This window comes from Malania oleifera, chromosome 4 (assembly GCF_029873635.1).
Source record: "Malania oleifera isolate guangnan ecotype guangnan chromosome 4, ASM2987363v1, whole genome shotgun sequence".
NCBI lineage: Eukaryota > Viridiplantae > Streptophyta > Magnoliopsida > Santalales > Ximeniaceae > Malania > Malania oleifera.
Window position 1 is genome coordinate 33,408,347 of NC_080420.1, and position 144,179 is coordinate 33,552,525.

The 144,179-nt window shown below is 37.1% G+C and overlaps 2 protein-coding genes across 3 annotated transcripts; both read right to left on the reverse strand.

The window, feature by feature from the left end:
- Positions 1-2,831: 2,831 nt before the first annotated feature.
- Positions 2,832-8,150, reverse strand: LOC131153238 (putative U-box domain-containing protein 42). The gene is made up of 4 exons (XM_058105408.1): positions 7,611-8,150; positions 5,602-6,768; positions 4,897-5,206; positions 2,832-4,582 (listed from the first exon to the last, which is right to left on the reverse strand). Exons 1-4 carry the CDS (start codon positions 7,638-7,640, stop codon positions 2,994-2,996), a joined length of 3,096 nt encoding a protein of 1,031 aa, XP_057961391.1. The 5' UTR covers positions 7,641-8,150; the 3' UTR covers positions 2,832-2,993.
- A 45,682-nt stretch (positions 8,151-53,832) lies between these two features.
- Positions 53,833-104,450, reverse strand: LOC131153239 (DNA-directed RNA polymerase 1B, mitochondrial-like). Of its 2 annotated transcripts, XM_058105410.1 has the most exons (20): positions 104,196-104,414; positions 103,383-104,064; positions 102,136-102,345; positions 98,293-98,426; positions 98,074-98,140; positions 97,849-97,907; positions 97,397-97,514; positions 97,116-97,229; positions 96,748-96,879; positions 96,243-96,659; positions 84,774-84,824; positions 82,760-82,830; positions 72,850-72,934; positions 72,448-72,600; positions 71,500-71,574; positions 56,394-56,483; positions 56,255-56,302; positions 55,776-55,890; positions 55,585-55,688; positions 53,833-54,571 (listed from the first exon to the last, which is right to left on the reverse strand). In XM_058105410.1, exons 2-20 carry the CDS (start codon positions 103,968-103,970, stop codon positions 54,461-54,463), a joined length of 2,742 nt encoding a protein of 913 aa, XP_057961393.1. In that variant the 5' UTR covers positions 103,971-104,064; positions 104,196-104,414; the 3' UTR covers positions 53,833-54,460. The 2 variants fall into 2 exon arrangements, with proteins under 2 accessions (XP_057961393.1, XP_057961392.1); XM_058105409.1 differs by having other exon boundaries at positions 103,383-104,450.
- Between the last annotated feature and the right edge of the window lie 39,729 nt (positions 104,451-144,179).

A 144,179-nucleotide genomic window follows, 5' to 3' on the forward strand; every position in this document is an offset into this window, starting at 1 on the left:
AATTCCATTGGAAGCCGAATTACTAATTGTCACAACCAAAATCTCCTAACTTTCTGGAAAAGAGTTAAGAAGCATTAGGGCCTCCAACTCGTCATCAAAAACTATTTTCATAGTAGCAAGTTGATTGATAATAATTTTCATCTCATTCAAATGCTCGGTAATAAGACTACTATCTTTATATTTCAAGTTGACTAATTTTTGAAAAAGAAAAGTTTTATTTGTAGTCGACTTTCTATCATAAAGACCCTCTAATTTTTTCCACAATTCATGTGCTGAAGTTTCGGTAGAAACATGATGAAAAACGCTATCATCAATCCATTGCCAGATGACACCAACGGTTTTTCTATTAAGCCTATTCCACTCATCATTACTCATGTCTTTAGGCTTTCGGCTATCACCTTCAATAGGTCCATCCAAATCTTTGTAAAATAAAAGATCTTCCATTTTTGTTTTCCAAGTTACCCAATTGCTTCCATTGAAGCTAATCATACAACCAACATTACCATCCATGATTTACACAAATCTAATGCGTCCAAATAACACGGCTCTGATACCACTTGTTGGGAAAAATATTATATATGAACTAATTCCCACAAGTAAATCAATGGAGTAATGCAAAATAATAAATAAAATGAGACACAAGAAAATTTAACGTGGTTCCCTTAAATGTTTATGTCCACGGGGCACAGCAGTCCAAATTCACTATCACCAAATTGTACAAAGTGGGTACAAAAGGCACAAGCCTTACAAATGCGCAAAGGTGTATAACAAATATAGCAAGATGAAATGACCTCACCAAAATGATGTGAACAAAGCTCCCTAAAAAATAACCAGAAGAGCACAAGCAAAAATATACCAATATGCTGATAATACACAGCCGGAACAGCAGCAGGTTGCTGCAGCAGAAAAGACGACCGACGAGGTTGCTGGCATGAGGTGCTGATGCTGCAGACGTGAGAAGATGCAACTGGCATGGGCGTGCTGATGAGCTAGGCGAGGTTCTGTGTGAGAGGCGCTACTGACGTGAGGATGCTAGGCTGGTGCAAGAAAATGGAGATGGAAGAGCAGGAGACACCCAGCTGCGCGTGAGGCTTGCTGCTGCAGGCGTGAGAGCTGCTTCCTTGAGAAGCCAACAAGCATTTAAAAAAAGAACACCACTTTCCAATTGTTGGGCCCCACACGGAGGGAAACCCAACATGATGTACTTATAGTATACTCTTATTATTATTGTTGTTATTTTTGGTATTCAACCATTTATAGCTCTAAACAGCATTTTAGTTGCCAAAATTTGCTGAATAATAACAGAAAAATGAGAAAATGTTGGTCCTGTAATTTTGGTAAGTTGGGATATCTTTTGAAAATGAGGTTAATACAAGATTCGGTGTGGATTCTAAACATGATTTCTTTTTTCATTTGAATGAGTCAATTTAAGACTGCCACTTTCATTCACAAAATGAACTTTTGCCTTAAAATTCCATGGTACTAATCTGGTTTGCTGTAATTACTTGTAGCATTTACTAACACACTTTTAATTCCTTTTAGGTGATGAACTGTCAAACTACGAAAAGTTGCAATAATTTTCTTAAATTCTTAAGGAAACCAAAAAAAAGAAAAATTATGTGCTATTTTGTGGACTTATTTTTATGCTTAAAATCAAGTGAGGTAAGATAAGGGCTAAATGCAACGGTTAGAAGCAATACAGAAAGAAAACAGAACTTAGAGCTGGTCAAAGATCCTAGTCAAAGATTAGAGTAAGGTATTGGTTAGGAGGTGAAAATTGAAGTTGGAAATGGTTTATTGAAAGAAGATTAAGTACAGGTTTTTATGACTGTGCGAGGTCTTATTAGTAATGGTATTGCCATTACCATTAAGAATGTCCCTTCTTGGACTATATATGCTCTCTATGTTAGGAAGCAATGTGTCTAATTTTTTTTCTTAATCATCATACCATGAATATACATGGCAATTGAAATTTAGGAAACAAGCTTTAGTCATTTTGCATTCTCTCCAAAATGCTGCACTATTCTCAGCAGTATTTTTCGTAATTCCAGACTCTTTGCAGTCGACAACTTCTACCTTAATGCTGTTAGAATGGTTAATAATGCTTTAATGGTTAGAAAACTCACCCAAACTAAATTTGAGCAGAGATTGAGACATCATGTGACCAGCCTACATCACATCACTGATTTTTTATTTTTATGTTTTTTGATTTAGCCTCAGCAGAAAATCTGCCATGAGATCGACACTGGTTGAGCATTAGAAAAATAATAGAATAAAATTGAAAAATTAGACAGGAGTAGAGGAGTTTAGTCACCACTATGAAATATTTGATGGTTTTAGTTTGATAAAAAAAACAATATTGTTCTGATTTATTTTTAAATAAGTAGAAAACATGCTATTCTGCATGCAGTTTTCTTGTTTTGTCAAATGTAGGACATTTTATTTTATATAATGACTAACACTACCATTTTGTTTTTTTGTTTTTTTATTTTTTCATTACAATTAAAAGTCTCCTCACGTCATAATGCTCATATATATTGTATATTACTTAAAATAGTGGTAACAAGTGGTCCATACTTCTTTTTTTTTAAAGTTCCTCAAACTTGAAGAGATTGATTCCCCAAAATATCTTATATGCACAGTTGAAGGTTTTTAAGTAAAAAAAAAAAAAAAGTTTCCTTGTTTTAAGTTTTAAAGAAGGGAGAAGAAGGCATCCTTGACCACCACTAAATTTTCTGAAAAATAATATAACAAGGTTACATTAACTTCATAGCAGACATATGCTGTGTCCTATGGTTATGAAATAAAACTAAAACCAAGACAATGAGAAATTTCGAAATAATCTTCATTTTCCACTCTTGTGAATAAAACAAAAAACAGTGCACCAGGGTCACTGTAATATATAATATTTGGTCAAGCAGCATCAAACTTGAGATAGAGAGAGAGAGAGAAAGTTAGGATCTGTATAATTTTGGAAATTTAAGAGAGAGATGTTAAGAGGTATATGTATAGGTGGAAGTGAAGTTGGGAATATTGTTTAAATGCTTCAAAATCTTCTCAGCCATCTGTTTCATGTTACCATGACCATGGTGGAAGGCACTCACCAACGTAGCAGGCAACAACTTGTCCTGGGATATATCCGAAGCTGACTTTTCCCCACCTTTCATTAAGAATCTTTCAATCACCCAGAACGATTTTGCCTGCAAATTTTCTTGCCTGTGCTCCCTCAATACATGAAGAACATGCTGTATGGCATTCACACTGCTCAACATGTTCACACTTATGTCCACATCAACTTTGTCATCGAGCAGAGTACATATTGCAGACAATGCAGCTTCAACCACCTCAACATTCTCATGACTCAAACAAGTCAAGAGCCTCTCAACTGCCTTTGCTTCAAACAAACAGAAGGTGATTTGGGCAGAACAAACACCTCGATGAACTGGGCAAACTTGTATTTTCCTGTCTTTTGATGAACCAGTAGTTAAACATTTGGGTAAGTAGAACAATTTCATGAACTTGGATCTTCTGATCTGAGGTTGTTTTGATAGGTTCGTTGATTCTGATGAGAGGTTCTCCAACCCAATTGCTGATAACCTCTGGACCTCATCGCTCGATGTTTTCATCAGCAATTCTGTGAATATTGATGTGAAATTGTAGTTGCTAGCTAGAAATAACATTTGGGGTTCATATAGGGTAGTTGTGAACCTAACTAGAACACCCACTAAGCCCTCTAAGCAAGCACTAGCATGCCTGCTGCCACTTCTTTGCATTTGGTTGATTGATTGTAGGATTATTGGGACTGTATTCTTGCTGAGAAGAGCTAGATTGAGTGTTAGATTTTGATGGGGAAGTTTTGCCAGAAGAGTTGCTGAAAGTGCCTGTTTCTCTGTGATTTGCGTTGTCTCTATCGGGCTCTGGATCAGGCTCTCAGGTTGGCCTCTGGTTTTGCAAAGTTTGTCTGCCAGTGTGTGGCCCATGTAAGGCGAAAGCGTGATTAATAGTTTGATAGCGGCAACTCCAAGTTCTTCATATGGGTTATTGATGAGCTCAATTATGCTGTAGCTTGCTTCAGTTTCTTTGATTAGTGAGACTATGGCGGCTGTTGATTTCTGGAACTTCGTCTGGCTTAGAAGAATTCTGATGAGGCTGATGTTGAGCTCATCTGGGGTAGAACTCTTGATCATGTGGATGATGTTGTATAAAAAGTAATCTGAGGACAATGTGTGGCCATGAGTGTTGATTTTGAGGGTCTCAAGATTAAGCCCAGACTCGACTATATTTGCAAGAATGATAGCAGCTTCTTTCTTTGAGTTCATTGGTTCATTGTAAATTATCCGTGTGAACATCTCATCAATCATAACTTGTACAATTCCGGCTTCTACCAGTGTTTTGGCACTTGTGTGGTAAGACGAAATTTGGATTAGAGCTTTAAATGCTGCCCTCCTTGTCAGAGTGTTTCCACTTTGCACCATTTTTATCAGAGCAGGAGAAGCCTTTTCAGCCACATAGATTTTGCTGTCACGTCCTAGAACAATTTCCCCGAGGTAGCTTCCCATCTCCATTTTTGTCTCCTCACAACCTGTCATCAATTAATCTACTTGTTAGTTTTTTGCAACAATCACGGTTGTGGCCAGAGGGAATTCACATGATTTGCTAGACACATGCTGCTTAACTGAGCTGGTTGTGGTGCATTATCTGGTTACTGGAATGAATAATTGGCTATTTCTACTACTTTTTTCTAATTACTTTTGTTCCCATTGAGTGGAGTTCAGTAACCAAGAATCCATGTTTCTTTGTGATAATTTTAAATGCAACTGTTGGAAGTTGGATTAAGGAAGAAATTTACAATGATTGTGATGTGAGAGTGAACGGCAAAGAAATTCTCAGAATTACCTTCAATTAGATGATTTAACAGGGGTTCCAAAAACCCATTTTCTGCCATGCATTTGATGTTGTTAGGAGATCTTTCCAAGTTCCTTAAGGTCTCACCAGCTTTTTCTGAAGCAAAGGTATCGACAGATTGGTTGTATTTAGTTATGATCAGCATCAGAATCCCTCCAGAAGCAGATCCAATTTTCTCACAGAGAGATTTGGATCTTGAAAGCTCAAGCAAAAGTAGCAAAGATGCATGCTTTATAGGTTGTTGATTACTCGAGAGCATCTTGATTATAGTCGAAATGTCCATTACCATGCCAATCATTTCCTGCAGATATTCAACCACCAAATTGTACAATATGTAAAGCAAAACAATTTCCAATTTTCAGTAATTCATACTATACGCCAGTTCATACATGTTATGGCTTGATATACATTGTTGGCCCACAACCCAACAACTTAGGCTTTTAGGTAAAGTGGTAATCTAAATAGTATCAGAGCCATGGTTGCCAGGAGGTCTTGGGTTGTAGTCTTGTTGCCCGCATTTAATATAAGTTTTTTATTTTTATTTTTAATTTTGGAAAATAAAGCAGGAAAAGAATTTATTATGCTTCCAAATTCCAAAACATGTGGGAGTTCTTTACCTAATGACAATACAATGCCTGGTGTTATATGTATATATGAATGCATGTGTATTGAGCTCAGGGTATATGAGAGTTAAACCTTGCCATCATCATCATCCTCTGCCAAGAGTTGTAACAATTCGAGTGTCGCACATCTAACTTTGCTGTCCTTGTACTCCAGTAAGGTAACAAGCAAAGGTATTATTCCAACATTGCGAATCTGTACCTTATTGTATGATGTCCTTTGGCATATATTTTGCAGATCTTTTAGTGCTTCAAGTACCATACTTTCTGAACTGCCTAACGACAAAGCTGCCCGTGCAGCCTTTATCCTTGTTGTTTCATTTCTTTCCTCCCATTCCTCTATTGTGGTCTTCAGAGCTATATTGGTCCTCATAATTCTACTCATCAGCTTCTGCCCTGTGGTTGGGCAAAAAATTTCCTTTGAGTTCTTGAACTTTTCAAACCACTCAATAATAGCCTTCCTTTCATAGGTCATTCCACTTTCTATGGTAACTGGATCTTCCATTATCCTCTTTGTCAGTGGACAGAAGAATGATTTATAAAGAGGCTCCGTGCACTGAGCCAGCTGAGGCAAAGTTACTAGGGGGCCATTGTTCGTGCTTCCATGGTTCCTTTGCGGGCAACCATAACTCATGGTTTTAGGGAATTCAATCACTTGCAAATTTGACATATCCAACTGTGGATTCTCTGTGGAAACTTCAAAATTGATGGAATATAGATCTGTTTCTATTGCTTCTGGTTCTTGGCGTGATTGCTCTTCCCAAGACAATGTCTGTGGTTCCAGCTCAGTTACTTGAGTTTGGCTGACTGAAAAATGAGCATTTTGCATCTCTTTTGAGATAGAACGGATTGCAACTTCTGCATATTCTTGGTCCCTAGATGCTGCTGATGGCACCAATGCCAACCTCTCCCCCATGCATCTTATCACCCCCTCAAGCTGTTCAATAATGTTTCGTAATTTAGGACCTGGAATGATACAAATTCCTTTTTGGCATTTCTCCACAAGATCCTTGGCCAAGTCAATGCTTTCAGATAAAGACTGTAGAATCTCCATTGTATCAGCTGTGGTATTCTCAGTTGCCTGCAATTCCTTAATTGCCGGACAGGCCCGGTAAAAGTAGCATCCAATGTCCATAAAAATTTCCTGTTCTATATCCATGCAGGCAACAAATTCTATGATTTCAGAAATAGATACCAACAGGCATTCAGCCAGTGTCTCAATTGGAGTTGCATCCTCCTTGATCTGAAGAAAACAATGCCACACATTCCAGCCATCAAATGGGATAACTCTCAGTACTATACAACTTCAGAGTAAAATAGCAGGATCTTGTACCAAGAAGTAAAATAGCGTAACCTTGTACCGCAAGGTTACGCATTTTTGTGTTTCTTTCAACTCAAAATAAAAAATGAGAAGTAGAATTTCTAATAATGTTTTGTTTCTTGCACTAGTTATTACTCAGAAAATACAGAAACTATCTATGTTCATGAAATCTTGAGTGCTTTTAACTAAACAGAAAGAGAAGGTAACTAGATTAAGAATCTAAAAGGTGATAACAATCTGGCAATTCCATTAATCTAATAAGCGGTATTTGATATTTATCAATTACTTTTTTTTTTTTCACTTGTTCAAATGTGTTGGATGCAGCTTTCTCTGAAAAACAATTCTTACATTGTGTATGAAGCCTAGAAGTCGTAGTCCATGTTTTAAGATGCTTGGAGCTATACTTCATTTACCCACTTGCAATCCTTGATGAATTTTTCTGTGTCTTACACACTTCTTTCAACGAAGGATGACAAAACTTCTTCTGATTTCTCTGAAGTCTTTCATTTTCCTTTGTGATGATGCAGTGTAGAACTACTATATCTACTGTTATAATAATATCAAATCCATCAAATAAGAAAATTTTTGCTTTAATGAGTATAAGAACAAATTTTGGGGATTTAAGAGCTGGACTGTTGGCAACACTTTCTGAAATAAGCTTGGTTTATCCCAGAAGTTTGTCAAAAGCGTGATCAATTAGGACTCTGGACCTTATACAAGCAGGAAAAGATATTCAAGAAATAGAAACAAGAACAGGCTTATACCAGCATCCAGTCAGAGCCACTGCTTGTCATGACCTCCCTGGTGTGAGAGCCTGACCTTGCAAACCCAGAAATGCTTGCTCACTCTACTTGAAGGCATTTTAAAGCACAGGGATAGTTTGTCATTGATCGCTCCCTCCTTACTGCCTCATAAATTATAACCCTGCTGGAAATGAATTCCTTTGCTTGAGTGCCATGGTTTTATATTTCTGACTTTCCGGTTTGTACCTTTGACAAGGTAAGCAGGCATTGATTGAGTCAGCCCTCGTAAAAATGAGCCTTTTACAATTGTATTTTGGTGTAACACAAGTTGTCCTTGTGTTTTTTTTGAGGTTTACTGGAAAGGGTCAGAACCTAAGGTGCAGACTGCTGATGTCATGCTGAAGTTTTTGCACACATGTAGGGTGCAGTTTTATAAACTAAACCCTTGTTGCAGATATTACTCTTTGCAACTGTGATAATGATTATGCTCCCTAATGAGGGAGAAGAAATGGTGAAAGACATGCAGTTAGCAGAATTCCTATAAACACCTATAAACACCAGCAAATCTGATAGCTTCTTGGACTACATTTCTGAATTATGGCCACACATTTATTCAAGTTCTTTGCTCTTCTTTTCCCTTATCGAACCCCCAAACGGCACCAGGGAGGCTGAATTACCAAAAACCTGAAATTTAGCACTCTCATGGGCTTATATTTTGCAGTTGCAGACACACTAATTTGGTCACTGGAGAATAGCTTCATCAATTGGCTATTAATTGATACAGAATTGACCTGAAAAGTGTTGACTTGGTAAGAGGGATAGACATGGGGTTGGTTGGAGAGTTGCGTCTACTTGCAATGCTAAGCATAGTTTGCCATTAATTATTCGATCACGTATCACATCAAGCACAACCAGCCAATATTATACAGCCACGGAAATTGTTTCTCAATCATTCTTTGAATTATTTGTCAGTTCTTTAGTCAGCAAAAAAATTAGCTAGATTGAATTAATGTTGGTGAGCAGTTACTGCACCTGCTCTCAAACGTGATAGGGAGGACCCATTTTATAAATTTCTAGACCTGTAATGGAAGTTGTAATTCGACGAAGCATTTGGAGTCTGCCTATTGAATTTTTGCTCCAAGCCTTCAATACAACATGCAAAGCAGACCCACATAAGAATATTGTGCCGAAAGGATTTATTATACCTAAATAATAGGTGCACAAATTTATTAAGTTGGATGACCTGACCAATTAATATATTTAGCAACTAATTATATCTATTTTTATTTTTAATTATTTGGGAGAATTTAAAATCATTAATTAAAAATCTTCCTAAATTTAGAGATATAATTGATTGTCTTATCGCAACGTTCCAGACGAAGGGCTCGGAATGGTAAGGAATAATATTATAATTTTGATGAAGTCGCCACTGTAAGCTTTGGTGTATTCCCAAGAGAGGAGGTGAATTGAAATTTAAAAATTTATCACATAAGTTAAACTAATCTAGCAATAGTACATTCACAACCTAGGGTGTGTCTATGCAATTCCAAATGCGCAAATAAATACAATGTGCGGAAATTAAAATCATGCGCAACATTCACCAATTATAACATTCATGTGCGGTAAATATAAAGTGTAGAAATATAAACAAGGCACACGATATGTTATCGGGGTTCGGCTAACTGTGCCTACATCCCTGCCTCTAGCTTGCAAGACTGAGGATTCCACTAATACTCACTTAAAGGGTGGAGTGACACCGATTACAATTAGGTCAATTAGCACAGGGCTGACCTCAACCTTTACAAACTCTCCTTGCGGGACGGAGAAGGCCCTAGGTCAAATTCACAGGGCTGACCCCAACCTGATCCTTCCGAGTTAGATCAAACCCCCTCAGGCCACGCTTGGAAATACAACAGTATTTATCACAAAATAATTGGTATAGTGATTATGCTTTCATGTAAAGCAGATATGTACCCAATACGCGTAATTACATACACAAACAATGTAAGTAAATGTAAGCTCAGTGATGTGTATTTTTGTGCAAGTTACACTCAACAAGATATGATTGCTAATATGTTCAAGAGTGTTCTAAACAAGCTATTTCTTTGAAACAGTACATATCAAATTTCAATAATAAACCATGGTTTCAGAGATGCTGCAAATATTCAAAACAACTCAAAATATTTTCTTCAATGTAATATGCTCAAGAATTGCTTGAAAGAATAATATAGCTTGTTAAAAAATATTTTGCATAACAAAATCAAGTTATAGGAATCTTTGCAATGACAATGCAAAGATCCTTAAGCTACTAGGTTTTTCCCAACACAAGATTTATTAAATGAAATCTGTGGGAAAACCTTGCTTAACTCTCCAAAATCAATATTAATCAACCGAGTAAAGCAATGGGAGTATGAGCAATACTAAACAATAAATAAACACTCATAAAGTAAGATTTCTTAAGGAAATGAAGGTGTTTGAGTGTTATGGGGTTGGAATGAACAATAGGGTTTAGGAAATTTGAGAGAGTCTTTGGCTAATCCTATTTGCTAATAATCACTAATTTTTGCAAATGAACCCCTATTTATAGACAAGGTTAAAAATATAACCATTTGGGACATGTTGGGTATTATTAGAAAGATTCAAAATGTTTAAACACCATTAACCCCACATAACCCAATTTTACCACGGTTTAAATAATTTTTAACCCATCGAGGTTCGGGTGGCTGAACCGAGGTTCGGTCGCCCGAACAGACACAGTAATAAAATTAATTTAAATGAGTACAGTCGCCCATGTCTTGGTTCGGCAGCCTGAATCAAAATCAGTAGCATTTGTTCGTAGGTTTGGGTGCCCGGTCCTAGGTTCAGTTAACCGAACTAACAAGTTTGATCGCCCGAGGCCTTTTTGAACACGAAGGTTTGGGTGCCCGAGTTGGTGAAAAGCACTCTGACATTGGTTCGGTTGCCCGAGGGAGATACGTTCATTATAGGTTCTGTCGCCCAAAAACCTGGTCAAACTGCTGACCTTCCAACAGTTCGGGCGCCCGAAGAGTTTTGAACTCCTGGGGTTTGGTCGCCCGACCTCTCATATATTTGCCTATTATGTTCAATTTAATTTCAATATGATCCCCTGATTGAGCAAGTGATTATGGGGACTTTTTTTTTGTGCAAGTGCTAAGACTTAGGGTCTTTTCAAGTACGCCCAAAAACCTGGCGTCGGTCGACCGAAGGGTGCTCTAAAGTCATTCGGTCTCTATGGTCAATCTATGGCATTTCCAAACTTACAAAAACCTACATGCATGAAATGCAGAGATTATTACAGACTATATCCTAATTACTATTACAAACCCAAATAATATAAATTACAACAAGAAGATAGTCTTCAGAGTCTTTAGTCTTCAAGCTTTCACGTGCCATCAAATGATCAAGCTAATATGAACCTGCACACAAACTTGATAGACATTAAATACCAGAGTGTTTGTCATAATCAAAACAGGGTATGATCTATCAGGTCAACAACCACTAACCTATTATTTACCTAGGTACGATTAGGACACCTAATTACTACTTATTTGATTGGTCATTAGACTAATTCTAGGACAAGGAACTAGTGGTCTTGATCTGTTTTTACCAGATTTGGGATTAGGAGCTAAGTTATGCAAGGGAAATGTATCAACACCCCTTACACACCCGTTCTACGAACGATACCTAATTAATTATAAACTATCCCTAAATTAAATTTAATAATCTTTAATTAGCTCCTTTTAAAATAAAGTGAACAAAGGAATAAATAAGAAGTTAAAGGGGGAATAGAAATTGAAGTGTGATTTAGAAATGTCTAATAAAACCTCAAAACGAGGGGGTCTTGTTAGATAAACCTCCCTTAGAGTTAACACAAGTAAGGTATGAAATATCCCTTTTGCCCTTTTTTAAATTATTGGGATGCACCCAAGCGAAAATCAGGAAAAAGTGTCAAGTTTTGAGTAAAAGTGTCTTTTAAAATATCCTCAAATTTGTTTCAAAATTTATAAACAATTTTTGAGATTTTTCAATTTTTTTAAAAAAAATTTCAAGATTTTTAAAGACTTTTTCTCCTTTATTTTGACTCAAAACAACTATATATATAAATTTTCTGACTTCCAAAAATTTTTTCATAATTTTTTTTCCTATTTTTCCATATTTTTCTATAATTTTCCCCATTTAAAAAAATAAAAATCTAATTAAAAATAATAAATAAAAAAATTAAAAATAAAATAAAAAGAACGGTTTAAAAAAATCTAGACCTGTTTAAGCCTAGTTGACTTGGTGGGCCATATGTCCACCCACAGTGGGGACACGTGGTTGCACTTTTTTTTTTTTAATATATTATAGTGTAGGGTGACGTTAGCATGATGTCACCTACCATATGATAGCCTCCAATAATTTTTTTTTTAAAAAAATTAGCTGTAGTAGGGTGACGTTAGCATGATGTCACTTGCCACGTGTCACCGCTTGATTGGTTTTGAAATTTTGATCAAGATTACTGATGTGGCAGCAATCCGATTGTCTAGAGAAAACACAAATTGAACAGATAGGATTACTTCATGTTGCCACAAAATACTTGGACCATGTTGTGACACGTGTCATCATTCGTGTGGTGACAGGTGTCCCACTAACCCTAGGTATAAAAACACCCCATTTTTTTTCTTTTTTCTCTCCATTTCTCCCATTTGCTTTCTTTCTCCTCTCTCTCTCTCTCTCTCTCTCTCTCTCTCTCTCTCTCTCTCTCTCTCTCTCTCTCTCTCTCCACCCTTCTCTTTTGTCTATTTCTATTAGTATTTTCACTCCCTCTTCACCTTTTTCTCTTCTCTATTTCTATCAGTATTCTCACTCCGTCTTTTTACTCTTCTTTATGGCTTTTGCAGGTTCAATTCGGGGGAAAGACGAGCGAAAAGGTTTAGACCCGAATCTTTAGAGATATAAAGTTTTTATTTTTATTTTTATTTTTTTGCCTCCCCTATTATTCTTCTAATTGGTTGAGTTTTCTGCTACTCTTTCTTTTGTTGTGTTTTTTGTTGTGTTCATCAGGATTTTCAGGCCTTTTCTTAGGAACCAAACAGGCTCCCATGCTTGACCGGGTTTGGGTCAAATTAGGGGCAGGGTTAGGTTTGGGTTATGGTTGGGCTTGAGTTAGGATGGTTGGTCCTGACAAAGGGTTAGGTTTGGGCTTGTGGGATTAGGGTCGTTGGGAATTGGGCTTTTAAAAGGACTCTAGGCCTTGGGTTTTAAAAATAGTTTTGAGGGGTTGATATTAAAAAAAAAAAAGTTCTTTTAAGAGGACTCTGGGCCTTGGGTTTTAAAAATAGGTTAAGGGTTTTTGAAAGAAAAAAAATGGGTTTTTTTATAAAAAAAAAAAAAAAAGTCAGAAGACTTGGGTTGAGGCTTTTTTTTTTTTAAATGGATCTGAGCCTCATTTTAAAACTGGTATTGGGCTGGATTTTTTAAAATGGGTTTGGGGCCTTTTTTAAAATGTTGGCTTGGATTGGAGCTTTTAAAATGGTTATGAGCTATGGGCCCAAATGGACTTTGTGTTTCTTAACAAAAAAAAAAAAGAAAAGGTTAGGCCTTTAATAAAAGTATGCTATGAAAATCAGGTAACACATGGATGTGAAATTGATTCTAACTACAAGCCTTCAACTCCTTCGGTCTTCTTGTCCAGAGTCAGTCCTCAAATTATTCTTCTTTGATTCCAGCCTCTACTTTTACCTTCCACTTCTGATTCCTAGTCCCGAGAGCCTTTCTGGCCGAATGGGATCCTTTGTTCTTCAGTCCTCTAGCAATCTGAACCTTTAGTTGGCTCTGGAAGGACTCAATCTGCCCTTCTCTCAATCAATATTCCTCACTCTACTCTCTCAATATGTGTGTGTCTCTTCTAGAGGCACCGAATGTCGGTGTGTATGGCCTCTCAATTGTCTCTTGTGTGTCTCTTAATTGCCTTCCATTGTGTGTCTATCCCTCTTGTAGAAGCCTTTATTTATAGGTTTAGAAGTTTGGCCCTCATTAAATCCAAATCAAACAATTTAGGAAGTAGATCTACCCTTCCCTATTGCCGATTTACAAATTACCTGCCTTTCCATGCGCGTGCTTTCCTATTTGCAGAGAGTTTCCATCATAGGTTCAACTGGATGTTTGTTGTCAATTTCCTTCCATATAGGCCTCGAGCATATTAGCCCAATTAGGGAGCAAATCAATCCTTTCTATTATGGATCAGTCAATTTGAGAAACAAATCATCCTGTTTTTATTGCAAAATCAAATAAGTTAAGAAATAAATCCCCCACTTTTATTACTAATTTTCCTCTAACCCTTCTCTTCGTGCGCGTATGCAGGTGCTAGCATGGACCATCGGATATTCCAACATATTCTCTATGTATTTTTTTTCCTTTTTATATCACTATATTTATTTCAATTTTTTTTAAATTTTTGTTGTATCTGTACTTTCTTTTGTATTTAGTGTATTTTTTTTTTGTATTTTATTTTGTATTCCTTCTCGTATTCTCTGTTGTATTTGTATAAAAAAAAGTATACAATTTTGTTAAATTAGGCCCCTGACAAAATGGGGTGTCTACAGTTGTCACTCTTTATAGGTTTGTTGTTTAAGATAACAAGAAGATTAGTCTTTTGTCATCTTTCAGTAACAAATTTATAAAGACAAAAGACATAGATTTTGGACAGGACCTTATGTAACAAAAGAAAGAAAGAAAATGTGGATTTGCAAAGATGTGTGAAATTCTAGGTCAACTTGACAAACTTGAAGAACAAGGTAAAAAAACGACTGCTCAGATTTGGGAACTAAAGTGACATGCCCTTAAGCCAATCAGAACAATTTGAATGTGACTATTCAGATTTGAGACCTCTTGCCACGTGCCTGCGAAATAGACATGACAACTTGAATGTGACCACTTGACTTAACAAGATAGGCAACGCAACTTGAATGAGACTACTTGAGTCAACGAGATAATTAGTACAACTTGAATGTGACTACTTGAGTCAATGAGATAGTTAGTACAACTTGAATGTGAATATTTGGATAAATAACCCGAGCAACTTGAATTTGTTAGTGGTTAGTACAAATTGAAATGTGACTATTTGGAGAAGTAGTCAAGGCAAGTTGAATGTGTTAGTGGTTAGTACAACTTGAATGTGACTATTTAGCGAAATAGGCAGAACAACTTAAATGAGGCTACTCGAATTAACGAGATAGTCATGATGAATTGAAGGCGACTATTCGAATGAACGAGATAGTCTGAACAACTTGTGAAAAGTAAGGTGTACTCCCAAGAGGGGGGTGAATTGGCTTTTAAATTTTTCTTTGTAAACTCTTTAGTTAAGTACAATCCTTCTTCAATTCAAATTGATTGCAATCACCTTCTTTAATCAGCAATACAATTCTTATCAACCACCTTATTTATATCAACCAAAAATATGATGTTTTCTTATTCAGCTTTTTAAATTTCAACAGATAAAAAATCAGATCAGATTTATATATCAAGAACAATATGAATTTCATAAAATTATGTTTAAGTGTCCTTGTAATTTTTTTCAATAGAATGATTTATTGCACAAGATTAAACTCAGTCTTAATACTCAGCACGTCAGAATTTGAATCCAACACTTCAATACATAACCAAATTTCAGAATCAATAATTCTTCTCAGTTATGAACAATGATAGCTTTAATATATAACTTCAATACGTCAATCTCAAGTGTTCTTGCAAAATAAATGAAGCAATCATACAAGTTTTATATCAATCGTGCTTTCAACAATTTCAGCTTTCAAGGCTTTAATAGAAATTTTAATCCAATCACTTCAAATAAAGTAATATTAATTAAAAATCAAGTATATCCAACAATCAATCCAAGTTTAGTTTTTTATGATGTTTAAGATCAGCTTTGTAAATTCTGAGTACCAATATAAGATAGATTGAAAAATCTCAAAACCTTCTAGATTCAAAATCAGATTTTATTCCTTGAAATATAATTTCAAAGATTTGACTTAATAAAGCTTGAAACTTTCCTTTAATTAGCTGAGTAGGATTAACTTCAGCAGTGAAATAAAGAATAGAATATTAACTTTGAACTTGTTAACCCAATCAATGATCACCAATAGGTTCTTAAATTTCTGATATAAAACAAAATCAGTAACTTCAGTAACTTCCAAAATTCAGCAAGTAATTAATGATCATACACACAGGTTATATGCTTGCAGTAAATTAAAGGAGAGCAGTGAGAAGAGCTAAAACCGTATTTTTAGAAGGTTCAGCCAGCGGCCTACGTCCTTGCCCCAAGCAACCACTGCGAGGATTTTCCTTTCCAACTTATTTCTAGGCAAAGTTACAACCTCTCCATATTAGGTGGAGATCCCTCTCTAACAAGAATACCCCTTCTTGTTAGCCAATGATCCAACAACCTTGAATCATTAAACAATAACAAGAGAAACAAGAAACAATCTTGTGTACAAGTAGAACTCTTAACAAGAGCATATTAGTACAGTTGAATATCAATATACTAAATCAATAATCAATATAGAAAGATGAAGCTCAGATGATTGTTACCTAAATTCTAATTTAATTTTGAATTTCTTAATATAAAATAATTAGAAAAATCGTGGCTTTGTCAGCAATAGCACAACAATGCTTCAGCAGAATTTTAGCAATAGTATTTTAAAATTTCAATTCGTATGCGCTTGCTAGTTGTAATTACTTCATGCGAATAACCTGTATTTATAGAGTAATAAAGTAAATTTTCATGTTTCCCAAGTTACTTAGCGTATTTCCCAAGTTTTCCGAAATTTTGGGAGCCAAGCAATCAAATTTGGAAACTTTCCCTTGCTATTATAAATTTAAAATCGCAGAAGTCAATCGACTGAAATATCGGGGTCAGTCGCCTGTGCCTTTTAAGTACAGTGTATTTTCAAACACAGAATGGGGTTGGTTACCTGATCCTAAGAGGTCAGTTGCCTGATTCTATTCTGTCTGTTTAATTTTCATCAACATAAAATGTCAGTCGCCTGATCATGCAAAACATGTGCTTTTACAAACTTTGTTTCCAAAACTCTTTTTAGCTTTTATACTTGTCATATTGATTTGAGACTTTTGAAAATATTTTCCAATATTTTCAAACATAGGTCTCTAAGTCATATTAATTCCTAAGAGTTTCATGCATCAATATTGAATTGTTTGAAGTATTTACATGAGACTTCTTAAGGACTATGACTTTCTAATCACTAAGTCTTCATGTATTTGATTTTCTCTCAATGTCTTCATGTATTTTCTTTGACTTCCTTCATAACTCATTGACTTAAGTACGTACTTTATCAAGTTCTTCTAGCTTTATGTATAAGATTTCAATAGAATTTTCAAGCACTTGATCTTGATCATTTATCAACACACTTGAGTCCTGAAACTTCACTTAACCAAATATGTTACGTCCATTTGATTTGTTATCATCAAAATAAGATTCTAAGCCTTGTGAGGCCAACAACTTAAGTGAAGCTACTCGAAGGAATGAGATATCTAGAGCAACTTGAATGGGACTACTTAAACGAACGATATAGTTATAGCAACTTGAATATGACTACTCGAATGAACGAGATAGTCAGAATAACTTAAAAGTGACTATTCGAATGAACGAGAAAGTCATAGCAACTTGAAAGTGACCACTCGAATGAATGAGATAGTAAGAATAACTTGAAAGTAACTACTCGAATGAGCGAGATATTCAAAGCAACTTGAAAGTGACGACTCGAGTTAACGAGACAGTAAAGATAAATTGAAGGTTCTTACTTGGATCTTGGGGACTAAAGCCCAAAATATCTAAAGAAGATAGAGCAATTTGGAGGTAATTACTTGAATCTTAGGGACTAATGCCCCAACGTTCGAAAAAACAATCTAGAAAGAACTACTTTGATTTGATAAATGACGCCCCATGCCCAAAGAACTACTGGGATTTGAGAATTGATGCCCTCATACCCAATGTAGAACACAAATTGTTTTAATTCATGGAAGACAATGAATTGACTGAATTGGAACGAGAATGCATACTATACAAAATTTATGTAAGAAAACTGGTATGTTATAAACATAATATGATGACATGTATGTATGTTGTTTCCTATCATTTCTGATGCTATGCATACAATGCATGACAATGCTCAACTTTCCCTTTTCAGGGGTGCTTGAGAACCTTATGCCTATCCAATCGGTAGAAAAAACTCTAAAACCCAACTTTGTCGTATCCCTAATTTCACTTAATATATTTCAGACTACGACTCTATTTTGCCATTGATGCCCTAGTTCACGAAACAATAATCCCATGCAGAAAACATCAACTGTATTTCTTGATGTGAATGCCTCTGGATTTTGTTGCCCAAAACTTAGCATATCATTTGCCCTAAGCTATCCTGAAAATATTGAAATGTTTCACTGAATTTCCATGACAATGGCATTTTTTTTAGGGACTGCACTTTTAATGCTTAAAACATTTTGAAAATATATGAATAAATATGCAATCAAATAACACAGACTCATTTAAGGATGGAAACAAAATGCATAAACCTTTCCATTTACCTGGTTTCAGTGCTTTGTTTAATAGGAAGTGGTTTTACCAGTATTTCGACGCCGTGTAGCTTCCACGTTAACTTAGAAAACAAATCAAAGGGCAATCACCTCGAGATTTTCCTTCTTCTTGATGAGTCTGACTTGCTTTCTTTTAAGCATGACTGATTTTTTTCTCATCTATTGTACCCATTTCTATATTATTCTGTTCTAAATCTGATGTCAACCTCCAATGATGTTTTCTTAATTCGAGTCCTGCAACCCCAATTCAGCCCTTTCATCCTGAATCATGGTAAGTGTCTTATTGGGTATTTTAATTTGTGTTCTGATCTCAGAGTGGAATTTAAGACACGAGATGAAACATGGGCTGAGGATATGGGTCTTTTAGAAGAAAAGGGAAACTAAGGCTCCCTATAAATATTGACCAAACTTGTTATTTAAACAAGTTGCCTACGTACCTTATTAGGATTAGGTCATAGTTCAGACTCTCAATGAGCCTAACAATTCATTTGAGACGGTGATATATACCCATTAGGCCATGACTTTCATTTGGACCGTAATGTAAGCTGGGGGTGTAGGCTAAAGAAGAAAGAGATTTAATAAGGCTTGAAATTATGAATTTTATCATTGGTTGAGGATCACTTATGGAGTATGCCCCTTGATTATTATTTTATATTATTTTATTTTTTCTCTTTTTCGTATGTCCCCCTTTTTACTCTATCTTCTGCTTCTTTTTTTTTTTTTTTAGGGGAGCTTAGTTCATTCATCCTTTTGGATTCTTCTTGGGGCTTCTTCTTGGAATTGCCCCAGTGCGGGGGCTACCCTTTGATGGTGTATTCAGGAAAAAAAGTTTTCAAGCTCAACGGGGTTATCAAGGAATTTATCCTTTGGTTCTTTTCTTGGGTAGTGGAAAGATGGTCTACCATCCTCTTGGTAGTAATCATCATCTCAAATGAATTGCCAAACACTAGGGGACTAAAACCCGGGGTTAAATTTGTGGAAAACTAACTTCAAGAAAAAGTTGGCTTGACGTTGGGTTCCAAGTGGGTTACTGAGTGGTATTATTAATGTATTATTTGGTTTTTTTTTTTGATACACTGGTTAACCAAAGATGACCACCCATCATTTTATCAGAATATACTCATAATTACCATAAGATACTAACCACAACTTTGGAATAAAAAGTGAAGAAATTTTATTAATCTCATCAAAAGGTACGTAATACATCAAGCAAAATATCTTTTTATAGCATCGAAATTGATTGGGTGTAGTAGATCATTTCCATCCATATCAGCTAACATTAATGCTTCTCCTAAAAAAAGCTTTCTTCACGACATAAGGTCTTTCATAATTTGGGGTCCATTTTCTTTGGGGATCACTGTGGATTGGAAAAAGCTTTTTCAAGACCAAATCACCTTCTTGGAATCACCGAGGGCGTACCCTTTTGTTGAAAGCTCTCACCCTCCTTTGATAAAGTTGTCTGTGGACCAAAGCAGTCAATCTTTTCTCTTCAATAAGATCCAACTAGTCATACTTTGATTTTACCCACTCCACCTTTTCTAATTCTACTTCATTCAAGCCCCGTAAGGATGGTATCTCGACCTCAATTGGAACGACTGCCTCCATTTCATTAAATAGAGAATAAAGGGCGGCCCTAGTAGAAGTACGAATTGTTGTCCTATAGGCCAAAAAAGCAAAAGGCATCTTTTCATGCCAGACTCTATAAGTGTCTGTCATCTTTTCCAAGATTTTTTTTTATATTCTTATTGGTTGCTTCCACTACTCTATTCATTTGAGGCCAGTAAGGTGCTGAGTTGTGATGTCGAATTTGGTCCAACCATATCCATGCCCCGTGCTAAAAAGGTCCACAATTTGGATAACACATGGAGTTGAACTGGTGGGGCCTACGTACAATCCCTGTAAATATGACATTTGTGGCATTTCCATGCCTAGGTTATACAATCCCTTTTCATGGTCATCCAATATTATCCACATCTTAGAATTTTTTGAGCCAACGAATGTCCACCAGCATGTTTAGCACAAACCCCCTCATGGACTTCGCGCATAATTTTTTGTGCCTTTTTGATTCAACACAACGTAAAAGTTTCATATTATGGTTTCTTTTATAAAGCACATCTTCGTCCAAGAAAAATCCCATGGCTAACCTCCGGAAGGTCCTTTGGTCATTTTTTGAGGCCTCTATGGGATATTCCTGCTTCTGAATGTATTTCTTTATATCGTGGAAACAAGGTTTCCTATCAATCTATTTTTCCACTACACAGTATATAGGCTCCTTCTGTATCCTTATATGAATTGGTTTGATCTCTATCTCGAGTTCTACTTTGAATAATGCTACTAATGTTACCAAGGCATCAGGAATCTGATTATTCTTTCTAGGCTAGTGATGAAACTCAATGTTGTCGAATTCTTTCACCATCTCAAGGATGAATTGTTGATAAGAGATTAGCTTAGCATCTCTGGTTTCCCCTTCTCCTTTCAGTTGGTATATTACCAGAGTTGAATCCCATTTAAATGTAAACTTCTTAACCCCTTGTCAAGTGCTGCTTGCAAGCCTAAGAAATACGCCTTATATTATTCCACATTATTGGTACATGGGAATGAGAGCTTTGTTGTAACCAGAAAATACTTATCTTCAGGTGATATCAACACAACTCCTATTCCATATCCCTAAAAATTCGATGCTCCATCAAACAGCATGTTCCATCCATCTTGCCCTTCTTCAAATTGCCCCACCACATCAATATCCTCATTTGGAAAATCAAATTCCATTGGCTAGTAATCATCAACAACCTTATCCGTTAGGTATTCTGTCATTGTGCTTCCCTTTATGGCCTCCCTTGTAACATAGACTATATCATATTATATAAGCAACATTTGTCATCTAGTCACCTGGCTGGTTACGCTGGTTTTTCAAAAACATATTTGGTCGAATCTATCTTGGAGATTAACCAAGTGGTACAATACATAGTATATTGCCTTAATCTGTTGACAGCCCATACCAAGGCGCACTAGGTTTTCTCCAAATATGAGTACTTTGCTTCATATTTTGTAAACTTCTTACTCAGATAGTAGATAGCCTGCTCTTTTCTTCCCGATGCATTGTTTTGTCCCAACACGCATCCTATCAAGTTTTTTAAAACTGCCAAGTACAAAATAAGTGGGTTCTCAAGTACTGGGGGAACTAACACAGGCAGATTCAAAAGATATCTTTTGATGTTTTAGAAGGCCTATTGGCATTCCTCATTCCATTTTTTGGGGCTATTCTTTCTCAAAAGCTTGAAGATAGGCTCCCATGTGGTTGTCAACTGAGAAATGAAATGAGCAATGTAATTTAGTTTTCCCAGAAAACTCTTGACCTCCTTCTCTGTCGGAGGGACTGGAATTTCTCGAATAGCTTTTATCTTTTCAAGATTAACCTTAATACCTCTTTTACTCACCATGAATCCCAACAATTTCCCTAAAGTAGTACCAAATGTGCACTTTTCTGGATTTATCTTGAGTTGACATTTTCTCAACCTATTGAATAACTTCCTTAAATTCACTGTGTGATCCTCCTTATCTCAGGATTTAATAATCATATCATTCACATATACCTCCATTTCTTCATGCATCATGTCATGGAAAAATGTTACCATGGCTCGCTGATATGTTGCCCCTACATTCTTTAACCCAAATGGCATACCTTATAACAAAAGGTTCCCCATAGGGTAATGAACGCCATTTTTTCTTTATCTTTAGGTGTCATCTTAATTTGATTGTATCTCGAGAAACCATCCATAAAATAAAATACCGAATGCCCTATAGTATTATGAACCAGAACATCTATATATGGAAACGGGAAATTATCCTTTGGCCAGACCTTGTTTAGATCTTTATAATCTGCACACAACTTGACCTTCCCATTTTTCTTTATTATAGGTACAAGATTAGCCATCCATTTGAGATATTTAGCTACTTTCGAAAATTTGACCTCAAACTATTTCCTAACCTCTTCTTTGATTTTTAATAATATTTTAGGCCTCATTCTTCTTAACTTCTAATTTACGGCTTTGCTGTCTGGATAAGTGGGTATCTTATGTGTTAATAAATCCGTGTTCAACCCAAGCATGTCCTGGTATGACCATACAAACACATCAATGTATTCTTGCAAAGGTTAATCATTTAATTTTTTTCCCCTGTCTGTCAATAATGCCCCAATTTTTACTTGTTTTGGTTCCTCTTTGGCTCCCAAGTTAGTTAAAGTGGGATCCTTACTAGAAACTGCCTATTTTTTCTTCCAATTCCATCATTCTTTGCATTTCAAGAGGTATATCTACTTCCTCTATTTTTGTCCTATTGACCGAATTCTCAAAGTCAATCTCCACTCCAAGATATTTTACATTGGTAAAGCTATTTCCTGTATTTCTGCATAAAACACAAGAAAACCAGACAAGATTTGGAAAAAGTAACCAAAAAAAAAAATGCAACGAGATGTAACTGAAATGCACTTTTATTTTATTAAATTACAAAAATGGTTTAAATAGAATGAGGTTTCGTCCTCTTATTTAAGAAAAACAAAAGAAACTTATAATCATTTCAGAATTAAATTGTATTCGCCATTATCGGGTACTCGAACTCATGCTAATTTTTGAGCTATGTTTCTGCCGAGGCGAGATAAACCCAACTTTCCATGCCTTCTTCGATGTCGGATGGACCCACCATAGAAATGTTGATGTAGGATGGGGTAGGGTGACCTAGTCCTATGAGTTTCAACCCTCAGTCAACGCATACATAATAAACACTTTAAACTGAGAATTTAATCAACCAAACTTACAATAAATAAATCATGTTTTATCACACATGTACAAGGATTTTGAAAAGGTATATAATTTGATTCAAAATCCAATCTCAAAGGTTCTTTCACAAGGAATCAAGTAATATGCTATGAAGATGTTATTCAATCATTCAAGAATATAAGTCTATGTTGTCACAATAATATTCCCATAATTGACAAGAAAATAAATGTATCAATGCTAAAAATTTAAAGTTCTGGGTGTCTTCAGTCAACTGTGGATCAGGGTCAATCGCCTATAGAATTCTAAAACAAATTTCTAGAGTGGCAATGTTGGGTTAGTCAACTGATGTAAGAACCTCAGTCTACTATTTGAGATTTTTGGAAACCGGGAGCAGTAAAAGGGCAGTCAACTGATCTTTCGAAGTTAGTCGCCTAATCTCTTACGGGTTTGAAAGATTAAGCTGGGATTCAAGGTTTTTGTTTAGCTGAGGCTTCTATATTTTTAAATAAGGCTTTATAAGCAAGTTAAGGGTTGTTTTAGAATAATATTACCTTGGAAAAAATGCTGGATAACTTGCGAATGATCACCACGAATCCGAATCATAACCAAGAAATCCTTGAATTAATATTTGAACAAGTGAAGGTGCTGCTGCTATTGTTTGTATGAAAATACGTGGGAAGCAAAGAGATGGTGAAGACGTGTTGGATAAGTAGTGGTCTCACACTACCTGATCTCTGAGGAGAACGAACGTAGCCTCTCGCCACTCAATCACAAATATCAGAACAAAGCTTAAAGCTTTAACAAAGACAAAGTCTTATAAATTTCAATAACAATACTTAGCTACTATTCCAGCTATTACAATGGAAATCTATAACTTAGAACAAGGATACAAGACATTGAATATCTCCATAAGCATGGGGGACAGGGCATGGGGAAAACTAAAAATAATTAAACACTACACAACTTACTACACAATAACTTTCAAAATAATAAATACTCAACACAACTTGCTACATAGCACATGCAAGCAAGTTGTCTTGCAAGGCTGCTAATTAAATATAAACAAAGTCAAAAGGGAGGCCGAATCTATGTGGGGCCTAGAGGGGCCATATGGGGCCCAATAGATTTTTGTGGGGCCTATAGGGGGTCTTGAGCTCGGAATTGCAAAGTCACAAACTTGGGTCTTCTTATGCTGAAAATCTTCAAGATACTTCCTTAGGTTCCTACAAAGGTTAGCAAAAGTTGTGGACATTCGGGGACCGTCCATGTGTTGCCATATCGGCAAATGACAAGGGTAATGGCTGTCGATCCCTATCAAATGCTCAACTATTCCACTTCCTGACTTAACTGTTCTACAAACCCGACTCCTGTCCTATCATCCGAATTCATTACTCCCTCGCTTCGGAACATTTTGGATAAAGTGGGGACCTTCATATTTTCTAAACCAGTTGCTTATCCTCTAAGGCGTGCCATTCTATTTTACTTCCTTTGTTCAATCGTCTTCTTACACTTTGCATAAGTAGGAGCATAACAACATATCCCAGACTGAAGCCTTCTTATACCCTTGGTAATTGTATCGGAATTGGGATCCCTTGTAGGTTCTTGACCAAACCCTTTCCTGGGCTAAATTTTTATTGAATCATTTATGTTGCAACCATTTTAGCTACTGCCAATATCTAAGGTCAAGGGATCAATGAACCTTCAGATATGTATGACATACTCACAACTTCAAAGGAACGGAATGAGGCATCAGGTACTTCTTCAGCCGCTTCTATATAAGGGGCTGTGAAAGGCTTTATTACCATAAAATATGTTTCTCCATATACATAGATCAACTTTCCCTCTACCACGAACTTTACCCTTTGGTGTAGTCGAGAGGGCACAGCTCCAACCATATGCATCCATGGTCTTCCCATCAGGCAACTGTACGAAGATGATATGACCATGATTTAGAATGTAACATTGAAGATCACAGAGCCAATCTACATAGGTATTTCAATAATTCCCATAGACTCTCTATGAGTACCATCGAAGGCCCTAACTATCAGACTACTTTGCTGCATGTATGAGATATCGATTGACAGTTCTTGTAATGTGGCCATAGGCATTACATTCAGGGATGAGTCGTTGTCGATCAATACCATCGCAACCATTTGATCTTTGCATTTGGTGGAGATATGTACTGCTTTAATATGCCCTCATCCCTCGGGCAAAATCTCTTCATCGGTGAAGGTTATATAATTGGTTGCAGTGAGACTTCCAATTATATGATTGCAGTTTTCCACACTGATATCAGGTGGGATGTATGCCTCATTTATGACCTTAATAAGGTCTTCCCTGTAGGCTTCCGAGCTTAGATGCAAAGATAGCACATATATGTGAGTAGGCAATTTATTAAGCTCCTTTACCTCATTGTATTCACTCTATTTGATGATTTTAAAAGTTTTGCAGCATCCTTGTGGGAAACAAGCTCCTTGATCTCTTTTTCCTTTTTATCTTTCTCCTTCTAAGACTTCTCCAAGTTTTTGTGGGTATAGACTCTTCCGCTGTGGATTATTCTGCTGACACCAATAATATTGTTGGTGCTCTCCCTATCTGTGGCACTATTGTCTTTGACTTGGCATCCATATCTCCAAGGCACGGCTTTGTTACTTGGGTGCGGAAAATGACCTAGGACTTATATAGTGACTTTGGCGATTCCCCTGCTTACATCTCCGAGGACTGGAGAACTCTTTTGGGTGCCTATAGGAATGAAAGGTGTTGGAATTGGTGTATTCCCGAGAGGGGGGAGAATTGGGTATTTAAAAAATTTTGCCTAGGTCCAATCCAAATTACAACAGTATTACACAAACCTAGTGTCTTTCTATATAATCAAAAACCCAATCAAATATTCAAACAACTAAACACTAACATTCAAGTGCGAAAATTTAACTTACAGAAATTAAAAGCAGGCACAAGAAATGTTATCGGGTTTCAGCCAATATTGCCTACGTCCTTACCTCAGCTCGCAAGCCCGAGAATTACCACTATTGCTCACTTAACGGGTAGAGCGGCACCGGTTACAACCAGGTAAACTTTCCAAGGTTGACCTCAACCTTTACAAACTGTCCTTGCGGGGCGGAGAAGACCCTACCGATCCTTACAAGCTAGATCAACGCCCCCTTAGGCCACGTCTAGAATACAACAATGAATACAAATTTTTGTGTACAATTATAATGCTTCTAAAACAATGCAAATTTGTACCAATACGCACAATGAAATTAATGCACTCACAAATGATAGGATATTAAGCTCAAGCGAGATTTTGTAAACTAATGTGTTAACTCTCAATAATATGTATATCAATATGTGTATGTGAGAGTGGGATCTTTGATTTCAAAATAATATATTTTCAATGTAAGTATTCAAAGAATCTCTATAACCCTATGCATTTATCAAAGTAATAATTTTCAAATATCTAGCACTATAAATATTAGGGTTAAGCTTGCTAAAAATATTTTCTCAAAGCACAAAGCAAGCTTATGAAAGTTGCAATGAGGATGCAAGTTCTTAAGCTAATGAAGAGTTTTTCCCAATACAATATCTATATGTAAAATACCATGGGAAAAATCATAAGCTTACTCTCAAAAATCAATACATAGACAAATGCAAGTGTGAGAGAGATTAACCTTGTAAGATGAATGATGAAATGAACTCTCACAAGAATGAGTAGTTAAATGAGTATGAGAGGGAGATTTTTGCAATAACGTTGAAAAATATGGGAGTATGAAGGATTTAGCCCAATAAAATTTTCAGAGAAAAATTGGCTAAACTAAAACCCTAATCACCACAAATTATGACAAATGAGGAGGTATATATAGAGTTGGGGAAAAATATAACCGTTGGGGACACGCTGGGTATTTTTGAAAAAGTTTAATTAAGTTTAATGAAAATTAACCTTGATTTACTGTGGTAAAAATTTTACCAACCCGAAAGGTTCGGTCAACCATTTTCAATATTCAGTCAACCGTAGTATTGTGTTTGGTCGACCAAGTAAATTTTGAACTGAAAATATGGTCGATCGTCTCAAGGAATTTTCGAACCCTTCGAGATTTGGTCGACCAAGATAGGTTTGGTTGACCATCTTCACAAGTTCGGTCGACCGTAAGTGTCACATTCAATTTGTGATGGCTGATCATGTAGAGGCCAGGGGAAAAAAAACAGAGAAGAAAATCGGTGACAGTTTTCTGGAATAAAGAGAAAATGGGCGACGGTTTTGTGGAAATACCGCGAGTCAGTAACGGGTTAAACGGTAAAAAATAGGGTCGGTTAAAGAGAAAATCGGTGACGGTTTTTGGAGGTTTGAGAAAACCGACGAAGGTTTTCTGCGCAAAGGTGATATTAAAGAAGATCCCGCGAGCATTTCTCAAATAAAATAAAAATTTCTTCTTTTTCTCCGAAAACCCTACGGTTTATCCCTTTTATTTCTTTGATTCTCGCTCCATTAAGGTCCGTTTTGATGATCCGGAACCATCACGGGGTTCGTAGGATTATTTTCTGCAAGTTTACCGAAGTAGATCGTTGATTTGGGGGGGGGGGTTTTGGGGCATTATCCCAAAATCAGGGTAAGTGAGATATTTTAAAGTTTTGTTGTTAAATTAAAGTATATGGAACCTAGGAAGTATTAAATGAGTGTTGTTTGGGGATTTGAATTGATAAATGAGAGTTTTGAATCACGGTTCGGGTGAGCGTTTCATATATCATTTTGGAGTCCCTGCTGGCGTAATTCAGGAAACCAAGTAAGGGGAATAGATTAAACCAGTAGTTTTTATGAATTTACCGGTTTAAATGGAAAATATATGAGTATATATATATATATGATTATTAGGGGAGTTTTAAAAGAAATGTCAATCGTTTGAATTATGATTTTAACCCTAGGGCTATATAGATATTATTTATGAAAATGAAATGTGGAAAGTAATGAATTTTCGGGTAATTGTGAAGGATATTAAATGTGTATTTTTAGTAATATGAACGATAAACATAGGTTGACTTTGTTATTTTAAATGATATAAGTATGCATATTATTTAAATGGTGTGGCATGAGTAAAATGCAAATACTGTGATGAATTATGAAATATTTATGAGACGATGGGAATACTGAAATGTGAAAAGAATATGTATTGCATGTGCATTGTTTAAAATGACATGAGATTCACGTAATGTGAACTGTTATAGATGAAGTAAATGACATGAGATTCACGTGATGTGAACTATTATAGATGAGGTATATGACATGAGATCCACGTAATGTGGACTATATATGAGATCCACGTAATGCGGACTATACATGAGATCCACATAATGTGGACTTTACACGAGATCCACATAATGTGGACCATACATGAGATCCATGTAATGTAGACTTTACTTGAGATCCATGTAATGTGGACTTTACATGAGATCCACGTAATGTGAACCATGAAAGTGAACTATGTAATATGAAATATTGAGAACATGAAAAAATGAATATTACGAAGATACCAAATACAAAGTAAGTAAAATGTATTGTATGCGGTAGTATCATATATATATATTGGGACGAAGTAAACACTCTGCCTAAGGACTTGCTGAGAAAGGCGAGTGCCCTGATAGGTATCAGATGTAGCCATACTGGGTTGCATAACGTATTAGGGCAGAGAGAAGCTACTTGTATGGGTGGGTAATCTTCCTTATTCTTATGAACTTCTGCCAGTAAACTTTTTTTTGAATGTTTGTATGAGTACGAGATAAACTATCCACCTGAGGGCTTACTGAGTAAGATAAGTGCCTTGATATGCTTCAGTTGTAGCCATAGGTTGCATAAGATATGAAAACAGAGGGGTGCTACTTGTATGGGTGGATCTCGTTTTATTAAATTACATTGCATGTATGTGAGTAGGGATAGAGAATGTTTGCATAACTGTGATATGTTTATAAAGGATGATTATATATATTTGTACACAAACCTCATGATAGCCACACATTGGTGTTAATCTATTCCAAGTTACTAAGATGTGTCTCACTTGATATGGAATTTTATCTTTTTCAAGACCTTTGCGTGATCGAGCCTAGTGAGCTCGGGGTTGTTGTAGCATTTTTTAAAGAGAGAGAGGGTATAAACTTTGGTTATAATTTTTGGGCTTGTAATATATTTATGTTTTTAGAGTTGTAAATGTTGTGAATATTGGATGTTGGGTTATGTTTTTGAGATGTATATAGGTGTAGAAACTCTGGTATATTATGAAAGAATTGTTATTATTTATGTTGTGTAACTAATATAAAGCCAGGTATAGGTAATAGAACACGTGGCACCCGGGCCCCACTTGGTGGGTTTGGGGCGTCACGAGACAGTATCAAAGATTTATTTCAAATAACACTTCGGACCCTAGTTTTGGATTTGGGGTGTTACATTTTGGTATCAAAGCATTAAGTTCTGGGATTCTATAGACTTAAGGATGATTAATACCAGAGTATAGGAATAGGAGACAATAAGGATAAGAGATGGGTAGACTAGGAAATCGAGAAGTTTAGGATTTTGTTTTGTAGCCTGGAGGTGGAAATGTGTTGACGATTTCCTTTGAATTTTATGAAGTAGTCGACGGCCTCAGAAAAGCCACGGTAAACATTTCTGAGCTGTGAGACTGGTCCTAAATTAAAAATTTGGGTGTATATTAGAATTTAATTTAATGATGGTGTTGCGTAGGTTAAGATAATGGAATTCTTATCTCTTTTCTGTCATATTTTCAGGATGGATCCTAGGGGTGAGGATGTAGAGGCTGAAAGAAGAGATGATACAATGACTTCTAGTGAAGAGAATATTAATATCTCCACGATGCTGTGGGGTATAGCCCAACAAGTCAGGAAGAAATGAGAAAGGAACGTAGAGAGCATAACTACCTAACTACAGATCAGGGCAGTAGCATCAAGGAGTTCATGAGGTTGAACCCTCCAATTTTTTAGGGAGTACCTGATCCAGTTACTGCAGAAAAACTGGGTTCAGCAAACTGAAGAGATACTGGAAGTACTTGGTTGCACAAACGAGCAAAAGGTCCGCTATGCTGCATTTAAGATGGCAGGGGATGCAAAACGCTGGTAGCTTTCTGCGAAACTACTAGAGGGGCAGAGGTTAGTCAAAGTGGCGCTAACCTGGGAACGATTCAAGGAGCTGTTCTTTGACAGGTATTTTCCTTCATCCACTAGAGAAGAAAAGGCTGATAAGTTCACCAATCTGACTCAGGGAAATATGACTGTTGAGGAGTATGCGGCAAAGTTTGTTGAGCTATCTTGCTTCGCACCCTTTATTATCCCTAATGAGGCAAGGAAGGCCAGAATTTTTGAAAAAGGCCTTAGACGAAAGATCTTTGAGCTTTTAGTAGGGTTCTAGGTCCAAAACTTCTCGGACTTGGTGGATAATGCTTCAGTATTGGAAACGAGCTTGCAGGGCAGTATAGAGCCGTTAGAGCAGAGAAAGAGGCCTGAACCTCCCAATTTTCAGGCTTAGGGTAGTTAGGGCTCATGGAAGAGAGAGAGGGACACGGTGGGCCTGAGGTAGGAGATGATAAATCAGGGTTATTCTGGTTACCAGAATGAATTATTTTACCATGCATGCCATAAATGTAACAAGAGGCACAAGGGTGAATGTCGAGCTAGGGGTCCTAACTACTATAAGTGCGGTAAGCTGGGGCATATCATGTGAAACTATCATGTGCTGTTGCCGAATGCACCTGCACCGAATCAGAATCGGGGAAATCAGAAAGTACCCCGAGATGGAGGTGAACTAGAACGTGTCTACACGATGATCCTGGACGAGGCAGATAAAGCCAAGGGGGCGGGTATGAGTTTATGTTTAAGATAATGATAGTTTTATTTAATTATAAATGATGCAAAAGTTTATATGATGATATATAGTGAACTATATGAGATGTAGAAAGTTAATAATTATAGAAATGTGAAAATGAATGATTAGAAAAATTTAGAGGACGAAATTTCTTAAGGATGGGAGATTGTAGAAACCCGGGAAAAAAAAAAAGAAAGAGAGAGAGAGAGAGATAAGAAAACCAGCGACGGTTTTCTGGAATGAACAGAAAATGGGCGACGATTTTGTGGAATAATGGCGGGTCAATAATGGGTTAAATGGTAAAAATAGGGCCAATTAAAGAGAAAATCAGTGACGGTTTTCTGGAGGCCTGAGAAAATTGGTGATGGTTTTCTGCGTAGAGGTGATATTAAAGAAGATCCTGTGAGCATTTCTCAAATGAAATAAAAAATTCTTCTTTTTCTTTGAAAACCCTACGGTTTCTCCCTTTTATTTCTTTGATTCGCACTGCATTAAGGTTCATTTTGATGATCCGGATCCATCACGGGGTTCGTGGGATCATTCTCTGTAAGTTTACCAGAGTAGATCGTTGAGTTGGTGTTTTGGGGCATTACCTCAAAATTAGGGTAAGTGTGATATTTTAAAGTTTTATTGTTAAATTAAAGTATATGGAACCTAGGAAGTATTAAATGAGTGTTGTTTGGGGATTTGAATTGATAAATGAGAGTTTTGAATTAGGGTATGGGTGAGCACTGTAGGTATCATTTTGGAGTCCCTATCGGCGTAATTCAGGAAATCAGGTAAGGGGAATAGAGTAAGCCAGTAGTTTTTATGAATTTACCGGTTTAAATGGAAAATATATGAGTATATAAATATATATATATATATATATATATGATTATCAGGGGAGTTTTAAAAGAAATTCCAACCATTTGAATTATGATTTTGAGTCTAGGGTTGTATAGATATTATTTATGAAAATGAAATGTTGAAATTAATGAATCGGGTAATTATGAAGGATATTAAATGTGTATTTTCAGTAATTTGAACAATGAACATGGGTTGGCTTTCTTATTTTAAATGATATGAGTATGTGTATTATTTAAATGGTGTGGCATGAGTAAAATGTAAATACTGTGATGAATTATGAAATATTTATAAGATGATGGGAATACTGAAATGTGATAAGAATATGTATTGCATGTGAATTGTTTAAAATGACATGAGATTCACGTGATGTGAATTGTTACAGATGAAGTAAATGACATGAGATTCACGTGATGTGAATTGTTACAGATAAGGTATATGACATGAGATCCACATAATGTGGACTATACATGAGATCCACGTAATGTGGACTATACATGAGATTCACATAATGGGTACTTTACACAAGATCCACGTAATGTGGACTATACATGAGATCCATGTAATGTGGACTTTACATGAGATCCACGTAATGTGAACTTTACATGAGATCCACGTGATGTGGTCTATACATGAGATTCACGTAATGTGAACTATGAAAGTGAACAATGTAATATGAAATATTGAGAACATGAAAAGATGAATATTATGGAGATACCAGATACAGAGTAAGTAAAATGTATTGTATACGGTAGTATCATATTTATATGTATATTGGGGCAAAGTATACACTCCGCTTGAGGGCTTGCTGAGAAAGGTGAGTGCCCTGATAGGTATAAGATGTAGCCATATCGGGCTGCATAACGTATTAGGGCAGAGGGAAGCTACTTGTATGGGTGGGTAATCTTCTTTATTCTCAGGAACTTCTGCTAGTAAACTTTTTTTTTTTGAATGTGTGTGTGAGTACGAAATAAAATATCCACCTGAGGGCTTACTGAGTAAGGTAAGTGCCCTCATATGCTTTAGTTGTAGCCATGGGTTGCATAAGGTATCAGAGCAAAGGGGTGCTGCTTGTATGGGCGGGTAATCACCTCAATCCTTAGGAACTCTCGTTTTATTAAAATACTTTTTTTGTAAGTGAGTAGGGATAGAGAATGATTTCATAACTGTGATATGTTTATAAAGGATGATTATATATATTTGTACACAAGCCTCATGATAGCCACACTTTGGTGTTAATCTACTCCAACTTACTGAGATCTGTCTCACACGATATGGAATTTTATCATTTTCAGAACCTTCGCATGATCAAGCCTAGCGAGCTCAGGGTTGTTGTAGCTTTTTTGAAAGAGAGCGAGGATACAAACTTTGGATATAATTTTTGGGGTTGTAATACATTTATATTTTCAGAGTTGTAAATGTTGTAAATACTGGATGTTGGGTTATGTTTTTGAGATGTATATAGGTGTAGAAACTCTGGTATATTATGGAAGAATTGTTATTATTTCTGCTGCGTAACTGATATAGAGCTAGGTACAGGTAATAGAACACATGGCACCCGAGCCCCGCTTGGTGGGTTCGGGGCGTCACGAGGCAGTATCAGATATTTATTTCAAATAACACTCTAGACCCTAGTTTTAGGTTCGGGGTGTTACAGACTGAGCAAAGTCAAAGTGTTAACTTCAGTTTGGTCGACCAATGCCTTTATATATCTTTGAGTTTGGTCGATCAAGACCGCTAAAAATTTGCCTTTAAGTCCTATTTTGGGATCTGTGCTTCATCAACCCAGTGTGACTAAGCATAAGGCATTTTGGGTTATGTGGGTGATGAGTCCTATGGTCATTCTATGGCCTTTTGAGCATATACATCCCATTATGAATGAAATACAAATATTACAGTCCATTATTATAGACCCAAAAACTAAATGCAATTACAATAGGAAACAAATATCTTCAATCTTCATGCTTTTTCTCTCTATGGAGTGCGCCAGGTGTATGTGTATTATCCGTCTTGGCCTCTATTTTCCGCATCCCTTATGTGTGATCTCAATTATAGGCTGGCGTACATGCTAAATACACACATAAGTTCACTGTGTTTTTTCAGCATCAAAACAGAGATTAGACTCAAAAAGTCAACAATCTCCCCTTTTTTTGTTAATGACAAACACGTATGAGCAAAATGGGTCCAGCCTGAAAAGGCTCCCCCTTAGAATATGCATATCGTAAAAAAATAAGCAGTGCAGTCCAGGCATATTCAGAAAAGAAGACATAAGACATTTCAAAATCATTTGCATTTAGCTTTGGCAATGAGATACAAGACATTCATGCATTTTGTTCAGTAAAACCTCTCCCCCTTTTGGCACCAGCAAAAGGGTTAAGCTAAGAAAAATAGTTGATGGCTCTAAAACACATCTTAGCTTGAGAATTGTAGTCCCCCAAAAATATTCATTTTTCCTAAAAAGTTCTCCCCCTCTTTAAAAACACTCCCCCTTTTGATGTCATATTGTGAATATTTAACTCCCTTTTTGATTTAAAACCAACAGGTATAATAGTTGAGCACACAGACAAGAAGATAAGATATGTCAAATGTAGAGTTTTATCTTGCCATATATATATATATATATATATATATATATATATATATATATATATGTATATATGTGTATATAAGTATATGTATGGTCCCTTTATGATAATGTCAAAAGGTACTGGAGGGTGTGCTTGCTAAAAGAGAATCTCTAAAAAGTAGGCAAGCAAAATTTTTCTCGTATCTCATTTAGGTGCACACAAAATATGGCCAGAAAAGCATAATCTCAGTGATCCTAAAAATTTAACAATCACATACAGGATTATAAGGCAAAGTCAAAGACTGTGTGGCAATTATGAAGATGTTTAGTCAAGATATTCAATAGCAATTATGTAGGGAAGCACATGTCACATTGAATTTTAATACACATCTAAGTTTAAGAATGTTGGTGAGCACAAGTTGGATAGAAAGTTTTAGTTCAAGAGCTCCCCCTATCAATTTGAGATCTAGCTTAGATCGAGTGATCTACTTATGCTAGTTAAAGATTAAATTCAATTAATGTGCCAAGTAGTATAATCAATTATATTAGCTCCCCTAAGCATCTGATGATTATGCAAGGATGCAATTTGATATTCAATTAATTTCCACTCATCCTTTCAAAAATAGTTTAACTTTCATTTTATCATAATCATTGTTGTACAAGGTTTTATTTTGGGAAAAATCTACCAAAATTTCGGCAGCATGCCATCTATAAATTGGACGTTTTTCCATAAAACCTATACCTAATAGATTCAAGCAAGCAATATAAAATTCAATTTAAGCATGCAAGGACGTATAATCCACTACCAGCATGCAATTCACATCCACTGCATCCGCTATGCAAGAGGCATTCTAGACAAAGCATGCATTCAGGTAGCTATTATCAATTAAAAATAATCTATCCATCAAGGAAATTTAATCATTCAGTATATTATGGAGAGTAGACTACAATGCTAATTTCATAAAGCCATATGAGCATAAAAGGTATGATATCAAGAGAGCATTTCAATTTATATAACCATGAAGAACAAAAGCTCCCCCCAAGTTATGCACTCAACTCATTTAATGCCTTTTTCATTTTCTAGTTCTTTAGCCAAGAGTTATAAGATTTTCAATGATTTAAGCTTGGATTTGAATGCATAGGCTTTAACGGACCAAAAAGTCACAATCAATATTCTTTCAATGTACAAAGCCTATATAGCCTCTTTTCTTGAGAAACTCAATTCATGAGAGGCGTAAGGTTGGATGGCTTTAAATTTAATTGCATGTGCATACGTCTCTTTGACTTTTCATTCCATCATCTAGATTTGAAACCTAGTGCAACAACTTTAGCCATTCAACATTATTTGAAGCTCCAAAAGATTTGACTTAACGTTTTGAGAGCTTATGAAGCGAGGTAGGATGAATACTCTTAATAATTAAATTATCATTGAGTTCAGAAAAGCATTTAGAATGAGTGGACATTTTCCAAAATATTTTCGTGCTTAGTAATAATGTCCAGGTTTGAGAAAAGAGCATCTAGGAGTGTATTAATTTTTGAATACAGCTCTTTGGACAGTGGTATGTATCCTTTAGATATAATTACTATATGGAGCAAGGATACAAATCAAGGAATAGAAAAAATCTCTACCTGATGTGATTGTGGTATGGTAAAGATTTCCTATGGATGAGATAAACCAAAATTAGAGGATTTACAATTTAAACTCAAGGGGAACAATCCCCTAGTGGATTCCTCTAATTTTTCTTACGAGGAGGATGACTTTTTATTAGCACTAGATAGATATGAAATTTATTATCATTGGTGCTTATACCTAGAGTGATGACCAGATTTTGATTAATGAGATTAGGGTTAAAGATATAAAGAATAGGATGGATCCCTAAAGCTCGTATCCATGCAATGGACAACGGTTGCTTAACTTAAGATGTTTTAACTTTAAGCATGAATTAAGCATTTAGAATTATTTACCAGGCAAACATGTCTTGTCCATTTGGAAGTGGATTTTACTTTGACATACTTTGACCAATATTTTCATATTTCACCCAACCATTATGATGTGTATGCATTAGGTTCAAATTGGATAAATTTCTTGAATTTTCGTATTGGTATGATCTCTCTGAAGTTCTTAGTATGCAAATAGTGCAAATAATTTAAATATAAATTAGTATATGTTAATTTGTTAATATGTTAATTAGTATATGCTAATTTGTTAAAATGTTAATTTGTTAATATGTTAATTAGTATATGTTAATTTGTTAATATGTTAATTAGTATTTGGTATAAAAAAATCTATAATTATATTATATTTTTATTAATTAATTTCAAATGAATTCGGTTGACCGAATTGCCTGAAAAGGTAATTTGGTCAGGTTCGGATCGGTGAGGCCCCTCTATTTGGTCGGTTCGGTTAACAATTCTCATTAACCAAAAATTTGGTTAATTAAGTTAATCAACCAAAAATTTCAATTAACTTGGTTGATTAACCGAATTTGGCCAAACCGACCATTTGCTCACCCCTTCAACCAATACTGCCTATGTCCCCACCTCAGCTTACAAGCCCGAGGATTACCACTATTGCTCACTTAACGGGTGGAGCGGCATCGATTACAACCAGGTCAAATTTCCAGGGTTGACCTCAACCTTTACAAACTCTCCTTGCGGGGCGGAGAAGGTCCTATCGATCCTTACGGGCTAGATCAACACCCCCTCAAGCCATGCCTGGAATACAACAATGAATACAATTTTTTGTGTACAATTCTAATGTTTCTAAACACAAGCAAATTTGTACCAATACGCACAATGAAATTAATGCACTCACAAATGATAGGATATTAAGCTCAAACGAGATTTTGTTAACTAATGTGTTAACTCTCGACAATATGAATATCAATATGTGTATGTGAGTAGGGGTGAGCATAATTCGGGGAAACCCGAATTAACTGAATTAACCGACCAAAATTGGTTGGTTCGGTTCAGTTATAAACATAAGATCGGTCGGTTCAATTATGATTTTACAAAGTTCGGTTAATCGGTTAATCGGTTCGGTTAAAAGGAATGTTAATTCGGTTAACCGAAAAAATCGATTTAATAATTAATTAAAATTTAAATATAAATTAGTATATATTAATTAATTAATATGTTAATTAGTATATGCTAATTTGTTAAAATGTTAATTTGTTAATATGTTAATTAGTATATGTTAATTTGTTAATATGTTAATTAGTATTTAGTTAAAAAAAATCTATAATTATATCATGTTTCTATTAATTAATTTTAAATTAATTCGGTTAAATTTGGTTAACCGAATTACCCGAAAAGGTAATTCGGTCGGGTTCAGATCGGTGAGGCTCCTCTATTCAATCAGTTTGGTTAACAGTTCTCATTAACCGAAAATTTTGGTTAATTCGATTAATTAACCGAATTTGACCAAACCGACCATTTGCTCACCCCTATATGTGAGAGTGAGATCTTTGATTTCAAAATAATATATTTTCAATGTAAGTATTCAAAGAATCTCTATAACCCTAAGCATTTATCAAAGTAGTAATTTTCAAATATCAAGCACTATATATATTAGGGTTTAAGCTTGCTAAAAGTATTTTTGTCAAAGCACAAAGCAAGCTTATGAAAATTGCAATGAGAATGCAGGTACTTAAGCCAATGAAGAGTTTTTCCCCATATAATATCTATATGTAAAATACCATGGGAAAAATCATAAGCTTACTCGCAAAAATCAATACATAGACAAATGCAAGTGTGAGAGAGATTAAGCTTGTAAGATGAATGAGATGAAATGAACTCTCTCAAGAATAAGTAGTTAAATGAGCATGAGAGAGAGATTTTTGCAATAATGTTGAAAAATATAGGAGTATGAAGGATTTAGCCCAATAAAATTTTCAGAAAAAAATTGGCTAATCTAAAACCCTAATCACCACTAATTATGACCGTTGGGGATATGCTGGGTATTTTTAAAAAAGTTTAATTGAGTTTAATGAAAATTAACCCTAATTTACTGTGGTAAAAATTTTACCAACCCAAGAGGTTCGGTCGACCATTTTCAACATTCGGTCGACCGTAGTACTGTGTTCAATCGACCAAATAAATTTTGAACTAAAAATATGGTCGACCATCTCAAGGCGATTTTCAAACCCTTCAAGGTTTGGTTGACCGAGATAGGTTCGGTTGACCATCTTCATAGGTTTGGTCGATTGTAGCCAGATGAGCTAACAAATTTGGTCGATCGAGTGTACGGGTTTTCAGGCATGTGGGGATTCGGTCGCCCATAAGTGTCATGTTCATTTTGTGATGGTCGACCGAGCAAAGTAAAAGTTTAGTTCGGTCGACTGAAGCCTTTATATAGCTTTGAGTTTGGTCGACCGAGACCACTTAAAATATACATTTAAGTCTTATTTTAATCCCTGTGCTTCATCAACCCAATGTGACTAAGCATAAGGCATTTTGGGTTATGTGGGTGATGAGTCCTATGGTCATTCTAAGGCTTTTTTAGTGTATACATCCCATCATGCATGAAATGCAAATATTACAGTCCACTATTACAAACCCGAAAACTAAATGCAATTATAATAGGAAACAAATTTCTTCAATCTTCGTGCTCTTTCTCTCTATGGAGTGCGTCAGGTGTATGTGTATTATCCGTCTTGGCCTCTATTCTCCCTGTCCCGTATGTGTGATCTCAATTATGGACCTACGTACATGCTAAATACACACATAAGTTCACTGTGTTTCATTAGCATCAAAACAGAGATTAGACTCAAAAAGTCAACAAAAGTTTTGTTAGTGTACTGTGGATGTGTAGCCTTATAGTCTTCTTTACCCACAGTATGTATTTCCAAATCTTCTCCTTCAGTAGAAACTTCTAGCATACCAAAATTCATAAGATTCTAACTATTAAAACGTCTTGAAACTCTTCACAGAAAAATCTACCCCATTTTGACAACTGCATATCTTCCCTTCAAAACAAACTAATTTATCTTCCGGCATTCTTGCTTGGTATAACTCCATATAGACCTCATCTAGTGGAAACTGAACCTGTTCTACCTTCTCCTTCTTGACTTTGCCACCTTCTCCATCCACGACATTCACCGTACTTCCTCTGTGATTGGGTAGTGGGTTACTGTGTACATTAGGTTCTTTGGTGTTGAACACCAGTCAGCCTGTGTCTCTTAATGCTTGCACCCTATACTTGAAAGACTAGCATATGTTGATCGTGTGTCTGGGAGCAATAGCGTGATACTCACATCGAGCATCTGGGTTGTACCATTTTGGAAAAAGAGGATGCACGGGTACCCCAAGGATAAGGGCGACTAACTGTCTCTCGACCAGCTGTGGGAAAAATTTTGAATAAGTCATCAAAATTAGCTCAATTTTCCTTAACTCTCTTATGAATCTTTTCTTAAGAACTTGTGGGTTCTGCTATCATATGCTGTCATGCACCTGGCTATGCTATGTTGTTGACTGCTGACTCAAATACCGCACCTTTATCTGCCAATCTGATTCTTCCCTCCTGATATAGGCAACTTTGAATCATTTGGGTCTCACCTTTCTCGTTCTTTCCAACCCATTTCTTTACAGTGTTTTTCTCAGTACCTACGCTCCTCATTCTCGCTATTTTAAATGAGCTCTCAATCCTTTCACCTATGGTTACCAGATATGCAAAGCTTTGAGGGGTGCTTTCGATGAGGTGGCCAAAGTATGGATCCCTGAGTGTGTTGACAAGCAAAGAGATGACCGCCCTATCTTCCACTGGAGGGTGCACCTAAGTTGTTGCCTCTCTTCATTGATAGGCGTACTCCTTGAATGTTTCATTTGTTTTCTTCTCCATGTTTTGCAAAGTTAGCCTGTCCGATGCCATCTCAATTACATGTCTATACTGAGTTATGAAAGTTTGGGCCAAGTCTTTCCATGTATGGATCTTGGTCTTGTCCAGTTGGATATACCATCTTATAGCTGCCCCAGTTAAGCTGTCTTGGAAGCAGTGACTCAACATCTTGTCATTTTTAGAATGTGCTGCCATTTTCTGGCAATACATCCTCATATAAGTCAACGAACATCTAGGCCTATTAAATTTTTCAAAAATGGGAACTTTAAACTTCGGCAACAGGATCACATTTGGAACCAAACATAAATCAAAAGCATCCACTAACCCAAGAAAATTTGTTCCTTCCATGGCTCGTAGGCACTCTTTTAGTACTTCGTACTTGCGATCGACTTCTAAGCTAAAAGTCGATTCTCTGGCCACTCCCTTCTCCCCAGAGTCCAGGATTACAATCGGTGGTGTTCCAATAGATGGGAACCCTGAAACTGGCATGGCTGGCACAAATGGCTGGTCACTCAGACCTAGGCTGGTTGCCATGTTAGCTTGTTGAGATGACGTGTGTCTATGAATGGGTACAACCCTAATGGGTATAAGATATCTTGTTCTGCTATAGTCTTGGGAACCTGTGCAACCTTCCCCTCGCTTATAGTGATCATTAGTTCTAGCAATTTGTTAATCTCTTCCTTAATTTCCCTAACATCTTGGCTCACTTCTTCATGGTCCTGCTCTAGGCCCATCATGCGGTTTTCTAGCTGTTCACTCATGATTTTAGTTGTAGGGATGCAAAACTGTCTCGTGTGGCTTAATGTTGACTTCTGGATCCTGCTAGGCGGGTTTATTTCTTTATCTTTGTTTCTTCAAGAAATCATTTTCTTATGAGTATGTGATTATACATGCATGAATATATGAAAAATACATGAATGCGGTGCAACCTAAATGACTACTTTTCCAAAATTTACAAAAGCCCTCATTACTCCAAGGAAAGCAAACACAAGAAATAAGGTCTTTATTAGTTTTCCCAAATAATTTCAGTGCGTGGATTCCCAATATAGAATGTCCAGTACAATTGTGCTTTGATTGTTATGATAAGTGCCTGATAGCCTAATGTTTGAGATTCATCTCCTTAATGCCATGCCTTTTACTTGGTCCCTTCTTACATTCGAGCTTCGAGTTCCCTTAGGGCTTGATACTTTCTCTCATTCTCAAATTTAACAGCCTTTAGAAATTTTTAGTTGAGCTCGACTTCTTTTTGGAGCCCTTTTTCCCTTTTCTATAAAGCCATTATATCTTCCTCGACTTATATGCATTTGTCTCTTTTTTTTGCTTCACGTTATTCTGACATTGGAAAATTATGATGTGTTCCCTTTGCTTCACCAATCTGACACTTAATTCGTCCTCCATGGCTCACTCCTTAACACAATGAAGTTTCTTCTTCCATTCTGCTCTATCGGCTTCTTTATCTTATACTTTCATTTGGGGCTAAGCAGCCATTGGGGATTCTTCTGGAGAAGTAGGAACTTTTTGAGCTCTTAACACTTGGAAATTTCTGATTTGAGGGTTAATCCTGCTAGTGCACCTTCTATAATAGTCCCCCTAGATTCTTGTGATGTGGCTGCCTGAATTTATCACATGGATGATCTTCCATACTGCCACAATCTTCCCAATTCACTTCTAAACTCCCTCATTGTGACAACCTGCTTAAACTCCATAATTTTTTTTTTCATAATATAATAAAAACATAATCCACCTGAACCCATGGGTACCAGGGATATAACAGAAATACAAAACGGAAGCCTACGCAGCAGGAAATACAAAAATCATAATAACTCATAACACCATACACAATACCATTCATCATAATACTAGAGTTACTACATCCATTATATACACATACCAAATAAGAAAGACCTAGGGACATTTCCCACAAAATCTAACTGTCCCCACCAAAACATACCCTTCAGAGAGGGCAGATCAACGGTACTATATCAACGAAGCTTTACCCGCTCTCCTATCAGGGGCTCCTAAAATGTTTATGAAATTTAAGGTGAGACACCTCTCAGTAAGGGAAATAAAATAATACTAGTGTGTGGCAACATGAATATTTCTGTATTCTATATAAAATCATATATAAACATATCAGTATAACCGTTTGTATCATATCTGGGAAACATATATTTTCAAATCATTGCAGAACATACATGATTTTCATAAATATAATTCATCTCGTATAACATAATATGAAAACAATCCTGGTAGGTTAGCTAGTTGTTGTTATGTATTACCCCCACATGACTGGGTTATGTGGTCCGAAGGCGAAACCTGACAATAGTTGGCCGACCATTGCCAAGTCAAGAGTACAGTCTGTAAGTTCGATGGGTCTGCTAGACCTGGTTCGAACACCAGGGGCGCTCACACACTTCTTAAAACCACATCGACCATCCAATCTCACACCACTTTGTACAACGGCGATAACACAAATATCATGATAAATCATGAACACATAGCATCAATACCGTGCAAGGGCTAACCTAAACCAAACCAACCAAGTTATGATAACATACAGCATATACTGAAACTGTGATACATGGATATTTCTTACCATTAATTATCAAATCAATTATATCATTTTTCATATATACATATATCATGAAAATCATCGGCCCGTACGCCGGTATTTCATATTTTACCATAGCTCGGCCCGTACGCCGCCAAATCATATACATAGCTCAGCTCATACGCTGGCAAATCATATTCATAACTCGGCCTGGTACGCCGGCAAACATATCCATAGCTCAGCCCGTACGCTGGCAAATCATATACATAGCTCGGCCCATACGCCAAAAAATCATATACATAGCACACCTGTACACCGGCAAAACATATCTATAGCACGGCCTGTACGCCAGCAAACATATAAAAATCTCGGCTCATACGCTAGTTTTTCATTATAAAAATCCATATCTTTATCACATTTCCAGAAAATAGTATTTCTTTATAATTTCTACTCATGCCACACGAACTAGGTTTTTCGTATATTTAACATACCATCATTTTCAACAATATTCCCTAAATTTAAATCATTTATAAATATATTTATTTTCCTGAAATCAGATGTTGTAATAACATACATACATTTTCATAAAATAACTAGCTTAGTTTATCCCCTTACCTGATTCCTGAAAAGCCCCTAAGATAAACAGTCTCACGCCCGCAGAGTTTCCCGTTCAACACCCTGAAAATGACATTCCCCAGAACTAAACTTCATTATTTCTACACATATTACACTTTCTACAACTGCCAATTAGCCAAATACTGAGTAGAAAGTCTTACCCTGAATCTGGGATGAATTCCGAACTCGACCCACCGACGATCCACTCCAGTAGATATGCAGAGAACTTTCCCAGGAGTGTCGTGATGGCTTTGGATCGTCAATCCGGCGGCAAACAGACCCAAAAATTAAGAGAAAAGGAAGGAGAACCAAAGGGAGGGAGAGAGAGGAATTCTACAGCCAAATTAAGCTGAAAAATCGCGTTTAACCACTATTTATACTGCAGCCTTCATCGACGAGCCACGTCACCTCGTCGACAAGGTCATGAAGACAACTCGTCGATGAAATTCAGAGGCACCCAAAACCTTTATCGATATTTTCTCGTCAACGAAACGTACCCTCGTCGATGAGCCCAATTGTAACTTCGTCGATGAACGCGTGCTGCCTCCTTCTTTTCCTTTCAAATTTCTATTTTCTCCCTTTCTGTTATTATTTAAAATATCATAATTTCTCCTGGGTCACTGCATTCTCCCCTCCTTATAAAATTTTGTCCTCGAAATTTGCTACTCATATGATCCATCATCTCCTTAAGAAAAACAATCTACTTATTTTATTACTTACCCTCACTTATGGCGGAGGAATACCATGGTTACATTCCGAGTCATGGGAGATTACATATACAAAATAAAATTCTCCCAAAACTAAAATGCTACACTAATTAAACCATAACATGTACCTGCAAAAGAAATATTACCTAACTACTTAAGCTTCTTGAAATAGTTGTGGGTACTTCTACTTCATCTACTCCTCACACTCCCAAGAAGCCTCTTCTACCGCATGATTCCTCTATAAAACCTTTACCAGAGGAATCTCTTTGTTACTGTAACTCCTGTACTTTCCTATCCAGAATCTGTACTGGTACCTCCTCATATACCAGTGAATCACTGAGCTCTTCTACCACATGTATCGTCCTCTCAGTCTTCCCATCTAACTGAGGATGGAATGTCGTGCTAAACAATAACTGATACCCTAGTGCTTCTTGCAAACTCTTCCAAAAACGTGACGCAAAACGCTAGTCTCGATCTGACACAATCAATATTGGCACCCCATGAGAACGAACTATCTCCTGAATGTAAATCTCTGCCAATCGATTAAGGGAGCAACTAATCTTGATAGGTAAGAAATGGGCAATCTTAGTCAAATGGTCAACAATCACCCAAACGGCATTATGGTCGTGCAATGCCATCGATAGTCCTGACACAAAGTCCATAGATATATGATCCCACTTCCACTCTGGGATAAATAGTGGCTGCAACTGACCTGCCGGCCTCTAGTGCTCAGCTTTTATCTGCTGGCACGTCAAACACTTGGTCATATACTCAGCAATTTCTCTCTTCATACCACTCCACCAGTACAACTCTTGCAGATCCCTATACATCTTCATGTTGTCGGGATGAACTGTATACAAAGATTTGTGAGCCTCCTCTAAAATAGTCTTTCTGATCTCAATATCGGTAAGAACGCATAATCTAGAAATGAACTGCAAATCCCCGTCATCTGCAATACTGAATTTCTCCCCCTAATCACTCTGCACTCTGTCCATCACCTTTGCTAATTCTGGCTCTTGTTTTTAAGCAGCTTTAATTCTTTCCTGCAGGATAGGTTGTACTACTAAACTGGAAATATGAGCTTGAGAACCACTTTCAACTAATTCAATGCCGAGTCTCTCTAGATCCATCATGATCGGATATTGGATTTCCATAGTCACCAATGCTGATTCTCGCGATTTCTTACTCAACGCATCAGCTATCACGTTATCTTTCCTTGGGTGATAACTGATGGTACAATAGAAATCTTTAATTAGCTCCAACCACCTTCTCTGCCTCATATTCAGTTCCTTCTGCGTGAAAAACTACTTCAAACTCTTGTGGTCGGAAAGATCTCACACTGCTCGCCATACAGTTAATGCCTCCAAATCTTCAATGCGTGTATTACTGCAGCCAATTCAAGATCATGAGTAGGGTAGTTCTTTTCATATTCTTTCAACTGCGTAGAAGCATACGCCACCACCCTGTCATGCTACATCAATACACAGCCAAGTCCCTTCAAGGACGTATCACTATAGATAGTATAACCCTCACCCCCTGACGGGATGACCAGCACCGGCACTGTAACTAGCCTTTGCTTCAACTCTTGAAAACTATGCTCGCAGCTGTCGTACCACTCAAATATGACATTCTTCCCTAGTCAATCATGTAAGAGGCCCTGATAACACTGAGAATCCCTCTACAAAGCGACGGTAATACCCAGCTAGTCCCAAGAAACTCATGATCTCCTGAACGTTCCTCAGTCTAGCCCAATTCACTACTACCTTGATCTTACTAGGACCTACGAAAATACCATCTCCAAATAAAACATGCCCCAAGATCACGACTTTCTCAAGCTAGAATTCACATTTATTGAACTTGGCGTACAATTTATTTTCCCAAAGCGTCTGCAGAACCTGCCTTAAGTGTGTCTCATGCTCCTCATGGCTCCTCGAATAGACCAGTACATCATCAATAAAAACTATAACGAACTGATCTAGGTATTGGTGGAAGACTTTGTTCATCAAGTCCATAAATACCACAGGAGCATTCATCAAACCAAACGGCATAACAAGAAACTCGTAATGCTTGTACCTGGTCCTGAAGGCCGCCTTCGAGACGTCTTCTGCTTTCACTTTCACTTGATGATAGTCAGATCTTAGGTCAATCTTTGAATACACCCGTGTACCCTGGAGCTGATCAAACAAGTCATCTATACGAGGTAAAGGATATTTATTCTTGATCATCACTTTATTAATCTCCCTATAATCTATGCACATCCTCATTGACTCGTATTTCTTCTTTACAAACAAAACTGGAGCTCCCCAAGGAGATACACTGTGTCGTATAAAGCCCTTATCAAGCAAATCTTGCAATTGATTCTTCAATTCTGCTAACTCCGCTAGCGTCATCCGATAAGGTATTTTAGAAATCGGCGTTGTACCTAGAAGTAGATCAATAGGGAAATCTACCTCACGATCGGGTGGCAAGCTTAGTAACTCATCTGGGAAAACATCTGTAAATTTTTTCACTACAGGCGTACTAGCAAGTTTCAATTCATTCTCTGACATCTCCTTCACAACTGCCACAAACCCCTGACAACCACTCAGCATTAGTATTTTGGCCTGAATAGCTGAAACTAACTACGGAGGGGATTGCACTCGCGACCCTACAAACCTAAATTATGCTCATCCCATAGGTCTAAATATCACTTCTTGTGAATGGCACTCTATGCTGGCAAAATTAGCTGCTAGCCAATCCATACCAAATATTACATCGAATCTATGCATATCTAGCACTATTAAATCGGCAGACGAGATTTCCCCTTGAATATCAACTGAGCAATCCCGGAGTACCCTACTACACCTCACTACCGACCCATTCAGTGTAGATACCAACAGTTTAGTATTCAACAACTGTGTTTCTGCCCGACATAGTCTAACGCACCCCGAAGACACAAACGAGTGTGTGGCTTTTGAATCAAATAATGCAATAACTTTAAAAGAAAGCATAATAACCATACATGTCACCACGTCACCTACCGTCTCAGCCTCACTCGGCGTTAGAGTAAACATCCTGGTTGGAGCCATATTCCTCTGCTGGCCCCCACGTGACGCCTGATAACCTCCTTGATATGCTTTGGGAGCTAAATTTGCATCTGGTGGTGTAGGGTAGTCTCGCACCATATGACCCTACCTACCGCAGCAGTAGCAGACAACTCCACTTGCACGAAACTCTCCCCAGTGTCTCCTCCCACAAGTCTGGTAGATAGGGGGACCCTGCACTGCCTAAACCTCACGTCCTCCAGTTTCTTGTCTCATCCTCTACCATGATTTCCTCTCCTCCACTGACCCGATTTATAACCCTACTGATAACCTGTAGATGTAGATCTCTTCCTCTGCCCCTGCTCCTCTGCATCCAGCCGCTCACCAACCTCTACCAAAGCTGCTCTATCGATTAGCTCAGCAAAATCCTGGATTCGTAACACCACCACTTGCTTGAATATACTCTACCTCAAGCCTCTCTAAAACCGCCTCACTTTCTTCACCTCATCAGGGACAATGTACGTGGTGAAACGAGAAAGCTCGATGAAACACGCTGCATACTGCTGGACAGATAGTTGTTCCTATTTCAAACTCAGGAACTCTTCCACCTTAGCCTCCCTAACAGTAACTGGAAAATATCCATCGAAGAACAACTCCTTAAACTGGTCCCATGTCATGGCTATAGAGTCACCCTCTGCTGCTCCAGGAGTTTCATCGTAATCCACCACCTCTCAGCCTCTCATGTCAATTTATAGGTGGCGAAGAGAACCCTATGTTCTTCGGTACACTGCAATATGACCAAGACTTTCTCGGCCTCCTGCATCCAATCCTCAGCGGCTACAGGATCGACTCCTCCTGAAAATTTCAGAGGATTCATCTTCGCAAACTTCTCGATAGTGTACCCATGGCCTTCCGGCGGACCACCCTATTCTCTAAAGCTCCTAGCGATCTCAGCCATAACTTGCTGAGCCACGTTACATAATACTGCATCAGAGCCGGTCCCAACTGCACCTGATGGCCCTACTCAATCACTGCCACTAGCATGGGCACTACTTCCTCCTGAATCCATCCTGAAAACAACAAACACAACTTAGAAATTCTATCCTCATAATTTACCCATCTAACCTAACCTCTTATTCTAACATTCCAAACTTATCTCTAACCTTAGTCCTACATTCCAAGAACACAACCCGACAATAGCTTACTATAATTTTCTTGAAATTGTCACTGCAGGAAAAACATAGAAACTACCACGGAAGTTCTGCCTCTAGATTGTAGAACAACCTTAAATCATTATCCTATACTATGGTATCGTTTCCGCTGAATTCTAAAGTCTACAGAACCTAGCAACCTAAGCTCCAATACCAAACTGTGACGACCTACTTAAATTCCATAATTTTTTTTTTCATAATTTAATAAAAACATAATCCACCTGAACCAGTGGGTACCAGGGATATGACAGAAATAAAAAATAGAAGCCTACGCAGCAGGAAATACAAAAATCATAATACCTCATAACACCATACACAATACCATTCATCATAATACTAGAGTTACTACATCCATTATATACACATCCCAAATAAGAAAGACCTAGGGACATTTCCCACAAAATCCAACTGTTCCCACCAAAACTTAGCCTTCAGAGAAGGCAGATCAACGGTACTATATCAACGGAGCTTTATCCGCTCTCCTATCAGGGGCTCCTGAAATTTTTATGAAATTAAGGGTGAGACACCTCTCCGTAAGGGAAATAAACTAATACTAGTGTGTGACAATATGAATATTTATGTGTTCTATATAAAATCATACATAAACATATCAGTATAACTGTCTATATCACATCTAGGAAACATATATTTTCAAATCATTGCTGAACATACATGATTTTCATAAATATAATTCATCTCGTATAACATAATATGAAAACAATCTTGGTAGGTTAGCTGATTGTTGTCATGTATTACCCCCATTTGACTGGGTTGTGTGGCTCGAAGGCGGGATCTGACAATGGTTGGCCAACCACTACCAAGTCAAGAGTACAGGCTATAAGTCCGATGGGTCTGCCAGACCTGGTTCGTACACCAGGGGCACTCACACACTTCTTAAAATCACATCGACCATCCAATGTCACACCACTCCGTACAACAGCGTTAACATAAATATCATGATAAATCATGAACACATAGCATCGGTACCGTACAAGTGTTAGTTTAAACCAAACCAACCAAGTTCTGATAACATATAGCATATACTAAAACTGTGATACATGGATAATTCTTACCATTAATTATCAAATTAATCATATCATTTTGCATATATACGTATATCATGAAAATCATCAGCTCGTGCACCGATATTTCATATTTTACCATAGCTTGGCCCGTACGCCGACAAATCATATTCACAGCTCAGGCCGTACGCTGGCAAATCATATTCATAACTCGGCCCGTACGCCGGCAAACATATCCATAGCTCAGCCCGTACGCTGGTAAATCATATACATAGCTCAGCCCGTACACCAGAAAATCATATACATAGCACAGCCTATACGCCGGCAAAACATATCCATAGCACGGCCCATACGCTGGCAAACATACAAAAATCTCGCCCCGTATGCCGATTTTTCATTATAAAAATCCATATCTTTATCACATTCCTAGAAAATAGTATTTCTTTATAATTTCTACTCATGCCACACGAACTAGGTTTTTTGTATATTTAACATACCGTCATTTTCAGTAGTATTTTCCAAATATAAATCTCATATAAATATATTTATTTTCCTAAAATTAGATGTTGTAATAACATACATACATTTTCATAAAATAACTAGCTTAGTTTATCCCCTTACCTGATTCCTAAAAAGCCCCTAAAATAAACAGTCTCACACTCGCAGGGTTTCCCGTTCAACACCCTGAAAATGACATTTCCCAGAACTAAACTTCAGTATTTCTACGCATACTACGCTTTCTACAACTGTCAATTAGCCAAATACTGAGTAGAAAGTCTTACCCTAAATCTGGAAAAAATTTCGAACTCGACCCACCTATGATCCATTCCAGCAGATATGTGGAGAACTTTCCTAGGAGTGTCATGGTGGCTTCGTATCGTCAATTCAGTGGAAAACGGGCCCAAAAATTGAGAGAAAAGGAAGAAGAACCAAAAGGAGGGAGAGAGAGGAATTCTGCGGCCAAATTAAGATGAAAAATCGCGTTTAACCACTATTTATACAGTTGCCTTCGTCGACGAGCCACGTCACCTCGTCGACGAGGTCATGAAGACAACTCGTAGACGAGCTCTCTCCTCGTCGACAAAATTCAGAGGCACCCAAAACCTCTCTCGGTATTTTCTCGTCAACGAAACGTACCCTCATCGACGAGGCCAAGCGTTCATCAACGAGGCCTGCTGCCTCCTTCTTTTCCTTTCAAATTTCTATTTTCTCCCTCTCTATTATTATTTAAAATGCCATAATTTCTCCTGGTTCAGTACACTCATGCTCATATGTGAACTTTGAATCACTAAGTTCATGCGCCATAGGTATGCATTGACAAGACCACACCTGTCTTCTGAACATAAGAGAAGCGTAGGCTATTCTACCCCATGGGCCTACTAATGGGACCCATGAAAGTTATCTACACTTGTATATCATGTTGTCGTGTCCCATCTATGGAGCTTGCCACACAACCCCCTTCGTTACCTAGTTTCGCATTCTTTCATCCCATTCATGCTTGTTCGGATGCTCTTCCCATTTGGCTTTTTCAAAATCAGCAAGAGGAATTCGAAGACCTTAGAATACGGGATGAAAATAACCTTTTTTGCATGGCGTATGACTCATGAACCAAACATAGAGCATTAGGAGACAACATCTCAATCGGCCTTTTCCTTTGACTCTGCAATAATTGAGAGACCGGAACATTTCTACTAGGATGCTAGGTATCGAGTTAATACTACTCTAAATTTGAGACATAAAGGAGGTTGTTTCTTAGTCAATAACCCCCAATTCCTTAGGAAAAATTACCAACCCATAGATGCCAAGGGCTAGTACACTCACGTGGGTTTCCTCTTTCTCTTCCCCTTCCATCAAAGTCTTCAAGTTTTCCCAAGTGATCTTTTTAGCCTCTTTTTCGATTTTTTGGTTTATTTTCTAAGCTTTGATCCCGATTACCCTACCTAATTCCCTCTTGAAAGTCACTGTAGGGTTGTATCTATACATCTCATAAGGTGAACAAGTCTTCATCAGGCTCCTCGATAGTGGGAGACATGTCTACCCCTTCAAAAGTAAAGTAGTGATAAGAGGGGTTCCAGAATTCCACCAAAACATTTATCACTTCTAAGTTCACTACCACATGTCGCAAAAATCCGATGTGATCATATAGCCGGAAGAACTTCATACGCCTTTCAACTATCCAACTAGCCCAAACGTTCCTCAATTCCCTTAGAGGGTTCAATATGGTACCAATCCTGACTTGAGCTAGCAGCATTGTGCTAGCCTCTTTATTTAGATTATCCCCTTAACAACTCTACTAGGGTTCAAAATATGACTAAACTACAGCTTCTTCCTCCTTATGCACCACCACTAAGTTATCCATGGGGTAATTTTGGGCCACCTCTGAATTTTGGCAAGGTAGGAGTGCGCCTAATATGAATGCAAAAAATATAAGACAACATATCAATGAATTTATCCAAGCACTACACAAATTAAATCCAGTTATGAGAAGAATGATGGAGCACTTGTCCCAACCTCAAGCGGATTTATCACTTAAGGTTTTCACCAAGGCTTTATCTTCAAGGAGAAGCTATAGTTAAATATGGGTGGTTCAAGCTTTATTCCCTATTGGTCAAAGGTTCCCAGCATGTTCACTATCCTCACCCAATAGGGCTTTGGACAACGTACAAATTGAGTGGAGTGGTTCACGCGCCCTCAAAGACCTTGTCTCATGAGAGCTAACGGTACTACACCCCTATCTAATCTTGAAAGGGAAAGCTCGGGTAGGAGGCTAGTGAAAGTGTGTGTGTGCTCATATAATTAGTCTATCCCCCTAATCCTCACACTTCATCAAAATTTGCACATGCTCATAAATCATACACAACATGTATATCATCAAAATATTTACAAGTATGTAATAATATCCATATTCACAAATAAAATATCATGGAGTAATCAAAAGACTATTAAATTCATATTAGGGATAATTCATAACAAATTAATGGCTCGACTCTCTAATTTCCCCAGCAGAGTCGCAAAGCTATCGCAACATTCCTAGAAAAGGGCCCAGAATGACGAGGAATAATAATATTATAATTTTTATAGAGTCACCACTAACCTATTATTTACCTAGTTGTGGTTAGGATACCTAATTACTACTCATTTGATTGGTCATTACACTAATCCTAGACCAAGAAACCAATAGTCTTGGTCTGTTTTTACCACAATTTGGATTAGGAGTTCAGTTATGCAAAGGAAAGGTATCAACACCTACTACACACCCGTTCTACAAACGGTACCTAATTAATTATGAAATATCCTTAAATTAAATTTAATAATATTTAATTAATTCTTTAAAAATAAAGCGAACAAAGGAATAAATAAGAAATTAAAGGGGGAATGTAAATTAAAGTGCGATTTAGGAATGTCTAATAAAAACTCCAAACAAGGGGATCTTGTAAGACAAACCTCTCTCAAAGCTAACATAGGTGAGGTTTGAAATACCTCTTTTGCCCTTTTTTAAATCATTAGGAGGCACCCTGGCAAAAGTCGGGAAAAATTGTCAAATTTTGAGTAAAAGAGTCTTTTAAAATATCCCTAGTTTTTTTCAAATTTTATAAAAAATTTCTAAGGCTTTTCAAAATTTTTCTAAAATTTTTCAAGATCTTTAAAGACTTTTTCTCATTTATTTTGACTCAAAAAAAGCTCTTTTATATATATATATATTATCTAATTTTTCCTGACAAACAATGTTACTCTAATGTGATCCAACACTGAAGTTAAAGTCAAAACAAGCAGCCCAAAACAAACAGTTAAAACCCTCTTCTATATCCTGTAATTAGTTTAGGATGACTACCCAAAACTACCATACCAGCTCACCTCAACGTGATGGGAAGAACCTTTACGGAAAAGGTAAATCTAAAGAGCCCAACTTATTTCTTTCTTCCTTCATCCTTTCACTGCTATTGACTCATACATTGAGGGTGTGTTTGGTGCAATGTCTAAGATTTGCAAGATTGAATTGAATTAAAGTGGATCGGATTAGCGTGGCAACAACTATCATCTCGTCTCATGTTTCGACTAGGACAGATAGAATAGGCTAATGCGAAAGACCGATACCACCCCACTAAAAATGCCAACGTGAAAAATGGAAGTCTTCGCCGAAGGGAGAGAAAAAAGTCTCGACTGCTTTCTCTATATCTCTAGCCACTAACTTCTCCAGCAATTAGTTTTGCGATTTGACTTTTCTACGGGTTCTTGGAGATTGAACGGACCATATCTGAATTTAAACCTCTTCAGTTGCCTTCATTGATTCGATGTTATGCTTGACATCATTTTGATTGATTAAGCTAATTATCTTTTTCTTGGGTTCGTGTTTGAAATCTAAGGCAACGTACTACACAATAGAGCTGAATTACACAGATCATTTTTATTATTTTTATTTCTTTTCATTGTGAAAGTGTGCTTTTCCTTCTATCGGTCAGGTTTCACAACATTAGCCTTCACTTTTTTCATGGTGTGCTGCTTTGGATTTGCATTGCTTGTATTCTTATTGTTCAATAAAGATTTAGTTGATTCGTGCACCAAATAAGTACTCCTAACTTGCAACAAGTGCATTGAGAAACTTCGCAAGAAAAGACCAACACTGTTTTCTATATTCGGAATATTTGAAATTGGATCATATAAAAAACAAAAAAATGTCAACAATACAAGTCTGACAGCAAAATGTTCAAAATCAAATGATGGGACAAATGAAATGCTATTAGTCGACCACGTTTATGTCCTCTCTCTCCAAGCCTACACAATTTTCCAAAACCAGCTGAGATTTATTGCTCATCAGCTGCAATAAGACGTTTAAACTGGCCAGGGATGTATTCATCCTTCTCCAGTGAATTAACTATTCCTCTATTTTACAAGCAGCTATGTTACACCATACAATATTATTGAAGCTGTTGCTTCGCCGCAGCCACACGTTGCGCAGGCTCCCCTGATTTATCCAATCATCTCATAATTTAGGACCCTGAGACCTTGCAGCCGAATCCAGGAGTCAAGGTAGGAATAAAAATGATACTATGTACAAAGAGAGTCCCCCTGCGAAAGTCGCGGCGAGCAGCCCAATCCCCTGTTTTTTCTTCTTTGAAGGGAGACGCCTGGCTTTCATTTTGCCAATGAATGAAAGAATATAGAAGTGCCATCATGTTGAGACTGAAAACCCATATGAAAAGTACCGATAGTGCCACAATTCTTTTAACTAGCAAGCGAAGCAGCCAGCTACTAGTTGAAGAAGTAAGGAGATTCCAAAACCTCTCTCAGATCAAAGTCTCCTCTCTCTGGCAAGGGAGGGAAATTCAATTTCGGGAAAGACTTCTGAAAGCCCTCCAACAACTGTACACAAGCCATCACAAACAAATTAATAACTTCCTACACACCAAGAAGTACAGATTTTCAGAATGGACGATATCACCTTCAAATATGATAAGTCATTTCAGTCTAGTATTTTTTGACCAACCATTTAGACCCTAGGCAGCCGGATTCACATTATTCCTCAAATTGGCAAAAAAATATTATAAAGATCCCTTTTATACAAGAATTCCTAATTGCTTCTTTTATACAAATCAATGCCAATTCACCAAAGAAATTTCGTCACTTTTTGTGTTTCCCTCAGCATCCAAAAAGGCTCATACCCTATCCAGCCCGGCCCACTAATATCGCCATATGGGGATGTGGTGAATGAAGACATAATACAAGAGTTCAAACAGTGACACATCTCTCTTCATGCCAATTTCAAATAAAAATCTGTAGAAATTCTCTACATTTTTTTTTTTTTTAAATAGAAAAAGAAGAGAATTCAATTTAAGAACAATGAATATACAAAAAAGAGGATAAGAAACCCTCCTATGAAGTAAACATAACAACAAAAGGAAAAAACTAACAATCAAAATAACAATTCCTGCCAATTAAACATGTTTCCAACAAAATAATCAAGATAATCCCAAGAATTTTTCTCCAGATTTATGCAGACATAATTTAAACAGGTTTCTGTCAAATAGCAAAATTATCTAGTAAAGAGGTGTCTACTTAAAACATCAGCTTTGGGCCAAGGAAATGGGCTTACATTGACAAAAAAGAAGCCTTGCAGAATAAAGTCAAGTCATATCCCGGCATGGATAACAGTGTATGTTACTCCTTAATTATTATATTTGATATAAAGAATATTTTAGATGGAAGAAGGGGCACTTTATGCAAATTGGGATGGGGTCAATAATGCTATGATGGCTCCATCCTATCCACACACACACACACACACAAATGAGGCATATGGAAAGTGTATTCTATCAATAATTTAAAATAGACTTCTTATCTAAGCTGCAGAGCATTTGAGATTAGAGATCTTGTACATTTTCCAATATTGGGGCTTCATAGAGTTCAACAAACTTTTCCCTGAGTATCCTGTTCATTTCATCCACATCACATGCATGTGTCCAGTATGAATCATGGACTCCTGTAATCATGAGTGTTTCCGAATAAGTTAGAACTGAAAATTTTCATATATAGCAGAAATAAAGCATGAGGAGATCCATAAAAAGACCTGCAAAATTCAAGCCTGCATTCCTGCAGGCAACAGCAGTCATCATCATGTGGGAACCATCGAGGGAGTGAACAAAGTTTGGAGGAAAAGCGGTCCTTTGCCGCCTAACCATAACCTATTATTATATGGAAAAAATGGGATTGAAACATTTGTATTTAGAAACTTGATGCATAAGAGTAAAGGCATTACTGTAAAATGAAAAAAAAAAAGAAAAAAAAAGACGAGTTTGTGACCCCATCAACAATCAAATTACACTGGTGAATAATTTTGAACAAAATTATCTTTTTCTGATAGAAAATTCTCCCAGGATTTACATAAAATGAGAAAGGAAAAGGAAAATAAAAAAACAACATATGTATGAATCAAATCCTCGCATCAGTAGTCCTGGATAAACCTCAATTTTCAACTGCTATTCTAGAATTTCTAATGGCATAAATATCAACAAAGCAGAACAGGGTTGTAGGAATTGGAAAAACTACCTTGTCAGATTCTTGTTTTAGTGCCAAAACCTGTAAGGAAGTTTTAATCTGCATCCAAATACAACACATCTCTACATTAACAAGAAATGGGAATAACTATGGCCACCTCAGATGTTCTATAAATGTATGAGAATATTACAAGACGCCTTCCTAATTTGTGATAAGGTTGCACAACAGGGAGTCCAAGAGGGGTTGTCCACCGCACAGCCTGATTCTCTAAAGCTATAATCTGTTTATATTCAATTTAGAGGTTAGTTAATGCAGGATATAATCACAATTTTGTCAGAAAACGACACTGAAAGAAGTGAGATGCAAATTAAAAACAAAACTTCAGACTACCCGATCAATTTGATTAGGCACTCGCCATCTATTTTCTTTGTTCAACTCAACAGTGAGATTTTTAATTTCAAATGGTGATAGAGAGTCTCTGAAAATTGAGTGTCCCATATTCTGAGTGATAAAAATCAGTTAACGTGTGTATCCTTTCATCATTTAATCAGGATTAATTCATGTGAGATAACACAACAAGCGCATCAAATTATGCATTCTTAACGAAACATACAAGCACAAAGGCTCCAGCAGAAGTGTGTTCCTTTAATTAATATTCAATTCATCTATTTATGAGGACAAAAGAAGAGTGAAAGGAGACGTTTTTACAGAACTAACCACCAAATGCCCAACGGCAAATGGCTGCTGTGTATGTTGTTTTCATCTGTATGTGTACATAACCCTCCAATTAAATTAACCAAAGGAATCTAACATACTGCCTCCAGACAATCACCAGCCATGAACAGCCTCTAATCAAATCTCTAAAACAGTGAACAAAAAAGCCTATTAAGTGGGAAATTGCCTAAAAGTTATATAAAGTAAGATATACCATAAATGATAACCAAAGTTGAATTCTTCATCAAAACGGTGAAAAATAAAGATCTTTGTTTTATCCCTACTCCATAGCATCCTTTTGCTTTCTTCAAACACATAATGTTTCTTCTCCTTTACTTTTTTATAGGCATAAGACTCACAACCACCATACTTCCCTTGTCAAAATTGATGTCCACAGTAACTTCTAAGTGTTAAAATAAAGATCAGCAAAAACCCCATAACAGAGATATAATAAGAAAATAAGGGGCAAAATAAAATTACCAGCGATGATATAGTTTTGGTGAGACTTGTTACTTCTCTATCACTTGGCCATTAATGACTTAAAAAAGAATCTGAGGATGTAATCACCTAATTTTTTCACTCTTTTATCCTTATATCATCTTTCATGAGATTTTATTTATTTTCTATTCCCCCCCCCCCCCCAAAAAAAAAAAATAAAAAATAAAAACATTTCTCCCTCATCTTTCCCGTTCTTCCGTTGTTTGCCATCGTGTCATAGCTTTGGTGAACACGTCCGCTATCTAAAGGTCGCTTGAGACATAGGTTTTTCTCAGTCTACTCCCACTCCTCTTCATGCTGATAATACGAGTGCTATTCAGATCACTACAAACCCCGTCCATCATGAGCATACCAAACATATTGAGGTTTACTGCCATTCTACTCGGGAAGCTGTCGATACTCGGGTCATCTCTCTTCCACATGTCTCAAGCGACCTTCAGATAGCAGACGTCTTCACCAAAGCTATGACACGACTACCTCATCAGTTACTTGTTGGCAAATTGATGCTTCTTGATCGACCAGCATCAATTTGAGGGGGAATGTTAGTAGGATAGACAACAAACTTACCATAAATTGTTCTACATTTATTTAGGAAACAAATCTGTCAAACCTACCATAAATTGTTGTATAGTTATTTAGGAAACAGATCTGTAAATATCTTTCCTGAATTAGGGGTCAATGCTTAATGTTAAGATATGCTGTAATTAGGATGCTTAATGTTAGGAGATGCTGTAAATAGGAGATATTGTAATTAAGGGATATATTGTAATTAGGGAAAATGACTTCTATATAAGAAAAGGACCACTCGATTGAGGGTCATCGAGCAAATCTGACATGGTAGAGCCACTCTCTGAATCAACCTTGTCTTTGGTCCAATTTTTGTGGTTCTAGGCTCTGGTTTCTTGGGTGCAGGTTCTGGTTTGCAGTTTTTTGGTGAATTTCGAGAGATTCTAGTTATGACTAACAACTCCAACTCAGAAGTCTTTCAAACTCCATTTACAGGGAAGAATTATGCTACCTGGGAGTTTCAGTTTCAACTTTTTGTCATGGGAAAGGAATTGTGGGGTCATGTTGATGTGAGTAATCCAGCACCTACCGATCCTACAAAGTTGATTCAATGGAAGGTGAAAGATGCTCGCATGATGACTTGGATTCTTGGGTCTGTTGATCCACTGCTTATACTCAATTTAAGGCCTTACATGATAGCTAAATCGATGTGGGAGTAGTTGAAAAAGGTCTATCATCAAGATCATTCCGACCGGCGATTTCAGTAGGAAACTGATCAGCCTATTCCCAAGGTATACTCTCTGTTCAGGAATATTTCTGTGGTTTTCAGAATCTTTGGGCTGAACTTTCCGACATTGTGTATGCCAACATGTCAGCCGAGTCTCTCTCCACTGTTCAAGCAGTCCATGAAGCTAGCAAAAGAGACCATTTTTTAATGAAACTAAGGCCAGAATTCGAGTCTATTCGTTCCAACCTGATGCACAGGGATACTTGACCATCTCTTGATGCGTGTTTTGGAGCACTTATTCGAGAGGAATGTCCTTTGACTCAATCTTTGCTTCCACAAGAGAACGCTGTCGCATACGCTGCTCAAGGCAAGGGGAGGGGTCGAGACATGCATACGGTTCAATGCTACAGTTGCAAAGATTATGGGCATATTGCTGCCCATTGTGCTAAAAAGTTATGCAGCTACTGTAAACAGAAGGGGCACATAATCAAAGAATGCCCAACACGTCCTCAAAACCGACCAGTGAATGCTTATCATGCTACTGTTACTGGCCACACTTCGGGTGGGCAACCAGCACTCAAAATCTCGCTCCAGTGTCACCTTCCAGTGCTGCTACACCTGCCTTTACACAAGAAATGGTGCAGCAAATAATTGTATCGCATTTTCCGCTTTAGAGCTGCAAGGTAAGGGTACTATACCCTCTCAATCTTGGCTTGTTGATTCCGCTGCATCTAATCACATAACCAGTTCTCCTGATATGCTTAGCAATGTTCATAAGTACACTGGTTCTTCTAATATTCAAGTTGCTAATGGCCATCTTTTACCGATTACTGGGGTTGGTGATATCACACCGTCACTTGCTAATATTTTTGTATCGCCCGGGCTTTCTACGAGTCCAATCTCGGTTGGACAATTAGTGGATGATAATTATAATGTTCAGTTTTCTAGTAATGGTTGTCATGTGCAGGATCCGGTCTCTCGGAGGACAACAGCAAAGGGGCCTAAAGTTGGGAGACTGTTTCCATTATACTCTTCCATTCCTAGTATCATTTCTTTGGCTTGTACTACTGTTTCCAATAATTGTGAAGTATGGCACAAACGTTTAGGCCATCCAAACAATGTTGTTATATCTCATTAGCTGAATTCTGATTTGTTGGGAAAAAATGATTCTTCTTTGCCTCATGCTTTGTCTTTTGATTGTTCTACGTGTAAAATCGGAAAAAGTAAGATTCTTCCCTTCCCTTCTTCCGGGTGTAGGGCAAAGAATTGCTTTGACCTAGTTCATAGTGATGTATGGGGCATTACTCCTGTCATTTCTCATGCTCATTATAAATATTTTGTGACATTCATAGACGACTATAATCGGTATACTTGGGTATATTTTCTGCGCTATAAGTCTGAAGTCTTTGCTGTTTTCAAATCGTTTCTAGCATATGTTGAGAATCAATTTACCACTAGCATTAAGACTTCATGATCTGATTCTGGTGAAGAATAGATGTCTCATGAATTTCTTGAGTTTCTTCGTCACAAAGGAATTGTTTTTCACCGCTCGTGCTACAACAGTATATTTGATCAATAGGTTGCCTTCTAAAGTGCTAAATTTCAACTCTCCATACTATCATCTGCATAAACAGCACCCTAGCTTTCTTGACTTGCGCACTTTTGGCTGTGTCTGTTTTGTGCATCTACCTCCACATCAACATCACAAACTCTCTGCACAATCTGTGAAATGTGCCTTTATGGGATATGGCTAATCTCAAAAAGGATTTGTGTGCCTATGATGCTTCTTCCAATAAATTTCATATATCTCGTAATGTCGTTTTCTTTGAGCATCAATGTTTCTTTCCTAGTTCTCTTACATCATCTCCTGCAGTTTCTGTTTTTCCTCACTTTGATGATTTGATATGCCCTCCTAAACGCCTCAAGCGTGGTTTGTGTATGAACGCCGTCAGCCAACTCTACTCCTTCCTGAGTCTGATCTGCCACTTGATCCTAATCCCGTTTTTCATCCTCCTCGATGATCTGGCCGTGCTTCTCATCCACCAGATAGGTATGGTCTCCCTCATACCTCCTTCACGGCTACCTTATCAACTGTGTTGATTCCTAATTCCTATTCACAAGCTGATAAACATGAGTGTTGGAGAAAGGTTATGCAGGAAGAACTTCAAGCTCTTCAAGAAAATCAGACTTGGGACATGGTCCCTTGTCCTTCTCATATCAAGCTAATTGGGTGTAAGTGGGTTTTTTCTGTGAAACTGATGGATCTATGGACCGTTATAAGGCTCATTTGGTTGCCCTTGGTAACCGCCAAGAGTATGGGGTTGACTATGAGATCTTTGCTCCTGTTGCTAAAATGACCAGTGTGTGTACTATTATTGCCATTGCAGCCTCTCAGGGATGGTCCATTTTTCCAGATGGATGTGAAGAACGCATTTCTTCACGGTGATTTACAGGAAGATGTTTACATGATGTTGGGCTTTTGTGGAGCCTAGTTATGTTAAATATGGATGATGACCTAACCTTTCTTTAATGAGAGATTTCTATCCTAAGGCTTAGTCCATGGAGTGAATTTTTTGGGCTGTACTCATGGGGGTCCGGGGGCAACATCCCTGGGAAAATTTTTTGAGCCCGTTTTGTAGTCCATTCGGAACCCTGTCTACAGCATATAAAATCATTATTTTCGAGTGATTAGGGTTAAGCGGTCGCATTTGCGAGAGAGCGAGAGGGAGAACATTGTATCGCCACACTCTCTGTGTTTTCTTCCCTAATAATAGTGAAATCCCTGCAACTCTGTGGACGTAGGCAAAATTGCCGAACCACGTAAATACTATCTTGTGTGTGTGATTGATTTTTCTTTGGCGTATATTCTTTCTCCATTTTATTTCTCACAGGTTTCGAGAATTTATTCTTAAAACTAACAACTAGTATCAGAGGTTAGGGTTAGATTCGAGTGGAAGCAATGGCAGAGGAAGCAAGAAAGGCGTCTGGAATGGAAAAGTTTGATGGCACAGACTTTGGATTCTGGAGGATGCAGATCGAGGATTATCTCTATGGGAAGAAGTTACATCTGCCGCTTCTAGGAGAAAAACCTGCCACAATGAAGGACGAGGAATGGACTCTCCTTGACAGACAGGTAGTGGGAGTTATAAGATTAACTCTGTCTAGGTCCGTTGCACACAACGTCGTGAAGGAGAAGACTACAACAGATCTGATGAAGGCTTTGTCTGGTATGTATGAAAAACCGTCAGCAAACAACAAGGTACATCTGATGAAGAAATTATTTAATTTAAAGATGGCAAAAAATGCATCTGTAGCACAACATCTGAATGAGTTTAATACTATCACAAATCAATTATCGTCGGTAGAAATTGATTTTGATAATGAGATTCATGCACTGATCGTTTTGGCTTCGTTGCCAAATAGTTGGGAGGCAATGAGGATGGCACTAAGCAACTCTACTGGAAAAGAAAAACTGAAGTATAATGATATATGGGATTTAATTCTGGCTGAGGAGATTCGCAGAAGAGATGCGGGTGAAACCTCAAGATCTAGTTCTGGCCTAAACCTTGAGACAAGAGGCAGAGGTAATGACCGAAATTCAAATCAAGGTAGATCAAAATTCAGAAACTATAATCGAAACAGAAGTAAATCTAGATTTGGCCAAAAGGGACAATGTTGGAACTGCGAGAAAACGGGTCATTTTAGGAGACAATGCAAAAGTCTTAAGAAGAAGAATGAGGATGATTCTGCTAATGCTGTAACAGAAGAGGTACAGGATGCACTACTTCTTGCAATAGACAGTCCACTTGATGATTGGGTTTTGGACTCAGGAGCTTCGTTTCATACCACTTCACATCATGAAATCATACAGAACTATATAGCAGGAGATTTTGGTAAGGTGTATTTGGCTAATGGTACAGCCTTGGATGTTGTGGGTATGGGAAACGTCCGAATGTCATTGCCCAATGGGTCTGTTTGGTTACTGGAGAAAGTACGACATTCCTGACCTGAGAAGGAATTTGATTTCTGTCGGACAGCTTGATGATGAAGGGCATGCGATGTTGTTTGCTGGTGGCACTTGGAAGGTTACAAAGGGAGCCAGAGTATTGGCTCGTGGAAAGAAATCTGGTACTCTATACATGACCTCAAGTCCAAGAGATACAATTGCAGTTGCTGAAGCAAGTACTGATACAAGCTTATGACACCGTAGACTTGGTCACATGAGTGAGAAAGGGATGAAGATGCTGCTGTCAAAAGGGAAACTACCGAAATTGAAGTCCGTTGATTTTGACTTGTGTGAAAACTGCATCTTAGGAAAGCAAAAAAGAGTGAGTTTCTTGAAAAGTGGCAGAATACTGAAGGCTGAAAAATTGGAGTTAGTGCACACAGATTTATGGGGGCCTTCTCCCGTTGCATCCCTTGGAGGCTCAAGGTACTACGTTACTTTCATTGATGACTCAACCAGAAAGGTATGGGTTTATTTTATGAAAAATAAATATGATGTATTTGAAACTTTTAAGAAGTGGAAGGCTATGCTTGAGACAGAGATAGATTTGAAAGTGAAGTGTTTGAGGTTGGATAATGGAGGAGAGTACATAGATGGAGGGTTCAAAGAGTATTGTATTGCACATGGAATCAGAATGGAAAAAACCATTCGTGAAACACCACAGTAGAATGGTGTGGCTGAGCGTATGAACAGAACTCTCAATGAGCATGCTAGGAGTATGAGGTTGCATGCTGGACTACCAAAAACTTTCTGGGTTGATGCTGTTAGTACTGCAGCTTATTAGATAAACTGAGGACCTTCAATTCCCATGGAGTTCAGACTTCCCGAAGAGGTTTGGAGTGATAAAGAGGTAAAGTTCTCTCACTTAAAAGTTTTTGGTTGTGTTTCTTATGTTCATATTGATTCTAATGCTCGTAGTAAACTTGATGCAAAGTCCAAAATATGTTATTTCATTGGCTATGGTGATGAAAAATTTGGCTATCAGTTTTGGGATAAACAAAACAGGAAAATCATCAGAAGTAGAAATGTGATATTTAATGAAAAGGTTATGTACAATGACAGGTCAACTGTAGTGTCTGATATCACAACAATAGATCAAAAGAGATCTGAGTTTGTTAACTTAGATGAGTTGATTGAAAGTATTGTCCAGGAAAGAGGTGAAGATGATAAGGAGAATGTAGAATCACAAGCAAATCAGAATACACCTGTAGCTGCGGTCCGTAGATCTTCCAGGACCATTAGACCTCCACAACGTTATTCACCTGCTTTAAATTATCTTCTGCTAACTGATGGTGGTGAGCCAGAGTGTTATGATGAAACCTTACAGGATGAAAGTTCAAGCAAGTGGGAGTTAGCCATGAAGGATGAGATGGACTCCTTGTTGGGGAATCAGACATGGGAACTAACTGAATTGCCAGTAGGGAAGAAGGCTTTGCACAACAAGTGGGTATACAAAATTAAGAACGAACATGATGGTAGCAAGCGCTACAAAGCCAGATTAGTTGTCAAAGGGTTTCAGCAAAAGGAAGGCATTGACTTCACAAAAATATTTTCTCCAGTTGTGAAGATGGCGACAATCAAACTGGTACTGGGAATGGTGGCTGCAGAAAATCTACATTTTGAGTAGTTAGATGTGAAAACGGCATTCCTTCATGGTGACTTGGAGGAAGACATCTACATGATTTAGCCAGAAGGGTTCATTGTCCAGGGACGATAGAATTTAGTCTGCAAACTGAGAAAGAGCTTGTATGGTCTAAAACAAGCTTCAAGACAGTGGTATAAGAAATTTGATAGTTTTATGCATAAAATTGGGTTCAAGAGATGTGAAGCTTATCACTGTTGTTATGTTAAGTTCTTTGACAATTCTTATATCATTTTACTGTTATATGTAGATGATATACTTATTACAGGGTCTAGCATTGAGGAGATTAATAATCTGAAGAAGCAATTGTCAAAACAGTTTGCAATGAAGGATTTGGGAGCTGCAAAGCAAATCCTTGGAATGAGAATCATTAGAGACAAGGCTAATGGTACATTGAAGCTTTCACAGTTAGAGTATATGAAGAAAATTCTCAGCAGATTCAACATGAATGAAGCTAAACCAGTGAGCACACCCTTGGGTAGTCATTTCAAACTGAGCAAGGAACAGTTACTGAAGACAGAAGAAGAAAGGGACCATATGAGCAAGGTGCCCTATGCCTCAGCTATTGGCAGCTTGATGTATGCTATGGTGTGTACAAGGCCAGATATTACACATGCAGTGGGAGTTGTAATCAGATTCATAAGTAGGCCAGGAAAGCAGCATTGGGAGGCAGTCAAGTGGATTCTGAGATATCTAAGGGGTTCATCAGATACATGTCTTTACTTCACAGGTGCAAGTTTGAAACTGTAGGGTTATGTAGACGTTGATTTTGCTGGTGATAATGATAGTAGAAAGAGTACTACTAGGTTTGTATATACTCTAGGTGGTACAGCTATATCTTGGGCTTCAAACTTACAAAAGATTGTTACTTTGTCCACTACAGAAGCTGAGTATGTTGCAACAACTGAAGCTAGAAAGGAGATGATTTGGCTACATGGTTTCTTAGACGAATTGGGTAAGAAGCAGAAGATGGGCATTCTACACAGTGACAGCCAAAGTGCAATTTTTCTTGCCAAAAATTCGGCTTTTCATTCAAAATCGAAACATATACAGACAAATACCACTTTATCCATTACCTTAATGAAGATAAGCTGGTAATACTTGAGAAGATTTGTGGATCTAAGAACCCGACAGACATGTTGACTAAGGGTGTTACTATTGAGAAGCTGAAACTGTGTGCAACTTCAGTTGGTCTTCTAGCTTGAGGACAAAAGGATGAGTTGCAGGGATGAGGGATTGTTCATTTAGAGGATTTGCAGTACAATATTGGTGATTGAACTAGTCTCCAAGTGGAAGATTTGTTGGGCTTTTGTGGAGCTTAGTAACGTTAAATCTGGATGATGACCCGACCTTTCTTTAATGAGAGATTTTTATCCTAAGGCTTAGTTCATGGAGTGAATTTTTTGGGCCGTAACCAGGAAAATTTTTTGGGCCCATTTTGTAGCCCATTCGAAACCTTGTCTGCAACATATAAAATCATTATTTTGGGAGATTAGGGTTAAGCGATCGCACTTGCGAGAGAGCAAGAGGGAGAGCATTGTATCACCGCACTCTCTGTGTTTTCTTCCTGATAATAGTGAAATCCCTGCAACTCCGTGGACATAGGCAAAATTGCCGAACCACGTAAATACTGTCTTGTGCGTGTGATTGATTTTTCTTTGACGTATATTCTTTCTCCATTTTGTTTCTCACAGGTTTCGGGAATTTGTTCTTAATTCCTAACACGTGACACCTCCTCCGGGCCTCTGCTCGTCGTCAACGTTGAATGTGTGTAAGCTGAAGTGCTCTCTGTATGGTTCGAAACAGGCTCTCTAGGCCTGGTTTGATAAGTTCTGCGCTACCTTACTTCGGTTTTCTTTCATCCAAAGTCAGTATGATTCCTTGTTGTTTCTTCATACGACTTTTGTTGGTATTGTTCTTCTTCTGGTTTATGTCGACGACATTGTCATCACTGGGACTAATTCTGCTCTCATTGATCAGCTCAAGCAACATCTTCACGATTCCTCCCATATGAAGGATCTTGGTCCTCTCCAGTAATTCCTCAGTTTGGAAGTTCAGTCCGATTCATCTGGGGTTTTCCTACATCAACATAAATACACGGAGGACTTGATTTCCTTGTCTGGTTTGCAGGACTCCTCTTCCATGGATACCCCATTGGAAGTGAATGTCAAGTATCGACGAGGAGGGGGATCTCCTTCCTGATCCCATGGTGTTTCGACAGTTAGTTGGTAGTCTCAATTATCTCACTATTACATGGCCTACTCTGATACCATGTCAGATTTGCTCGATGACCCTCAATCGGGTGGTCCTTTTCTTATATATAAGTCATTTTCCCTAATTAAAATATATCCCTTAATTACAGTATTTCCTAATTACAGCATCTCCTAACATAAAGCATTGACCCCTAATTCAAGAAAGATATTTACATCTCTGTTTCCTAAATAACTATACAACAATTTATGGTAGGTTTGACAGATTTGTTTCCTAAATAAATGTAGAACAATTTATGTAAAGTTTGTTGTCCATCCTACTAACATTCATAACAGACATTTAGAGGGACAATCTTGTTTCAGACTGCTAGTTCAGTGAGGAAAAAAGTGGCTGCAACATTCTCTTCGCAAGTGCAAGTCACTACATCTACATTACAGGCTCTAAGGGCCTTGTTACAACCATGGCTTTAGACAAAATTAGTACTTTACCATTCTTTAAAATTATTATTATTATTATTATTATTATTATTATTATTATTATTATTATAAGTCAAACAAATATTGAAAGGCAAACAAAAAAAATTAAAATTTACTAATGTTGGCCTACATGCGCATTACCCGTTGTGCATATGTATTATTTACTTGGTAAATCTGCTCCTCGTCTGTGTCGAGGTCCAAGGTTCAATTCAAATTCTACAAACAGCAAATACATGGAAAATTACTTCTTCTTTTTTTTGTGCAAGGGGACGGACTGACCCACCAGCGGTCTCAGATCCAGGCCGAGGTCTAACCCAATCAGCTAGGTCAACACCACCTCGTCTCAAATCAGATATTTCAGGGTTAACAAGAAGCAGTTAAGCAGAACAGCATGATCACTTGTTATAGTCGAACACGGTTGGACTGGCTGGCCCAGCCTGGGTTTCATCTAACGTTGTAAGGGTTTAAACTTTAAATCTACCATACCATCTTGAAAAACAAGATTTTAGATTGAAAATTTTGAATCATGCAACTGTCCTGTTCATGGGTAGTAACTCCCAACCTTCTACTTTGATTCTGCATCAAAAACAAGAAATCAAAAGGATTTCTTGCAAAATATGTAGTTAAAAGTAAACTATATGTAATTATTAAATACTTTTTACTCGTTTTTAGCTAAAATATACATATTTGGTAATACCAAAAATTTATATATTCTTTTTACTAACTAATGATGTAGTAAACTAGTCATCAAAAACAATTTTTTCTTAAACATTATTTAAACATAAATATTAACTAATTTTATTTTTTTCTTACTAAGCCTTTTTCTAAGTTACCAAAATTAAATTTACTAATAATCACAATTAATATATACCATGCAGTTAATTATTAAATGTTATTTGCCAACCAAAATATATGCAAATTTACCAATACAAATCTTAGAATAGACTACCTAAATCCAAATAATATGAATCTTTAATAAATAAATATATATACTAACTACATCTGTTTTTTACTTCTATAAGCCTTTTATTAATTTACTAAAAATTAAATTCACTAATAATCATTATTAATATATACTATGCAGTTAATCATTAAATATTATTTCCTCAGGTGGGTGTGGCATTCTTGAGTGACCCTTGTCTTATTCAGGAGATCCATGGTGGTAATCCTACACCAGTTGGGTTTTGGGATCCAGTAGTGGAGAGAGTGTCTAAGAATTTGAATTGTTGGAATTTTTTCTCTAGGTGGTTATCACCCTTATTCAGGCTTCTCTCTCTCTAAGAAAATTGAAAAAGTAATGAGGGATTTCCATTGATCATCTAGTTAGTTGGGAGATTTTGTGTTGATCTAAGGTGGAAGGAGATTTGGGTCTTGGAAATCTAAAAACACTGCTTTATTGGATCAGTGGCTGTGGCGCTTTCTCTTTGAGGAGAACTCCCTTCGTCATAAAGTTATAAGAAGTAAATTCAGCTTAGCGCTACTGGGTGTGTTAGTAATTGGGGTTTAAGATGTTCTATGGACAGTCCTTGGAAGAGTATTGCTCAGATTTATCCTCTAATTATTCCTTTTTTTGGGTTGAAAAAGAAGGTATATTCAAAGGATTATTTATATAAGGAATAATTAATTATTCCTTTTTTTGGGTTGAAAAAGAAGGCATATTCAAAGGATTATTTATATAAGGAATAATCCTTTGATTATTCCTTATATAAACAATGTTGTGCTCAATGTCTCTCAGATCCTCTTCTGGGAAGATACATGGGTGGGAAATTATGTAGTCCATTTACTTCCTAGTCTATATCATGTCTCTTCAGCACAGAATAATTTCATTGCTTACTTAATTCACATGGTTCTACTACTTGGGATTCCAACTTCTGTAGGCATCTAAATGATAGGGAGCTCAAGGAACTCTCTTTGCTGGCTTTGTTGGAAGGTCGCCATCTCTCAAGTGAGAGAGATAATTGGAATTGGGTTTGGCTTCCTGAGGATTCTATTATTCTAAATCGTTCTTTAAGCATTTGATCAGAGCCTTATCTTTCCCCTTCATTGTTTTATCTGGAAAGCTAAAGTCTCCCTCTAAGACCAAGGCTTCTATTTGGTTAGTTGTTCTTAATCGAGTAAACACCAATAATATTTTCCAGAGTAGGAGGCCTATCGTCAAATGTTTGTTTCTAGTGCTTAAATAGCTTAGAACCTGCATTGCATCTATTTTCGCATTGCTCTTCACTTGGGAGATCTGGAAGAACTTGTTCGCTGTTTTGGTGGAGAAATGGATTTTCCCAAATTTGGTGGAGGATTTATTGCATATCTTTGGACAAGCGGAGATGGTTTAGTTTCATGGGCTTGTGGACCTGTGGCATCTTTGAAATTTTATGGGGAATTCGGATGGCAAGGAATGCACGTATCTTCTCAGTAAAGAGGAAGTCAGAGGTACTTTGCTTTGGGATAGGATTTAGTACTTGGCTTCTCTCTGGTCTTCTGCAGCAGGCTGTTTTAAGAGGTGCCTTCATCAATTCTTCAGAGATTGGAAGGAGGCTTTGTTTTGATTATTTCTCTTCTTTTTTCGTTTCTTCTTTTCATAGGAGGATCTTCTTCTCTTCTTTGTACAGTCTTTCCTCTATAATGATTGTTTTCTTTTTCTATAAAAAAAATAAAAATAAATTGTGACTAACTCATTGGTTAACTGGCCTCCCATCAAATTGTCAACTGGTTTAAACATCTTCCTTCCTCAGCTTACATGAGCTTGAGCATAATTGACTCCCATTCATGAAGAAATGATAAAATCAATAATCTGTCCAGTTTTGGAAGCCAACTACATTGACCACTCTACAGGCTAGAACAAAATCAACAATTAGACGAATTAACTCTCTAATGCAGTTTCTGATGTCAAAACCAATTATCCCCATGCCTATAACAAGACCAACTAACGAAGTTATCTCAAAATATATTACATGTTATCCTAAAAATAAATACAAGAATTAGCAGATTCCTTGTGGACCAAAAGACATTGGAGGGTTAAAAGTTGCTTACTGATCAAAATCAGTGTTTTAAAAGGCAAAGGCATAAGGTGAGGCGTTTTTTACAAATTTTTACCCCAGATAAGGCAAGGCATAAGCCTTGAGGCATTGAGAATTTAAATTTTTATTTTAAAAGTATAAAAATAAATTATATATACCAAAACAATATGAAATTTTTATTAAAATGAATTTTAAATTTTGTTGTCTGGATTTTAAAACTAAGAAATAATTTAGGAAAAGAAACTAAAGTCTAAACACATAAACCAAGCTAATATCCTCGCACAAGCCACATGCCCAAGGACTGCAATGATACAACAAAGTGCTCATGCACCCAGTAAAATGAAAAAATGACACTTTAAGGGTGCAGAACAATAAAAAGAGTGCAGAGAAGACAGAATCACTATTGAGAGACTCAAAATGAGAGATGGAGAGAGTTTGTTGAGATGAGAGAACAGATAGGCGGCATCGCTGAAGGTGAAAAGAGATGAGAGACTCATGGTCTGCCAGAGAGATTTAATGGCGTTGGAGGAGCAGTCTCGCTGGAGAAGATCGACAGAGCTCTGTAGGAGAGAGGCTGCGTCGTCAAGGGAGCTGCTGTGTCGAAGGAGCAGCTCTGTCAAGAAGGGTCTGTGGAGCTTGTGAATAAACGATTGAAGGGCACTACTGCCCTAATTGATTTTTTATGTTCTTTTAAACATATTTCTTATATTTCAAAAACAAGTTAATGGGGACTGACAGGCGTGCGCCTTAAACACTAAGGCATGAAAGGCGCAAATTTTTGCCTGAGGTGTATGCCCAGATTCAAAATGCGTATCACATTCTGAAATACACCTCGGGGCTATTTTGTCTGAAAACTTTATGTGCACCTCAAGAACGCCTTCTAAAAAACTTATCAAAATAAGGGCAGAAAGGATATTATGGTAGTATTGATGAGAATTGTAACATTTGGAGTTCAACCCCAAGCACTGTTCCCCTCATGCAACTACAATATCATAAGAGCTAAGCACTTCCACTTTGAAAACATCATAAAAACTATGTCTATATTCTCAATTTAAAGAAACAACTATCATCCCTAGACGGAATGCTAGGTACAAAGATGCACAAAGGTATTTTTGCAGATTTTACTCTAGGTAATTCAAGTGCAAGTAAGAACCATCCAAATCAGGAAGAAACCAACCCCCCACCACCACCACCCAACCGCAAAAATAAAGAAATAAAAATAAAACTGGGAAAAAAAAAAACAAACAAACAAAAACAAAAGCCCTCATGCAAACCGAAAACACCTCATGCCCCACCTCCTCCACCCTTGTGCACCAAAAAATAAAAAAAAATAAAAAAAACTTATCAAAATTTTCATTCTAGCAAATTCCTTGGTGAGACTTTTCAGTTTCATCAACATTGGGTTGAAATCTCTGCACATGGCTCTTGCTCTGGAAGCCACCAATGGTTGCAAACAAAACAGTTTATGCTAAGCAAATAGATCACAAAATGAATCACTCACCTTTGCACAGTCACCAAGCCAGCTCATGATACTTCGTGCAGCTTCAAACATTTCCCCCAAGGCAGTGAGAGTGGTCTATTTGTATGGTAAAATACAGTTAGTTCATATGTTATGTGATCAATGTCTTTATTTTACTCTTCTTTTTTTTTTGTAAAATTACAGAAAACCCCTCTGTGATTTCATTACAAGCACCAAACATCCTTGTGCTTCCCAAAATTGTAAAACCATGCAAACCCCGTTATTTTCTCTTACAAGTGTTGAAAAGGCGAAAATATCTACACTACAACAACAAACTTCAAAATGTAATTGATTAATCAAATTAAAATGTAATTGATTGGATAAATATATACACAAACTTCAAGGCTTAACCCTTACTTACCTTCCAGTGCATCCACATCACTTTGGATAGGGCCACCTATGCCCACCCAGCTGCCCACCACTCCATCAGCCAATATTTGGTTGCCACCTCACCCTTCATAGATTCACCCACTGCCTTCAATGGCATCAGCACCAACAAGCTTGCAAGTAGCTATGCAGTGCATTGGTTTGACATGCTTGCCACTGGCAAGGGGACAAAGCCTTGAGCTTTGTGTGAGTATTTATCAAATTAACCAATCATAATTTGTCATTTGAATTATGTTGGTATTTTGATCTTACTAGCATGTTTTGTTACTAAAGATTAGCAAGTTTCTCATGTTACACAATTTTGAAAAGCACAAGGGGGTTTTTAGTGTCAATACTGAACCTATACATTCTAGTTTTCCAGTTGAACCATAGAAAGGGTTTCTCTAGTTTTCCCCACTTTTTGGCCCCTTTGAGAAGGGTAAGGGACTGTTAAATCATCGGATTAAAATTACTCAACTTGCCAATTCTGGAAAAGCATCATATGTATCCATGAAAAAACAATCTAATGCATATATTTTTATTACAAACTATTGAACCCCTTACTTTCGCTGCATAGCAAGCTGCACCAAACAGTTTTGTGTCATCTTCAATGGCACAACGTTCCTTCAACCTCCGCTTGATCTGATCACGAGCGCCAACATAAGTGACACCATATACTGATGTCATCACCGTCTGCTTGACCAGTTTCCTATCCACCTACAGCCTCAATAATGAACTATTAGTAATATTTCTTCAATCAAGCATCCCCAAGGACAGCTATGATAATTTAAATTACATCCAAATAAAGCTATCATATTTGTACATGAGTAGCACAAGCTACTTGCTTGGCAAAATCAACAGAAACAGCGAGAATCATTCATGGCTGGGGCTGTTGCCATACTGACAGTAACATTATTTTATTATATTAACTTTATGTTTAATGGACATGAGAAACAACATCAGTACCTGATTAATTAAAAGCCTAGCATGCAATGCATTCGGATTTGTTGCCGGATCTTGCTCTGCATCCCTACGCATGATCTCAAGAACTCTACATTGCAACAACAGTGTTCCATCTGTCAAGATCAATAAGTTGACATGATGTCGTCCTGGGACAATTTCAGATATTGCTCCAGTTCAAATGATAGGCATCCAGACAGGCAGCTAAATGATACTGTGCGGAACCATTCCAAGTAATGTGCAAAATAGTAGGGGTACACAGAAATTGGTTTAAACCAATTGAACATCCCAAACTGGATTAATTTGCTCAAACCAGTTCTGTTCAGAAAAAAAAAAAAATGTGAAAAAGTTCACCTAATCAGTTTAAATTGTCAGAACTGTTCAAACTGGGAAAAAATAATGAGTTATGCCATACAAGATTGAGGTATCAGCATTTTCACTAATTTACCCTCAAGAATATCACAGCTGACATCAAAGGGGAGAATTTCTTCTTATTAGCCTCCAGCCCTTTGTGACCAACCATGAGAAACATGCATGATGCCACTATGGCAGGCTGCAGCACTTTTCTGCAGCAGCAGTCCCTCCATGCAGCAGCAGAAGCAGGCTTGGCATCCTGAACGGGCTGTTTCACTACTCTGCATTTGAGATAGTTTTCTTCTTCTTATCTTTCTTCTGCTTAAGAGTTCAGGCTCCTTCACAGATCTCTATTGTATTCACTTTTTTTTTTTTTGGTTACAACAAGTTATAATTAGAAGGAATATTTTCCTTGGTATTTATTTGATTAAAAACATGTTTTTTTTATAAACAAAAGAATTATATTAAAAGAGAGAAGAATGTCCATCAGAAAATTATAAAGATAAAGGAAAAGAAAAACGAAAAGAGAGGGAGAATAAGAAATCCTCCCTTTACATCAATAGAAACTAGTTACAAAGAATGCAACCTAAACAGAGAACTGAACTCAATGTAACAGGGTGATGTAGGACAAGAAGCAAGAACTTGGGGGGATCCTTACTGGAGAATCATTAAGAAGAATAGGGTTAAGGAATTGTGAGGTTACGTTACTAGTTTATTATGTGTGTTTAGTATTAATTAGTATAGGATTACGCGAATTTGAGGGTTGTTTCTTCTTCTTCTTCTTCTTCTTCTTCTTCTTCTTCTTCTTCCATCATCCTCTCTCTCTGATTCTTCTCTATTCTGAAATTCAGTAGAAAATAAAAAAGAGAAAACCGAAAAGCAGTTCTGCAGTTTCTGAACTTTTTCAGAAATTCCAGTCGTGTCCCATTTCTCAAAAAACCACCTTCCATACCCCTTCCTGCAACACCACCCATCCCATTGAAAACAGAACCCCCTGAAACCCTCACCCTCAAATTTTCATCACCATCCAATCATCATAGGAACCCCCACACACCGGCCAAACATACTTCAGCTGTCAGCCATCAAGAATCCCTAGTGTCATGTGTTTTTCTCATCACACCACCACCACAGTGCTCCCCACCCACTGATCTGCAGTCTCCTGAGTTTCATAGCCAAAATCTCACCGCCGGCAACTTGCACCCCATGCGCCAGCGAAGCGTGTGAGAAAGCCTCCCAGAGTCTTCTGGAATTTCCTGTATCATCAGAAATTGCCTTCAGTCACGATATTTTGAGTTCCTCCACAAAAATTTGATCTGCAGCTTGATATTTTGATTGCGGACACAATATATTGTATGTGAGCACGATAATTTGGCATGAAACCTAGAAATTGTCACTGGCAGCATTAAAAATCAGGTTTTGTTGCTGTAATTTGCTAGTTTTCTTCATGAATTTGCTTCATTTCAGCAGGACGACCAAAATCAAGGTGAATTGAAGATAGTTTTTGAGAAATTGGGAGTGAGGCTTGAGGGAGACACCTTGTTAAAAGGCCGGGGATATAAAGCCACAGCATATATATAGAGGAATGTCATTTATCATACCTTGCACACAATTTCAAGCTCTTCAACACTTTTCTCAAATGTGGAGAAAAAATTTGAAAAAATCATTATTGATGGAAGATGTCCAATGAATGAGGTTTCCATAAATGGAGTCACTCGAATGCAACTTCATTCGGAACCTCACCCGAAGCCTTATAAGATGTCTGGGTTGATAACTCTATTGTATATGTTTATGAAAGATGTTTGGTTCCTATCCAAATGGGGGACTATTTTGATCATGTTTGGTGTGATATCATACCTATGAAGATTGGCAATGTACTCCTTGGTTCTCCTTGGTTAGATGATTTGTGTGCGACTCAAGGACATGAGAACACATGTCTTACACTACAATGGGAAGAAAATCATTTTGAAGCCTGCTCTACCAATCAACCAGGACAAAGAATCTGACGTTAGTGATCATGTCAAAGTTACTTAAATTGAAGACACTACAAGCAAGGCAATGGAAGTGTTTCAAGACATCCAAATTCCTTCAAACATTCCTATTGTAGAGTTTGTCATCCCTGATGAGTTCATTGATGCTAATTCTCAAGTCAAGTCTATGGTGCTGCCAATGGAACGTGATTCTTGCCTCGTTCAAGCATTGGCATTCGAAAAACCCAAGTTTGCTTCTCCATTTTGATCCTCCATTTCAAAATTCGAGGCTGAATTTTTCCCAACTCAAGGAGAGTTGAACTAGGACAAGAAACAAGACCATGGGAGGATCTTTGCTGGAGAATAATTAAGAAGAGTTGGGTTAAGGAATTGTGAGGTTAAGTTAGTAGTTTATTATGTGTGTTTAGTATTAATTTAGTATAGGATTATGCATATTTGAGAGTTGTTTGTAATATTTGTGTGAAGTATGGGTTTATTTGTAATGTAATGTAGTTTTAGGGATTTTTATGTAATTTCATGTGAAGAGGCTTTCTTATAAATAGTACGTGAAAGCCATGTTGGAGGCAGTTATTGGTGAACGTGAGTTCCCCCTTGGTATCTCCTCTCTCCCTTCACTTTCCTTCCTCTCTTCTATTTCTTCAAAATTCTCCCATGGCTGCAGAACCTTGATGCTGCCCCTGCATCACAGGGCCAACCAATCTCACTGCCAGTTTTCCAGAGAAACATGACAAAAAAACCATTTGCCGACGCCCACAACGACACAAGATATACCACTCTACTTCAAAGCAAATTGTTAACAATAGTCACACCTTTGAATATTCTAGCGTTCCTTTCCAAACCAACACACCAAATAATAACCATAATGGTGCAACTCCATAGAGCTTTCCTATCCTTTCCTTTGTGAAAACCCCTAAAAACATCAGTATAAAAGGCCTTCAAAGTGTAAGAACAGACCCAATTTTCACCATATATACCAAATAACTTATTCCCAATAGCAAACATAAAAGGGCAATGAAGAAAGAGATGTGAACAAGTCTCCTCATTCGTCATACGAAGGACACAAACATCGGAGGATGGTCCCTTATTAGGTCTTCTCTTCTAAAGCAAATCATTGGTACTAATTCTTTCAATTATTGCAGGCCAAATAAAAGCTTTTATTTTTTAGGGAGCTTTAGCTTTCCAAACCAAAGGATGCAAAGCAAAAGGATCTACAGTAGAATCACAAGTCAAGTAGGTGGAAAAAGATTTACAAAAGAATTCCCCAAAGGATCTAAACTCAAAACCCTATTATCACTCCCCAAATGAACATGAAAAGAATCGAGCACTCAGTCAAAAGAACCATCTCATTAATCTCTCTTTCATTTCAATTTCTCCCAAATGGAAATTCCAAGAATTCCCATCTTCTTGCAAAAGAAGAAAAGCAGAAATCAAGGTGCCATGAAGATTCAATAAACGAAAAAACGAGGGGAAGTACTAGCCAAAGGCATCTTCCCCTCCCAATGATCCTCCCAAAAGCAAATATCTTCCCATTACCCATTGTATAATGGACTTTAGAAAGGAAATTATCGTAAGTCTGAAATTACAAACTTCTAAGGACTAGAATAAGCAGTGTTAATTCCCACTTTAGCATCCCACCCATTTTGTAGCATTCCAAATTTACTGTGAATTACTTTATGCCAAATAGAATCAGGTTCTAAAGGAAGGCACCATAACCATTTCCCCACCAAAAGGATGTTTTTGGACACCAAGTTACAAAGACCCAAGCCTGCGCCCTTTTTAGCCTGTAAACAGCCTTCCAACCTACAAGATAATCTCTACAACCCTCTCCCCCGCTTGACCATAAGAAATCCCTCATTAATTTCTCAAGCCTCTGCTCCAATTTCTCAGGGATTCTAAAAGAGAGCTAATACAAAGGGATGGAAGATAGAGAAGCATGGACAAGGGTAATATGACGCCCTGAAGTGAAAAATGCTCCTTTCCAGCCATCCAGTCTCCTAGTCACTCTTAGAAACAAGGTCCCAGAAAGAGCCGCATTGGATTGCCACCTAGGGGGACACCTAAACAAGTAATAGGTCAAGTCAAAATGGCACAATGAGCTATAGAAAAAGGATCCACATTTATACCTAGACCCATCAGACTACTCTTAGAGAAATTAATTTTCAGTCCAGACATGCTCAAACACCTGTAAGATAGTCGACAAATTAAAGAAGCAGGTTACATTATCTAATAGGAAGAGAATAGTATCATCTGCGAATTGAAGATGAGAAATGATGCAAGTCTTATAATTTACCTTAATCCCCTCCATCAACCCTCTATCTACACCTCTCTCAATCATCCTACTCAAGACAACAACCAAGACAGTCAAGGGAAAGGGAGAAAGAGGATCTCCCTGTTATAGACCCCTGGACGCACAAAACCAAGACTTGGCCTCGCCATATACTAGACAGAAAATACCACAGGAGATAGACAGCCTCTAATCCATTTCCTCCACCTCAGGCCAAAACCTTTTCTAGCCATAATCTTCTCCAAGAGGCTCCAGCTCACCCTATCATAGCTTTCTTAAAATCCAATTATAACACAAGACCCCTCTTGTTCCTACAAACAGCATCTTCAACCACCTTATTAGCTACTAAGGCAGCATCTAGGATCTGTTTGTTAATTATGAAAGCACTTTGGCTAAGAAAGATAGTGTCCTCCAAAACAGTGCCAATCTCTTAGAGAACACCTTAGTCAAAATCTTATAGACACTAGTTACCAAGCTAGTCGGTCAGTCCTTGACTTTAACCGCCCCATCTTTTTTGGAGACCAAGGTAATAAAAGTGGAATTTGAACTCCTCCCTACCACTCCATTGTGAAAGAATTCAAGGAAAATTTTCGAGGAGATTTCCCTTCAAGGTCTCCCAACTATTCTGAAAGGAAGCCATAGTAAAACCATCAGGCCTAGCAGCCCTTTCTCTATCCATCTCAGAAACTGAGTTTTCAATCTCCTCTTCCTCAAAAGACAACTCTGGCCAAGCAGTATTGTTAATTGATATAGGACACCAATCCAGCCCCTAATCATAACTCTACCCTCACCCTCCTCTAAGAAAAGATTCTTGTAAAATTCAGTAATCAGGCCAGCAATACAGTTATGATCTCTAATAAACTCTCCCCTATCATAATCGTAACTACGCAATTTTTCATGCAATTATGATTACAAATACTTAGAAATTTTCTTACTTTTTTATGATTAGTATTGCATTTTGGAAATTGGTGATTGACTAAACCTTCTTCAAGCATCCCCCAAAGTCCCCCCCCCCCCCAAAAAAAAAAGGAAAAAAAAAGAAAACCTGAAACCATCTCTCTTAATGTTTGGGTTCCTTCAATTATTTGATCTCTTAAACTGGAAGTTTGGCTTAAATTATAAAGGATACATTTGGTCAGTGCCTTTCGCATTCAGACTGAACTGGAAAATTTTGGTCCTGCCAGTTTCCTGACCAACCCAGCCAGAGAAACTGATTGCATAGGCCTACTAAATAACACACACACACAGAGCATGCACACAAAACAAAAATGCAAGTTAGTGTCCACTTCACAAGATTTGGGGTTAGATGGCTATCAGTTTCTTCTTTACTGTCTACCATTCAAGATAAATGAACCAAGATCTACCTAATTGAAAGATACATGGAATCCATCAAACAGAATCTCTCAATACAGATTGAAGGATAATATTTTTGACATAATTTCTAGTTCTCGTGTAAAACAAGATTTATGAGTAAAATCCTATTCTTACCATAATCTTGCTTTAAAAAAATATCATAAATTAATTTTTCTACAGCTCCAATGGAGCAGAGGACCTGGATGCATTCTATACTGATTATTCCATTGCAAATATTTTTTACAAATTTATAATTGAGAGAAAGATATATATTGGTTTTCTTCCTAGTAATGCTCATGCACAAAGAGTGGGAAGAGACATAGGGACACATACAACATGCCATATACACAGAGACACACCAAATCATAAGATTGGCATATGAGATGCATGTGCATGCTCCAAGTGAAGTTAGGCAAGTTAAATAATAAGAGGTTGCGCAGTTATTTAAGTCATATAGTGTAGAAGCAGGAAACAGGATTAAGTTGACAAGAATAGAGAGTTTTGAATGAAATAAAATTACTATTTAAGACTCATTTATTATGATGATAAAATATTTTCAAGATCAACACTGAAAATGCATGGGAACACCTTTATATGTCACAGATGTAAATTATATATTCAAAGAAATTCTATATATCTTTCAAAGAAATTCTCCGTATATCACTTCTTCCATTGTAAATATAGTCAAGTTCATAACATTTTTTATAGAAAAAGATATTTTTTTTTTAAAAGGAGGAAAGAATTACATTGTAAAAGAGGAAAAGAAGTTTTCAAGACTAAAAATAAAAGAAATAAATAAATAAGCAAATAAATAAATAAACTGAGTAAGAAATAAACTACAACTAAATTTTAAAAACCTCTTTCAAGCCCTTCCCCTCATAATTAATAAAGCGTTTTAAATTGGCCATCTCATGTTAAGCATTCGCATTTTGCTACTACCACAATCCAGCCTCACTTCTTGCCCTCTGTTGTCAGACAACCACAAACCTATCTAGCCCAAAAGTTCTTGATCTTCTTTTATCTTTTTTACTAAGCTCCTTACAATCTTAACCAGAGAAACAAGAATGGTAATATGCTATTCACTATTGACCCACTCATCCAGAACATTAACTTCGTCTTTACTCAATCCATCATACTCTAAAATAGAAACTTCCAAACTTTCAATAGGAGTTGCCGACAAATGAGAGCTGCCATCCAAGGAGTAGGAGAGTTCGAGTAAGCACTATATTGGTCAGTGAATTCATCTAATAAAAGACGATTACCACAGGCAAACTCCTATTGCATCACTTTCCTCGTATAACTCATCACCCCATTAATTTTTCTCTATTGACAAATACTTCTGGCTAGAGTTTTCCCCTAAACAATTCCTCCTTATATCGACCAGACTCCACAATAGTGATACTTCCATCATTATTTCTCATTAACTCCTTTGAAGTATGCATCTCTGGATTGAGAATCGTTCATCAAAACTTTAGGGCATCTCGAAACCTGACTACATCACCCTTCTACAACTATCTACCTTTATTAACTCATCAACAGATTCCTGTTTCCAGTGAGATTGAAAACCATCATACCACTATTAAAAAACTGAATCCCATCATCCTTAGACGATATACCCCCTTGAACAACAACACCGCCTCCAATTTTCTTTTCCGTATTAAAAGAACAAGAAAAACCATTCTCGCAACAATCCAATTTATTTTGGTCCTCTCAAGTCCCATGAGAAACCACCGTGGCAAACAGACCAGCCCACCATCAAGACAGCCATCAACAGCCACAATAACCTTACGATTAGAGCCCTTCTGTTGAGGTCGTTTTCATTGATCTCATACCCCCCCCCCCCAACAAAAAAAACACCCTTTCCTCGACTGGAAGGCTCCTTCAAAGTGGAAAGATCAAAACTTATTAGAGAAGAATACTTTGCCATTTGAGCAGAGAAAACCCCAGGCAAGGAAGGTTCTTTGCATTCTGCCCCTGCTGTATCCTTCGGTTTATTTGTCTTACAGGGCTGATTATGGGCCTGGGATTTAAAACTACCTTGCCAAATCCTGCTAGGACTAAAAATATGCTGCCTCCCTAAATCTACCCAAGGCCTCAACTGGAATGAAATCCCTTCTTAACAGCAAGCTCAAATCAGAATAAAAAATAAAAATTCCTAGCCCATTCAAGAAAACTGTCGTCCTGGGTCCCGGAACATGTGTCACATCTTCTTGTATTGTCAAAATCCTAGCTGCAAACCCTCCTGCCCTTGACCCATCTTCTGTTCACTTCGGAGCACCTCCACACCACCAAAGTCAGAACTTTAGAAGAATGATTACTACCATTATCTCAGGGAATCAACCAACCAACTTCCTTCACCAAACCACTCCAAGCTACACCCTTCTTCACAGAAGCCATATTTCCACACCCCTCAGATTCCACAATCGATTTCAAAGCTTCGATAAAGCCCTTCCATGGGAAGCCCTTTAAACCCCCAGGAACAAAACTAGAATGCCTCTTCCCCTTCATGCTCCACCTTAGTTCAAAAACTTACATTTTGTTGACCTGTCCACCACCCAATTGCAAAAATTTCCAATATCATCCAATAAATGTACCGATCCAACCGAATGAATGCTGAAGCAATGCAATAAGAAAACCACTGAGAAGCCTAACAGAACCCTGAACCCTAATCCACTTGTTGACTCAAGGATACCATTTAAATAAAAACTCAAATCTTCCTCCCCAAAACTTCTCCAGTCTCACATTGAAGGATATACCTTCAATCTGAACTGTAATCAGAATCACCAGATATTGTTGCCATGGATAATCAACCAAAAAGGAAATGAAAGAAGAGTGTGAAAGAGAAAACATAACCCATTAGAGAAAAAAAAATTATTACAATTTTAAATAGACCATTATTTTAGTTATTTTTATGAATAAATAAAATGAAATTTTAATTACAATATGCCATTTCTTGTGTATAAAAATCATTAAAGCATCATGGAGAAGTGTAGAATTGTCCAAGGAGCACCACTGATTGACATGAACACAGGACCCTTTATAGAAAGGTCCGTGCAACATAAGTGTTCATTGTTCCTCATTTTTCTCATTATTTTTTTTTTCTTTTCAATGAAGTCTCTTTCTTAATCTATGCTTCATGTTCCCAAAGTACTTAATGTTTTTGTTGGATTCCAAAATAAGCCACTTTTTTTTTGAAGTATTTGCACGCTATGTGAAGAAAACTCCTTTACTAAAAGATCAGATTACAGGAAAATGGATCAAAATTCTTTCCAAAGTAACAACCATATTTACAAAGCAGTAAACTCTATACTCTGGTAATGCTTTCCTAGCACCTGTAATGATGTAAAAAGAGGAAGGATAAACTTCGATAAATGTCACATTAAGGTGGGCCTCTCAGGAAAAAAAACTTAATATATACACATAAACACACACATACATACATATCTAGTTACAGCAAAATCAAATATCAATGTTTATTCATGAGACAGACAACAATATGCAAGTAGTCCCAGGGCAACGAATTTCTAAACTCCCCAATTATCTTATCACTATCAGATTCCAGAGGTAATATTAATGCTAAAAACCACTATTCTTAGTGAGATTTTCTCCCCAAAAGATATTTGAAGCTATTACTTCTAAGATACAACTACAGAAAAAGTTTGAACTACAACTTTGTGTGGTTAAACATCAGATATATAAGTTGATTTTAAACATATTAAGATTCCCTAACATCCTCTCTTAGTGTCCGAAAAAAAAAATTGCTAATGGATGTCAGCATCAATGATTTTCCTTCAGGCCATTGCTGCCTTTCCCATAGACAATCAACCCCACCCCCCCCCCCCCCCACCTCAACAAAAAAAAAAAAAAAAGCAATAATAAATAACCAAAACCAAAAAAGGAAAAGAAAAAATAAACCGTGTAACAGATAAGATTTCACCTGGCAGCAATTCCTGAATAGACATCTGCAGGCTTTTCCCCTCCAACAAGATTCACGGCAGCTGCTCCCAACTAAACAAATGGAACAATTTCATTATGAAGTTACAATTAAAAAAGGCAATTGGCAGTGTTAATAGATTTTTTTTTTTTTTTTTTGCTAAGTGTCACTAAGTGGACTAGTTTTGTCATTTTAAGGGAAAGACGAACGTAAAGTGAAAATAGCTTGACAAAAAGGAAATGCAAAAAAAAAAAGTGTGTGGGGTTGGGGGTTGAAGGGAAGGGGGGGGGGGGGAAGGGGGTAAGGGAAGAAGAAGAATAAGTGCACAAATACCATTTGCAACCTTAGAACTTAATCACAGGCAACAGTAAGTAGTGAAAAGCAAATACACAATCATCTAACATCCAAATTTATATTATCTGACTGTTAAAATCGAAGGCAAAATGCTGCCCTGTTGCTTCCCTCCAAAAGAACACCCTAGAAAGGATGGCTTCTTTTTTTTAACAAAAAGAAAACTTCAAATTAAGAGAGGTGGAATATGAGATGTAAAAGGTCTCATATAGGGCTTAACGGAAAAAAAATAAGGCAACTAAAGCCAACTAGGGCCCCCATTTAGCAGAGATGTCGGCTCATAAATCTTATGATCTTGCAGCTAAAAGCCAGTTTTGTTGTGGCTGGAAACTATTTAAGAGTCAGTGATTGCAATATTATCATATAAAACCCCATCAGTCCTTTGCAAAAGTTTCTAGAAATAAAATAGTTACTCCAAGTATCCACAAAGTATTATATTGAATATTTTGGAATCTTCATGGTTTGTTTTAGGTCTAAGAACTGTTGAATAGAAACTATTTTTCCTTTTTTTTTTTTAACAAAAAGAAACTTCTAGAGTCATGATAAATTGGAATTCAATGATACAAAGGATGTTGCCTGAGTTGCTCTTAACCATTTGTGTCCTTTTAAAAACAGATTCTTATGTGTTTAGTAGCATTGAACATTACCCATTTCATCAAAATACTTCTACATTAACCTCTTCCCTTCTACATTAACCTCTTCCCAAAAACCCATTCTACATAAATATGTAAATACACCCTCTTGAAACCTAGTGCAGCACAGTTGCATTGAAACAAAGACAACAGAGCACTTGCCTTGCGTAGAATTTTAGCATCGAATTGGAAGTAGATAATTTTGTCTTTCAGCATAAATTTTTTCACATTTTCCATTTAGCTAGAATAAGAATTGGAGACACAATGCAATGGCACTACATCTTATGGTATATTAATCCCTTCAAGTATATTTCCTCAAAAAATGAAATTGTCACAAATGAAAAATTTTAGCTTGAAAAGAAAATTTTTTTTCCACTGGCTGCAGTTTTACTCCCCAAACAAACACCCCCCCCCCCCAAACAAAAAAAAAAACCCTGACATGAGAAAGGACCACCAGATTAATCGTCCAAAATTATAAATTATGGAAGCAAATAAATCCATCTCCACTTGTATAATATTGGATAAATACGGCTAAAATGGAATCCTGAGAAGCTAATATATGTGAGAATTCAATAAAAATATTTGATGACAAAATTTCACCAAGGAAACACTTAAAAAAATTATGGGGAATATTGGGGCAAAAAAGTTTGCAGCTGTAAGTAAAAACTTGAAATAATCTAATAAGTGATGAAATACAAATAAATTAAGCATTTCTGTTCATATATTCTAACCTGAGAGATACTTATGCATAAAATCAACTGGCAATATCTTATAATTTTTTTGAAAAATTTGCAACTTTGAAGCTTCATCTAGATAGATAAAAAAGAAAAATAATTAATTAATTAATTGAGGCTCATAGAATGTAAAAGGTTTGGCTAAACAAATAGTACTTCTACATTACACAAACACAGAACTCATTTCATTAAGTAGATTTCTGTGTTTTGATTCTGTAATATTACCCATATAAGAATAAAGACCATCACATAAAGGTGAAATATCCTATATCAACTCACAATGAACAAGAAGAGCTTTACCTTATCCCTTCCAAGGGCAGCATAGTGTTGTAAGCCGTTACACGAACCATCCTTGAAAAAGAATACAGTATCACAATCTCAGACAAAATATTGGACAGCAGAAATTAACTGAAATCGAGCCTTGAGTTTCTTTAAAAAAAAATTAAATTAAATAATAATCAAGTCTTAAGTTACATATCACAATAATCAGGCAGTAAAAAAGAAGCAGATCTGTTTTCTACAGTGGCTGCCTTTTTTTCTATGATATTTTGTCAAAAATATGACTGCTGCTTCTGAAGTAGATCAAAATTTTTGGTTTAGTGGGCAGCACACTGTGAATAGTCGGGCTGTCATGGTTTTATGGATGCTATATCATTGTAATTTGCTTCCTGGGCTTCTGATTCTCGGTTCAAACCTCAATGTTATTGATAAATTTCTTCTCTTTTCTTAACCAAAAACAACGACCCCTGCTACTGACATTAACATAAAACAGGGTGCTTCTGAAACAAGCACGACACTGGTTACCTATTTGTGACAGAAGACTCTGTGCACATCTTAACATGGCACCAGGTGCTCAAAAATCTCTATATGATAAAGAATATTGAACTTGACAACTTCCCAAACTCTAAGACATAATGAGACAGATATTTGTGTGTTTATGAATGTCCTGTTTACTTCGTAATCACACTACATGCATAAATATGAAAAAAAAAACTAATAGTTTCCCAACTTCTTTCAATAATCTAAATATCTAATCAATATATTTTGGTGAAAATAAGGGCAATATGTATTAAGCATTTTCTGCATGATAAACTTATAGTGAAAAATATTTTTTTAAAAAAATCACCCAAAAAAAAAACAACAAAGAAAAAAGAACAATACACATGCTTTTATGCCAATTTTCTAAGTAAATAAATAATATGTTTATATACTCTTGCATAAATATCCAAACCACTGGTGGTAAATGCAATACCAAAAAGTATCATGGCAAAAATTGACTGGAGTGCAATTAGACTCACCCCTCATGCTTTTGGGATGCAAAGAGAGAGAGAAATAAAAGTGTCTTTGAGCGAATTGAAACTTCATTCCATTATGATCAAGGATAGATGGTTGAATAGCCTTTTGTTTTTGTACATGGGATATAGCATTGCATATCACCAAACTGTTTTTAAAAAAAAAATAATAATAACTAATACTTTGTACACAGGTCAAGCACCCTTCTGCCATTCAGTACATTATCTCATTTTCTCATAAAAAAGTGTCTGGCCAGTTCGAAGACACATCCAGCATGCTATTTATGTTTTTACCATGGTTGTCAAACCCAGATTCAAATTGTTAGTTGAAATTCCAATTTCAGGAACTTTGGAAACGAATCAAATTGACAAATTTCTAAAATCACTTCCAAGCAACAAGCATATATTTACAACAAATAAAATAGTAAAACACATTGAAATTTTTAACCAAAAAAAATTCATATTTCATGGGTATGCTTTCTCTAAACAATATAAATAAATAAATAAAATAAGGGAAAAGAGTTAAGAAAAATTAATTTTAAAAAAAAAAATTTGGTGTTTAAGGGGAAGGAATAAAAAAAATATACTTAAAGAATAGAACTTTGGGAGCTTAAAAAAAAATCATGTTGCAAGCATATGCTTTCTCAAACTAAAAAGCAATAAAAAAACAAAAAACAAAAAAAAAAATTTCAAACAGAACTGATTAATAATCCAAAAAATAAATTAAAGAACCAAACTTTGAATCCTGAGAACACTGAAACATCATCAATACCACCTTAGCCAACCAGGCTTCTCCCATTCTCCTCAATGGCAGAACACCATGCTCCTCCAAGAGTATGAAAGCAACAGAAGGCCTAACATTATGTTCTCTTCTCTTTTGAAGAATAGACCCATGCAGAGAAGGAATGGAAGGCAATCATGTAAAAAAGCCTTTTTGGGAAAGCCAATCAAGTCCAACAGACATGATAGGTTCAGCATCATGTAAATCAATCAATTGAGATGGATTCATTCAATTCAAGGTGCATCAATCGATTCACCAATGATTAAGTTGTTTTTCAATTCTCCAGTAAAATTCAAATTGTTTTGGTGCATAATGGATACAAATCGATTCTAATTATACAAATCTACCGATTATGATTTTTATCTTCAGTAATTAGTAGTATCTAAGGGTATGTTAGGTATCATTTTCTGTTTTCTGTTTTGGTTTCTCTACAGTGAAAAAACAAATTATGAAAACACATTCGTTTATGTTGCCGATTTTAAGTTTCCATGAAGGTTCAGCTATTTCCAAAATAATTGAAAACTATATTTTATGGTTTTCAGTTTGCAACCTTTTGCTAGAATACTTTAATATCTAGAATTAAACTTTGTGGATTAAATTATTCATTTTATCGATAATTTTTAATCAAAATGAAAATAAAATAACCGTATGAACTTAAAATATAATTATAATAAAATTTTGTAAACTTTCTAAAAGATTTTTTAAAATAATAATTCATTTAAAAATATTTTTTCTATTTTTTCAATTTTCATGTTCAATAAATTTGCTCTTGTAAACAGTAATCTGAATTATAATAAGTAAAATAATTTGCTATTTGATTCAAGGACAAATATGAGCATTTTAATTTGTCTTACTTTTAGAAAAATTAAACAAGGTTGCTGGTTGTCTGTCAGTCTTTTGTTTCTGCTTCTAGTTTTTATTTTTTGTTTCTAATTTTTGTTTTCCTAATTTTTTGACAGTGACACCGACAGCCCCATTAATTGGAATGCATAACAAATGCATCAACACATTCCAGATATCAGCAACCCATCAATAAAATGGAACACATGCATGCATATGCAACTGCACATACAAGTAACTGCAGATAGATATGTCTATCAATCTATAGTAAGTTTCAAAAAACAAAAACAAAAACAAAAATTGCTCTAATGTTCTATAAATTTCCACTTTCTCTTGTTTTAGTTTGTTTCATTTTTCAGTAGTAGTGAGGCAAAAGCCTCTGCACACAACCACAAGGCAAGGTGATACAGTGGCAGCATCAAGGATCTGGAGCCATGGGAGAGATTAGAAGAAATTGATGAGAGGAAAGAAGGGAAGGGAGGACAGAGGAGATACACGCACAAATCACATTCTCAACTCAATTCAAATTCCACATCAACCGCCTACAACATGGCTTTCACACACTATTTATAAGAAAGTTTCTTCATATGAAATTACACATACAACAACAACAAAACCAAACCTTAAGTCCCACTAGGTGGGATCGGTTATATGAATCTTTTTCCACCAATTTATGCGATCATGGACCATTTCTTTTGACAAATTTAGGACTATTAAATCCTTATTCACTATCTCAATCCAAGTTATTTTAGGTCCATCCCTACCCCTTCTACTACCCCCCAATGTAACTAACTTGCTCTTCCTCACTGGCACACTATGTGGCCTACGTTGCAAGTGCCCAAACCATCTAAGTCATCCCTCCCTTATCTTATCTTCTATAGGAGCTACACCTAACTTATCGCGAATATGTTCATTCCTTAATTTATCTTTCAGTGTTATACCACGCATCCATCTAAGCATTCTCATTTCGGCAGCTTTTACATTTTGGATATTATGTTTCTTCGTCGTCCAACATTCTGATCCATATACGATAACTGGTCTTATAGCCGTCCTATAAAACTTCCCTTTGAATTTTAAAGGAAGTTTAATTCTATGATCACAAAACACATTTGACGCACCTCTCCATTATACCCAACCTGCTTTAACTCAATGCATTACATCATTTTCAATTTCTCTTTCAACTTACATAATAGATCCAAGATATTAAAATCTACAAGTGCTATTTATTTATTCATCATCAAGTTTAACTTTGTCTCCAATATTCCTCCTACCATTACTGAAATTACATTTCATATATTTTGTCTTATTTCTACTTATCCTAAAGCCTCTAGATTCCAAAGCTTCCCTCCATAATTCTAGCTCAGCCTCTACTCTGCCCTTAATTTCATCAATCAATACAATATCATCTGCAAACAACATACACCATGGAACCTCATTTTGAATGTTCTTAATCAGTTGGTCCGTCACTAAAACAAAAAGATAAGGGCTCAAAGCAAATCCTTGATGTACACCTATGGTGATTAGAAATTCTCTAGTTTCTCCATCTATAGCCCTTACATTAGTCATTACTCCATCGTACATATCCATAATAACATCAGTATACCTACTACACACACCTTTTTTTCCTAAAACCCACCATAGAACTTCCCTAGGTACCCTATCATATGTTTTCTCTAAGTCAATAAATACCATATGCAGTCCCTCTTCTTTTTCCTAAACTTTTCCATTAATCTTCTTAAAAGATATATATATCTTCCGTGGTAAATCTCCCTGGCATAAAATCAAATTGATTTTCTGAGACCTTCGTTTCTAGCCTTAATCTTTGTTCAACTACCCCTTCCCACAGTTTTATTGTATGACTCATAAGTTTAATTCCACGATAGTTATTACAATTTTGAATATCTCCTTTATTTTTGTATATAGGTATTAAAGTGTTTTTCCTCCATTCATCTGGCATTTTCTTCGTTTTTGTAATTGTTTTATATAAATTAGTTAACCATATAATTCCGTTATCACCTAAACATTTCCAAACTTCAATTGGGATGGTATCCGGTCCTATACCTTTTCCATTTTTCATCTTTTTTAGTGCAAACTTAACTTCATTAACTCTAATTTTGCGAATAAATCAATCTCATATATTTAGTATTTTCCTCATTTGTCAATTTTAAGTTTAAGTCTTCTATTTTATTTTCATTAAACAGCTTACTAAAGTAACTTCGCCATCTATCTTTTATGTCTTCATCCTTAACCAAGATAATACCATACTCAGCTTTTATAAATTTTACATTTCCTAAGTCCTTACTCTTCCTTTCTCTAGATTTAGCAAGTTTAAATATATCTTTTTCCCCTTCTTTTGTATCTAATCTATCATACAAACTATTAAATGATCTGTGTTTAGCTTCACTAACGGCATTTTTTGTATCTTTTCTCGCCTCTTTATACTTTTCAAAGTTATCAATGTTTCTACATTTTTACCACGTTTTACACCAAATTCTTTTTTTTTTTATTGCTTTTTGGACATCTTTATCCCACCACCAACTTTCTTTGCTATTCGAGAATCTTCCCCTTGATTCACCTAAAATCTCTTTTGCTATCTTTTTAATAGAGCTAGCTAATCTACTCCAAAGAGTATTTGTACCCAAGGTCTTAAATTTCGATTTCGACTCGAATTTCAAAGCTCCAAAAGTACGGAAATTTCGACGAAAATTCGATTTCGATGTCAATTTTGATTTCAATTTGAAAAAATAACGGAAACTAGCAGTAAAGCATGAAATTAATTGTGAAACTTTAGAAATGGTTAACAAACATAATAATATAAGTTTTAAGACTAATATATTACGAATTAAATACATCTATGTTTTGTATGAAGTGGAAAAGTCATAAAATAGTATGTGTATCAAACATGCTAGTAAGATAATGTACATTAAACATATTCAGTTAATGCAAATGAAATTCATAAATCATTTAAAAATTATTTATTATACAAATATAGATAATTTAGACATGAATGGTTAAATAAAATATTACTATAAGTTAATTTTTTCATATAATTTCAAAAGCACTTGTGATAACCTTTTGTTTCAATAAAATAAATTAAAAGAGAAATTTCACTTCACTCTTGAATCTCTCATTTGAATTTCGACAAAATTTCATTGCATAGTTAAAATTTTAACAAATTTTGCTAAAATTTCAAGGTTTCGATAAATTTCAAATGATTTGTTGAGATTTTTACAGAAATTATGCAAGACGAAAATCGACTGCCATTTCGATTTCGGGGGTGACGGAAATCGGAAATTTGGACGGAAATTTCGACAATTTCGTGGAAATTTAAGACCATGTTTGTACCTATCTCATCCTCTATGGTCCAATCCCCATATTTGATCATTTTATCTTTAAATTTTATTATATTTTCTCCCTTTAGGTTCTACCATCTAGTTCTCTTACACTGGTGTATTTTATCTTTTCATTTTTTAATACATATATCTAACACTAAGACTCTATGTTGTGTGGTTAGGCTTTCACCTGGAATAATTTTATAATTCTTGCATGATAAACGATCTACCCTCCTAGTTAAAAATATATATATATATATATATATATATATATATTTGACTTCTATTTTGTCCACTTTTAAAGGTTACTAAGTGTTCTTCTCTCTTCTTAAGCAAATATTCATTATAATAAAATCATATGACACAGTGAAGTCTAAGATCATCTCCCCAGGCTCATTTTTGTCTCCATATCCATATCCTCTATGTATCCTCTCATAACCTTTATTATCCCTTCCAACGTGTCCATTCACACCTCCTCCTATGAATATTTTCTCAATCCCTAGTATGCCTTGTATAATAGAATCCATATCTTCCCAAAATTGTCTCTTAATATTTTTTGCTAAGCCTATTTGAGGAGCATAAGCACTAATGATATTATCTCTTGACCTAATACCATCTTGATTTTTATAATTATATCCCCTACTCTATTTACATCAACAACGCTATCTTTTAAGGTTTTTGTCTATAATAATTCCTACTTCATTCTTATGTTTTTCTTTTCCAGTGTACCAAAGTTTAAATCCTAATTTATCAATTTCTCTAGCTTTCTCCCCCACCTACTCAGTTTCTTGAAGGCAAATTATATTAATTTTTATTCTAATCATTGTGTCCACAATTTTCATGCTTTTACCCATTAATGTCCCTATATTCCAAGTTGCTAATCTAATCCTAGTTTCTTGAACTAACTTCCTTACCTGCCCCCGTCCAGAATGAAGCAAGAAACCTCGCATATTTGACACCGTACCCAAGCACCAAATACACAAATACTAAAAACAAACCCCCAAATACATGTAAGCAATTCCTCAACTCTTCTTAATTATTCTCCAGCAAGTATCTTCTTAAGGTCTTGCTTCTTGTCCAACATCAACTCTACCTAGTTAGAAAAAATTTGGCCTCGAATTTTGAAATGCTAGAGAATCATATGTAAGAAGCATTTGGACTCTTCAATCGTAGACTTGAATTGAGAGTTAGCATCAATGAACATATCAGGAATGACAAACTTAACAATTGGTATGTCTAAAGGACTTTGGCTGTCTTCAATCACATTCATTTCATTTGTTATAGTATCTTCAAGTTTCAATTGTGCCTCATTCCTTGTCTTGGTCAACTGGTAGAGTGGGCTTCAAAATGATCTTCTTACCATTATAGTGGAAGATATATGTGGTCCCATGTCCTTAAGTCACACCCAAATCATCTAACCAAGGAGAACGAAGGAGTACATGGTCAATCTTCATAGGTATGATATCAAAGTAAGCAACCATTTGGAAAGGAACCAAATGTCTTTCATAATCATGCAAGGTAGTATATCATTCCAAAACATCTCATGAGGCTTTGGGTAATGTTTTGGATGAAGTTGCATAAGAGTGACTCAATTTGTAGAAACCATATTCATGGGGCATCGTCCATCAATGATGATTTTGCAAACATTTTCCTCCACACTTAAGGTGTGGAAAAACTTGAAATTGTGCGCATAGCATGATAAATGGCATTCCCTTGTCCAATAATTTGTCACTGTATTGCTGGATTTATATATACACTGCAACTACATATCTCTAGAAATTCTTAACACACTTGCCCACAATACTCAATCTATAGTCATGCAAAACCATAAAGTTGACCACCAATTTCCAAGAAATATCTTCAATTCACCTTTAGATCTTGAGTGTCATGCTGAAATGAAACAAATTCACTTACAAAACTCTCAAATTGCAGCATTAAAACCTGATTTTTTATGTTAGCTTTGACAATTTCTAGATTTTCACGCCAAATTATCATGCTTGCTTGCAATATTTTTTTTTAATAATAAAAGAAGAATATCATTAATAATGAATAAGAATATGCAGCTAGGAGAATAAGACATCTCCTTAACAAAGCCTGGAAAATCCAGATAAAAAAACACGAAGAAACAACCTAAAGACTAAAAACAAATATGTTGTGTCCATAAGCAAAATATCTCCTTGCAGATCAAAATATCATGGAGAAACCCCAAAATATTGTGGCTTGAGCAAATTCTTGTAAAACTGGAACCATGAGAAGACTCAAGCAAAGTCCCACTCGCAGGTCGCCGGTGCGTGGGGGCACGTGTGCCACTGGCAGTGAGACTCAAGTGATGACATTTTGGTCGAGGGTAGATCAGGGAATGAGGAATTCAATGGTGTCAGTGGTGTGATGAAAAAAGCAGATAAAGTTAGAAGAGCCGTCATCTGGTCAACCTTCTGCCAGTGTGTGAGGACTCGCTTGTAAAATGGTTGTGGGAAATTAGGGTTTCAAACTAGTGCCACAACTGTAAAAGTTACAGGTGAACAGTACTTGCAATTTCTGATGGCTGCATGGTTATTGTGGTTTGCTCTGATGCCAAATGATGCACAGGCAGCATCAAGGATCTGCATCCATGGAAGAGTAGAAGAAATTGAAGAGAGGAAGGAAGGGGGAGGAGGAGAAAGGAGACACAGGGCGAACTCACGTTCACAACTCAATTCAAATTCCACAGCAACCACCAACAACATGGCTTTCACACACAATTTATAAGAAAGTTCATATGAAATTACACATAAACGCTTAAAACTACACTAATTAAAATCTTACCCCTAGCACACAAATACTATAAACAAGACCACAAATACACATAATGCTATCTTAATTAAACTAAACACAAAATAATCTACTAACTAAACTCAACAAATATCTGATCAAAATCATACTCTTCTTAATTATTCTTCAGCAAGCAGACCCAAGATCTTGCTTCTTGTTCTACATCACAAGGCAAACTGGCAGAGGCGTAGTGAGATGCTCGCTGTAACCATCAGGTGCTAGGCAGATTGAGGCACACCTCATCCATTTTTTTAATCATAATCATCTTTCTCTCATAACTGCATCCTCTGATACTTGTGGATAATTTAAAAGGTGAGCAACGCTTATTCATTTCCCAGAAAGTTGCAACATCTCTCAAACTCCTCTCTCCTGAAGAAGGAAGCAGCAACCAGCTTCAACCCCATCTTCTCATGACAGTAGAATAGCCAGCTTCTTCTCATGACAAGGCAGATCATGTCAGTCCTCTTCTCCGACTCTTCCTCTTGATCGGCCCTTTTTTTTTCCCTTTCTCTCTTCTTCTTTCTCCTCCTCCTCCCCCTTTTTCTTCTTCTGCTGCTGCCAGCCACTGCTTGCCATCAGAGCAGCAGTAATCCCTCCCTTTTTTTCCCTGTCTTCTTCTCTCCTTCTCCCATTCTTCCTTCTCATGGCTGGCTCTCTGTTTCCCCCTGCTTTGATGTTTTTTTTTTCTATGTTTTTTTTTTTATTATTTTTTGGGAATTTCAGCTGCTTTGCTTTCAGGCATTTTCGCAGCTGGTTCTTCTCCCCAGCATTTCTGGCATGATCAAGTACACTGTTTTCTCCTGCCAGACACTTGGCAGTTGTATTCTCTGTCTGCTGCTTTAGTAACAAAGACATATATATCAAACTATCAAATCTTTTGGTTCTTTTGAACTCAAATGTTTGTGCTAATGTGTTTACAAATTAAAAAACCATTGTATGGTTGAGTAAGGAAGCAAGCGGCTGGAAGGCTGGAAAGGAGAATTATTCTCTTTGGGTGTAGAAATACTCTCATACAGGCCAGCTTTTTTAATATTCCTCTGTTCTTTTTCATCTCTTTTTAGGATTCCAAGAGGGGTAGCTCAAAAGCTTGAGCAGGTCCTGAGGGATGTTCTTTGGTCAGGTGTAAGGGGGGGAGGATAGATCATTTGGTTAAGTGGCAAGTGGTGTGTAGGTTGAAGGAAGAGGGAGGGTAGGGTCTTTGTCATATGGTCTCTAAAAATATTGCCATGTTAGCTAAATGGTTGTAGCAATTTCCCTTGAAGGTGAATTTCCTTCAGCACAAAGTTATAGAAAGTAAATTTGGCTTACAAGATACCAGGTGGGATGCTAATTAGGGCTTCATAATTTCTTACGTCCCTTGGTGGTTCACTTTGCAGGTTTACCCTTTCTTCTCTAACAAAGTTTTAACTGGGTTGAGGTAATCATATTTGGTTTTGGAAGATGCTTGGAAGGGAGCCTGCATTATTCTGTTCATTTGCTTAATTGTATCATCTTTCTTCTCGCCACTATGATGTGATTTCTTCCTTTCTTATTCTTGACAAGGATTCTTTTCATTGAGATTTCATTTTAGGACTTAAATGATCAAGTTGGAGGAGGAGCATTTTTTTGACTGGAGGGTTGTTATATCCCCAGTAGGAGTGATGGTAGAATTTGGAGACTGGATTGATCAGATGATAATTCATGTGAATCTTTCTTCTATCACCTTATTAAGGCTGATGTGTCTTTTCCACTTCATCACGGTATAAGGAATGCAAAAGTTCCTTTACGATAAAGATATTATGTTTAGCCAGTGAGTCAGTGACCCTTAATAGAGTTAATACAACAATCTGCTGCTGGGCAGGAGGCCTTTTAAAGCCTTGTCTCAAAATATGTGTCTCATGTGTTGTGGGAGTAGCTCTGGGGATGTGTCTCTTTTGTTTATACACTGTTAATTTCTTGGGGTACTATTTGGCCTACCTGGTGAAGTATGGGTCTGTCCAAAGTCAGCGGAGGAGCTCTTGACTATTCCTTTCATTGGTTTTGGGAAGGGTAAGGATGTTGAGAGGCAAAGGAAGTGTGCTCTTTGTGCTGGGTTATGGGGAATGTTGTCAGAAAGAATGCTAGAATTTTTTCTGGAAAGGGATTCTCAATGGATCTTCTTTGAGAAAGGGTGCAGTATTTGCCTTCTCATTGAGCTTACAGTGCAGGCTGTTTTAAGGGCTGCCATTTCCAGGATGTTAACCGAGATTGAGTGCCATTATTAAGCTGGTGCTGACTTTGCTTTCCCTTTTTCCATGTTTACAACCTCTTCTCCTCCTCTTTGCACCTATTTCACCCTGTTAGTTCCAATAAAGCTTCTTTTTTCTATAAACCCACCCCCCCCCCCCCCAAAAAAAAAAAGAAAAAAAAGCCTCCCCTTTGTGAAGCATGCACATTGTGAAAGGGAGCGCCTTCACTGCAAGCATTGCACCTTTTAACAACTATGACTAGTCTTAGTATATAGCATAAGGGCATTTACACAATTTTAATAAATGTGCGCCTCCCCATTGAGAAGCACGAGCCTTCACCACAGGCCTTGCCTTTAACAATTATGCCTTGTCTATGGTATATAGTACCAACACAGGAATAGAAATGAGATCTTTTGAAACAATTCTCTAAACAATGGCCTTCCAGCACATGTGCACAGGCACATTTTATAAAATGAAAGTTGTGAGGCGCAATGAAAATAAAGTACCTGGTGGACAGGCATATGTGAAATAATAGTCTCTGGCGAGGAGCTTCTTAATGCTTCTGAGAGATTCATACATACTGCCAAACATTGAAAAGGATCTTCTGCATTCAACCACCAGCGTCTCCCTTCCAGAGGCCTATCCGCTGAATCAAATATTTCATCCAGATGATTTTCCGTAAATGCTAAACGACCTTCGTAGGATAACTTGTCCGCACCACCAGCATATAAATTTGCCAGATGTATTTTGAGCCAACGCAAGCCCGATTTCCTAAGAGGGCGCCCCTTCGCAAACTCTAGGATGCCTCGGCATAAATCAGAGCCAAGATGGTTCAAATATGGGTGCATAGGGTATGCACGACCCCGAAAATCCAGATTGTGTGGATAGAAGAAGCCATCTTCATCCTTCATCTTTCGAGCCACCTGCTCCACAATAAGAAGAATCAATACACCAACAAGCAGGGCGTTCAGCAATCCTAAAGGAATTTAAATGAACAAGGAAGCTTCTTACAGCAAGTTTAAGTTCTATATCGCACCGCTGTGAATGCCTCTCGCTGTTCTCTTTTTTCACAGCCTTAACTTTCCACTTCCATTTCCTAAGTTCTGCTTCGTCTTCAGTATCTGGTGCCTCTGGCAAAGGAACCTGCAATGGAAAATAAAATTAAAAACCAGCACCATAATGGTTAATGGAAGCATTTTCTTAAAAGAGACGGGAAAAAAATTAAGAAAATATATAAAGATAAAAGAAGGAAGATTACAATAAACAAATGAGTTCTTTTCTTCAGAAAGAATAAGAACTGCACCAAGAAGGAAGAAGGAAAAAGAAAAAAGAAAAAAGAAAGAAAGAAAGAAAGAAAGAATCTAGTATATATAACCTACATCTTCACGGTCGACCAAGTCAGCTAAGCGCCCTCCACTAGCCCATATTCTGTCGATGACACCAAGAACTCTTTTATTTACCCTCCATTTGGTGTCCCCGAGTGTATCCAGGGCCTAATCAAAGGAGAATCACAGCATTGTTGAATGCAGCCACAAATTCAAGGGTTAGTTGATGGAAAGCACAACATATAGCTGCTCAAGACTGTTAGCCATGCAAATGTTCAACTGAGACCATAAACACATAAAAGAACTTCATTCTATTAAACCCACAATTTTCAAACCTCAAAAACAGATTCTAGTAGATTCTTTGAAGTCTTTTTAACAGCTTCACGTTGTTGCTTAGCTCCATGTGTGCGCATGATATACGATGGCAAGAATAAATAAGCTCCTCTATCATACCTATCAAAAACATAGAAAGTTTAACAAGTATTTTAATAAATAAATAAATAAGCACTCCAGGCACAACCCTCAAAGGGTGGTATTTAGCTCACCAATTTCCATAAATATTCAAGTGGCAAGCTGTGCCCTAATAAAGCAGTGTCAATAGTTGAATATTTTTATTCCAATAAGAGAGTAAAAAATATCAATTTCTTAATATGATGATTTAGCATTTCATATTCTTTATTCTTCAAAGAAACATTACAGAAGCGGTTAAAATCAAGCTTCAATTAAGCTAAACATAAAGCTTGAAAGAAGTGGAGATATTCACAAGATAGAACATGAAATATCATACCCTGTCCACTTTAGTGGAGGCACCAACATTGGCATGTAAGGAATCACCATGTGCCTAGCCTGTTGGGACACAGAAATATTGAAAGATAAATTACCTTTGAATATTCAGAAATCTATGAATCATAAAATGTACACACTCACTGGAAGATGGCAAAATGAAATTAAATGGTAGCAAACACCAACCAACAAGAAGAAATATGAAACATGCAAAGACCCTTGTACTTACTGTTCTCTCCAGACCTTTGTGAATTAATGGATCACATTCAATAACCCCATATCTCCTGCTGCCCCTCCTATTTGAAATAGCCAGAAATATATACAAATTACAAAGAGTATGTGCGTGCGTGCGTGTGTGTGTGTGTGTGTGTGTGTGTGTGTGTTTGTGAGAGAGAGAGAGAGAGAGAATTCATAAATAAAGCATATGATTTTTTTTTTTTCTACTCACTGCAATTCTTTTGTGACAATTTTTATCTTGTGTACAAATGCAGGGCGAATATCAGGTGGACCATCCCCTAACTGATCAGCTGGAGGCTGAATATAGGCAGTTTCTATAAGCAATTGGATTAAACGGCTGCCAACCTGAAAAATACAGTTCTTAAAATGAACCTTTCAACATAACGCAAGAATAATCACTATATAAAAGAACAAATGGTGCAAATCATTTTGTGGACAAAAATACCCTATTTGAAAAATAACACAAGAACGTGCCTAAAAAAGAGAGTAAAAACCAAAATTGGATAAGATTATATCCAGAAAGTATATTTTAAATAAGCCAATGTTTGAAACTAAAGGAACTACATTTGGTTAAAAAAATAAATAAAATAAATCAAAATAATATACACATATCTCATATATAAAAGTACAACTAGTGTAAATTATTTTGTAGATAAAAATATTATTATCTTCAAAAAGTAAGACGAAAAATTTCCAAAATAAATGAAATTCAATGAACCTAAAAAAAATCCAAATGACTAAAAAAATAAAGCAAAATGGCATTCTAAATGCTAAGTAAATAAATTATCTCAAAATAAAATAGGTAAATTCCTTCAACTCTTCTAAAATTATTATAAAGTGTCTAACATCATTTATATAAATAATAACATAACTCCTAAAGGATAAATTCTAGAAATAAATCTGTAGACCCAGAAGTGCCCTCCAAATAATAATATTCAAATTTAAAATTCTCATTAATTGATCGTTGAGTAAACAAAACATAACAATTATAAAGATTTAGGTAGCAAATCACAATTTAGAAATTGCAATGAACTCATTGATCTTTTTATCAGAAGAAGTATCTTAAGAACTTTAACAAAATACATAACTTGGAATATTGATACCCTAATTTTCTTTTTATTAATTGAGAGACAATGAACAAGACTAGATAATAAGAAATCCTCTTAAAAAGAACAAAAGAACAAAAGAACAAAAATAGAAAAACACAAATATAAATAATATAAAACAGCGCATCAATCACACTGAAAATCCTGAAGAGGCAAACTCTTGAAACAGCAAGCAGCAAGAGCCCATCATGATGCCAAATATTGAATCTTATCCCAAACCAAAGGCCAAGAAGTCTTCTTCCCTTTGAAAATACAGGTGTTCCTTTCCAACCAAACATCCCACAATACAGCATACAACCCACATCTACAAAGGGCTGATCTGTTTTTACTCCACCTAAAACCTAAAAAAGAAATGGCCAACATATCCTCCACCAACCCTGGGCAAACCCAACTTTCCCCAGTAACACCAAAAAGGCTGATCCAGGAAAAAGGACAATGCAAAAACAAATGAGGGGCAGATTCAGAACTATCAAAATGAAGAACACATATCCACAGATAAAACCATAGAAGGCCTCCTACTATGCAGCACACTGTTAGTGTTAACTCTATTAAGATCAACCAACCAAATAAAAGCATTAATTTTAGGGGAAACTTTGCCTTCCAAGCCACATAAATAAAGAACGACACAAATTTTCCTGGATTAAAAAATCAAAGAAAAATTTAAAACAAAAATTGCCCAAAGACTCCAAACTTCACTTCCTCACATCATCCCTATTGGAAGGATAGCAACCTTCAACAACCTCAACAAAAATACAAGCTCATCCACCTCTACATTGAGCTTATGAAAATGGAAATCTCATTACCATTAGAAACCAAAAAAAAAAGAAACAAACCCATTATACAGGGAAAAAAAAAGTTTATACAAATGAGGAAATGACATAGACCAATCAGCTGCCCACCCATGGGTCTTCCCCAAAACAAATGTGAAGCACATTACCCCGCCCAAGACTTTGTACCATATAAACTGCAGACAAACCTGAGAGGGCTCTTAAAAGAAGATATAAGCCCCACGTTGGTATCCCACCAATCATCCTATAAGCCAAATTTATTTTCAATAACTTTATGCCAAAGAGAGTTCTCCTCCAAAGGAAACCTTCATTTTACTCATGAGGGCAATGTTTTTAGACACCAAAGTTCTTGGATCTAGCCCTTTCTCCATTTTACACACCACCTGCCACCTATGATCCTTCTTCTCTCCCACCCCACACCAAAGGAAGCCTCTTATTAGTCACCCCAAGGGCCAAGCAACCCCCACAGGAACTTTTAAAAAATGGACAAAAAAAAAGGATGCTAGAAAAGCAATACTGAATAAAACCAATCCATTGAAAATTACCACCCAAAGGAACCCCTAAATATGTCAAGGCCAATCTAATGTAGCACACCAAGCTAAAGAAGCCAACACCAAAGATCTACCCACACCAAATTAATACTATCTATCCCGTTACGCACTAAAATAACTTTTAACCCTGAAGCACACTCAAAAAGCTGTAAAATGAAAAGCACATTTAAAAAAAATACTCCCTATGACCCTCCAAAAAATGATGGTGTCATCAACAAAGAAGGTAAGACATTATGACCCTCTCAGCACCCATACCTCTAACAAGCCCTCTATAAACCAGCCTATCAATCATTCTACTTAAACAATCAACTGCCAAGACAAACAAGAATCCCCAATGGATCTTCTTGCCAAACACCACTCAAAGCCTTAAACCACATTCAGATTCCCAATGATAACAATAGAGGATGAATCATTAGACCAACAATGCCCCAAAAAACCCCCCATTCAAGTCCTCAACCTAAACCAAAGCCTTTCTTCTCCAAAAACTCCCACCTAACCTGATCATAAACCTTTTCAAAATCCAATTTGAACACAATACGTCTCCCTTTACTCACATCCTCCACAACCTAATTGGCCACTAAAATGGCATCAACAACATGCCTTCCCCTAACCACCAACGAAAAGCACTTTGAGCCTGAGAAATCGCATCCCTCATTACTAAACTCAGCCTATGCGCAAGCAACTTGACAATAATGTTAGACACACTACTAACCAAACCAATAAGCTGAAACACAGCAATATTAGTAGATCTATTTTTCTTAGGCAACAAAGTAATGAAAGTGGGTTGGGGGTTAATACTCTTACCAAACACTCCATTATAGAAAAAATCCTTATAATAACTTCATTAAATCCACTCTAATCACATTCCAACAATCCTTAAAAAATAAAAATAAAATAAAATAAAGTTAAAACTAGGACCCAAATCCTTATCTCTATCCATCCAAACACAACCTTCAAACTGTCACTTTTATGAGAAGGCTTCTCCAACCAAGACTTCTGATCCATAAAAATTGGGATTCCACTCCAACCTCTCTATTGTTGACCCACCTTCATCCTCCACCCCCCACACCCATCCCCACCCAAAAAAGAAAAAACCACTACAAAAAAATCAGTAAGCTCCCTACTCCCTAGGTATCACAACAAGATCAAAAGTAACCTCTCCCTCCCTCACCTCCAATTCCCCAATAACACTCAATCTCCACTTACCATTGACCAAAGAATGAAAGAATTTAATTTTACAATAACCATCCCTAACCCAATTCACACTCCAATATTTGTAAACTTAATCATGACAATATATTATTATTTTTAAAAAATATATATCTAAACTTTATTAAGAATTAATATATATATATATATATATATATTTACACAAGATTATTCACATGCAATCACATGCAACACATGTGGCATATTTAGTGATATTGATTAAAAATAACAAAAATATCAAAATTACTAAGAAGAAAAGGAAAATGAGAATCATGGTGAAGATGATGATGATGATGATGATGATGATCACGATGATGATGAAGATGATGATGATAACGATAATGATAATGAGGAAGAAGAAGAAACCATGAAAATTCCAACAACCAAAGACAGCACAAACCTTCACTTGAGCATCCTGGCCCCAAGGCTTCGAATCATCCTGCCTCTTTACTATGTTCCTCACTTGCTGCACCTTTTGCTTTTTCATCAAATTAGATACTTTCTTCCTCAGTTTCTCTTGTTCTTTGCTTACAGTATTATCAGATTCGCCTTCGGGATTCTTAATTGCGGTCTTTCTTTTTGTTTTCTCCAAAAATTTGTGTATCCTTGCCTGATCCACACAGAATATAAGCTCCCACATTATGTGTAGTTAAGCACTCCAGCAGGTAAAAGATCCAAATTCATGATATTAAACCAAAAGAAATGACCTTCTTTTAAAGTGTCTTGACAATCAATCTACCATTTACCCACTAAATATATTCTATACTCAAAAGCACACAAGGATAAATAAAGAGTAACACTGACATAGGGGTTGTGATCATGGAATTGACTACCTTGAGTATTCAAAGTAACCCATAAAAAAGTTATGAGTAGTAGCATTCCAGAGAGATGGCTAGCATTTAGTATGTTTATATATAAGTTTCATTTCGCAGCAGGAAATCAAGAGAGAGAAAATCAAACACACACACACACAGAGACAAACACACAATTTCAATTGTAAAATTTTGGGCACCCAAGAGAATGATATGTAAACATCTGATAAAAATGGCTTCTAAATTTTGTGCTCTTTATCCCTATTTTATCAAAGCATGTTGAACTGGAATGATGCCTAAATAAAGAAAAAATTATTTGAAACAAACACATAACACAAATAAGGCCCTAATAGCCTTCAAGTTTCTTTGCTAAATAAAGAAACAGATGGCGTGAAGTTTCCACATTCCTAAAGAGACAATAGCTTCTAATGGTAGGATTCGAGTTGCATTATATTCAATCAAACACAAACAGTATGAACCCAAAGAAAGCCTATGATTTCAATCAAAATAAGCTCACTTAATGATTCACTATCATAATTTCTAAAACAATAAAAGTTCCTACTAGTGTTTGCGGGGGTGTGTGTATTTGAGTTGATAAAATGACAAACTTAGCTGAACTGCCATAACCTATGATTCAGTTGGCGTTGCCAGCTAGCAAATAGAACATATCATTTAGTGTAAGAGGCGGGAATTTTAGACATGCAAAATAACCTCAGCAGTAAATAAAAGGACATACTTTAAACGTCAGGTCAGATTGAAATCAGAGCATGCTTTGAACTGAACCAAAAGCAGACTAATTAATATAGTGGAAAATGAAAAGTGTGAAGCTGCCCACCTCATGCTCAATAGCTTCACCTATCAGGCAAGCAGCATGGATCACCGTAGTACTGCCATTTCCTCCTCCAGTCATCAACAACCCCATCAACTTATGCATTGTAATCACCGCCATCTTATCTGCTTGCAAATGAAAAAAATAAGGCGCATAACCCGCACGATTCTTCCCTTCCTCACATAATGCCTGATCTGCGGCAATAGCATCACGCAAAGGCTCAAACCAACCAAGGAACAATGACTTAACATATGGCAAATTGGGCGCAAGTTTCTGCTCGCACATGTCCGTTAGAAGCTCCTGGTACTCCTTGGCCGCCTCTCCCCATGCCTCTGTCTCCATCTTCATCTGCTTCCTGCGAAGCATTTTATACTTCCATGCCCCCATTCCTCCCACCAATTTCTTCTGCTGCTTGAAATAGGATCCCTCATTCTCTGCTCTGTTCATCTCTGCCCTCACTTCATGAGATTTTTCTTCAACATCTTCTTCAGTTTCGCTCGAAGCGATGGCCTCAGCAACGCTAGCATAACCCTTCGAATGACCGGCGAGCCAAGAAAAACTAAAAGCATTTCTCGCACATGAAAAACCGAGCATACCCTTTTCGTCTCTCTCGGAAACTGCTCCACCAAGTCGACAAAAACCCGGAACTTGGTTCCAAGAATTCACATGTGTTTGCGTCTCAGGATGTCTGATTTTTTGGAGAAAACTCTTGTCAAGGGAAAATTTTACAGAATTAAAAGAAGGTAAGCAAAAGTGAGATTCAGTGAGCTTCAACTCCCTTGAATAGGCATTTTTTGCTAACTTTCTCCACATACTCACTTGATTCCTTTGATTAATCGTTCAATGGGGAAAGAAAAATCAAGTTTCTTGCTGCTAAAACATGCACATCAAAATAATTTCGGGATACTAGGGGAAGACACAGACGATATGAGCAAAGGAGAGAACAACCGAGGAAGTGCGAGCGAAAATGAAAACCCAGAGATCGACAGGGTGAAACAGTGCAACGGCAAATATGGTGCAGCCGCCATAAACCCTCCTAAAACCTATACTTCGGCTTCCTTTGGTCTACGTTTCGAATCACGTTTTAAAAGCCCAACCCGTTAAACTACCAGGTTAGAGTAACCGGGCAGCGAAAATGGATAGAGGGTGGTAAAATGGGTTGACTCGTTCATTCAGACAGATTTGATTTAACATTCTCATTTATTCTCATTTATATTCGGACCAATCCAAAATCAATTTATTTATTTGAGTTAAGCAGACTTAAGACAGTTACGAAATGAATAGTCTTGTCAATATTATTTTTAAAACAATTAATTTATATTGTCAATATTTTAAATAAAAATACTAAACAATCAAAAACAAGTGTTGTTTTTTAAATACCGACTCTTGTTCAATGAAATATTAAATAGAAACTATGAATATATACATTTTAAAAAATTTTAACTCATATTTATCGGAAGAACATTTTAAATAATTTTTTTATATAAATATTAAAAGTTACCTATTTATAATCCATTAACTTAGTGGTTGGGTTTGAATTTATGTTTTATATGCTCATTTATAAAATGGGTCAACTCAAACGCAATTTGTTTTAGTTCCATCTACTAATGACTCAACCCATTAATCTATTTTGTTAAACTATTCTACCCATCCGTGATATCCTGTCATTAATTGTGTTCCACCCAAAAAAATTATTTGTTAATTATTTATAAAATAGACAAGATAGTGGAATGAAATTAAGTAGGAAAACTAAACTTTTTAAGGTGGTTAGAAATATGAATTTTAAACTTTAAGTTTGAGATTTATAAGAATTTGAACAAATTTAGTACAATTTGTATTATATTTTTTCAAATTCATATAAGTTCAAATATAATATTCAAAACCTAAACTCTCACCGCCTTCTTATATTGTTTATTGTATTGGACACAATTCAACCTCTCTTTTTGTCTCTTCTCTCTCTGTCTCTCCCTCTCATTCCATGCAAACTCCTTCAGTGTGATTGGCCATCTCTAACCATTGCTCTTTCTTTCTTCTTTGCCTCAAACTTCTACAAACAGCTTGAAATGATTTTTATTGAAACAACACACCCTCAACTTTCATAAACTCAAAATTTCTTAAAAAATCACTCTAGCTTCCTTCTCTAGTTCTCTTCATTATCCTCCTATATTCTTCTTTTAACGTGGATCGACATGAGTTTACTCTTTATGTATTCATGTTATCTTCCTGTTTTTTGTTGTTTTCTTTTCTTATTCTCAACATTATTTGGTCAAAATTAACTACTAACTGGACTCTACTTAAACTTTCTAAAAGTATAGGCTATCCGTCTATTTTAGAATTTACATTTTTATAAGAAGAAAGTAAAAGAGGTTACCCTAACATTCCGATGTGAGACTAATACTACACACCATGTTCAATACTCCCCCTCAAGCTGGAATGAAGATGTTGACAAGTCGAAGCTTGGAGATAGCAGTCTGTGATAAACCTAAGCCAACAGACTTGGTAAAGACATCAGCAACCTAGCCTTTGCAGGAGATAAAGTGAGGAGAGATAATCCCAAAACGAACTTTTTCCCTGATGAAGTGAATGTCCACCTCAATATGCTTGGTCCTCTCATGCATAACAGAATCAGAAGAGAGATATAGCAAACTTGTTATCACAAAACAACAAAAAAGAGTCTGTCACAGGAAAACCAATCTCCGATAGGAGAGAGCGTAGCCATAGGATCTCACAGGTACTGTAATGTCGCGGCCCCGCCAAGTGGGGCTCGGAGGTTACGTGTTTCATTTACCTATTTATGATACCATACACCACAATCATGCAATAGAAATAAAATAAACAACCTCAAATTAAATGCCAGAGTCTATTTATAAACCCCGAAAACAACTACAACATATGTTTTTATTACATCCCTGTATTTTAAAACATAATTATACATATACTGTTATCACAAACACTCCAAAATTTTCCAAAAATACTACCCTGCCCAAAACTCTAAGCTCAATCGCCTGATGGACCTGAAAATATAATCTTCCACTAGGGTGAGACACACCTCAGTAAGGAAGAATAAATCATAGTAGTGTGTGGCAGTGTGTTTAAATAATACCAAATATATAAACATTTGTAATTCACTATCAATAGCAGCTGAGAAAACGCATCATTAATAACATCACTAGCATTTGATATCATACACACATACATAATTATTTTTAGTGATAATTCTCAAGAATAGGGAAGATTACCCGCCCATACAAGTAGCTTCTCTCTGCTCTAATACTAATATCAGGGCACTCACCTTACTCGGTAAGCCCTCAGGTTATGTATATAGGCAAGGTCTCCAAGAATAGGGAAGATTACCCGTCCATAAAAGTAGCTTTCCTCTACTCTGATACTAAACTAAAAATGACTAGGGCACTCGCCTTTCTCAGCAAGCTCTTGGCAGAAAGTTTTACTTTACCATAAATATACATATAATTAAATTCACATATCATTTATCTTACCAGATCACATTCCACATAAATTATCCACACAGGAGAACACTGTCCACACATGACTCTCTACCATACAAATTACATGGTCCACATAAGACTCTCATCCACATAGGATACCCAGTCCACATAGGACTATCCAAACAGGACTCACATCCACATAGGAGACACAGTCCACACAGGACTCACATCTACACAGGATACACGGTCCACACATGATTGGTCCATATAGGACTGTCACACAGAATATAACGTGGCCCACACAGACCACTAACCACCAATACCAACCCCCATAACCTACCCATAGTATATCAGTAGAACAACCTCCTCGGGCCTACCAATGCTCTACGCCAATATATAATGACAATATACGAACGCCAATATATAATGACAATATACGAACTCCTCAAACTTGTCAACGTTATATTGTGATACACACAAATAACCACACAAAATAATCCATACACACACTTCACATTGTTCATCACACAGTAATCTCAAGCAGCCAATATTCACAACCAATCTTTATTCACAAGTAAACTGTACTCACAGCTAGCCAATGTTCATAATCCAATAGTATATTTCATCATTCGGTACTCTCAACAATTAGTTAAATTATGAAAGTTGTATTTCTGCCACACAATTTTATCCCATATATATATATACTATATATCAAAAGTCATTATTTCTCCAAATGTCTAGCCGTTTAGATAAATCATACTTAAATATATGTATGTATGTATATATATATATATATATATATATATATATTTGTATACTCTAATTAATCGGTTTAAAATTAATAAAAACCTATTATAATTAATTTCCCTTAGTTTCCTAGATTACATCCACAAAGACCCCAAACGATGTCTGTGGCACTCTCCCGATCCCTAATTCAAAAACCCGAGTTTATCAATTCAAATCTCAGTAAAACACTATTTTATCATTCCATAAACCCTAAATACTCCATATTAATAATAAAACTTAAAATACCCTACTTACCCTACTTTTGGGATGGTGCCCCAAAATCCCAACTTAACGATCCACTCCAGCTACTTTGCAGATATCGATCATATGAACCTCGTGGTGGTTTCGGATCGTCAAAATGAACCTTAATGGAGCAAGAATCAAAGAAAATGGAGGGAGAAACCGTAGGGTTTTAGAGAGAAAGAAAGAGGAAATTTGATTTCCTTTGAAATATGCTCGCAGGTCTTCCTTAATATCCTCTCTGCGCAGAAAACTGTTGCCGATTTTCTCTGGCCTCCAAAAAACCATTACCAATTTTCTCTTTAACCAGCCCTATTTTACTGTTTACCCAGTTACCGACCCACGGTAATTCCAAACCGTCACCAATTTTTCTTCCTCTCTAGAAAACCATCACCGATTTTCTCTTTCCCCACCCAAAAATCCATTTTTTCTAATTATTTTTATTATTTTATTTTCTAGGGTCTTTACATGTACCTTGTGCTAGGGGTGAGCATAATTCGAGGAAAACCGAATTAACCGAATTAACCAACCGAAATTGGTCGATTCGGTTCGGTTAAAAAATTCGGTTCGGTTATTTTTTCCAATATTTCGGTTAATCGGGTTTCGGTTCGGTTAATGGAGAATATTAATTCGGTTAACCGATTAACTGATTTACGAATTAATTAAATTTTAAATATAAATTAGTAAATTAAAATCTGATTTCACTCATTCCCTCTCATACTCTCAGTCTCACACTCTCACAGTCTCACACTCTCACTGCTCTCAGTCTCACAGAAGTCAGAACATGTAAGTCCCTCACTACCTTTCGCCGTCGTCGTCACCGCCGCCATCACCGTCGCCGTCGTCATCACCGTCGCCGTCGCCGGCCATCATCACCAACACAGTCACTGCTCTCTGAAGTCAGAAGCCATCGCCGTTGCCTTTCTCTCGCTCACCCGAGCTCCTCTGCACCACCAGGCACCATCTTCACTCGATGCCTTCATCTGTGTCCATTGCCATCGCCGTCGCCGTCGCCGGCCATCATCACCAATAGTGCAACACAGTAACTGCTCTCTGAAGTGAGAAGTCGGAAGCCCTCACTGAGTCACTGCCTCTCTCTCGCTCACCTGAGCTCACTGCTCCACACCACGGCATCACCATCTTCACGTGATGCCATCGCCATCGCCACTGGCCAACCATCGTCACTGAGAACCACCCCCGACTCCTCATCGTCATCGGCGTCAAGCTCACCCGAGCTCAATCATCTCCCCCGACTCCTTCTTGACTTCCCCCTTCCCTTGTTCTGGATTTACCTTCCCAATTCCCCCTTCCCTCATATTTCTCGGTTAAATTAGGTTAACCGAATTACCCGAAAATAAATTCGGTGGGGTTCGGTTCGGTGAGGCCCAATGGTTCGGTCGGTTCAGTTAACACTATTCTTTAACCGAAATTTTCAGTTAATTCGGTTAATTAACCAAATTTGGTCGAACCGACCGTTTGCTCACCCCTACCTTGTGCCACAACCCGATACTCAGCCTCAATAGAAGAACATGAAACCACCACCTACTTTTTACTCTTCCAAGAAAGAAGATGATCACCCTTGAAAGTACAAATACCTAAGGTAGATCATTTATCAATCTTGGACCCAACATAGTCAGCATCAGTAAACACCGAAAGACCTAGTTGTATTCCAAATGAATAGAACACTCCCAGTCCAGGTGAGGTCTTCACATACTGTAAGATGTGATAGACAACATCAAGATGTGAAGTCTGGGAAGAATGCATAAATTGACTTACTAGGCTTACTGCATAGGCCAAATCAGATCGAGTGTTGGTCAAGTAGATGAGGCGACCAACAAGTCTCTGATACACTGAAGGGTTTGTCAATAGATCACTAGACTCTACAGAAAAAGAGATATTCGAATCTAGGGGCATAGAAGTTGGAATACATCCCAACATACCAGTGTCCATAAGGAGATCGAGGGCATATTTCCACCGAGAGAGGGAAATTCCCTTGCGAAAGCGTGCTATCTCAATGCCTAAGAAATACTTAAGAGGTCCAAATCCTTGATGTCAAAGGTGTCTCCCAAGTCCTTTCTAATCTGAGCAATTCCAGACTAGTCATTTCCTGTAACAATAATATCATCCACATAGACAGAAATAATAGTGCAATGACCATGGGAGAGATGCCTAATAAAGCAAGTGTGGTCTGGCTAGCACTGAATAAATCCCATAGAGAGACACCTAATCAAGCAAGTGTGGTCTGACTGGCACTAAATAAATCCCATAGAGAGAACCACATCACTGAATCTTTTAAACCATGCACGAAGTGATTGCTTAAGCTCATATAAGGACTTGCGCAATTTACACATTTTGCCAGAATACTCCCCCTTAGTAGAAAAACTAGGAAGGGGATCCATGTAAATCGTATTAGTAAGATCACCATTCAAGAAGGCATTATTGACATCAAGTTGGTATGAAGGCCAAGTGAAAGAAACTGCCAAAGATATCAGGAAGCGAATAGTAGTGAGCTTCGCGACAGGAGCAAATGTAGCATGAAAATACTGACCTGGAATCTGAGTAAAACCCTTAGCCACCAAGCAGGATTTATACCTATCAACAGTACCATCTGCAAGGTGCTTAACTGTGAGCACCCACTTACAGCCCACCGTACGTGCACCTAAAGGAAGGGGAACAAGATACCAAGTATGCTGCTGATATAGAGCGTCCATCTTAGTACGCATGACGGCAACCCATTTGAGGTCCTGGAGTGCCTCATGAACTAAGCGAGGTATGATAATAGCATCAACCTGTCCCAAAAAAGCTTGATAACTTGAGGAAATATTCTGATAAGAAAGATACTAGGAGATAGGGTGGTTAGTAGAACAAGTTAAAGAAAGTCAATCAGGAGCTCGACGAGTTCTAGAAGGATGTCGTGAGGAGGGAGTAGGGGGATCAGGGACTATAGGAGACATACTTGAGCTCGATGAAGATGCTGGTAGAGGCTCCGAAGGGTGTGGTCGGTGAGTGTAAACTTGTGGAATAAGAGAGATTTGGTCCTGCCCGGTGGGGATAAAGGTAAGAGGCTCAGAAGATGAAGATGACACCAGAGAGGAGGGCACTAGTACAGATGGTAGAAAGATAGGTTCGGGACGAGGAAGTGGAGATGACACTAGCAGAGATATGGAAGGGGAGGAGTCAATGTAGAATGGGGTAGACTCATGGAATGTGACATCGTGTGCTGACTAACAGGATCATAACAACGATATCCCTTAGACATAGAGGAATACCCTAGAAAAATGCACTAGATGGCTTTATCATCAAGCTTGGTCTTAGAAGGACTCCGGTCATGAACAAAGCAAGTGCATCGAAACACTCTAGGAAGAAGGGAGATAAGGGACTGGTTAGGATGCAGAAGATGAAGTAGAGCCGATATCTGCAATGCATGACTTGGGGTACAATTAAGAAGATAAGCTGCAGTGAGAACGGCGTGAGGCCAATAAGACTTGGGGACGTGCATTCCCCGAAGAAGACAACAGACAATAGACTTGATGTGGTGATTTTTGCGTTCAACCGCACCATTATGTTCAGAAGTGTAGGGACATGTTAGTTGTTGAATAATACCCTATTGATACAACTCAACACGAAATTCATTACTGAGGTACTCACGACCATTGTCAGACCTTAAGATTCAAACCACGATATTGTGTTAAGTCTTAATCATTCGCAAGAAAGCCTAAAAAATGAGTGAAAACTTTGGATTTATTTTTCATAAGGTAGACCCAGGTACAATGAGAGTAATCGTCAATAAAGGTGACATAATATCGATGCTGAGTGAGAGAGGAGACGGGAGAGGGACCCCTGATATCACTATGAACAATATCAAAAGCTGCAAAAGAATGGTGCATACGAGATGGATAAGATGAACGACATGCTTAGATAATTCACAAGTAGCACACTGAAAATTAAAATTCTTGCAAGCTTTATTAAATTCTAGAAACAACCAACACAAATATTTAAAATTTGCATGTCCCAAATAGGCATGCCACAAATCCAAGGTTTTTTAAAAAGAAAACAATGAAAACATCAAAAGGCAAAACAGAAGCCTGAAAGCCATAAAAGGATGCAGGACAGGAAGGTGGGTCGCCAAAGTAGTAAAGCTCATCCCTTTCAAAGCCCTTGCCAAAAATCATCCTCGAACTCAGGTCCTGCAAGTAACAAGAGTTGGGTAAGAAAACTACAACACAGTTGTATTGTTTGCCAATCTGGTTAATAGATAACAAGTTATAGGAAAATTGTGGAACATAATAAACAAGGGATAAAGATAGAGTCGATGATAAACAGGTGGTGCCTTGGGTATGAATAGAACAAGAGGTACCATCGGCAATGTGGACATTACAAACCAATGAAGGGACAGAGGATGTAATAAGAGATGCCTCACCAGTCAAATGGTTGTTCGCCCCTTAGTCCAATATTTAAATGGGTGTGCCACTGGGCGTGCCAAACTTACTTAAAAGGGTAGTAGGGTTACCTACAACAAAGGTGGCTATAGAGGAAGATGTAGTTGGTGCAGCAGAGGCAAGGAGGCTAATCTGAGACTGAAGCTGAGTAAGTTGATCCTGGAGCTGAGAAAAATCTGGAGTAGTAGCAGGTGTAGGAGTAAGAGAAGTTGAAGATACAGGAAGAGACTCTACAACAACTCCAGTGTTAGAAGGTCCTTGACCTTTGCCACGACCACGACCACGACCATGAGAGGCTTGTTTGGAGTAACGCTCCTGTAGTTCTGGGGGGAGAATGAAGTAGTGTTCAATGGTGTGATTATTCTATTGGTAGTGCTGGCAGAATCGAGTCTTGCGGTCAATAGATCGAGCATTAGTAGGGGTTGCAAGGGCAACTGCTAGGGCACACTAGAAGAAGCAAATCCAAGGAGAAGACGTCATCGATGATCATCACCATCAATCATTGCAAATGCCTTGGGCAAAGAAGGCCCCAGGGATGTGTTCAAAATCTAAGTCCAAAGTGATTCAAACTCAATTTTTAAACCCATCAAGAACTAATAAGTATGCCAACGATCCTGGCTCTTGGCCTCAATAGCTACCTCAGTAGAAAACTCAGAAAGAGGCTTATACTGGGTGAGCTCCTCCCACTGTGATTGGAGATAGCCGAAGAAGTCAATCATGGATAAAATTAAAGAAGCCTGGGTCACTTGGTGGAGCTCCCGATAAAGCTCAAAAATCTGAGTCTCACACCTTGTGTGGGTGAACATTTTAGTTAAGGCAGACCAAAGGCTATGAACAATATCATGAAACATGAACATCCTGTAAAGGCGGTCTTCCATAGAAGCAAATATCCAACCTAAGATGACACAAATGTCAATGGACCACTATCGATGAGCTAGATCTGTATTAGCAAGGCGAGACTCCAATCTTGATAACCACTTAAACTTGCCACAACCTCCAAGATATAAGTGAAGGGACTGTGACCACGCATGAAAGTTTTCGTCATTAAAAAGAATGCTGGTGACCTTCTGAACAGGAGCAGTTTGAGCTAGAGATAAGTTAGGGCATGGAAGGTTCAGAGAAGAATAGGGGGATGTACTGTCTGTAGAGACCTGGAGAATTATAGCAATTAAATAATAAAAGAAAAAAGAGAAAAAGGATTTTTCCAAGGGGGCTCAGTAGGGTCTCGTCAACGAGCAGAGAATATTCGTTGACGAGTGACCTTCTTGGGATCATTGATGAGGACATGTGTCTCATCGACGAAGAGAAACCAAGAGCAAGTTTATGGACATGCGGGCTTATCGACGAACTCATAGTTTTCGTCGACGAACTTTCTTCTTGGACTCGTCGACGAAGTGACATGTCTTGTCGACGAGGCCACACTTTATAAATATCCTAAACTCGGGATTTCAGTGAGAATTTTTGCATGCAAGCCTCTCTCTCTCTCTCTCTCTTTAGAATTTCTCTCTCTCACTTTCTCTATAGGATTCCGACTTCGATTCTCACAGGTTTGACGATCGGAAGCCACCACGTTACTTTTGGAAGATTCTTTACAATACTACCAGATCAGAATTTTGATTTCGAGTATTTGGGCACCATAACAAAATTTGGGTAAGTTGGTTATTTTAAGTTTTATAAGTTATTGGGTATTTCTGGGCTGAGGGGAATGTGTTGGAAGGTGTTATACTAGTATATGTTGATTTTTTGAAAAATGTGAATTTCAGGGCGTTGAGTTGGGAACACGCAAGAGTAGGTTTGTTTAGATTTGTGGGCTTCTCAGTAAGCCAAGTAAGGGGATAAACTAAGTTAGCATTTTTTGTGAAATTATTTATGAATATACAACACTTATTTTTAGAAATTATATATGTATAGTACAGGGTTTGAAAATACTATTGTTGAACAGGAAAATAGATTTAATACATTTTATTAGAAAATATGATGTCAGATCAGATTCTATGTTTATAGTATTATTCATATTTGTGTGGCATGAGTGTAAATTTCTATGAAAATTATGTTATACTAGAATATTATAATTTTTCAGAATAAGCATGTTATAATAGTTTTCAGAAAAACCATGAAAGTAGTACAAAAACTATGGTCTAAAATATTATGTTAAATAGTGTAGAAAATTCATGCTCAGTAAGTTATGATATGGCCGGCGTAGATGCCGTGATTTATATATGCTATGACATGGCCAGCGTAGATGTCATGATTTATATGTTATGATATAGTTGACGTAGATGTCGTGATTTACAATCGGTGCAAATGTCATAATTATGTATGATATGTTAGAATCCATGAAAATATGATCATGTCAGATATTACTCAGAAATATGAAACAGTTATGTATCAGAAATATGAATTGTACTATATGTTATCAGAACCAGGATAACTTAGTTTAGTATTTCAGAGCATGGTACCATAGCTATGCGTATAAGTTTAAGTTTATGTTAGTGCTACCACACATCTTAAATAGAGTGTGGGAGATGGAAGTAAATGTGGCTTCAATATAGTGGAGGTGTTCACCTGGAAGTCCGGACCAGGTGGGACAAGCCCATCGTACTTACAGACATATATTGACTTAGCATGGTCGGCTAGCCATTGCTAGGTCCTGCCTTCGAGCCGCACAACTCTATCATGTGGGGGGTAAGACATGACATCAGCTAGCTATCCATCCTACGTAATATGTTAGTATTGTACAGTTATAGAAAATGATTTTCATGATTATAGAAATTAGTACGATATTTATTATGACATTTTTTATGATATGATGAAATATGTTTTACTCAGAATTTATACAGCCAATTTTATCAGACATATATATTATTATGTATATTTTATGTTTAAGCACGATAATACTCATGTTGCCCAACACTGATATTAATTTATCTCCCTTACTGAGAAGTGTCTCACCCTAACATTACAAACATTTTAGGAAATCCAGGTAGAAGGGCGGATAGAGCTCCATAGTAGTAGAAGTTGACTGAACTACCCTATTAGGAAGATAAGTAGTTGAGGTAGGGTCAAATTGGTTTTTGGGTTGTGACTCTAGGATACTTTTTGGGTCCTTTGTGGATGTTTGTATATATTTGACAGATTTAGTAGAACTCTGGTATTGTGTCCGGTGTTGTATGACATGTATGTAATTTATGTTTTTCGCTGCTTAGGTATCAGAGATGAATGACAGGTTTATCCTCGGCACCCATGGGTCTAAGTTGATCATGACTATATCAGTTTAGCAAGATATCAGAGCTATTATGTATGTGGTTATGTTAATATATATATATATATATATGGTAAAATAGGCAGGTCATTATAGTTTGGTATAAAAGCCTAGGTTGCTAGGTTCTGTAGACTTTAGAGTACAGCGAAAACAATACTAGAGTATAGGAAAAAGGATTTGAGGTTTTGTTTGGCAATTTAGAGGCAGGGCTTCCGTGTTAGTTTCTGTGTTTTTCCTAAGGTGACGATTTCAGGAAAGTCATAGTAAATTATTATCAGGTTGTGTTTGTAAAGTATAGAATTGAATCTTGAATTAAGTTAAGGATGTTAAGATAGAGGTTAGATACATAAATTATAATAATAGGGTCCCTAAGCCATGTTTATTGTCTTTTCAAGATGGACCCTAGGGGTGGTAGTGCTCATGCGAGTGGTAGTGAGGGTGCAGGGCCCTTGGGTGCAGGCGGAGGTGATTGAGATGCGGTATTACGCAATGTAGTTTAGCATGTCATGGTTGAGATTGCACGGAGCTCTAGGTAGCAAGGAGGCCCGTATGCAAGTCATGGGTGTATGATAGAGAAATTCACCAAGATAAATCCTCAGACATTTTTAGGAGGAGCTGATTCTGCAGTCACAAAAAATGGATACAGGAAATTGAAAAAGTATTGGTGGTGCTGTAATGCACGGAGGAGTAGAGGGTCTTATTTTTCACCTATAAGATGACAAGAGAGACCAAGAGATGGTGGACTGCTATAAAACTATCAGAGGAACAAAGAGCAGTACCTATAGCTATGACTTGGTGCCGGTTTAGAGAGTTGTTCTTCGACGGATACTTCCCAGCTACTACCAGAGAGGCCAAAGTAAAGGAATTCCCAAGTTTGAAGCAAGGACAGCAAACTGTCCAATAGCATGCAACGAGGTTCATAGAATTGTCCCTCTTCGCCCTGTATATATTTTACGATGAGGAAAAGAAGACAAGACAATTTGAAAGAGGTTTAAGGCATGAAATATATAAAAAGGTAGTGGTGCTGAAAGTGTAGGACTTTGCTGAGTTGGTAGACAAAGCAGCTATGGTAGAGGCCAGTGAGCGTTTGGGTGTAGAGGAGCAGGGATAGAAGAAGTGGTCCACACCTTTAGGCTTTCAGTAGGGATCCAGTCAAGATCCGTGGAGGAGAGGAAATTATGGTAGGGGACAGAGGCAGGAGACGAGGGGCCATAAGGTTCAGGGTATACAGATCTACCCCGTTTATTAGACGTGTGGAAAGAAACATCTTGGAGAGTGTCGAGTAAGGAGAGGCGTATATTATCATTGTGGCTGATCGGAAAATTCAGCACGAGATTGCCCTACACCACCTGGTACCGTTCCTGCTCCAGACCGTATCGGGGTGGCTATCAGGCGCCCCTTGGAGGCTAGCAGAGGAATGTAGCCCCAACAAGGGTTTATGCTTTGACGCCGGGAGATGCTGGGACCGCAGGCAACATCGTGACAGGTACCCTTACTAATTTATCATGTCAAGCTATTATTTTATTTGATTTGGGTGCCACCCACTCTTTTGTGTCTGCGAAATATGTTAAACTATTTGATGTTGAGACATAGATATTAGATGTTGAATTGTGTTAGAATTGGTGTATTCTCAAGAGGGAGGGGGGGTGAATTGGAATTTTAAACTTTTCTCCTAGGTTGAACTAGGTGTTAGCAAAATATTACAACCTAGGGTCTTTCTACATAATTCCAAATGTGCTGATAAATAAAATACGTGCAATTTAAATCATGCACATCATTCATACCATAACATATATATGTAGTAAATATAAAGTGCGGAAATATAAACAGACACATGATATGTTATCGGGGTTCGGCCAACTGTGCCTACGTCCCCGCCTCTATCTCGCGAGCCTAAGGATTCCATTAATAGCTCACTTAAGGGTGGAGCAGCACCGATTACAACCAGGTCATTAGCATAGGGCTGACCTCAACCTTAACTAGGTCAATTAGCGGGGCTGACCTTAACCTACACGCCTTAACAGGATGACGCACCTAGCTTTCCTAACCGGGTCTAAGCCAATCCAGGACTATTCAAGGGCTAGTCTCCCTCTTCAGGCCCGTGCTTGGAAATACAACAAATGTGTATTACAATCAAATGGTACAGTATGATAGTGCTTTCTCGTAAAGCAGATTTCTACCCAAATACGCACAATTACATACACCACAATATGATTTAATATGTAAGCTCAGTGTGGTCCAATGTATCAACTCTCAAAATATTTGCTATTAGTGTAATGATTACGTGAGAGTGTCAACCAGTATGATCTTTGTATCACAATATGTGTTCAATCTAATAGCTCACACAAAGATATCAAGTCTCAAATATTTCAATCAGCAGGATGTCTCAAACATGTAAATATCAAATAATGTATATGCTTGGTTTGCAAAAGATGTGTAATCTTTGTATTCAACAAATGATGTATGAGTGAATGAATATTGCAACAAAGATCACTATCTCATAAACAAATATTTCCTCAAATATATTTTTCAATATAAAGTACACTAGATATTTGAAAATGATTTTAAAAGGATTTTGCAAGCAAAAAAAAAATACAATCTTCTCAAGAGGTTGCAATGAAGGTGTAATCTTAGAAGATCTAACAAAGACTCCTTAGGATAGACTTATTAACAAAGTTTCCTGAGAATCCTTAAGGTTTTCCTCTCAATAAAAATAATATCAATCAAGTAAGGTGGTGAGAGCAAACCTATAGAACAACCACACTTAAATCACACTTACAAAAGTATTTGAGAAGTAAGATCTGGTAAGAATAAGTGTTGGAGGCTCAAAGATGAGTATTATGGTTTTTGGGATTTTTAGAGAGTTTCTCCCTAATCAAATCTGCTAATCTCATGTTAATTTGCACAAATGATCTCATATATATAGACATGGGAAGAGTTATGACTGTTAGGGACCTATTGGGTATTATTAGGAAAGTTTTAAACCATTTTAATGCAATTAACCCCATTTAAAATATTTAACCGCGGTAAAAATTTAGGGGCGACCTGAGAGGTCCGATCAACTAGAGTTCATATGATTCGGTCGACCAGGATACTTTTGAACTGAAGACTCGGTCGACCGAAAGTGCCTGTCCAAAGGGTGATTTTCCATTTTACTGAGTTTCGGTCAACTAGGACATTTTGAACTAAATGGTTCGGTTGACCAGATAGTTGGGATTTCTCCCGAGGACCCTTGGTCGACTAGGTAGTGGGTATACAAATTTGGCTCGGTCAACTAGATGGTTAATATGTTGACCTCAGGGGGTTTTGGTCGACCAGGGATTTTGAACTACACTAGTTCGGTCGACCAAGACCTTGGTCAATTGTTGACCCTGGCCTCTTTCGGTCGATTGGGGCAGAATGAACTACCTTGGTTAGATGACCAAAAGTGCACAATGTGTGCCTTCCGGTCCTGTTTTGAGTCACACAAACCCTAATCAAGTGGGTAACATACATAGGTGCAATGGTGTGTGTCCTAGGGTCACTTTGGGTCCAATTTTGAAGACACCGAAAAAATTCGGTGTCAGTCGACCGAAGGTTAAACCCTAAGGTTATTCTAAGGTCACTTTCAGTTTATGGTTTGTTTGAGTTTACGTATTATATCATGCATGTGATGTGTGTGAGCTTATTATAAACCAATCCCTATTTACTATTAGAGACCAATTACACAACTGAATATATTACAATTGAAAACAAGAATTAGTCTTCAAGCTTTACTTGCTTTGTGCGCATCTCAATCTTAACAATTTTAGTTCCTGCACAAAACCTCAAATACCCATTAGATATTATGAGTATTTTTCATAATCAAAACTGGGCGTAACCTATAAGGTCAACAAATTGTCAATAGCTACACCGACAGGGTTAGTGGTGAGGTGTCGTAAGGTGCTAAAAGACCATCTAGTAGATATTCAGGAGAGAGTATTACCAGCTGATCTAATTGTGTTAGACATGCATGGATTTGATATAATACTGGGTATGGATTGGCTGATAGCTAACTATGATAGTATTGATTATCATTTGAAAGAGGTGATATTTAGACCATCAGGAAAGCAAGAATTCAGATTTATGGTGTCGCGGGTACATTCCCCACCTCAATTAGTGTCATTCATATAAGCGAGAAGACTACTCTTGAACGGATGCAAGGGGTTTATAGCCTATGTAAAAGAGGTGACAGAAAATGAATTGAAGCTTGTTAGTAGACTAGTGGTAAAGGAGTTTCCAGACATTTTTCTAGAGGAACTACCCGGGTTGCCTCCTGACCGTGAGGTAAATTTTGCTATCAATTTACTTCATGGGACGACACCGAGATCTGAAGCTCTTTATCGATTGGCTCCAACAGAATTGGGAGAATTAAAGGATCAGTTGCAAGATTTATTAAATAAAGGATTTATCAAACTTAGTGTATCGCCTTATGGAGCTCAAGTTTTATTTGTAAAAAAGAAAGGCGGGACTATAAGGATGTGCATAGATTACAGGGAAATAAACAAAGTAACGATTAAGAACAAGTATCCTCTACCCCATATAGATGACTTATTGGATTAGTTTTCTCGTCAGTCACACACTTCCTGAGAAAACTTCCCAAAAGGTCACCCATCCCAAGATTACTCCAAATCAAGCACGCTTAATTGTGGAGTTCTTATGGGAAGGCTTTCGAAAAGAAAGGTGCACCTTGTTGATATGGGTAGTTTCGAAAGGTGCACCTTGTTGATATGGGTAGTAACATCTAATCTTTTTAAGTCATTCTTTTCTTCCACGGGGTATCACATTCTCCCCCACTTACAGAACGCAACGTTCTTATTGCGAACCCACATTTCCAAATCCAGGCAATGTGAATCTCATCACACTTCTAGTTGGGTAATTGCTCTGATACCATTTTGTAATGCCTCAACCTAAGTCTACCAGGGAGCACTGCGCCTCTCCTCCTCCACCTGGACCAGACAATAGGGGGCGAGCCTTATCGGACTAATGACTTGACCAAGAGACCAACATGTGTCCTTTTCAGTGTATTTTGTCTTCACTCACACACTTCCTTAGAAAACATCCCAGAAGGTCACCCATCCCCTGATTACTCCAAGTCAAGCACGCTTAATTGTAGAGTTCTTATGGGAAGGCTCCCGAAAAGAAAGGTGCACCTTGTTGATATGAGTAGTAACATCTAATCTTTTTAAGCCTTTCTTCCATGGGGTATCACACGAATGCTCCTATTGTATTTATGAATTTGATGAACAGAGTCTTTCATCAGTATTTAGACCAGTTCATTGTGGTTTTCATTGATGATATACTAGTCTACTCGAGGAGTTTTAAGGAGCATGAGATGCCTTTGAGGTTAGTACTTCAGATGCTCAAGGAAAATAAATTGTATGTCAAGTTTAGCAAATGTAAATTCTGGTTAGAGACAGTGGCATTTTTGGAGCATGTTATATCATGAGATGGAATCTCAGTAGATCCCAGTAAAATAAAGGCAATGGTGAATTGGGCTAGGTCGAGGAATGTTCAAGAAATCAAGAGTTTCTTGGGACTAGCAGGTTATTACCGTCATTTTGTAGAGGGATTTTAAGGGTTTTCAAGGCCTTTGATGCGACTAACCCGGAAGAATGTCAAGTTTGAATGGGACGACGATTGTGAGCAAAACTTCCAGGAATTGAAGCAGAGGCTCGTCACTGCACCTATATTAACCTTTCCATTAAGAAGTGATGGTTATGTGATCTACAGTGATGGGTCTTTGAAAGGACTCGAATGTGTGTTGATGCAGCAGGGTAGAGTCATTAGCATATGCTTCTAGACAATTGAAATAATATGAAAAGAATTATCTTACCCATGATCTAGAATTGGCTGCAATGGTTCATGCATTGAAAATTTGGAGGCATTATCTGTACGGAGAGAGATGTGAAATATTTTCAGACCATAAAAGTTTAAAGTACTTTTTCACATAGAAGAAGTTGAATATGAGACAGAGGAGATGGTTGGAACTTATTAAGGATTACGACTACACCATCAGTTATAACCCAGGGAAGGCAAATGTGGTGGCTGATGCTCTGAGCCGAAAATCAGCAAAAGCAGCAAATTTGGCAGCAGTAATTTAGCACCCGATCCAGATGGACTTGGAGAGTCTCGGTATGGAGCTAGTAGAGAGTGATCACCGGGCATTTATTGCCAACTTGGTGGTGCAGCCTACCCTACAAGAAAGGATTAAAGTTGCTTAGAGGGATGATGCAAAATTAACAGAGCTGATAGCTAAAGTGCAGGATGGACAGGTAAAGGAATTTAGTATTTCAAATAATGGAGCTCTGAGGTTCCGTACCAGGCTATACATGCCTGTAGATGTAGATATCAGAAGAACGATTTTAGAGAAGGCACACAGGTCCCTATATACAGTTCATCATAGCAGTGCTAAAATGTATCGGGATCTTCGAGAATCTTTTTGGTGGAGTGGTATGAAGAGGGAGATAGTCGAATTTGTGTAGTAGTGTTTGACATACCAGTAGATGAAGGCTGAGCACCAAAGACCGGTGGGACAGTTGCAGCCACTTCACATCCCTGAGTGAAAGTGGGACCATATTTCTATGGATTTTGTTACAGGTTTACCGCCGGCGTTGCATGGGCAGAATGCAATTTGGGTTATTATAGAAAGATTGATGAAGACTACTCATTTTATCCCTATCAAAGTAAACTACTCCATGGATAGATTGGCAGAATTATATATTCGAGAGATAGTACGATCACATGGTATGCTAGTGTCTATAGTATCGGATTGAGACCCACATTTTACGTCATGATTTTGGAGGAGCTTGTAGGAAGTTATGGGGTCTCAGTTATCATTTAGAACGACATTCCATTCTCAGACTGATTGGCAGACAGAGAGGACAATCTAGATTCTTTGAGGATATGCTACGCATGTGTGTGTTGGATTTCGGGGGTAGTTGGACCTAGTATATGCCGCTGGTTGAGTTTGCGTATAATAACAACTATCAGGCCAGCATTGGCATGACACCTTATGAGGCGTTATATGGTAGGAGGTGTCATTCTCCATTATACTAGGATGAGATGGACGAGAGGCGAGTTTTGGGACCAGAGTTAGTGTAGCAGGCGTACGATAAAGTCTGACTTATCAGAGACAAAATCAGTGCAGCTTAGAGTCGGTAGAAAAGTTGCGCTGATACTCGCCATCAAAAATTGGAATTTGATATAGGAGATCATATGTTTTTGAAAATTAGACTACGGAAAGGAGTTATGAGGTTTGGGAGGAAGGGTAAGTTGAGCCCTAGGTTTATTGGCCCATTTGAGATTCTTGAGAGAGTGGGTCCAGTCGCCTACAGGCTATCTTTACCACCAGCTTTATCCAGAATACACGACATACTTCATGTTTCCATATTAAGGAAATACGTCCCAGATGCCTCCATGTGATCAGTTATGTAGGGATAGAACTCAGTAATACTTTGTCATATGAGCAAACACTAGTGCAGATTCTGAATAGGAAAGAATAGGAATTGCGTAGTAAGAAAATTCCATTAGTAAAAGTCCTATCTAGAAATCACACAGTGGAAGAAGCTTCATGGGAACTCGAGGAGCAAATACGACAGAAACACCCGTACATATTCAGTGGAAACTAGCAGTAATTAGAAATATCAGGTAAATAAGTAATGTTTCTCTTGTAGGTTAATCAGTACATGTATTAGTTTATATTTTTGGTTGGTTAAGGGAGAATTTTGTTCAGTTATTGTAATCTCCCGGAACCTTATATGTAACCACGGTATTCCTCCGCCATAAGTGAGGATAAGTAATAAAATAAGTAATCCATTTTTCCTCAAGGGATGGTGTATAATTTAGGTAGCAAATTTCAAGGATGAAGTTTTTATAAGGAGGGGAGAATGTAGAGACTCAGAAAATTATAACAATTATATTATAAAAGAAAAGAGAGAAAAATGATCTTTCCAAAGGGGCTCAGTAGGGTCTCGTCGATGAGCAGAGAATATTCGTCGATGAGTGACCTTCTTGGGATCGTTGACAAGGACATGTGTCTCGCCAACGAAGAGAAACCGAGAGCAAGTTTATGGACATACGGGCTCATCGAAAAACTCATAGTCTTCCTCGACAAACTTTCTTCTTGGACTCGTTGACGAGGCCACACTTTATAAATATCTTAAACTCGAGATTTCAGTGAGAATTTTTACATGCAAGCCTCTCTCTCTCTCTCTCTCTAGAATTCGTATCTCTCATTTTCTCTCTAGGATTTTGGCTTTGATTCTCTCCAGTTTGATGATCGGAAGCCACCATGTTACTCCTGGAAGATTCTCTACAATATTGCCGGATCAGGATTTTGATTTGGAATATTTAGTCACCATCCCAAAATTTGGGTAAGTTGATTATTTTAAGTTTTATAAGTTATTGGGTATGTATGAGGGGAATGTGTTGGAAGGTGTTATACTGGTATATGTTGATTTGTTGGAAAATGTGAATTTCAGGGTGTTAAGCTGAGAACACACAGGAGTGGGTTTGTTTAGATTTGTCGGCTTTTTAGTATGTCAGGTAAGAAGATAAATTAAGTCAGCATTTTTCATGAAATTATTTGTGAATATATAACATTTATTTTCAGAAATTATATATTTATAGTACAGGGTTTGAAAATACTGTTGTTGAATAGGAAAATAGATTTAATACATTTTATCAGAAAATATGATTTCAAATCAGATTCTATGTTTATAGTACTATTCATATTTGTGTGGCATGAGTGTAAATTTCTATGACAATAATTGTATACCAGAATATAATGATTTTCCAGAATAAGCATGTTATAATAGTTTTCAGAAAAACCATGAAAGTCGTACAGAAACTATGGTTTAAAATATTGTGTTACACAGTGCGGAAAATTCATGTTCAATAAGTTATGATATGACCGGCGTACATGTTGTGATTTATATGCTATGACATGGCCAGCGTAGATGCTGTGATTTATATGTTATGATATGGCCGGCGTAGATGCCGTGATTTTTGATCAGCACAGATTCCGTAATTATGTATGATATGTTAGAATGCATGAAAATATGATCATGTCAAATATTACTCAGAAATATGAAACAGCTATGTATCAGAAATATGAATTGTACTATATGTTATCAGAACTAGGATAACTTAGTTTAGTATTTCAGAGCATGGTGCCGTAGCTATACATATAAGTTCAAGTTTATATTAGTGCTACCACACATCTTAAATAGAGTGGGAAGATGGCAGTCAATGTGGCTTTAGTGTAGTGGAGGTGTTCCCTTGGCAGTCCGGACTAGGTGGGACAAGCCCATTGTACTTACGAACATATGTTGACTTAGTGTGATCGACCAGCCATTGCTAGGTCTCGCTTTAGGGTCGCACAAACCTATCATGTGGGGGGTAAGGCATGACATAAGCTAGATCCATCTTGGGTAATATATCAATATTGTACAGTTATAGAAGATGATTTTCATGACTACAGAAATTAGTATGATATTTGTTATGACATTTATTATGATATGATGAAATATGTTTTACTTAGAATTTATACAGCCAGTTTTATCAAACATATATATATATATATATATGTATGTATGTATATTATTATGTACAGTTCATGTTTAAGCACGATAATACTCATGTTGCCACACACTGTGAAAATAGAATAGCATTCCCAAGAGGGGGGTGAGTTGGGTTATTTAAAAATTTATATCTTTTTTTTAGAAAAAACTTTTTGTATTTTAATTACAACAGCAAACTTAATTAAGTTAACCAAATAACAATCATAACCCAAACACTCAACTATGTACTTGAAAGATAAACAATTCAAACAATCAACAAAATTGAAATCAATCGACCAAACACTTGTTGCTTTTGGTAACAGCCCTATAAATATGTGCAAGCCCTGTTTTAATTGTTTGTAATGCACTCACTTAACCAAGATTTCCGCAAATTAATCAACATACTCCCTTGTGGGTTTCCGCAAAAGATTAATTAACACGTACTTTCTAGAGTTAAGAGTCTTCTTTGAATTCTTACTTAAGCCCTACAATCAGCAATTTTCATTCACAATATATATAGTGCAGAAAATAAAAGTAATGGGTAGAGAGAAGACACCAAGATTTTAAGAGGTTCTGCTTATCCCCAGCCTACGTCCTCGCCTTTGGAAAACACTACCAAAAGATTCCACTATGAACGCTCCTTTCCGGGTGGAGCAAACCTTTTACAAAACCCTCTTTTTTAGGAAGAGAAACCTCTCCAAACGATATCCCCTCGCTTGGTTACAACAATCCAACAGCTCTAATTTGCCTAGAAACAACAAAGAAGTAGGAAGGAATTTGTGTACAAGAGACACTCTTAAACAGAGCAGGTTAGTACAATAATCAACACAATATACTTCAATGTAATTTAATATAAAGAGATTGAAGCTCGATTGAATTAAATCACCAAATTTTTCTTCCTTGGATTGAAAGATTGAAACTTTGAAGACACAAATTTGGAGTTAGGATCAACAGCAACCTAGTAGGGAAAGTAAGATGTGAACAAGAGAGATTTAGAGCACTTTGAGAATTCTTGATTGTTGAGAAATTTTCTTGGTATTTAAAAATCTTGTTTTAAAGGCTATTTATAGATGTTTAAAAGTTAATACCTTGTGCCCCATGTTTTCTTGGAGTATGTACCAAGTTTTCAACAAGAGTAGTGCCCAAGAAACCAAATTTAATCAATTTCCTGTTGGCGTTTTAAACACCCTATTCGAATGGTAGTTGCTTGCCACGATTTGGAAGTCACCTGCCAAGGTTCAAAACTGAAACTCAAAAGGTAGGCAGTTGACTGCCAAAGCATCGACAGGTGCCTGGCTTGACCACCCAGTCGCCTACCAAGTTCCTGGCAGTCGCCTGGGACCCTACTGTCTGCCATATTTTAGATTCTTAAAATGAGCAGTCACTTGCTTGAGTTGGGCAGTCACCTGGCTTCTAGAAAACTAAATTTTAACTTTGAAAACTTCTTCTCATTTGAGACCTTTATTATTTTAATTTAGGAAAACATATTTTAAGGTCTTCAAAAATTGGTTTCTTAGTTTCTTTGTTCTTAATGCGCTTCAATTCAATTTATATAGAGCTTTACATGAATTACTTAAATAAAGACTTTCTTAAGACTTTAAATCCTTAAGCTTTTTAAGTCTTCATGACAGTCCTTGCTTTGAGTTCTTTCCTTGATCATTAAGCATTCTTTGAGCTTTCAATACTCTTTCATTCTTCAAGCTTTTATAGAAAATGCCCACCTTGAGCTTTTATCATTGAGTTTAGCTTCGAAACACTTGAGCTTTCTATTATTTACTTCCTGCAATAGTTCATCTTGAAACCATCAATTTTATCTTGGTTTGTTATCATCAAAATAAGAATTGTAAGCCTTGTTAGGCCAACACATTGATATTAATTTATCTCACTTACTAAAAAGTGACTCACCCCAACATTACAAACATTTTAAGAAATCCAGGTAGAAGGGCGAAAAGAGCTCCACAGTAGTAAAGGTTGACTGAACTACCCTATCAAGAGGGTAAGTAGCTGAGCTAGGGTCACATTGGTTTTTGGGTTGTGACTTTAGGATACTTTTTGTGTCCGGTGTTGTATAACATGTAGGTAATTTATGTTTTTCACTGCTTAGGTATCAGAGATGTATGACAGGTTTATCCTCGGCACCCGTGGGTCTGAGTTGATCATGACTATATCAGTTTAGCAAGATATCAGAGCTATTATATATGTGGTTATGTTAATATATATATATATATATATATATGGTAAAATAGGCAGGTCGTTATAGTTTAGTATCAGAGCCTAGGTTGTTAGGTTCTGTAGACTTTAGAGTGCAGCGCAAACAATACTAGAGTATAGGAAAAAGGATTTGACGTTTTGTTCAACAGTTTGGAGGTAGGACTTCCGTGGTGGTTTCCGTATTTTTCCTAGCGTGATGATTTCAGGAAAGTTATAGTAAACTATTATCGAGTTGTGTTTCTAAAGTGTAGGACTGAATCTTGAATTAAGCTAAGGATGTTAAAATAGAGGTTAGATACATAAATTATAATAATTAGGGTCCCTAAGCCATATTTATTGTCTTTTCAAGATGGACCCTGGGGTGGCAGTGCTTATGTGAGTGGTAGTGAGGGTGTAGGGCCCTAGGGCGTAGGCGGAGGTGATTAAGTTGCGGTATTATGCATTGTGGCTCAGTAGCTCATGGCTGAGATTGCATGGAGCTCTAGGTAGCAGAGAGGCCCGTCTACAGGTCATGGGTGTATGATAGAGAAATTAACCAAGATGAATCCTCCGGCATTTTCAAGAGGAGCTGATTCTGCAGTCGTGGAAAATTGGATGCAGGAAATTGAAAAAGTATTGGTGGTACTCAATGCATGGAGGAGCATATGGTCATATTTGCCACCTATAAGCTGACAGGAGAGACCGAGAGATGGTGGACTGCTATAAAACTATTGGAGGAATAGAGGGCGGTACCTATAGCTATGACTTGGTGCCGATTTAGAGAGTTGTTCTTCGACAGATACTTTCTGGCTAGTACCAGAGAGGCCAAAGTTAATGAATTCCTAAGTTTGAAGTAGGGATAGCAAACAGTCTAGTAGTACGAGGCAAGGTTCATAGAATTGTCCCGCTTCACCACGTATATCATTCTCGATGAGGCAAAGAAGGCGAGACAGTTTGAAAGAGATTTGAGGCATGAAATATATAAAAAGGTAGCGGTGCTAAAAGTGCGGGACTTTGCTAAGTTGGTAGACAGAACAGCTGTGGCAGAGGCCAATGAGTGGATGGGTGCAAAGGAGCAAGGACAAAAGAAGTGGTCCACATTTTCAGGCTTTCAGTAGGGATCTAGTCGAGATTCGTGGAGGAGAGGTAATTATGGTAGGGGATAGAGGTAGGAGATGAGGGGCTATAAGGTTCAGGATGTGCAGATCTACCCAGTTTGTCAGACGTGTGGAAAAAAACATCTAGGAGAGTGCTGAGCGGGGAGAGGCATATGCTATCGTTGTGGTGGACTGGGACATTTAGTACAAGATTGCGCTACACCACCTGGTACCACTTTTGCTCCCAGACCATATTAGGGTGGTTATCAGGCACCCCATGAAGGATAGCATAGGAATGTTGCCCCAACAACAGTTTATGCTTTGACGCTAAGAGGCGGTGAGACCACAGGCGACGTCGTGACAGGTACCCTTACTACTTTATCATGTCAATCTATTGTTTTATTTGATTTGGGTTCCACCCACTCTTTTGTGTCTACGGACTATGTTAAACTATCTGGTGTTAAGACATAGATATTAGATGTTGAATTATCAATAACTACACCGATAGGGTTAGTGGTGAGGTGTCGTAGGGTGCTCAAAGACCATCTAGTAGATACTTAGGAGAGAGTATTACCAGCTGATCTAATTGTGTTAGAAATGCATAGATTTGATATAATACTGGGTATGGATGGCTGGCAGCTAACTATGCTAGTATCGATTGTCATTTGAAAGAGGTGATATTCAAACCATCAGGAAAGCAAGAATTCAGATTTGTGGTGTCGCGAGTGCATTCCCCACCTCAGTTAGGGTTAGCCATACAGGCGAGAAGACTACCCTTGAACGAATGTCAGGGGTTTATGGCCTGTGTAAAAGTGGTGACAAAAAATGAGTTGAAGCTTGTCAGTACACCAATGGTAAACGAGTTTCCATAAGTTTTTCTAGAGGAACTACCTGAGTTGCCTCCCGAACGTGAAGTAGATTTTGCTATCGATTTACCTCCGGGGACGACACCAATCTCTAAAGTTCCTTATTGAATGGCTCCAGCAGAATTGGGAGAATTAAAGGATTAGTTGCAGGATTTATTAAATAAAGGATTTATCAGATCTAGTGTATCGCCTTGGGGAGATCTAGTTTTATTTATGAAAAAGAAAGACAGGACTATGAGGATGTGCATAGATTACAAGGAAATAAACAAAGTAACGATTAAGAACAGGTATCCTCTACCCCGTATAGATGACTTATTTGATCAGCTTCAGGGTACATGGGTTTATTCAAAGATTGATTTACACTCTGGATACCATCAGGTAAAAGTCAGGGCAGAGGAAATCTCTAAGACAACATTCATGATTCGGTATGACCATTATGAATTTTTAGTCATGTCGTTCAGACTATTGAATTGTAACGCCTCAACCTGGGTCTACCAAGGGGCACTACGCCTCTCTTCCTCCACCTGGACCAGACAATAGGGGGCGGGCCTTATCGGACTAATGACTGGCCTAGGAGACCAACACGTGCCCTTTTTCAGTGTGTTTTGTCCTCACTCACACACTTCCTGAGAAAACTTCCTAGATGGTCACCCATCCCAAGATTACTCTAAGTCAACCACGCTTAACTGTGGAGTTTTTATAGGAAGGCTCCCGAAAAGAAAGGTGCACCTTGTTGATATGGGTAGTTACATCTAATCTTTTTAAGTCTTTCTTCCACGGGGTATCACACGAATGCTCTTATTGTATTTATGAATTTGATGAATAGAGTCTTTCATCAATATTTAGACCAGTTCATTGTGGTTTTCATTGATGATATACAGGTCTACTCGAGGAGTTTTAAGGAGCATGAGATGCAATTAAGGTTAGTACTTCAGATGGTTGGGGAAAAGAAATTGTATGCCAAGTTTAGCAAATGTGAATTCTTGTTAGAGAAAGTGGCATTTTGGGGGCATGTTATATTAGGGGATGGAATCTCGGTAAATCCCCGAAAAATAGAGGCAATGGTGACTTGGGTTAGGCCGAGGAATGTTCAGGAAGTCAAGATTTTCTTGGGACTAGAAGGTTATTACCATCGGTTTGTAGAGGGATTTTAAGGGTTGTCAGGGCCTTTGATGCGATTAACACAGAAGAATGTCAGGTTTGAATGGGACAACGATTATGAGCAGAGCTTCCAGGAATTGAAGCAGAGGCTCGTCACTACACCTATATTGACCATTCCATCAGGAGGTGATGGTTATGTGATCTACAGTGACACGTCTTTGAAAGGAATCAGATGTGTGTTGATGCAGCAGGGTAGATTTTTAGCATATGCTTCTAGACAATTGAAAGAATATGAAAAAAAATTATCCTACCCATAATCTAGAATTGGCTGTAGTAGTTCATGCATTGAAAATTTTGAGGTGTTATTTGTGCAGAAAGAGAAGTTAAATATTTTCATACCATAAAAGTTTAAAGTACTTCTTCATGTAAAAGAAGTTGAATATGAGATAGAGGAGATGATTGAAACTTATTAAGGGTTACGACTGTACCATTAGTTACCACCCGGGGAAGGCAAATGTGGTGGCCAATGCTCGTAGCTGAAAATTAGGGGAAGCAGCACAGTTAGCAGCAGTAATTCAGCACCCAATCCAGATGGACTTGGAGAGGCTCGGTATGAAGCTAGGAAAGAGTGATCACCAGGTATTTATTGCCAACTTGGTGGTGCAGCCTACCCTACAGGAAAGGTTTAAAGCTGCTTAAAGGGATGATGTAGAATTAGCAGAGCTGATAGCTAAAGTGAAGGATGGACAGGGAGTGAAATTTAATATTTTAGATGATGGAGCTCTAAGATTCCGTTCCAGGCTGTGCGTGCCTATAGATGTACATATTAGAAGGACGATCCTAGAGGAGGCACATAGGTCCTTGTATACAGTTCATCCTAGCAGTACTAAAATGTATCGGGATCTTCGGGAATCTTTCGAGTGGAGCAGTATGAAGAGGGAGATATCTGAATTTGTGTAACAGTGTTTAACATGCTAGCAGGTGAAGGCTGAGCACTAGAGATCGGTGGGAGGGTTGTAGTGACTTCACATCCTTGAGTGGAAGTGGGACCATATTTTGATGGATTTTGTTACAGGTTTACCACCGTCGTTGCATGGATAGAATGTGATTTGGGTGATTGTAGATAGATTGGTGAAAATTGATTTTTTTTTTATCCCTATCAAAGTCAACTACTCCATTGACAAGTTGACAAAGTTAAATATTCGAGAGAGAGTACGATCACATGGTGTGCCAGTGTCTATAGTATCAGACCGAGATCCACGTTTTACGTCATGATTTTTGAGGAGCTTGCAGGAAGCTATGGGGTCTTAATTATCATTCAGCACGACGTTCCATCCTTAGACTGATGGGCAGACACAGAGGACGATCTAGATCCTTGAGGATATGTTACGCATGTGTGTGTTGGATTTCAAGGGTAGTTGGACCCAGTATATGCCGCTGGTTGAGTTTACGTATAATAACAGTTATCGGGCTAGCATCGACATGACACCTTACGAGGTGTTATATGGTAGGAGGTGCGATTCTCCATTATACTGAGATGAGATGGGTGAGAGGCGAGTTTTGGGACTAGAGTTAGTGCAACAAGCGTACGATAAAGTCTGACTTATCGGAAACAGAATCAGTACAACTTAGAGTTAGTAGAAAAGTTACGCTGATACTCGCCGTCGAAAATTGGAATTTGATATGGGATATTATGTGTTTCTGAAAATAGCATCATTGAAAGGAGTTATGAGGTTTGGGAGGAAGGGTAAGCAGAACCCTAAGTTTATTGGTCAATTTGAGATTCTTGAGAGAGTGGGTCTTGTCGCCTATAGGCTAGCTTTACCGCCAGCTTTATCCAGCATACACGATGTATTTCATGTTTCCATGTTAAGGAAATACGTCCTAGATGCCTCCCATGTGATCAACTATGTAGGGATAGAACTCAGTAATACTTTGGCATATTAGGAAATACCAGTGCAAATTCTGGATAGGAAAGAACATTAATTGCGTAGTAAGAAAATTCCATTAGTAAAAGTCTTATGGAGGAATCACGCAGTGGAAGAAGCTTTATGGGAAATCGAGTAGCAAATACGACAGAAACACACACACACACACACACACACACACACACACACACACACACACCTATTCAGTGGAAACCAGCAGTAATTAGAAAGATCAGGTAAGTAAGTAATGTTTCTCTTGTAAGTTAATCAGTACATGTATTATTTTCTATTTTTGGTTGGTTATGGGAGAATTTTTTTTTTAGTTATTGTAATCTCCCAAAACCTTATATGTAACAACAGTATTCCTCCGCCAAAAAGTGAGGGTAAGTAATAAAATAAGTAGCTCATTTTTCCTCAAGGGATGGGTTATAATTTAAGTATGAAACCTAAGGTGTAGTCCCAAGTTGGGGGGGGGGGGTGAATTGGGTTATTTAAAATTTCTTAGAGTCTTTTTAAGAGTTCTTAACTTTTTACAATCCTTTAAAGACTTCTTATATTCTAGTTGATTAGGCAATCCACGCAAACACTAACTTCTTCTATTCAATCCACAACCACCACATACACTACCAATTAATTAATTGTTCAAGCAAAACAACTGCAACACACGTAATCAAATTTTTGATTTGCAATATTCAGCAGCCTTGTGTATAAATGTGCAAGTCCTATAGTTGGCCTTTGAATTTTAAAATAACATCCAATTACTTTTTCAAAATCAGAATTTAAATAAAACTTTAGCCAATAGGTTTTGGGTTGTTAACCAATCAATGTACTCCCTTACGGTTTCCGCAAAATATCGATTAACCAACATACTCTTTTTCGGTTTTCGCAAGCCCAAGAAAAAATTAGGCTTTGGTTTACTTAATTTCCAATATGCGTTATTTTTATGATTGAAAGAATTACAATATCCATGCAGGTTATATTTTTGCTGAAATTTATAGAAAGTAAGGGAAAGAGAGTGACACTGCTGTTTTTATGAGGTTCGGCTTACCCCAGCCTACGTCCTCGCCTTAGGTCAACCACCTAAGGATTTCACTATACCTTGTTCCTTCCGAGTGGAACAAAAACCTTTACACACTCCTTTAGTAGGGCTAGAACCCACCTCTCCAAACGATAAACCCTCGTTCGGTCACTCCTTCAGTTAGGCTAGAGCAGCACCTCTCTAAAAGATATCCCCTCGCTTAGCCAACTATCTGAACACCTCGAATCGTCCAAGAACTACAAAGAATACAAGATAAATTCTGCATACAAAAACACTCTCAAACACTGAGCAAGTTGTACAAGTTAAGTCTTTAATCGTACTTCAAAACAAAAACTAAATAGAAAATGTGAAGCTCAAGGTTTAGAAGTCACCAATGGTTCTTTCTTAAAGATTTTGATGCAACTCATAACCAAACCCTTTTTTTTAATCTAGCAATTTCGTAGAGTTTTCCCCCAACAAAATGTGTGAATAAGAAGAGCTTTATGAGAGTTTTAACATAAAAATCATGTATTGCTTGCTTGTCTTTTTCATTAAGTAAGAGAGGTATTTATAAACTTCTTGAAGAAAAGTTTCCTCTTTTAACATGGAGCCTTTAGGTAACTTTTCAAAAGATATTAAATCAGAGAATCAATTTTGAAAATCTTTTCGTAGGTTTGAATTTTAAAAATTCCCTGCAGAGTCAGTTGATTGACTCCCTCGACTGGGTCACTTTTTGCACTAGTCAGTCAGTTGGACATGCGGTTGACACCATTCGGTCTCTCAAAAATTAATTCTCATAAATTGTCAGTCGGCTGACTGATTACGTTCAAAATAGTCAGTCGACTAAGCGTTTTCAGTTCAATGAGTCAATCGGTTGGACAGTTAACTTTGCTGAAGGTTTCCTGTCAGTCGACTGACTGAACTATGTTAAAAAATGGTCAGTCGGTTGGGTACTGTCAGTCAGCTGGGTACTTTTAGTTCAACAAGTCAGTCGGCTGGGCAGTCCTCTCTTTTCAAATATTTTTTATTTCTGATTTCTTTAAAATCTAGTTTACTTGAAAAACTTAATTATAACTTTTCAAAAATATTTTCAAGAGTTTTTCAAGTGCTAGTCTCTAAGTCTTTGTATCTTAAGGAGCATCACATATCTAAATAGCAATGACTTGAAGTACTTACAAATATCCTTCTAAGCATGATCTCCTTAATTACTAAATCTTGTAGCCTCTTGAGGTTCACTTTTGACTTCAAGATCTGCTTGGCCTTTAAGCTTTTCATTTGTCATTCATTGCTTCAATATACTGAGAAGTTTTCACTTGATTGACTTTGATCTCCAGCTTACTTCCATGATTAACCTTGAGTGTCCTTTTTCTTAGACTTGAAATAGAGCCACTCAACAGCACATGTTTAAACGTCCTTTATTTTGTTATCATCAAAACAAGATTAAAAAGCCCAGTTAGGCCAACAAACTAGAGACCTTGAGAATTGTAGCAATTATATAATAAAATAAAAGAAAGAAAAATGATTTTTTCTAAGGGGGCTCAGCAGGGTCTCATCGACAAGGAGAGAATATTCGTCAACAAGTGACCTTCTTGAGATCGTTGATGAGGACATGTGTCTTGCAAACGAAGAGAAACCGAGAGCAGGTTTATGGACATGTGGGCTCATCAACGAACTCATAGTCTTCGTTGACGAACTTTCTTCTTGGACTCATTGACGAAGAGACATGTCTCATCGAAGAGGCTACACTTTATAAATACCCTAAACTCGGGATTTCAATGAGAATTTTTGCATGCAAGCCTCTCTCTCTCTCTCTAGAATTCGTATCTCTCACCTTCTCTCTAGGATTCCGGCTTTGATTCTCGTCGGTTTGACAATTGGAAGCCACCACGTTACACTTGGGAAGATTTTCTACAATACTGTCGGATAAGAATTTTGATTTAGAGTATTTGGTCACCATCCCAAAATTTGGGTAAATTGGTTATTTTAAATTTTATAAGTTATTGGGTATTTCTGGACTGAGGGAAATGTGTTGGAAGGTGTTATACTAGTATATGTTGATTTGTTGGAAAATGTGAATTTTAGGGTGTTAAGCTGGGAACACACAGGAGTAGGTTTTTTAGATTTGTGGGCTTCTCAGTAAGTTAGGTAAACGGATAAACTAAGTCAGCATTTTTTGTGAAATTATTTATGAATATACAACATTTATTTTTAGAAATTATATATATATAGTACAGGGTTTGAAAATACTGTTGTTGAATAGGAAAATAGATTTAATACATTTTATCATAAAATATGATTTCAAATCAGATTCTATGTTTAGAGTACTATTCATATTTGTGTGGCATGAGTGTAAATTTCTTGGAAAATTATGTTATACCAGAATATTATGATTTTCCAGAATAAGCAGTTATAGTAGTTTTTAGAAAAACCATGAAAGTAGTACAGAAACAATGGTTTAAAATATTTTCCAGAATAAGCATGTTATAATAGTTTTTAGAAAAACCATGAAAGTAGTACAGAAACTATGGTTTAAAATATTATGTTAAGTAGTGCAGAAAATTCATGTTCAGTAAGTTATGATATGGCCGGTGTAGATGCCATAATTTATATGCTATGACATGGTCAGCGTAGATGCCGTGATTTATATGTTATGATATGGCAGGCGTAGATGTCATGATTTATGATTGACAAAGATGCCATAATTATGTGTGATATGTTAGAATCCATGAAAATATGATCATGTCATATATTTCTCAGAAATACGAAACAGTTATGTATCAGAAATGTGAATTGTATTATATGTTATCAGAACCAGGATGACTTAGTTTAGTATTTCATAGCACGGTACCATAGCTATACGTATAAGTTCAAGTTTATGTTAGTGCTACCACACATCTTAGATAGAGTGTGGGAGATGGCAGTCGATGTGACTTCAGTGTAGTGGAGGTGTTCCCTTGGCAATTCGAACCAGATGGGACAAGCCCATCATACTTACAAACATATGTTGAGTTAGCGTGGTCGGCCAGCCATTGCTAGGTCTCGTCTTTAGGACGCACAACCCTATCATGTGGGAGGTAAGACATCACATCATCTAGCCATCCATCCTGGGTAATATGTCAGTATTGTACAGTTATAGAAGATGATTTTTTGATTACAGAAATCAGTACAATATTTATTATGACATTGATTATGATATGATGAAATATGTTTTACTCAGAATTTATACAGCCAGTTTTATCAAACATATATATTATTATGTATAGTTCATGTTTAAGCACGATAATACTCATGTTGCCATACACTGATATTAGTTAATCTCCCTTACTGAGAAGTATCTCACCCTAGCATTTCAAACATTTCAGGAAATCAAGGTAGAAGGGCAGATATAGCTCCGCAGCAATAGAGATTGACTGAACTACCCTATCAGGAGGGTAAGTAGCTGAGCTAAGGTGAGATTGGTTTTTTGGTTGTGACCCTAGGATACTTTTTCGGTCCTTTGTGGATGTTTGTATATATTTGACAGATTCAATAGAACTCTGGTATTGTGTTTGGTGTTGTATGACATGTATGTAATTTATGTTTTCCGCAACTTAGGTATCAGAGATGTATGACAAGTTTATCCTAGACACCCATGGGTTCGAGATGATCATGACTATATCAATTTAGCAGGATATCAAAGCCATTATGTATGTGGTTATGTTAAATATATATATATATATATATATGGTAAAATAGGCAGGTCGTTACACTGTCCTTGGTAGCCATTGTAAAGTAGAGGAATAGGTTGCAAAAGTATCACCGCAGCAAAGTAAGTTGCCAAAAAAGTGGTCGAAAAAAATAAAGAGTGAATGATTGTGCTAAATCACACTGGTAATTTCCTAGGGAAATGGGGGGTAACAATGGATCGCTTAAGTCCCACTTTTCTAAACAAAATTTTCCTTAGACATGTAATTAGCACAATACATTACTATAACTATATCCGACAATAGAAATAGGCGTGCTTTATATGGTAGGGAAAGGGTTGGAATGATGCCGGAGAAGTCACAAGAAGTTGTCGAAAAGTCGCCGGAAAGTTGTTGGAGACGTCGGAAAGTCATTGGATAAGTCACGGAAAATGTCGAAAAAGTTACTGGAAGATGCTGGAAAAGTCGCCGGAGCCACCGAAAAGTCATCGGAATCGCCGGAAAGGTGAAGGAATATTTATCGGAAGATGCCAGAAAAGTCGTTGGAGCCGCCAAGAAGTTGCAGGAAATTCATGAGAAATAAGTCAAAAAAGTCGTCGAAGTCGTTGGAAAAGTCTTCGGATCCTCCAGAAAGTTGTAGGAAAAGGCGTCAGAATCATTGGAAAAGTGACATAAAAGTTGTCGGAGCTATCGAGAATTCATCGAAAATCTACCAGAAAAGTAGTTGAAGTCACTAGGAAAGTCACCGGAAGGTATTGGGAAAACAGTAAACTGAGTTTTCTAATGTACAAGATCCACTAAAGGTGGCAAGTACAAAGCATACGACTCAACCTACTACCAATGAAGTATTCTGTTAAAATATTATTGTTAAGTTTTATTTTTGCATATAAGTTTTATCCCCTAGAAAAGCATATGGGACAAAAATATTGCATTGACAAATGTCCTTACAAACATAAAGAAGTATCCCTAAAGCTTCTAAAGCTTTTAATGGTAAAAGAATTTCATTTCCAAACATCTTTTGAGAATAATAAATCTTTTTGGTAAATATTTTTAGGAATTAAAAGCATGTTGATAAGAACTCTGGAAAATGTCATTAATTAAATCAATGAAAAATTTGTTTTGTTCCTAAATATTGTTTTTTTTTTTCTTATTTCACAATATTCCTATATTATTTAATTGACAATCTCATTATTTAATCAAAATGGGTGCCAAACACGTTTTAATGTGTGATGTGGGATACTTGATTATGAAAGTAATGGATTATGAATGGAAATAGGATTGTTATGCTAGTGTCTTAGAAATATTGGGACAACTACTAGCGTAGGAATACCCTTGGTCAAAAGGAAGTTATTGCAAAAGTATTGCAGAAACCATAAAAATTCATTGAAGAAAGGAGAAAATAGGGAGCTGAACAAACTCGGATTATAAGAGAGAAGAAAGAGATTGATAGGCATAGAGCAAGGATGGAGGAAAAATGAGAGTGAGAGAGAGAAGGAGAGAGAGAGAGTAGTTGTTCAGCACTAAGCTAGTTTATTGATACGTGAATTAATCTTAAGGTTCTTAAAAAATCCTCATTTGGATTATACTCATGATAGGTCGACCCTAAATCAACACTACTATTACAAATAACCCAATTCCTCTTTTTGTTTTCTACTAAAAACAAGATTAATTTATGTTTGTAAGACTCTTGTTAAATGTGCATCATACCAATTGTCTTAGGTTATTTTGAGTCTTGAAGACTATATTTCAAGCACCCTCAATACCTTTATGCTAGCAAATTCAGTTTTGTATTACAAACCACTGTTCACAATTGATACTCCATCGTAGCAATTTTTTAAATTTTTTATGGTGTAATTTTATTATTATAATTGTAGTAGTTTTTTTTCCCACATGACATTATGCTTATTGTAATAAAAAAAAGAGGAAAAAGTATTTTTTTTTCCAACAGCATAAAATTGATTTCCCATTACACTTTCCAAGCACAATGAACTCAGGTGACATCATCACCCAAGTTCCAGACATAACCAAGTTGGGACCTTTTGATGAAACCAACTACAAGAGATGGGGTTCTAGACGCCTATTCATTTTGCAAACCATAAGTAGAAAATTTTGTACTTAGGGAATTTGTCCCAACCATAAGCACTGATTCTACCAACATTGTTTTGCCCAACTTTGGGACAAAAGGTAACCACATATATAAAAACTACATCCTCAATGGGTTGCCATTAAGATTTATAATATTTATTGCACTCTAGATACAACTAAAGAAAATTTGGGATTTGTTGTGATATGGATGGGATAAATACGAAGCATAGCGGAATAAATGTAGAGACCCAGAAAAATAAAAGGAAAATTAAAAAGGAATAAAAGTAGGGTTCGTCGACGAACCCCCTAGTTTCGTCGACGAACTCTCATATACGGTTCGTGGATGAGCTTTATTGCCTCGTCGACGAAGAGATACTGAGAGGGGGACATGCAGACCCTTAAGTTTGTCGATGAACTCATTATCCTCATCGACAAACTTCCTTCTTCAGTTCATCGACCAGTCCTCGTGGCAGCAGTTATATATATATACGCAAAATCCAATTTTTGGGCGAAAATTCAGCTGACTTTCTCTCTCTCTCTCTCTCTCTCTCTCTAGATTTTCGATTTCTCTCACTTCTCTCGAAGATTCTGGCTCCGTTTCTCCTTAATTTGACGATCAGAAGCTACCATGATCATCTTAGGGAGATTCTCAACAACTTAGCTCGAGCATAATTTCGATTTGAGAAATTTGGGAACCATCTCAAAATCAGGGTAAGTAGGTTATTTAAGGGTTATTTGGCTTGTAGGTTTTTCTAAACCCAGATTTGGTTTTAGATGTTTTTATATTGGTGTTTGGGATGATTAAATTTGGTTGTTGTGAATTCAAGGTTTTGGGGCTTATACTGCAAGTAGGTTAGAGAACCTAGTGGGTGTTTTCAGGAATCCAGGTAAATGATAAATAGTTTATAAATTTAGGAAATGTGAGTTTGAAAATTATTCTAAAAAATAAGCTAATTAATAGGGAAATATGTATGTGTATAATTTCAAGATTATGAAATTATGAACACCGTAGGCGTAAGTTAGAAATTAGTAAACGAGCCTAATTTGTCAGGTAAGGGAAATATGTTATGCCAGGAATTTTCAAAATTTTATCAGTAATATATATGTGTTTTAGGGTAAATTCTATAGAGTAAAAATTATCTTCATTATCAGAAAATACAGATTTCAGTATAGGGGTTTTTATTTGTTTAGTTGTGTGACATGAGTTAATATAAGAACAGTTCAAAATTTATATAGTGTTTCAAAATATCATGATTTACAGTATTTTTGCACAAAAATATGTTTTACCAGATTTTATAGAATTATGAATTACAATGTATGTATAGACAGATATTTTACAATATTTGCAGAATACCATGATTTCCAGAATTTTAAAATCATAACACTAATACTACAGTTTATTCAGTTCAGATATTACACAGAAGATATTATAATTATTCAGTTTAGATATTACAGATCAGATATTACAATTATTTCAGTTTAGATATTTCAGATCAGATATTACAGTTATTTCAGTTTAGATATTACAGTATTTTCAGATTAGTTTTATAGTGTTATGGTTATTTTGGAATCATGATGAAACAGTAAGATAATTATATATATTAGTATTATATAGTATCAGACCCTGATGAATTATTTCAGTCAGATTTAGTCAGTAGAGCACGGTACCATTGCTATTTCAGATCAGAGTGAAACCACATATTTCAGATAATGTGTGGATTTCCGTCAAGCATGCCTTGGAGGGATTGCAGGCTCCCTAGAAATCTGCGTTGAGGTGGCTGGTTTGACGAGGGAGAGGTCAGTTACCGAGCCTTTGGAGGGATTGCAGTATGGTCGGTCTGATGATTGATAGAGCTTCAATTGAGTTATCCTGGTGGGCCAACCAGAGTTAAGTATCGCCTATGGGCCGCACAACCCTATCATGAGGGTTTAAATCATGACATAGATTTCCAGGGTAGTTTTCACAGATACATATATATATATATATATATATATATATATATATATATACAGGATAACAACAGACATAATATAATACTAGAAGTATAATTAAATAGAAAGCTTAGATATTACAGATATATTTTTAAGCCACATAGGTGTGAGTTATACTATGTATTATTTTATAGGCTATCTCAGTTTCAGTTATTTATCAGTAAATTATTTATGTAAACTCGGTTGCCATAAACTGGTAATAGCATATTTCTTCTTACTGAGAGTCGTCTCATCCCAGTAAATTAACAATTTTTAGGTGATCTAGTTAGACGAGGGGATCAGGCTCAAAGATAGGGAGGTCGGTTGCACTGCCCTATTTGTAGGGTAAGTGTTTTCAAGGAAAAATATTTTTGGGTAGACTCCAGGAGTTTTGATAGATGAAACTGGAAAGACATGTATTTATATACGCATATTTTGGGAAAATACTGAATTCTGGTATTGTGTATATGGTTGTATAGTATTATGTTTTCCACTACATAGGTTTTTCCAGTAGTCGTTACAAAGGTATCAGAGTAAATAATTATTAGTTTAAATATATATATATATATATATATTTAAAAAAAATGGTATGAGTTTTGAGGTCGTTACAGTAAATATAACAAGTAATTGAAAACACAACTAGAAAATGATAAACAACAAGAACAACAACAAGATTGACGTGGTTCTGTAAAGCCTACATCCACGAAAGCAATGACACAAGAATTTCATTAAGGAAATCTCAAAGTACACAATACACTTCTCAAATGATCACACACTCTCACTACATGCCTAGAATGACATATGTAATAGTCTCTCAGAGGTTTCCCTCCGATTACCCAACCACCCCAATGTTGAAATTCAAAATTCAAAAAAATGCTTGCAGCCCAGGTGCACTCATTGATGAGTACAGAGAATTCGTCGAATGATCTAGAGAAGGCTACTCGTCGACAAGAACAAGGCATTTATCAACAAGCCCATTTTTTACTCTCGGTATCTCCAGAACTCTGAGATTTTTCTGCTCTCGGGATCTACTCATTGACGAGCACAGGGCACTTGTCAATGAGTCCCTGTTGTGCTGCCCCTTTATGTTTTCCTTCCTTCTTTGTTTATGAATTCCAAAGTATAAGAGCCAACACCATTAACAACAATCTCCACCTTGGTGATTATACGCCCCTTAGGAGAATCCTGAAAAACATATCTAACTGCTACACCTTGAACTTGATCCGTTCGGTTGGGTTTGTCTCCCTTTTATCAATCGGAGACATGGAGTAAGTCTAAACAATGCTTGAACATCTTAGAAGTAACTGATTTCGTCAAAATATCCACTATATTTTTAGATGTGTGAACTTTCTTTAACCCAAGCTCACCCGAAGCAATCAATTCCTGAATTTTGTGGAACCTCATATCAATGTGCTTGGTTCTAGCATGGTATATTTGATTCTTCGCCAAGTAAATGACACTCTAACTATCACAATGCAGCACCACTCCATCTTACTATAATCCCAGCTCTCTAACTAAAATAGTAAGCCATAAGGCTTCCTTTATAGCTTTGGCAACTGCCATATATTCTGCCTCAGTTGTGGACAATGCTACCAGAGATTGTACCATGGATCTCCAACACACTGGTCCTCCTACAAGGGTAAACACATATCTCCTTGTAGACCTTCTATCATCCATATCTCCAGCATAATCATCATCTACAAATCCCATAACTAAAGGACAACCCTGTTGTTTGCCGAGCATGATGCCATATCTCGATGTACCTCGTAAGTATCTGAGAATCCATTTGATGGCTTCTCAATGCTGTCTTCCTAAATTAGAGAGAATCTTACTTACCACACTCACCGCATGAGCCAAATCTAGTCTCGTACACACCATGGCATACATTATACTCCCCATAGCACTAGCATAAGGGACCTTTGACATGTCCTAGATTTCCGTATCCATACTTGGGCAATCTGCAGTAGACAACTTAAAATGATTCACTAAAGGTGTACACATCGGTTTTGCATCAGTCATGCTAAACCTCTCCAACACCTTCTATACATAACCTCTTTGAGATAGCCATAATCTCCCTCCAGCTCTGTCACGGTGAATCTCCATCCAAAGTATTTTCTTGGCTGAGCCAAGATCCTTAATGTCAAATTCCTTATACAACAGGTCTTTTAACTAATTCACCTCAGTTAAATATTTTGCAACTATCAACATATCATTAATGTACAATAACAAGAAAATAAGAGAACCATCCTCAAGCTTGTTCACATGTACGCAACAGTCATACTTACATATTTTGTAGCCAACCTTGATTATGTAAGAATCAAACCATTTATACCATTGCCTTGGATACTATTTCAGGCCTTAAAGAGATTTCTTCAACCTGCAAACTAAATTTCTTTTCCCAATTCAATGAATCCCTCTGGCTGTACTATGTAGATTTGTTCCTCCAAATCACCATGAAGAAACGTCGTTTTCACATCCATTTGTTCCAAATGAAGATCATAATAGGCTACTAATCCCAACACAATTTTGTGAGTATTCTTTTGCCACCAACCGTACCTTGAATTCCTCTCCTTCCTTTTCTGAAATTGCTTCCTTCTTCCTATATACCAATTTGCAACCTATTGGTCTATTCCCATCTGGAAGCTCCACTAAATCCCAATTTTGGTTCTTATGTAATGATTCCTTCTCCTCAATCATTACACCCATCCACCTATCTTTCTCCTAGCCGTGCACTACCTTTTGAAATGTAGTTGGATCATTGCAACTAGTAAGGAAATCATAATATAATAACTTTTCAAATCTATACCTTGGTGGAGGTCTGATAGTGTGTTTGGATCTCCGGATAAGAATATCATTGACCTGCTAGTTTCCCGATTTAGAGCTCGCTACAACCCTAGGACCATGATCATTGTCGTTGTCCTGAGCTTCCAACTCCACCTGCACAATATGTTCATCACTGCCTTGCTGCACCCCGAGATCCTTCAATTTAGAGGCCATACAACACACGCTCTGGTACCAATTTGTTATGATATGGATGTGATAAATACGAAGCACAGTGTAATAAATACAACAAGTAAATGAAAACACAACTAGAAAATGATAAACAAGAA

Bases quoted from the DNA above. Each gene is read 5' to 3' on its own strand.
- LOC131153238 (XM_058105408.1), bottom strand. From the start codon at position 7,640: ATGACAAGCAGTGGCTCTGACTGGATGCTG. The intron at 6,769-7,610 runs GTATAAGCCTGT...TGTTTTCTTCAG, and splicing joins GTGGCTCTGACTGGATGCTG to ATCAAGGAGGATGCAACTCC. The intron at 5,207-5,601 runs GTTTAACTCTCA...GAATATCTGCAG, and splicing joins AGGATGATGATGATGGCAAG to GAAATGATTGGCATGGTAAT.
- LOC131153239 (XM_058105409.1), bottom strand. From the start codon at position 104,189: ATGTGGAGAAAGTTAGCAAAAAATGCCTATTCAAGGGAGTTGAAGCTC. The intron at 97,515-97,848 runs GTATGATATTTC...TGTTTTTGATAG, and splicing joins CCTCCACTAAAGTGGACAGG to GTATGATAGAGGAGCTTATT. The intron at 71,575-72,447 runs GTAAGGGGTTCA...CCATACAAATAG, and splicing joins CAGCTTGCTATGCAGCGAAA to ACCACTCTCACTGCCTTGGG.